General features: G+C 40.1%; 3 protein-coding genes across 4 annotated transcripts; 2 read left to right on the forward strand and 1 right to left on the reverse strand.

Moving 5' to 3' along the window:
• Positions 1–15,507: 15,507 nt before the first annotated feature.
• Positions 15,508–47,403, forward strand: LOC133448288 (DCC-interacting protein 13-alpha-like). Its single transcript, XM_061726678.1, has 22 exons — positions 15,508–15,667; positions 18,600–18,698; positions 18,819–18,878; positions 23,456–23,527; positions 23,617–23,704; positions 24,825–24,866; positions 25,525–25,583; positions 25,771–25,917; positions 26,025–26,107; positions 27,234–27,395; positions 29,353–29,541; positions 29,634–29,676; positions 29,757–29,813; positions 31,570–31,661; positions 31,743–31,922; positions 32,803–32,855; positions 34,091–34,265; positions 37,457–37,493; positions 37,580–37,726; positions 42,334–42,384; positions 42,468–42,557; positions 43,840–47,403. The coding sequence occupies exons 1-22, from the start codon at positions 15,614–15,616 to the stop codon at positions 43,996–43,998; spliced, it is 2,139 nt and encodes a 712-aa protein (XP_061582662.1). The 5' UTR covers positions 15,508–15,613; the 3' UTR covers positions 43,999–47,403.
• A 981-nt stretch (positions 47,404–48,384) lies between these two features.
• On the forward strand, positions 48,385–76,047 carry LOC133448283 (uncharacterized). Of its 2 annotated transcripts, none has more exons than XM_061726666.1 (5): positions 48,385–48,569; positions 53,124–53,558; positions 58,426–58,709; positions 58,799–58,926; positions 60,058–75,633. In XM_061726666.1, exons 1-5 carry the CDS (start codon positions 48,425–48,427, stop codon positions 60,122–60,124), a joined length of 1,059 nt encoding a protein of 352 aa, XP_061582650.1. In that variant the 5' UTR covers positions 48,385–48,424; the 3' UTR covers positions 60,125–75,633. The 2 variants fall into 2 exon arrangements, with proteins under 2 accessions (XP_061582650.1, XP_061582649.1); XM_061726665.1 differs by lacking the exon at positions 60,058–75,633 and adding an exon at positions 75,666–76,047 and having other exon boundaries at positions 48,386–48,569.
• Positions 76,048–92,830: 16,783 nt separating this feature from the next.
• LOC133448284 (protein DENND6A-like) lies at positions 92,831–114,132 on the reverse strand. Its single transcript, XM_061726667.1, has 19 exons — positions 113,772–114,132; positions 110,863–110,901; positions 110,644–110,686; positions 105,237–105,349; positions 105,074–105,154; positions 104,318–104,423; positions 103,240–103,319; positions 102,348–102,407; positions 102,201–102,256; positions 101,089–101,211; positions 100,777–100,872; positions 99,376–99,470; positions 98,851–98,916; positions 98,666–98,730; positions 98,490–98,579; positions 98,139–98,302; positions 97,469–97,571; positions 96,852–96,926; positions 92,831–96,144 (listed from the first exon to the last, which is right to left on the reverse strand). Exons 1-19 carry the CDS (start codon positions 113,994–113,996, stop codon positions 96,013–96,015), a joined length of 1,812 nt encoding a protein of 603 aa, XP_061582651.1. The 5' UTR covers positions 113,997–114,132; the 3' UTR covers positions 92,831–96,012.
• Between the last annotated feature and the right edge of the window lie 29,899 nt (positions 114,133–144,031).

Genomic DNA, 144,031 nt, shown 5'->3' on the forward strand with positions numbered 1-144,031 from the left:
TCATTACTCAGGTAGAAGTATAGATACTAGAGTTTAAAAATACTCCTGCAGAAGTTGAAGTATCAACTCAAGTTTTTTACTCAAGTAAAAGTATAAAAGTACTTGTTTCAAAATTACTTAAAGTATAAAAGTAAAAGTAATATAAGGGGGAAAAAAGCCATTAAGGACAAAAGCCATTGAAAATGAATGCATCTTAGTATAATGTAAATTTATTAAAGAACCATATATGTGTATTATTGAGCATTAACATGTGTTTCAGAGAGCAGCAGATATGATGACTAGTTGCCTATAAGTATTGTAATGGTGCAAAAAGTCAAACTTCAGAGGCATGTTATCATTTATCCTAACCTTTATTGGAATGTACATCCAAGTTTAGTTGCAGGAATCTGAGGGAACGGATGCAAGAACAAAACTGGACAAGAACATCTGAAACAACCACAACCAAATTCACTCTATCCGGATGGAGCAATTTAACTGGATAGTTTTTTTTAAAGGCCGAAATGAAATAGAGTAACAAGGCTGTTTTCAAATTATAGAGAACCATCAAATGAATTATTTATTAAATTAAGGGCATTTAAATTCATGGATTTAGTGGAACACAAAATAGTATTGATAATGTACAAAGTGTTCAACAGATCGTTACCTAGTAAAATTGTAAGCATCAAGTTTAAAATAAGGGTACCAGTAAGTAGATATGAGCTTTGAGGGAAACATATGATTGAAAAACCAAAGTCTAGGACTAAAATTTTTTTTTTTTTTTTTTTATTATATAATTATAGGCCAATATCTAACTTATCAGTGCTGGCCAAAGTTATTGAAGCTCTTGTGAGTGAGCAAGTTAAGCTGTTTTTACATTCCAACTTTCCAAATTTCAATCAGGATTTAGGAAAAAGCATAGTACTATCACAGCTGCAATGAAGGTGGTTAATGACATTTCTGTTGCACTTGATAAGAAACAACATTGTGCATCTCTTTTCATTGATTTGTCGAAATCGTTTGATGTGGTTGACCATGATATTTTAAAACTTAGACTCTTCCACTCTGGACTCTCGGAGCATGCAGTCAACTGGTTCACCAATTACCTCAGCAATGGGGCTCAGTGCATCAAACACGATGGCCTGTGTTCTGATTTTATTACTGTCCACAAGGGGGTGCCACAAGGCTCTGTTTTAGGCCCCCTTTTTCTATTTATTATTTATATCAATGACTTGGGTCTAAATTTGACAGATGCTAATTTACATTTCTATGCTGATGACACAATTATTTATTGCTGCGAATCTACTCTGCTTAAGGCCATTGAATCCTTGCAGAAAGCCTTTGCTGTTGTCCAGCATTCATTACGTCAGCTGAAGCTCGTTCTCAATGCAGATAAAGACGAAGCTTATGCTGTTCTCCAATTCTAGGATCAGGCCACAGGTTATCCCCTCAGTGACCACTCTTGAGGGAAATGCAATTGAGGTTGTACATGAATATAAATACCTAGGTGTTTGGATCGATGACCTACTCACTTTTAAGCAGCATATAGAGACACTTGTGAAGAAGCTGAGGATAAAATTGAGTTTTTACTTTCGAAATAAGCTGTGTTTTTCCTTTAATGCTAAGAAGCGACTTGTTGCTGCTACCTTTTTACCAGTACTAGATCATGGAGATATTTTGTACATGAATGCTTCTGCTAAATGTCTTCATATGATCGATACGGCATATTCTGCTTCCCTGAGGTTCATTACAAATTGTAAACCATTGACACATCACTGTGAGTTCTACTCTCGGGTTGGATGATCTTCTCTGGCCACCCGAAGGCTCAGTCATTGCTATACTTTTATATATAAGGCAATGCTAAGTCTGCTGCCTTCTTGCATCTGCTCCTTGATTGTACCGAGAGGTCCTGGTTCTTACTCGTTCCGTTCACAAGACTACCTGTTGCTCTCTGTTCCTTTTGCCCAGAACTGAACTGGGTAAAAGAGCCTTTGCTTATTCTGCTCCTTCAGCCTGGAACACATTACAAAATGCCTGGAGGCTAACAGTGTTAATTTCTTTGAGTACTTTTAAATCTAAATTGAAAATACTTGAGGCCGACTCCATTACATGTACCTGTTTTTTGTGATTTGCTTGCTTTTTTTAATTTCATTTTAATTGTATTTTATCGGTTGGTGTTTTATCTGTCACTTGTAACTCTGTGTAACTATGTGTTGTAATTGCTGCTGCCTATCTTGGCCAGGTCTCCCTTGGAAAATAGGTTTTTAATCTCAATAGGATCTTGCTGGTTAAATAAAGGTTAAATAAAAAATACATATATATATATTCTCTCATTCTTATTAGGTAGGTAGGGAGGCTTTTATTGCACCGTGAATGAGAGGGAAACGCAATTTAATTCCTTGTATGTCTGATATATATTTGGTGTGACAAATAAAGTAACCTTGGTTCAAGGTTACCTTGAACGTAAGTTCCCAATAAAGCTGCTCTGTGAAGTCGAGTCTTTATTCACATCTTAAGTTTTTCTTTTTGCTTTTTCTTTCTTTCTTTTTTTCCATTTAAACTATGATTTTTGGTAGGTTTTTCCAGGCTGGTTTGGATGTTCTGGAGGTTTTTTCCTCTCATGTCTACTGCTACTCTGGCACTTTTTATAATATGATGATCAAGTACTTGTAGTTCTTGAGACTGATCTTAGTCTCAAGACCCCTTTTTTGTGGTCTTGTTCTTGTCACGGTCTCGACAATCTTTGGTCTTGGTCTTGTCTCGGGTCTCGCCAGGTCTCGGACTCAAATAATTGAGATGCCGTTTCACACCAAGGTGACAGAATCTGGTGATCAGCAGTTCTTCCTCTTGTTAATGTACAGTTTTGTAAACTATTTGTATTTTGCATCTGATTGAATGTTTTGGTGCATCTGCATGTGTCTGTATTTAATTACAGTTTTGTGTTTATAACGACCTTGTTTGAATAAATATATGAATAATATTTGCATATCGTTGTGATTGATTAAGCATCAGGTCCATTTCAGTGATGTTGACATACGGTGTAATCTGATTACTATAATGGTAAATAATGTAATTTCAAGTTGCTAATTGTATCTTTAATATTTAAAATTCATGTTTAATATACAAATTAAGTCCAATTTAAATCAGTAACATTTACTATTCATGACTTTTCTGAGGTGGAGGGGGGTGTTGGAGCTGGTTATTTTGCTAGAGGACTTTGGGACTAGTTAGTAGTCGTGTCAATACTTAAAAGCTCTGGAGTCAATCCTCCAATAGTGTAGAAATAGCGGTAGTGCAGTCGCCACACATATCTGATCTCAGCTGATGGATGGAAACATTTATAGTGAGTTCAACATCATCATCCACTTCTCTGTGTTATTGAGCTGCAGTTGAATACAAGCTCATATGGAAACGAGCTGAACCAGGATGGTGTTCTACAATCACGCAGGATCAGGAAATAACCAGGTTTCTTTTTGGTCTTGGTCTTGAGCTGAACTAGTCTAGGTCTTGATACTCTCTGATCTTGGTAGTGTCTTGGTCTCAGTTTAGGTCGGTCTTGACTACAAGTCCACTGTGATCTCATCCATAAGTTCTCTGAAGAGTGATAGTGAACCGTTTGCTCATACAGCACAGCAACGGGTTATAAATGAAGAGCACAAACGTTGGGGAAGGCAGCTGCAACACACCCCGCTCATGTCACATCAAAGTCAGCGGTGCCTTTCATCTCAGTGGATCCAAGCAGCCATTAAAGGTGAAAAACAATGGATGACGCATAAAGTCACGTGACCCACTGGTTTATAAGGTCAGATTGATTTTATCCACGTACAAGAACACGCCCACTGTATGTCAATCAAAGTTAGCCTTGGCTACCAGATCCATCAGTGAATCCCCACGACATGTCTGCAGAGGTGCTTACAGCAGAATATATAGTTTAATATGTTGACTCGATGGCGAAATCAAAAATTACATTCGTGTTTAGCCACGTAAAGGGCGGTAGCGCAACGATTACAGATGGGGGAGAAACCGTGGCTCGCCATTGGCTGAGCCAACCGTCAATCAATCATACAAGAAATAAATGTATTGCTTTCTATAAAGTTACCTGAGGTGGTACGAAAAGTCTTCAACCCCAAACACGTGTCAAGGATGTGAAATCTCACTATGGACACCAAAATCTTTGTCGAAATGAGGCTGTAAACCTTTTCACATCGGAGATGAATGGAGATTGACTCACCTTTGGGAAGCCCCCCAGTGGTCAGTTGAGGAACTGCTGTCGCATGTTTGCATCAGAGCAGACCCACGTTTAAGTTTACCCTCGGAGGCGGTTACTGATGAGGCCAGCTTGACATCCGACCCCATTTCAGTTAATGTAAACAAGCAAATTACTAATATGGAGTTGGACACATGAGGAATGTAAAAGGGTTTGTTTTTACTAATCCATTCTTTTAACTTTCATTTTTCATTTGTATTCAGAGTAAACCAAAGCGTAAACAGCTCGAAACCATTTGTTTCTCCCCTGAGTCCATTTTAGAAAAATCAACATTAAACATTTTTATACTTCTTTTCCATGTTTTGTCGCTAAAATGTTGTCGTTGTTAGTTGTCAGATCATGTCATGTGTGACCCTACTTCACCCTGTGAACAGGTAAATGACTTCAAAGACGCCGTTTTCAGCTTTACACGTCACATATACACACACACACACATACATATATATATATATATATATATATATATATATATATATATATATTAGGCATTAATGACATGTATGGAGGATCAAAAGTGTTACGATTCTTATTAAATCCTAATGACACGAATATCTTTTGTTCAGGACTTTACAGGTTTTAACTTAGACAAATAATTTTAAAATGTAAACAACAAGATTATGTTTGTAACTTATGCGTAAACTGAATTTTATGATTTGTTTTATTTTAAAATCATGCAAATTATGTTTAAAGCAAAATCAAAAATGCTCCCTGACCCAATACAGAGGTTCTTTTCAATTCAGGAGACTCGTTACAATCTCAGAGGTGTCTGTAATTTCACAGTACAAATGGCTAAAAAAGGTATGAAAAGGAGATGTGTCTCCATCGTTGGAGTTAAATTCTGGAATGATGCCAACATAAATTTAAAAACATGTCATTCTTTTGTTGTATTTAAGAAAATGGTTTGTAAAGCTATTTTTGAAGCTTATAAGTGCAATTGACCATCTGTCAATGTTTCTTTGCTTTTCTATTGTTTCTTTGCCTTTTGTTGTTTCTTTGCTTTTCTACTCTCTTTTTGGTTTTCTGGAGGTTGGTAGCCAAAAATAGAAAGTTGTTAATATATATTTTTTTTTTTTTTTTTTTTTTTTTAAATATTTTTATCCCGGTTTTTTTCCCCATTTTTACCACCCCGTGCTCCTACCTACTGACAGTCCTGGGCATTGCCATCCTCTACCAACCCCGGGAGGGCCCTGCACTGAGCTCAGGTCTCCTCCTTAACCTGAGGAGTGAGCAGGCCGCATCTTTTCCGACCGAAAGTTGTTAATATAGGATAGGCTTTTATAAGCAGTTTGCTTCTGCCTATGCCTTTTCAGTTATTGTTCAACACATTTTTTCTTTTTGGTTTAATAGTTAATGCTGTGTACAATGTTTTTTTGGTGTTGTTTTTGTGTTGCAATGACTGAATAAACTTCATTCATTCATTCGTTCATTCAATTTGAATAATTTATATTTGAATTTGAATTGCTCAACTTGAATAATTGCATTAAAAAACTGAATCTGAATCACATAATTTGAATTTGTATTGTTTAATTAGAGAATAATTCTGCAATTATGCAATTCTGCAAAAAATCTACGCAGTCAGTTTGACAGAAATATGTAGCTCAGGCGGAGTGAATAGCTTGCTCATTCAAAAAAGAAAGAGAGAGAGAGAGCTATTGTATTAATGTAACTTTCATTTATTAGACACAAACTATACTCATATATGTTAATAAAGTGAAATATTTCAATACACAGAAATTAAATAATTAATATCCAACTTTATCTCACAAAGTTAACATTATTGATATAAACTGGCCACAAATAGTTTGTAAAATGATTGTTAGTGCTATAACAAATAATTTGCATAATTATTCTTTGTTTACTTTTGTTTTTCTAACTCTGAGTCCACTTGTTTTTTTAATAGCTTAAGTCACCTAGGATCATTGTGATCCCTTATAAAATGTGAAATAGTGTGCATGTAGCCTTCGCTCGTGATGATCACCTTGTGTTTGTGATGTTGGTTAAAAACAGATGAAAGATTCATTTTCACCAAAAACATGTGCATGTTCAGTGAAGTCATTCCTCAAGGATTTGTGCATAATAGGAGAAATCTGTGAAAAGCCTCCAGCTGCAAACCAGTTACTTGTACTTTTCATTGAGAAGTGTGTACAGGGGACTGAGGCTTGGCTGGAGGGAAAACATACATGTACAGAGGCCTATACTGTATGTACAAATGAAAACCGTAAAATAATAAAATAATAATACATTTTATTTGAAGGCGCCTTTCTAGACACTCCAGGTCGCCGTACAATGGTTAAAAACAGTGCAACACAGTAATAAAAGCTAGGGGGTAAACAAATACTCAGATTAAGTTAAAGTACCATGACAACGACACAGTGCAAGTGGGGTCAGAGGGAGAAGGCGGTTCTGAACAGGTGGGTTTTCAGTTTGGATTTGAAGTGAGGGAGTGAGGTGGTGTTCCTGAGATCCGGTGGTAGGCTGTTCCAGAGACGGGGAGCAGAGCGGCTGAATGCTCTGCTCCCCATGGTGGCAAGACGGGCAGGTGGAACAGTCAGGTGGATGGAGGAGGAGGATCTGAGAGTGCGTGAGGGCGTGGTGACGTGGAGGAGGTCCGACAGATAGGGAGGGGCAAGGTTGTGGATTGACTTGAATGTTAGGAGGAGGATTTTGAAGTCGATTCTGTGTTTTATTGGAAGCCAGTGGAGCTGTTGTAGGACGGGGGTGATGTGGTTGATGGATGGGGTCCTTGACATGATGCGGGCAGCTGAATTCTGGACTAACTGGAGTTTGTGGAGGAGTTTGTGAGTGACACCGGAGAGGAGAGAGTTACAGTAGTCAAGGCGAGAAGTGACAAGGCTATGCACGAGAGAATAGAAGTGGTGTGGGGGGTGAGGGAGGGGCGGAGGCGGTTGATGTTGCGCAGGTGGAAATAAGCGGACCGGGTAATGTTGTTGATATGAGAATGAAAAGATAGGGTACTGTCGAGGAAGACACCCAGACTCTTGACCTGTGGGGAGGGGGAAACAGTGGAGTTGTCGATGAGTATAGGGAAACTTTCGGTTTTGTCACTGTTTAATTTGAGGAAGTTGGAAGAGAACCAGGATTTGATATCTGTTAGGCAGTCAGCGAGGGACGAGGGTGGGAGGGTGGAGGTGGGCTTACTGGAGAGGTAGAGCTGGGTGTCATCCGCGTAGCAGTGAAAGCTGATGTTGTACTTACGGAAGATGTTGCCGAAGGGGAGAAGATAGGTGATGAAAAGGAGGGGCCCCAGGACAGAGCCCTGGGGCACACCTGAAGTGACAGGGGAAGGCTGGGATGTGAAAGATTTAAGTTTAATGAACTGAGTGTGGCCTGTGAGGTAGGAACTGAACCAGTTTAGAGGAGTGTGGGTGATGCCGATGGCGCGAAGTCTATTGAGGAGGGTGGGGTGGCTGATGGTGTCGAAGGCCGCACTCAGGTCAAGGAGGATGAGGATAGTGAGTAAACCAGAATCAGCTGCCATGAGGAGGTCATTGGTTATTTTTACAAGTGCAGTTTCGGTGCTATGGAGGGGGCGCAAGCCAGACTGGAATTGTTCATACAAGTTGTTAAGTGATAAATGGTGCTGGAGTTGTGTGGCAACTATGTTCTCGAGGATCTTGGAGATGAAGGGCAGGTTTGAGATAGGACGGAAATTATTGAAGTTGGTAGGATCTGCACCAGGTTTTTTCAGAATTGGGGTTATTGCAGCAATTTTGAATGATGAAGGAACAGCTCCAGTGGTGAGAGAGGAGTGGATGATGGACCAGGACTGTCGGGAGGGGGTCCAGTTGGCATGTGGTGGGCTTGGACCTGTGTATGAGGTCAGAGATCTCCGAGAGGGTGGGGAGCTCAAAGGAGGAGAAGGGGTGGGTGGGCGATTGGAGATCGGAAGTGACGCTAAGGGAGGTAGAACCAAGGTCCTGATGGATTTGCAGGATTTTGGTGTTGAAAAAAGTAGAGAGTTACAGAAGGCAGTTGAGTAGAGATGGGGTGGTATAGAGACTCATGGGGAACGGGTGATATTGTTGAACAATGAAAACAGGGACTTGGTGTTGCCTGCGTTTGAACAGATTCTGCTGGAGTAGTAGTATCTCATTTATTCAAGACTATGAGGAAGTTTGGGCTAAATGGCTGAACAAACTTGCCCACACAAGCACTTTTGCCATGAAAGGGGCCTATTGGAGCCACTGGAATCAGTAAAACCTTTAAACTCTAGCGGGACACATAATAAAACTTATTATTTGATGACTCTTCTGTGCTCTGATTAAAGAGTAAACTAATTTCTTCTTTCTTAAGTTGGTGGCATTTTAATGGAAACAGCCTGCGCAGTGTGGAGGCCTACAACCCTCTTACCAACAGCTGGACCAAAGTACCCCCCATGCATAACTACCGCTGCAACTTTGGCATTGGGGTGGTGGACGACCAGTTGTTTGTTGTCGGAGGGGACAGCAGTTTTGCTCCCACGTCTACTGTGGAGCGCTATGAAGAGGAGGGCCCGGAAGGTGGTACCACGTCTCCAGAATCAAAAGATGTCGTTCTGGCCAGAGCTGCTGTCTGCTGCATGGACACCAAAGCCTGGCTGAGAACTTGTTCCCTCGTGGCCCATAATCGTCCCTGCCAGTTGATCCATCTGACTACCAGCGCTGTTACCACATCGTGCAACATTGCATTGAAAATAAAACTTTATTTGCACTTTAAAAATGGTTATTCCTGCTTATTCTATTGTCTTTGTATACACATACATACATACATACATACATACATACATACATACATACATACATACTAGAGGTGTAACAATATATCGTGCCACGAAATTTCGCGATACAAAAACGTCACAATACGTGTCGTGGAGGTGACAAGGTGTATCGCGATATTGGGTTATTAATATTAATCTATTGTGTTGACTAGTAACGCGCATCCGGCCGCAGCCGCGACCGCGACCGCATCTCGACCCGGGAACCAAAATCTTACTCCGCTCAGAAGAAACTAGTCCCATTTTGTGGTCCCGTTTTGAGCTCTGAACTTTTACTAATGTAAGGCTGGTGTAGAGTTAAGCCTTACCTTATTAAATTAAACCTTTTTCGGGTCGTGAGTAGGATAAACACGCGGGCAACTTCTGCTGCGCTCCAGTGTACTTTAATGTCCCTCAACAGTGTAGGATTTTAGAACATCAACACAGCACCTAGTGCTGTATCACTCCGCCCAATCTAAAACATATTAACAACTACAGATAAACTGACTAGTGTCATTATAGTCCCTGATTTACATCAGAATATAAAGAATATATTTATAAAATAATGAACCCTTAATTACCAAAATAAACTTCTTAACAAAAATAAATCTCCTCTTACACTTATAAGGTGAGCATGAATCAATCTTTTTTATGATGTAAAATTGTATGTATTTATTTACTTTTATTTATTTATTTAATTTTAGTTGTTAAATTAGAAAGAAAAAAGTCAAATCATACATGAGAGAAACTATTCAGTTTGTGGCAAAATATTTTTCCTTGTATGAAACTGAAGATGCATAATGCAAACCTGACATTTACTTTTAGTTCAGTTTGTGGAAAATGGTTGGCCTGGCTTTCTCTTTAAAACTTAAACAGTTATAAAGCATTACAAACTGTAACAATAGGGCAAACACACAGCGTTGTTTTGTATTTTGTGTCTTTCAAATAAAAGACAAATTTTTCCAGTCATATGTTCCTCATTCAAGGTTGTTAAAAAAATACTGCTATAATATCGTATCGTATCGTTATCGTGACCTCAATATCGTGTATCGTACCGTATCGTGAGATTAGTGTATCGTTACACCCCTAATACATACATACATACATACATACATACATACATACATACATACATACATACATACATACATACATACATACATACATACATACATACATACATACATACATACATACATACATACATACATATATACATACAGAGAGAGAGAGAGAGAGAGAGAGAGAGAGAGAGAGAGAGAGAGAGAGAGAGAGAGAGAGAGAGAGAGAGAGGGTTCAAGTGTATTTGCATTAAATTAGATTTTTTTTCCTCACTAAGACCATGTTGAAAAATGTTTTTCACCTTCATTTAAGTTACCTGTCATAGACTAACTGGCAAACATATTTCCATTAAATTCCATATATTTTGATGGAAAATTCCCAGAAATTTGAGACCCTACATCTATAAGGCCCCTTGTTTTAATATAGCATGTAAAAAATGACCAAAAAATTCTACCACAAAAGCCTAAAAACAAACTATAATCATCAGTATATTTGACAACTTTGCAAAAAAACATATGATGCTCTATAATGTATAAAAACAGTCATAACAGCACAGTAAGATGACCCTCAGTACATGCGTAATGCACTGGTTAATAATCCACCTAATTATTCAAATGATTTGAATGATCGCTTTGACGACCTGGATGTTCTCCAGATAAAGACATGAAATTGTAAAGCCAGTTTTAGCTTCTTTTCATTAATTTTCAATACTATTTAGGCTCAGCTGGTTTTGGATTGTTAATTTTAGTTGTTGTTTTGGATTATTTTCTCAGTTTCAGTCTTATTCGTTGTTAACCATAATAACTCTGGTCCTCCTGAGTGATGTATGTATGTACAAAATTAGGTTTAATATAAGTCAAAAATTAGATTTCATTTAACATCAGTTATTCTTTTTATTTGAAAAAGGGCAAAATAAACAAGATATACAATTTACATGGGAAGAAGCAGCCAGGGATCCCGTGGCGGCGGACCGCGACCCAGGCAATCCCCGGCCACCCGGTCCGGGCCGGACACGTGGCCAGGAGGCCCTCACCCCCCAGGCCAACGACCCCCACCCGGCAGGGGGCCAGCCTGCCCAGAGAGACAGAGCCGCCCCGGCCGCCGACGTGGGCAGGTGCACCCGCCCCTACGAAAGTGGCCCTCCAGGACCAGAGGGGTGCCCCGCCGTGGAGGCAGCGGGGATGCTTTCATTTCTGAATACTGGTAGCGCATCTTTTCTTCCACCAGAAGCTTTTCGTTCAATCCCTGAAACTGTTGCTCAAAGATGACGTTCATGCGAAGAGACTGGTTCTCTTGCCATTGTGTCTTTGACTTTTCTTCCAGATGTTGTTGTTTTAAAAGTGATTTTTGGGATTTCAAAAGTTGACTTTGGATCTTATCATTAATCTGGGTCAGGGTTTTATGATCCATTTTCATCCTTTTGTATTCTTCTTGTAGTTCTGTCTCATCTCTTAAACTCAAATTTATAGCTACAATTTGTTGTTCGAGAGCCTTGTTGTTTCTGACCAAGTTTTCCAGATTCTCTTGCTCCTTCAAACATTTTTCCTCCAAGTTTGTTTGAGTCTGGCGCTTCATGTTCAGATGTTTGACTAGACCATTCAAGTGTTTGCCCAAGTATGTTGCAGCATGTTTTTCTGCTTTCAGAAAATTGTATCTGATCTTTGGGTCTTGGCCATGTGACAACTCATTGCTTGTTTCTTCCGTTTGAGTGGAAACGCTGTTTGGCTGTTGTGTATCGTCTGTTTCGTTCTCATTTCTCTCCTGTTCCTTGTCCGTTTGTGCAGATCCTGAAATCTGTGGACCTTTTAATGCTGCATTATGCTCTTCCTTCACATTTTTGAAATTCAAGAGTTCTGTCTGAAGATCCTGAATTTTTCTGGCAATCTCAGAGTTGTCGTTTTTAGCAGCCTCTGAAGCCGACTGCATCTCGGGACACTGGCTTTTCATGGCTTCGATTTGTCGGAGCTCATTGTCGAGCTCGTTGAATTGTGCTGTAAGTTCATTTCTCTCCACTGCAAGCGCATCCAAGTGACGCTTGTTCATATTATAATTGTCAATCGATTCTTTGGCACTGTCGTACTGGTCTTTCAGCTCCTGTACTTTACATTGGAGAATGCGGTTGTAATCCAGCATTGCCTTTCTTTGGGCTTTCATTTCTGAATACTGGTAGCGCATCTTTTCTTCCACCAGAAGCTTTTCGTTCAATCCCCGAAACTGTTGCTCAAGGATGACGTTGTTCATGCGAAGAGACTGGTTCTCTTGCCATAGTCTCTTTGACTTTTCTTCCAGATGTTGTTGTTTTAAAAGTGATTGTTGGGATTTCAAAAGTTGATTTTGGATCTTATCATTAATCTGGGTCAGGGTTTTATGCTCCATTTTCATCCTATTGTATTCTTCTTGTAGTTCTGTCTCATCTCTTAAACTCAAATTTATAGCCACAATTTGTTGTTCGAGAGCCTCGTTGTGTCTGAGCAAGTTTTCCAGCTCCTCTTGCTCCTTCAAACATTTTTCTTCAAAGATTGTTTGAGTCTGGCGCTTCATGTCCAGATGTTTGACTAGACCATTCAAGTGTTTGCCCAAGTCTATTGCAACATGTTTTGCTGCTTTCAGAAACTTGTATCTGATCTTTGGGTCTTGGCCATGTGACAACTCATTGCTTGTTTCTTCCGTTTGAGTGGAAACGCTGTTTGGCTGTTGTGTATCGTCTGTTTCCTCCTCATTTCTCTCCTGTTCCTTGTCCGTTTGTGCAGATCCTGAAATCTGTCGACCGTTGAAAGTTTTAGCAACAAACATTGTCCTTTGAGCTTTGTAATAGCTTCTGGTTTTTAAAACAATGTTAAGTCTCTGACAGGGACGTGCGGTCATCATGTCAAGTAAAAAAATAAATAATTATAACATCAAATGTATACTAATATTTGTCCACTGATCTGTATGTATCTTTATGTATGACTAATTTCGAACATTTATTATAGTCAAAATCGCTGAATTTGCCTATTTCCTGTTCAAATACGGGACTGAAACGTCAGGTGCGGCAGCAGCGAGCAGAGCCTCACCTCTGATTGATCAATCCATCACAAACTGGGCTGATACGTGCGATTGGCGAGTGCTGGTTGCCGTATCTCTGCATGTCGCCAATATAAAGTTTGCAGATACGTTTATTTGACCTGATTTTACACAGTCTGGCTAAAGTCTTTAACCATTAAAGTTTAATGTTTGTTAGCGAGATATTTAGTTTCGCTGATGGGAAATAAAACCGCAGTGAAAAAGGCACACCTGAAGGGGGGCGAACGTGAGTCAACGCCGTTCGCTCACGTATTAAAATAAGTTACTCTGTTTTACAACAGAGTAACGGAGGTTTTTGTGGCGAAGGACAGGCGCATGGACTTCATTTACAAATAAAAGTAAGACCAAAAACACTTTCAATCTTATAAAAAAGAGATTAGACTAAGAAAAATACAATAGAATATTTAAAAACTAAATTTTGGCCTTAAATAAAATACTCTTTGTTTTTCTTTTCATGCTTTTTGTTGAGCAATCTGTATTAAATTGATTAAAGTATCAGAATTAAACGTTTTAAGAACAACTGAATATTTCACTAAAGGTCAAAATTTAAATCTGTGGTTTTGTACACCAGTCTATACTCTCATTTATGTTGTATGAATTATAGAATTGCGACGGCCTATACATGGAGGGTGTAGAGCAAATGCACGTTTTTTCTTACCTTTACGTATCTGTAATATGTACCATGTGTGCGCGCGTGTTTTTTTGTGAAGAATGCTGATGAGATATGAAATAACCAGTAGCCAATTGAATAAGCTACCCTTTTTGGTTTATATATTTGTAAATCTGACACTAAAGGAGTCAGTGCCTCACCAACCATGAACCTCACCGCATGTCACTGGTCTCTGAGAGGTTTGTGAACAGAGGTTGTCTGACGGTTTGCACAAATGGAATGATCTGAACCACCAAAGACCTATGACATCATCGCTGACGTCATGACACGCCAAGAGTTCTAAGCCTTTAGCTCCGCCCACATTCCGCTACATCGCAGGCAGATCTAAAGAATCCCATGTTTTAAAAACGAAATACAAAATTATATAACATCCATAAAGGTACTATCAAAAGAAAATCAGTCTATAAATGATTTATGTGAAACCATGTAAAAGTCTCTTGCTCTTTAAGTTACAATCTTGCTACGCTTAAACACTTTTGTTGAAATGTCAACCCCTGTGATTATTTTATTTAGGGATTATTTTATTTTATTTTTATTTTTTATTTAATCTTAGAAAAAATGTATAGGTATATACATATTCGCTTGTGTGTTGTGAACTTGTTATGTTTCAGATGCCAACAAATGTTTCCTCAAAGGAATTTCGTACTTTTGAAATGTTAAATAAAGTTTATTATTAAAAAAAAAAGAATCCCATCAGGGATAATATAAGAATTATATAGACTATAGACTAAAATGTATATTCTTATTCTAATCATTGAATGTAACCAGTACTCAAGTTGTAAAATAAAATCAGGGGGGATGGTGGATTTTATCATATGGGGACAGATAATTTGTGCTGATTACAAATAATATAATATATTACAAATAATAGCAGTGACCATAACACCTGCAGAAATACTGCAGGAATGACATAGCAGCAGTTAAATGCAGCCTTCTGAAAGCTTTAAATATCCACTGGGCTTACATCAAATACATCAAAACACAACAATAAATAACAGTTTTCTGAACTTATCAATATGACTCTGTCCTTCACAGGATAAGTAAAATGGATCACTGCAAAAACTCAAAATCTTAACTAGAATATTTGTCTTATTTCTAGTTAAAATGTTTCATTTTAGTAAAAAAAATCTCATTACACTTAAAACAAGACTCATCACTTGAAAAAAAAAATTCACCTGTTTCAAGTAGATTTTCAAAAGTAGAAAAGTAGAAAAATCTGCCAGTGGAACAAGATGTTTTTGCTTGTAATAAGAATTGGCAGATTTTCCTACTTATTTCAAGTGAAAATTTACTTGAAACAGGTGAAAATTGTCAAATAAGTTATTTTTCTGGTGTTATTTTTCTGGTGATGACTCTAAATGTTGGAATAGCAGTAAAACCACATTCATTGATGAAATGACATAAGGGATGGAAAGGGGGGATGGCAGTTTTACAGGGGGGATGATTATGACCGTTTTTATTTCAGGGGGGATGATTTTTACCGTTTTTATCCCCCCTCAACTCGAGTACTGAATGTAACTGACCTGAAACAAAAACAGGTAGATCGCCATTCCGGATCTTTTTGCTGTAGACGCCTACGATGAAACTGAGCATAGTTAGAGCCAAAATGGCGTCTCTCTCCCCCATTTAAATGAGCATCCAATCAAATTCATGGAAGTTTCTCCTGTCCAATCAGCGTCCACCTGGGGGCCTACGTCAGAGCAGTGGGCGGAGCTGTGTCGGGGTGTTGTGAATTCGTGTAGCACAGAAATCTGGAGTGGGAGTTGTCGGGCCGATCTGCTTTTATCGATCCGCACCGATTGACAGCCCAGCAGCCACAGCCATGCCGGGGATAGAGAAGCTGCCGCTGGAGGAGACGCTGGAGGACAGCCCGCAGGTACGCGTCTCCCTTCCCCGCAGACCTGGCAGTGTGCTACCGTTAGCCCCAGGCTAGCTGTCTTTGTGAGTGTTTACGGACGTGCGGCGGAGAGAAGCAGGGGTTTAGCTGCACTCTGTTTCTCCACGGTTACGGTTACATATGCAAATACCAAAGGCTGCAGCTGCATTGCTCTCAAACGGGTGGAAAAACGAATCCAGCCTAATTATGTTGGTTCCTGCACCAAAATCCAGGGCACAACACCTGCTGTGACGTCACTGATCCTGCTGTGACGTCACTGATCCTGCTGGGGATTGATTGAAACAATGATGATTTATCTGATACATTACCATCTAAATGTCTTTTGTATATGTGTATATATATATGTATATATATATATATATATATATATATATATATATATACATATATATATATATATATATATATGTATATATATATATATATATATATTATTAGGGATGGGCGGTATGGACTAAAAAATGTATCACGATAATTTCTGGCATTTATCCCGATAACGATAAAAATTACGATTTAAAAAAAAAAAAACAAAAAAAAAAAAAACAATTCAACTCCACCTTTTGTAACTATAAATCTATCACCACATTCAGTCTCATGGAGCCCCCAAAACACTGCTCTAAAAGAATACTAAATGCTACTAAACTACACCAATTACATTGAATTAATAAAAACAATTAAATGAGTTACACCTGTACTGCAAAACTGGAATGACTCAGATCCGCCATGTTTGTTACACAAACACGTATCAACGGGAATCTTTCTTTCTTTCTTTCTTTCTTTCTTTCTTTCTTTCTTTCTTTCTTTCTTTCTTTCTTTCTTTCTTTCTTTCTTTCTTTCTTTCTGGCTCATATCTTTCTTTCCTTCTTTCTGGTTCACTTCCTTCCTTCCGTACTTACTTACTTACTCACTCACTCACTCACTCACTCACTCACTCACTCACTCACTCACTCACTCACTTCACGTATGTTGTGCGTCGATTTAACACAGAACCATAATTCAGGCTTTACACAAAAACGTCATCAAGAGGAATTTATCGTTTTTACCGCGAGATGACAAATTCTTACCGTGGGGAATTTTTTTGACGGTATATATCGTGAGCGGTAAAATATCGCCCATTCCTGATATATATATATATATATATATATATATATATATATATATATACACACACACACACACATACATTTATGTGTATATGTATGTATGTACAGTACTCGAGTTGAGGGGGGATGAGGGGGGATGGCATCCCCCCTTGAAATAAAAATGGTAAAAAATAATCCCCCCAGTAAAACTGCCATCCCCCCTTTCCATCCCTTATGTCATTTCATCAATGAATGTGGTTTTACTGCTATTTCAACATTTAGAGTCATCACCAGAAAAATAACACCTGAAGAATAACTTATTTGACAATTTTCACCTGTTTCACCTGTTTTCACTTGAAATAAGTAGGAAAATCTGCCAGTGGGACAAGATTTATCTTCTCATTACAAGCAAAAATGATCTTGTTCCACTGGCAGATTTTTCTACTTATTTCAAATGAAAATCTACTTGAAACAGGTGAAAATTGTTGTTTTTTCCAGTGATGAGTCTTGTTTTAAGTGTAATGAGATTTTTTTTACTAAAATGAGACATTTTAACTGGAAATAAGACAAATATTCTTGTTAAGATTTTGAGTTTTTGCAGTGATCCATTTTACTTATCCTGTGAAGGACAGAGTCATATTGATAAGTTCAGAAAAACTGTTTTTTTATTGTTGTGTTTTGATGTATTTGATGTAAGCCCAGTGGATATTTAAAGCTTACAGAAGGCTGCATTTAACTGCTGCTATGTCATTCCTGCAGTATTTCTGCAGGTGTTTTGGTCAGTGCTATTATTTGTAATATATTATATTATTTGTAATCAGCACAAATTATCTGTCCCCATATGATAAAATCCACCATCCCCCCCGATTTTTTTTTTACAACCCGAGTACTGTGTGTGTATATTTATGTATATTTATGTGTGTGTGTATGTATATATATATATATATATATATATATATATATATATATATATATATATATATATATATATATATAATGTGTTTAAGTGCAGTAATTCAGAGCAGGACATTGACAGCTAAAAGGAAATCTGATAACAGCAGAAAATGTAAAAATGTGATTTACAGTAAACTGACGCACGTGCAGTAGCATAATATGTCAATGCTACTTTCAGAGTCCAAAATGAACTTCATATTCATACGCCAACATCAGATAAACAGAGAACATTTAAATTGTTGCATGAATAAAAGAATGACCTCAAATTCTTCGCATGCAAACTCTACTTTTGACAGGGTGACATCAGATTCCTAACTTTGTTCGTACACAAACTATTTGAACTGTATTGTTGCACTTCCAATCTTCAAGTCCTAAACTCATCAACAGACATTTTAAAAGTATAAGCTGTTTAAATTCAGTGATATCATGGTAGTCATGGTGAACCATGAGGGCCCCTCATTATAATATTGTCAGAATAATTAACTGATATACTATCAGTTTGCTGACAGTTATCATTGTCAGCAACCTGGCTTATGATCCCATATTATATCGGCACTGTGCACCCTGACAAGCCTGTCCTTACGTATAAATCTTGCTGCCACATCGCTTTTTTTTTTTTAATACATGATATTTCCATGATATTTATTTAATTTTTTACAGATGCTTGCCAACCAAAAGCATAAAATACTGTTGCATGACACCTTGGGTAAAGAGTTGCTCTGTGGGAATGAGTAGCAGGTGTGGATTTGCATAGATAGTGGGTGAGGCTTTATGGTGTAACAAAGGGATCATTTAGCAACGTTATATGTTGAGATTTTAATAAAATGCAACACTGACATTTCCACCAGGATAATTTATTGGTTTCTGTTTTATAGACGCGCAGTTTGCTGGGAGTGTTTGAGGAAGACACTGCAGCCATCTCCAACTACTGCTCACAGCTGTATGAGGCCATGCAAAGGATTTACGATGCACAGGTACACCACACATATTTTGATTCGTAGAAGTAGTGTGTTCTTGTGAAGCAGCATTACTAGGTCAATACTGATTGGATTTTGTGCCTCCAGCTGATCGGTGTTGCTGTTCTTTTCTTTCAGAATGAGCTGAGTGCTGCGACACACCTGACCTCCAGGCTGCTGAAAGAGTACGACAAGCAGGTAGCAGGGCGGCCGCGGGTCCTTAAAAAGTCTTAAATTCAATTTTCCTAAAGTAAGGCCTCTAAATATCTTAATTGGTCTTAAATCTCAATCCAAGGGTCTTAATTTTAGAGGGAATGTATCCAGTCATCATTAAAAAGTTTATTTCATCGTTTTGCTGAGAATCTCCCGTGGAGGTTCTAAATCTGTGTTTCCAGATTTGGCGGGTTTCTGTCCAATTGGGCTGAAAAATATAGGACTTGGCAGGTTGATCAAATCTGGGCTGCGTTTCCTGATTTTTACTAAATATTCAGGATAAATTATTAACAAAAAAGTAGCCATTAAGGCAGAGAAAAGTAGAAACTTGCACAATAAACTCACTGATGTTGTATTTGGTTTTTGATTTTTTTTTTTAATTTTATTTATTTTATTTTTGTACATGTAAAAAAACAACACTTCAAGAGAAGTTTAAGAAAACAAAACAACAAAACAAAGAATTTCATACTTTAAAGGGAAAGTTCGGTTTTTTACAACCTGGACCTTATTTATGGCATTTTTTATGGTCGTATACTCACCCAGAGGTGTTTGGTGTCATTTGGAGTCCTTCGGAAGATATTAGGAGTTTTTTGCGAGCCGCTTCTCCATATAACGGTAGTGAACGGGGCACAGCGGGACACAGACGATGCAGCGTCTAAATAACACATGATTGCCGCGAAACTCTTCATTTCTTTTATGAATCACTAGATCTGCTTCCAGGACCCGTTGTAACATTGTGGCGCTGTCTGTGTAATAAATAAAATAAATAAATCAGTTTGTAAACAAGACCTCTGAACTCATGACGTCATCTCTGTGCGCGCGTCCCAGACACAGCTCCGTGTACAGCTACAGCTGGAGTTCGCTACTGTTAGTTTACTGTTAGTTATTTGAAACATGTCTGAATATTTGTCAAATTCTGAGGTTGTGGACGACGACTTTGAATGTGATGGACGTCCTTACCGTTTTGAGCCAGAGTATACGGCTGAAGAGCTCACTGAACGGAGGACAGAGTGCGCGCACAGAGATGACGTCATGAGTTCAGAGGTCTTGTTTACAAACTGATTTATTTATTTTATTTATTACACAGACAGCGCCACAATGTTACAACAGGTCCTGGAAGCAGATCTAGTGATTCATAAAAGAAATGAAGAGTTTCGCGGCAATCATGTGTTATTTAGACTCTGCATCGTCTGTGTCCCGCGGGTGCCCTATGCGCCACCGTTATATGGAGAAGAGGCTCGCACAAAACTCCTAATATCTTCCGAAGGACTCCAAATGACACCAAACACCTCTGGGTGAGTATACAACCATAAAAAATGCCAGAAATAAGGTCCAGGTTGTAAAAAACCGAACTTTCCCTTTAACACTTGATATCTTAATATACATGTGCAAAAAATCTACTCAATTTAATTGTAGTCTTTGTTTGGAGCCTGAACTTTTCTTGGCTATTTAGTGGTGTTGTGATGCTGGAAATGTATTAGGCATTTCATGATTTATGGTTTTAACATAGAGAATGTACGATTTGGGCTGTTTTTTTCATTATTTCGGCGGGTTTTACATCGTGTTTGGGCTGGAACCTGTCAGCCAGATCTGGCAACCTCAACCCGAGCGCTGGATTTCTTAGTGACTTGTCTTTTTTGTCTTATATTTCTTTTGAAAATGGTATTAAAAAGTCTTAAATGTACCTTGGTCAAACCTGTAGACACCCTGAGCCACTGCCTACTTTACACCAGGAGAGGCTCAGCAAACTCCAAGTTAGAAAGCCAACCAAGAGGTGATTAATTTGTCATGGAAAACTTGTAAGTTTCCAGTCTATAATCAGGTGATTTGAATTAAAACAATAAGCTCTGTGTGGATTAAGCGCTTAAACGCAGTCTATTAAAAAAAAAAACCTTCATCAATGAAGCCGTGATACGTAGATTCACCATGGCAACAGTATCAGAGAAGCAATGGCCCGCTTACTTTTCTGCACTACTTTCTATATCCCACACATGCTGGATCCAAATAATTTGGTTGGATATGAGTGATCGGGCATATGTCTTACAGACTGCAAAGAAAAAGACTTAACTTCTTAAGGAAGCTTAGGTCCTTCAGTGTTTTCAGAAATATGTTTAATATTTTCTATACGTCTGTTGTGGACCGTGAGATCACATCTGTTGGGGGAGCAGCATCAGAGCCAGAGACTTAAAGAAACTGATCAAACTGATAATGAAGGCTGGTTCTGTCCTGGAGCCTCTAGAGCTGATCAAAAAAGAGGAAACTTCATGAAACGAAGATCACGGACAGCCCTGAGCATCCTCTTCACAACAGAGCGTCTTCAGTCTGAGGCTTCCTCACATCCACTGTTGTTCAAGAAAGAACATCTTGGACATTTGATCCAAAGATTGTCCAGAACGAGCATCGGGAGTAATCAGCTGAATCTTTTTCTTTTCTGCTCTGGCATCAGATGGAGTCCATGCTGCTCCCCAGATATGCAGCTCACAGTCTGTTTCTCAAATACAAACGTCACAAGACTCTCTGGACGGATTTTCACTCCCCGTGACTTTGTCCTTTGCCAGTAAAAACATGCAAACCGTCAGATATCCTGCAGATTAAAGTGATGGAACAAAACTTTGTTGTAAACAAACCTGAAGACATGTGACGTGAGGGTAACAAACATATCATATTCCCACAATCTTGACGGATAAAAGTGTGTATATAAATATTTCTATGAACACCATCGTAGTTTTTTTGTGCAGATATTTTAGATATTGAAAACAGACCTTTTCTTATTTTGTGTGTTTTACTTGCGTCTGTGGCCAGTTATATGTCTTAAACATTGAAATATACTTTTGGGATGGATTATAGTACTGGAGGAATTTCCTGTTGGGAACTTGGAAATGTTGGCGTCCGATTTCAGTTGAAAGGCACCGACTCCCTGTTGGTTCGGAGCATTATCCTCCAGTCGGGAAAAGAGCGGTCCAACTCCAGCACCTGGACTGAGACGCCACGCATGCTGTAAAATAATTACCGCAACGTGATTTAAAATTAGCCCCCGGCCTTATCGTGCCAGCTACTGCTGTTGCCAGAGCCAGAGGACAAAAGCCTCTAAATCACGGGACGTCAGCTGTGCCTCCCATCAGCCTTATCACTGCAGCCTTTAGCAGTTTAACAATAGACACCAGCCTTATCTGTCGCTTCACACGCATCTACCTTTACCACACCTCTCTCTATTCACTGCACCATCCAACACTTCACGTTGCATCCTTTCTAGTTTGTATAAATTAGTTTGATCAGCCCTTGGCTCACACAATTTTGCACGTTCCCGTGAGGGTAGTGGTGTCCCAATTCCTCTTTTCACCTAGGGGGAGTGCTGGAAACGAGGGGTAGTGGATATGAATCTTTTCCCAGAATGCTTTTCGTCGTCATTTGCGGACTGAATAAAAAAAAAAAAACATGGCGGACATTTCTTATTTTTTAGTGAATAAAATCAATATTTTGAGTTAGTTTCTGCATAAAAATGCGTTTTCATTACATTTCTAGCGAGAAATATATATTTTACTTTCATAATATTCACTCAGTGAATGTACATAATCACTCGTTTGCCCGTTGTTGCGAAGTCTTTTTCAAACCTCGCCAGAATAAAGGCTGATTTATGGTTCCGTGTTACACCAACGCAGAGCCTACGGCGTAGGTTACGCGGCGACGACCGCCGTACGCCGTACCCTACGCCGTACCCTACGCCGTACCCTACGCCGTAGGCTCTGCATCGATTTAACGCGGAACCATAAATCAGCTCCCGAGCCGGCAGGCAGAAATCCCGAAATTTTCGGAGCAAATTTCTTAACAGGCGTAGCTACAACTGTTAGATTTCATCTATTAAACCAACATTTATCTTCCTAAATTATTTATTTCAGCCAGCGGTAATTCTCCACAGAGCTGCAGGTTTCTCCCCCGGGACGACGGCGCAGCGCGATCATGTCTGTACTCCGGCCGTGAACTGCTGCTGCTGCTCCGAGCCGGCGGCTCTTCTCATCTCTGAAAAAATCGGGTCAAATTTCTTAACAGGCGTTATTTGGATAAACTGAGCCCAGGTTGGGGATCTTAAGTTACTTTTACGCCTGAAAAAATATTAAAACTTAATAAAGTGGCATATTAACAGCACTACAGCGGAAATTAAAACAGCTTTTGGCTCTCAGCTTCCTGATATGGTGTGACGTATGTGCAAACGTAACTACGCAGTTGCTTACGTACCCGAACGTAAACCACGCAGTGATGTAGCAAGCAAAATCTAAGGGTAGTGCTGAAAAGTAGGAGTAGGGGGAGTATTGGGACAGGCCCCTGGGAAGATTTCAAGTGCCCTAAAATCTGTGGCTTCTTTTTTTAGGGGTAGTGGTAGTGAGGGAGGGCTAGTGGTAGAAATTGGGGGGTGTATTGGGATTGGCCCTTAGTTGCTCAACATTTATTTTTTATATTTTTCTGTCAATGATGAAGTACTTTACATTCCTTTGCAGTGCATTTAATGTGTAGTTACTTGTGTATGACGTGCATGTACTGCTCTCTGCTCTTGGTGTCGTGTGCAGCGTTTTCCTCTAGGGGGCGACGATGAGGTGATGAGCTCGACCCTGCAGCAGTTCGCTAAAGTCATTGATGAGGTGAGAGACGCCCACGCCTCATCTCTGGATGTCCGGGAGAGGACGTGCCGGGATTGATCGTTCCCTTTCTCTTCTCTCTTTCTCTCCAGCTCAGCTCCTGTCATGCCGTCTTGTCCACCCAGCTTGCTGACGCCATGATGTTTCCCATCACTCAGTTTAAAGAGAGAGACCTGAAGGGTAGGATGCACGCACTTCTTATTGTTGAACAGTCCAAATATATCAGACAGGGACAGTCTGGTACATTCAGTCACTAGGACTTCATCAGAGTTGGCCCATCATGTTTAATCTCCCTCATCAATACAGGAGAAACATTCTTTTTCTATTCAATTTTCTATTCAATTTCAATTCATTTGTATAGCGTCAAATCATAACAAAGGTAATCATGACGCTTCACAACACAAAAAACAGAGATAAAAGTGATCAGATATCACATACAGGACTGTCTCAGAAAATTTGAATATTGTGATTTTCTGTAATGCAATTACAAAAACAAAAATGTCATACATTCAGGATTCATTACAAATCAACTGAAATATTGCAAGCCTTTTATTATTTTAATATTGCTGATCATGGCTTACAGCTTAAGAAAACTCAAATATCCTATCTCAAAAAATTTGAATATTCTGGGAATCTTAATCTTAAACTGTAAGCCATAATCAGCAATATTAAAATAAGAAAAGGCTTGCAATATTTCAGTTGATTTGTAATGAATCCAGAATGTATGACATTTTTGTTTTTTGATTGCATTACAGAAAATAAAGAACTTTATCACATTATTCTAATTTTCTGAGACAGTCCTGTATAATAAAATAATGTATAAAAACATAAGCATCAGAAAAAGATCATCATCAGTGATAAAAGTGTTCAGATATCACACATCATAATATAAAACATCAGCATCAGAGAAACAAAAGAACAGCAAAAACATTAAAAAAAAACCCAGTAACATCAGTCTAACTGTCTCTAAGCATAGCCTGAGTCGGTTTTAACCCGATTCTTAAAGGCAGAGTGTGTGTCCGCCTCTCAGACCAAGACTGGGAGATTATTCCAGAGGTTAAAGGGGTGAAATCTGAAGGCTCTGCCTCCAATTCTGCTTTTGGAGACTGTAGGAATAGCAAGTAAAAAAACAAGTTTCTGTATCCCACTTTCTGTATGGAGAGTTTGGATTTTTCTGAGCACTCCCACAATGATGGAAGCAGGCTGCTTTTTGTTTTTGTTTTTTTTCTTCTCTGCAGCAATATTAAGATGAGGACACATTTTAATCATGTCATAACGTTTTTTTTTTGTCTCTCTCCAGAGATCCTGACCTTGAAAGAAGTCTTCCAGATAGCTAGTGATGGTAAGATGGTGCACCTCCTTAAAGCTGCATTTAAAATTATTGATCAGTTTGTTTCACCCAGATTCTCAAATATAATCCATCTTTGAGTTGACGTGATGCACGTCTGATACGTGGCCTCTGGAGCATCGTTGAAACACAAATTAATGAGGAAAATCATATAGTTGAGCTTCCCGCTGTGGTGAAATATATGTTTATGTGTATTATATGATGATTAACCTTCATCATATCATTGTTGTTGTAATAATAAGTTGTAATATCATTTTTTATTTTATTTTTTTAAATTTATTTATTAAGAATTTATTTATTAACATTTTTATTTTTTTTTATTTATTAACATTTTTTTGTAATGCCAGACCCCATAGGCCAAAAATAAAATAAATGAGAAAAAAGTAATAACAACAAATATTAATCAATGAAATAAAAAATAAATACATTGATTAAAAAAGTATTAAATAAAATAATTAAAATCTAAAAAAAAGAGGAAAATACACAGCAAATTACATGCAGCACAGGTCATGGACTAGTAATATCATTAAATAATAAATTAAATGAAGATGAGCGTGAATGAAAATGCTGTTTGTTCTTTTAGGTTTCTTTTTTTTTTTTTTTACACTTAACATTGTAAATAAAAATCTTGTTTCTTTCCTGCCGTCTGCAGATCATGACACCGCCATCAACAGATACAGTCGCCTGTCCAAGAGGAGGGACAACGACAAGGTACCAGCTTCTGGGTTTGACATTTCCGTCCGCGTTAATCGCTGTATTGCTTCAGGTTTTCCCACAGAAGTCGTCTCATGTCTCAGGGACGAGTCTGTCTGGATGCCGACAGTTTCAGGGTCGTCCAACCAGCAGCTGAATGATGTGATGTTATCTGGCGTCTGAAAGTAAAGTGTGTTTGCTGCAGGTGCGGGCGGAGGTGGTGGAGGACGTTTATACCTCACGCAAGAAGCAGCACCAGACCATGATGCACTACTTCTGCTCCCTGAACATGCTGCAGTACAAGAAGAAGACGGCTCTGCTGGAGCCGCTGCTCGGCTACATGCAGGCGCAGGTACCAACCCGTGTGCGTGATTCGGGCTCCGTCCGGATCCCACGTCAACAATCACAGGATCTGGATCCAGCCTGACATTGTTTCTTTACCCGTTTGGTTTTCTTCAGATCAGTTTCTTCAAGCTGGGCTCAGAAAACCTCACGCAGCAGTGGGAGGATTTCCTGGGGACGATAGGAACCAGCGTCCAGAAGTAAGAGTCCAGCCGTCGGCGCGTCCACCCCCAAATCAAATTGTTCACGATGAAAGGCAGCGACTGTAACCCTGCGTTCACACTGAAAGCGTCACGGGCGTCATAGGCAGCCGGCTGCCATTCATTTTCTATGAAAACGCGCGTCGGGAGCAGCAGAGGCAGCGGAGGCGTTGGGAGCAGCCGGAGCAGCGCGTCAATTTGAAGTTGAAAAATCCGAACTTTATGCAAATGAGCAGCGGCGACGCCGAGGCAGCGTCCAATCACAGACCGGGATTCCTGAAGCAAAAGCCTCAATGCATATTTTACTTTCGTGTACACACAAACGTACACTCATTCACATGCGTACATGAGCCGAGCTGTGTACTAACAAACTTATTTAATCAGGAATTAATATATTTCATCCAGCAAACCTGAACTGCTCACGTAAACACGTAAGTGATGGTTGAGGAGTTGTATGGTCCGAACGATTTTATTTGCTACATTGATCCAATGCAAAATAATTAAAAACGGTGCTTATTAATCACAAAACACAGTTTAAACATCATGACCAAATCCGCTACGACCCTGTGTGTCAGTGTTCACCGCAGACAGACTGCAGCTTCGCCTGAATTATGGTTCCGCGTTAAATCGACGGCGTAGCCGACGGCGTAGGGTTCGCGGCGACGCGCACCGTACGGTGTTCGTTCGCCGCGTACCCTACGCTGTAGGCTCTGCGTTGGTGTGACGCGGAACCATAAATCAGCCTAGGCGGATTTATGATTCACCGGGAGCAAGGGCTCGCTGGCGGTTGATGTTGATCTGCGGACCAAACTTGTTAAGGAGCATCAAACTCACTATCATCTACGCGGAAATAACACTAAAATATAAAGAAGGCGTCCCAGAGTGTGAGCCATGGTGAAATAGGAAACTGAAGATGTGCACGCTATACAGTATGTGTAGGCTATATACACTGTTCCCTCCACTTCTGCAGCGAAGTTTTAGCCCCGCCCACTGCAGGTGTCGACAGTACATGTTGCTTTCAGTGTGAACGCACCAAGCAGCGTGATGCTGGTGTCAGGAGATTTTTGACGCTTTCAGTGTGAACGCAGGGTAAGATGAAGACCTGAACATGTGTGTGTGCGTGCAGTGTGCGGCGGGAGATGGAGGAAGAGGTGGGGCAGATGCAGCAGACCATCCACGAGATGGAACGGTCATGTGACCCCCTGTACGTGCCATGTGACCCTGACCCCGCCCACTCACCTGTTTGTCGCAGCCTGACCAGGAGGCAGGGATACCTGTACATCCGCAAGTAGGACACTGACACTCACTTTCCTGATTTGTATTGCTGTTAAAGATCCTACAGCGATATTTTTATTGTCTTTAGTTAAGATATTGAAACGTTTTGTACGAATATTTATGTTTATTGTGTTTAGTTATTTATTCATGCAGGTGAAACTCTGCAGCACTCAAATAACAAAAAACGACAAAAAACGTCCTCTGAAACACACCAGCGTAAGAAACGTCATTATAGCCGACTTTAAACAGCGATGAGAACTTTACTTCAGTTTCTTCAGGTTCAGGTGCTTGACTGACACATTCAGCCGATTAATGACTTCTGTCCGCCGGATTCATCGCTGAGCAGAGACGTCCTTCAAAGCAGTCGCCACCTTTTGTTCCTCCGACGCTATAAAAATGTCTTATATGAAGTAAAAGACTTTATATAAGCAGATTTATGAGCTGCTGTTAGGTTACGATCTTGCAGTGTGGACACAAAGAGAATATGAACTTCCTCCAGTAGTTTGTATTTAATGTGAAAATGTCAGAATGAACCTGTGTGTGCAAAGTTATTGTCCCTTTAGTTCTTTTAGGAAGTAAAAAAACCATAAAAATATACATACACACACTGGTTGTGGTCATCTTCAGGAGCTCCTCTCCCACACTTGAGCTGTGTAACTCACCGTTGTTCACCGTTTACACACCAGCATTATTGACTTTAAGGTTTCTGCAACATCGAGTGAGGAACGAAGGAAGAATGAAACATTTGTCTTTTCACTTCTGCACTTTTGACGAAACAAATACAATATAAAATGTTCACTTAGTGACGTTCACATTGGTGCTTAGAGGAGATTTACCACCGGTCAACATCTGGCCGATTCCTGTTGCGTTTAGTTTCTATAGCTAGTTTTTCTACGTTATTATAATCATTATTAGGGCCCGAGCACTTACAGTGCGAAGGCCCTATTGTATCTGCAGGAGTTGTTCTCGGCCTGGCGAAAAATGTGACATTTAATGGTTTGCATTAATGGGCGTGGCCTAATGGCTCAACAGCGCCCCCTAGAAAACTTCGTGCCTCAAGCCCCACAATACGGTTTGACGTATATGCACGAAAATCGGTACACACCTGTATCATGTCGCAACTTAAAGAAAAGTCTCTTGGCGCCATTGGCCGAAACTGAACAGGAAGTCGGCCATTTTGAATTAATCGTGTAATTTTGGCGCAATTTATGCCATTTCTTTGGCCGTTAATGCGGCCCGAACCGTAACGTGCACCCAGGTGTGTTATACATCAAAATGTGCGTCTCCATCCTGCGACCACACGTATTACTTTTCTCAGTCAAAAGCGTTACCTTGGCGACGATAAACGCCAAAAAGCGCACCCCTCCTTCTTCTGATTGGACGATATTTGATAGTTCCTATTTTCTGCCATACTTTTTGAATGGTTTGACATAAAGAGTCATGGGTGATGTCATCGGTTTTAGTTTTGAGTCCTTGATCTTTATGGGTGAAAATTGCACGCACGAGGGCCCGTTCATCGCTGCTTGCAGCTTTAATTATTATTATTATTATTGTCGTAATAATAATAATTATTGTTATTATAATCATTATTATTGTCATTATTACTATTATTATTATCATTATTTGGAGGAGAATGTTTGATCTTGTTTCAAGAGATTCAGTATTGATTTTTTCAGTTACGTGTGTGTGCGTGCGTGCGTGCGTGTGACCACGTACTTTTATCTAACTGAAAATGTCACGATTTGGAGTATTTTCTTATAAAAACAATAACAGGACGTAACTTCTCTGCTCGTCGCTGCACTTTAGGCACAATAGCAAATGATTTGCAGCAACCAAATATTTCTTTTGGCGGTTTTAAGTGAGATTAAACGATCACTATGACGACTGCGGCATGTCCGGTTGTTTAAAAATCGTTGACCAACAAATACGGTTGATTGGAGAACTGATCAGTGCATCCTGCCGTCTCGCAGTAAGACGGGCCTGGTGTCGTCGTCCTGGGAGCGCCAGTACTTCTTCACGCAGGGAGGAAACCTGATGCAGCAAGGCCGCGGCGAGGTGGCGGGGGGGCTGGTCACGGACCTGGACAACTGCTCCGTCATGGCCGTCGATAGTGACGACCGCCGCTTCTGCTTCCAGGTCACTTCCTTCGATGGGAAAAAGTGAGCCGGCTACCTTTTCAATAATAATCTGACCCCCCCCCCCCTCCCACATGATGGTATCAATGTCCCTGTTTGCCCTCTTGTGTTGTCAGAGTCGTGACCCTGCAGGCGGAGAGCAGGAAGGAATGCGAGGAGGTAAAACGTCTTGAAACACCTGATCTGCATTGTTTTTACCTTGTTTACTCACCGTCTGTCTCTGCCGTCTCCTCCAACAGTGGATTGCCACCATCAACAACATTTCCAAGAGGATCTACCTCAGCGAGAACGCAGAGGTAAATGACACACATCTGCCCTTAGGGGGATGTTAATATTGTTTGAATATACGCAGAATGACCTTTTCAGAAAGGCTGAAGAAAAAAATTACCAAAAAAATGAGGTTTTGAAGGTGCAAACTTTATAAAACCGGTTAAATATCTCCCAAAATGCAACTGCGCGGTGCACAAATGCAGTAAAAGGCAGCGCCCTCCTACATCTTCTCTAAACACGAAGCTGATCGACACAATGTCTTCACGTAGTGATTTAAAAGTTCATTTTCTCCTGGGCCCTACAATTTAATTTTATGGTTCTTTTTGTCGGACAAGATTTTTTTTGTTTTTTTTAAATACCTGACATGTTTCAGCGATTCCTTTCGCCTTCATCAGAGTCATAGGATGTTGTGTGTGACCTGCCATTTATCAGCTGATGTTAAAAGGAAACGGGACTCACCTGTCAGGTTTGACAGGAATCGCAGAAACATGTCAGGTATTTGTCCGACAAAAAGAATTAGCAAATTAGGCAAGGTAAGTTTATTTGTATAGCACAATTCAACACAAGGTAATTCAAAGTGCTTTACATCAATGGTAAAAGCGGCAATTAAACAGTAAATAACAAATTAGGTAAAAGAGGTCAAATAATAAAAGCACAAGTTATTAAAACTAAGGGCAGTAGAGTCCAGCAGGTAAGTATTTAATTTAGGAGTACGCTTCAGTAAACAGTAATGTTTTTAGTCCTGATTTAAAGGAGCTGACAGTTGGATCAGACCTCAGGTCTACAGGAAGTTTGTTCCACCGGTGAGGAGCAGAATAACTGAACGCTGCCTCACCTGGCTTGGTTCTGGTTCTGGAACCACAACAAACCAGATCCAGATGAAGCTCAGGGGTCTGGGAGCTTCATAGGAACTAACAGATCAACCATGTATTTTGGTCCAAGACCATTCAGGTCTTTGTAGACCAGCAGTAAGATTTTAAACTCTATCCTTTGACTCACTGGAAGCCAGTGTAGTGATTTCATGACCGGTGTAATATGGTCCAGTTTCCTGGTGTTTGTAAGGACTCTGACTCTGACTCTGAAATTAAACAATGTCTTCATGTAAGTGACAGATGGGGACTGATGTGCATGAACGCACTCAGTTACGGCTGAGATGTTTCTTTATCCACGTGTAGCGATGGCGCGCGCGTCAAGTACCGTATTGGCCCGAATATAAGACGGTGTTTTTTGCATTGAAATAAGACTGAAAAAGTGGGGGTCGTCTTACATTCGGGGTCTAGACGTTATACCCATTCACAACGCTAGATGGCGCCAGATATCTTTAAAGCCAATGCTGAACTAAACTCCCCAGGCCAAAGCGAACTCCTGTCATGAAGAAGAAAAATAAAAAATAGCGCTAAGAAAGAAAAGAGAAGAAAATAAGAGAAGAGATAACAGAAGATGGAGAAATGAGAAAAGTTGGTGGAAGATCGGCAGGTTAACCGGCAGCTAAGGAGAAGTTATGATGCAAACTTCAAGATGATGATTTGAATGAGGCAAAATAACATGCTTTTTCTCTCGAATATATTATTATAATCATTTGTTTCAGATGTACTGTCATTATTTTCTGTATGAAAATTGAATTTGGTGTTCAAAAAGTCTTTTTTCCAAACTTGAGTCTTGAAAAAGAGGGGGTCGTCTTATAATCAGGGTCGTCTTATATTCGGGGCGATACGGTACAAAGTCAAAGTAGTGGGATGTTGGACTCGGAGTAAAACTTCATCACTGCTCTGTTGTTGGCAGGAGCTGGCAGCTAGAGTGAACCAAACCGCCCTGGAGGCAGTAACGCCATCACCGTCCTTCCAGCAGAGACACGAGAGCATGAGGCCCAGCAGGTGTGTGTGTGTTCGTGTCTTCGTGTGTGTGTGCGTGCTCATTTAAACCTTCATAATCAAGCTCCTTCCTCTCATTTCCAGTAAAGGAAGAACAGCCAGAGCGAGCAGCATCAGCTCGGTGGGGTCCGAGCCGTCGCCCGCTCTATCCGTGCTCTCCCTGGATGCTCTGGTTGCCCCGGAAACGCCCATCCAGTTTGACATCATTTCCCCCGTCAGCGAGGAGAACTCGGCACAGAGCAAAAGCGCCGCACAGTCCGGCAGGTGGGTGGGCCGTCGTGTCGGGGTCTTTCACACTTTCCAGGTCAACTGGAGGCCTACATTTCACGTGAACGTTACGGATGTCCGGCACGCAAAGTTTTTGGTTTTTATTTTGTATGGAAAAGGCAGTCGACACCTACAGAAAAGACATTATGTAAAAAAAAAAAAAGAAAGCAATTGGTCCAAGGTCTGTAAAAGACCAAACCTCTGTGTGACATACAGGACTGTCTCAGAAAATTTGAATATTGTGATAAAGTTCTTTATTTTCTGTAATGCAATTAAAAAAAAAACAAAAATGTCATACATTCTGGATTCATTACAAATCAACTGAAATATTGCAAGCCTTTTATTATTTTAATATTGCTGATTATGGCTTACAGTTTAAGATTAAGATTCCCAGAATATTCAAATTTTTTGAGATAGGATATTTGAGTTTTCTTAAGCTGTAAGCCATGATCAGCAATATTAAAATAATAAAAGGCTTGCAATATTTCAGTTGATTTGTAATGAATCCAGAATGTATGACATTTTTGTTTTTGTAATTGCATTACAGAAAATCACAATATTCAAATTTTCTGAGACAGTCCTGTATGGAAGTGATTTGCTGTCATTGAACCACATTGTATTTTTCTTGATGTGGAGTCTTAAAAAATCGTATGTTTTTCCAATAGTGTTCTCTCCAGTCTAAGAACTGGTTAAGGTGCACTGAAAACTGCATATTTCCCCTAAAGCTTCCCACGAGAGACTCCGTCCAGCCTATTTTTCCCACTTATTTTGAGTATAGAGTGTGTTATCCTTTCTAGCGTAGAATAAAGCATGCATGATAATTGTGTTTTTGCTCTGATGAGTCGGGGTTATGACCTCTCTGCTTTTGTGTGCACAGGCGGAGTAATCCGTTCGGAGAGTCCGGAGACAACACCCCAGAAGACAGTGAAGGTACATTATGTTTGTCTTTTTTTATTTATAAGAAATAATTATCCACGTTTTCTGCTGCTTTCACACTTTCAGAAAGTTTTGAATTGTTTTGGATCAATGCTGCCCCCTTGTGGCGGGTGGGCGGAAAACACCCACCTCATGCTCGTCTTTTCTGCCTCGTTGGCCACAAGGGGGCAGCAGTGAGCTATTACAGCCACAACAAACGACTTCACATACAGAGCAGTTCATTTATGGAGGTAGATTTGTGTCTTTATTATTCAATCAAAAAAAAAAGATTGATTCAATCAAAAAATATATTTTCAATTAAAAACAAATTCATTTCAATCAATAAAAATGATTTCAATCAAAGAAAAAAAAGATGAATTTGAACACTGTTTTTCTTTGATTGGAAATGTTTTCTTTGATAGAAGTGAAGGTTTTTTTTGTTTCAAGCTACTTTTTTGATTGAAGTAGTGTTTTTTGTGTTTGGGCCATATTGTGGGTAGGACATTTGTGTCTATCATTTAATCAAAAAATAAGTTGCTTCAAAAAGGAAAAAAATATTTTCAATGAAAAAAAAAAATCACTTCGATAAAAAAAACTTTCAATCAAAGAAAAAAAGTGTGTGAATGCAAAAAAATATTTGAGACCCAAAAAATTGCATTTGAACACTTTTTTTTTAATTGAAAATATATTTTCTGATTTGAAGCAATCTTTTTTTTGATTGAATATTTAAGACACAAATCTACCTCCATATTCATTCAGAGTGGATTCAATCAAAACCGTGTTTCAGTTTACAAAGTAAAAGCAGATTAATATATTTAGAGCTTCAGGGAGCAACACAAAAATGTTTATTTTTGTCTTTTTTCTGATAGTTTTTCAAGCTTTATTGTCAGATATTCTATATAGACATACAGCACATATTCAATTACAGTCCTCTCTGACCCACAGTGCAATGTACAGGTAATAAAATAAACAGTCAAATTAAAATTACATAAACTAAACTTGAATATTTACATTAAATACAATAGGAAATATATAGATTATATCCTAATTCTTTCCTAATTGTTCATTAGAGGGGCATGAACATGTTTCCATGGTGTTTCCACAATCATGGCCCACCTGCATAACCTTTATTTATGAACATAAATATCAACGATGGGGGGGGAAAAAGAGTATAAATTATGGGACTAGAATTATGACCGGACTACAGTACCCTTGGGGGGACAGAGATATTTATCCTCCCTGTCCTGCAGACTCGATCCTCCACCAACTGTTCATCGCTCGCTTCCTGGGCTCCATGGAGGTGAAGACGGCCGAGTCGACGGACATCATCTCCGAGACCATGAGGCAGATCCTGGCGGCCAGAGCCATCCACAACATCTTCAGGATGACGGAGTCCCACCTGCTGGTCACCTGCGACTGCCTCAAGTGAGAACTGTTGTCTGTTCTTTCTCTTTTTCTTTATTTTAGTTTATTTTGTTTTGGTCATTTACATTAAAGATGTTTGCATATACTCACTGTATATGTATACACATATATGTATGTATGTATGTATGTATGTATGTATGTATGTATGTATGTATGTATGTATGTATGTATGTATGTATGTAGGTATCAGAGGTGTCAAGTAACAAAGTGTCAAGTCAGTATCAAAGTACAAAGTGTCAAGTAACAAAGTACAAATACTTTTTTCTTTTTTTCAGACGACTTTTTACTTTTACTCCTTACATTTTCACGCAATTATCTGTACTTTTTACTCCTTACATTTTAAAAACAGCCTTGTTACTCTATTTCATTTCGGACTTTAAAAAAATACACATTTCTTTTTTTTTTTAGCAAAAAGGTATAGGCTGAAGCCTCATGGCTTATTTTGCCTATCCTTTTCAACAAAAGGCAGACTACAGAAAAGGAAAAAAGATACTAATAAGAAGAAGACGAAACGAACAAATAAAACAAAGAAAATGAACAAAGATCACGATTGAGGACAGCATAATTTAGACAGTTGGATATTTAATATCAAGATAATTTATATTAGTGTTCTATATTTATCTATTATTTTAGATTTATAATTTTTTTTAATTTGTAAATTGAGCTACTTTTTTTTACTTCCTCATCCAGGAGGTTCCATAGTTTCACCCCTTCGACACTGATACACCTTTTTTTGTTCTTGGCCATTTCTGCTTCTGCATTTTTAACATTTTAGTAACATAGCAGACAACCAATGAAATCAGGGAGGACAGAAAAAATGGAAACAGGAAAAAAGACAATAACAGCAACAAAACCTACCGTAAATGAAATGGCATCAGTCCATGTTCACAGTTCACAGTTCATCCTTTGTGGATGTTATGTAAGCGAGCCAAACCCTATTGTGATATGGTAGCGTCAGACGTCCTTAAGCGGCCCCCATATTCTCCGGAAGTCATACCCCTTATTCTTTAGGATGTACAGGAATGTCTCAGAAAATTAGAATATTGTGATAAAGTTCTTTATTTTCTGTAATGCAAAAATGTCTTACATTCTGGATTCATTACAAATCAACTGAAATATTGCAAGCCTTTTATTATTTTAATATTGCTGATCATGGCTTACAGTTTAAGAAAACTCAAATATCCTATCTCAAAAAATTAGAATATTCTGGGAATCTTAATCTTAAACTATAAACCATAATCAGCAATATTAAAATAATAAAAGGCTTGCAATATTTCAGTTGATTTGTAATGAATCCAGAATGTATGACATTTTTGTTTTTTTAATTGCATTACAGAAAATAAAGAACGTTATCACAATATTCTAATTTTCTGAGACAGTCCTGTATTGTTCCAGCCTTAAAGTCTCATTTAAGATTAAACAGATTGAGTGATGAAGGTCTTTGTTGATTCCAATTGAGCAAGATTTTTTTGCGATAGAGGACATTATGATCATCCTCTTCCTGCATGTTGTGTCCAGTTAGTGATGTCCAGTGGGGTTTCCACAACCTTACAACATGTACCGCCTTCCACAAATGTTTTAATTTCCCAGAAAACATGCATAATTGACCCTTTTATATATCCTACATCTATGACATCTGGGAGATGAATTAGGAAACATTTTGCTTAAGCGGAGCAGAGTAAGGTACATCCTGTGCATGAATTTATAATTTTGTTGACAGTGAGGAAAAAACATTCTGACTTGTATCATCCCACTGATCTTCATCAGGAGCACGTCCCAGATCCTTCTGCCATTTGTTCCTACGTGAGGTCAAGACAGAGCTGTAGTGGTCCAACAGAACACTATAAATTACAGAGATTTTCCCTTTTAAAGACGTGTGTTTCACCAAAAGCTCCTCAAGATTTGTCAGCCCCAATGATAGGGGTTTTTCCCTTTTTTAAGGGTGTTTTTAGATGTTGAATTTGTAAGTATTTATAAAAGTCCTGTTTTGAGAATTCATATTTCAACATCAGCTCTGCCAACGATTTGAGTTTATCTTTGTCAAACAAATGTTGGAACTGATTTGGAGCATTTTCTCTCCATTTTTGCAAATAAGGAACTAGCACTAGATGGATGGATGGATGTACAGATAAATAGATATATAGACTTTATTTATTCCAAGCTGGGAAATTGTAGTGTAGCAGCAGCATTACACATAGTGACGGTGGACAACATATAGGATAAGAATAAGTAACTATAAGATGTACAAAATGTACAAAATAAAATATAAAGATATAATAAAATGAAGTAGCAAGCGGTAATAACAAAGTGTTGTGCGAAGAGTATATGGGTCAATGACGTGACGCCTACATTTTCCCAAAAACAGATGTTTTTTCAATTCAAAAAAAGATTTAAATGGATAAGAAAATACCATATATATGAACTACCTGTCCCACATATGGACTCACTTGAAATTTACAAAAAATACTAGTTATTTGGGATTTTTTTGTTGTTTTAAGCGTCAAAATGTCATGTGGTGCGACCGTCCGACCACGACTCTTGTTTTGAAAACGTTTTTGAAATCACTCTAAATGTATTTAAATCAATCTTCTTCTATCTGGCATGATTTCTGAACTGTCTTGTAGTGTGTAAGATTGCAACACATTTATATTTATATTTCCATCATAATATACAAACAAAGTTTGACTGATGTCCATTTTATGAAATATCATGTGACGCGACCATTAAAAAAACAACCATTTTTGTATAATACTGAAAACTTGTAAAAAAAAAAGATGTCAAGATGTTAAGGAAATTAATTTATTTTAATATGAATCATGGTTGCACCACATGACTTTTTTTTAAGGCTAGTGCCAATTCATCTTGACAAAAATCACTTAATTTAAAAGTTTCATATGAATTTATGTGTACACATTCGTCATTGACCCATATGTAGTATATTCTGTATTCCACTAGATGGTGGCAGATCCGGGTTTGAGGGTGAAGGAGAAACCTGGAGATTTTGCCAAAATTCCCACAAAACTTATCTATGCGTCTGTTTTGTGTTAATCCTGGAAGGAAAGTCTTGTTGGGATGTGTTGGCTTTATTTTATATCCCACTGATTCACAACAAAAGCAGACAAGTCCGGTTCAGTCTGGTTATAATCCCGTTAACTTCTGTAAACCCATAATAATGTTTGTCTCATTTTCAGGCTCATCGATCCTCAGACGCAGGTCACTCGACTCAGGGTAAGACGACGGCCGTCTCCCCGCTTGGACATTTCTCCCGGTGTCCCCCCTCCACGTCTTTGCTCATGTCCCCTGTCCTCCTGCAGTTCCCGCTGTCCAGCGTGGTCCAGTGCTCGTCCCACCAGGACAACAAGAGGCTGTTTGGTTTCGTTCTGCAGGCGGCGGCGGCGGGCGGGCGGGGCGACAGCCGCGCCGTCTGCTACATCTTTGAGTCCAACAATGATGGAGAGAAGGTTGGTTCTGGCGTTAATGTCTCCCACTGACACTAAGGCCCAGTCCCAATCCCCCCCTAGTCCTACTTTTCAGCACTACCCCTACATTTTGCGTGTTCCCATGAGGGTAGTGGTGTCCCAATTCCTCTTTGCATGTAGGGGTAGTTGCCTAAACGAGGGGTTGGGGGTATGAATCTAGCCCTTAAAAGCTAGGGATTTCAGATGCTGACTCGCTGACCGAGGGCTAGAGAAATTTCCCAGAATGCTTTACATCATCATTTGCAGACTGAATCAAACAAAAAAACATGGCGGACATTTCTAATTTTTTTGTGAATAAAATCAATATTTTGAGTTAGTTTCTGCATAAAAATGCATTTTGATTACATTTCTAGCAAGAAATGTATATTTTACTTTCATAATATTCACTCAGTGATAGGGGTGTAACGGTATTTGTATTCGTCCCGTCCCGTCACGGTACGGGGGTCACGGTTCGGTTCACGCAGTCATACGGCGAATACGTCTGACTGAGTTAAAAAAAAAAAAAAACAAAAAAAAAAATCAATCATCGTTTTTTTTCCCTTATAAATATCAACAGTCACGTTCCATTACAGACCTAAATGTGTGCTAGTCTGTGCATATCAATAAATATATGTGCAATTCATATATCATCATAAATTGTAGGCTATAATAACGATAAAATGTTCTAATTCTTAATTTACAACTGTCCTGAACGCACCGGGGCCGCCAGCCAAAGCTGGTTGGCTGTAAAGACTGATTTATGGTTCTGCGTTAAATCGACGCAGAGCATACGCCGTAGGGTACGGCGCAGTCTACGGCGAGGTTATGCGGCGACGCGCAACCTTCGCCGTAGGCGCTGCGTTGGTGTAACGCGGTACCATAAATCAGCCTTAACAGTCACAGCAAATTTGCCGTGAAGGAGATTAGCGCTAAAGTTTAAAAGAGGACTAAATTTGTACAAAGTTTTGAATGTTACCCTGTTTTCCACGTTACCTGGATTATTTTGGGTTATGGAAGAGGCGACTGCCATTGGTGAGTCAGTGTTACCTTCTTAAATAATGTCTTTATCAGAATGTGTCTTGACCAGCTGCCTGTAATGTGCTTGTGTTGTTGTCAACTAGACCGCCGAGTCTATTCTCTGTTATAGAGCTCAGAAATGATGTTATAGACCGCTGTGTCTATCTATCTAGATAGATTGTGTCATTTTAGACCAGTTATGTTTTTTTTGTATTTAAGCTGAATCAAAGATGGAACTGAGTCGGTCTGTCAGTACGTGCACATGCAGCGATTCAAGGTGGTTGGAGATCTGATCAGATAATGACATGCAGAAGATTGGATCAACTTGTCTGATTACACATGCTGTTCTGAGATCAGACTGAATCAGATTGAATAAGCCACTGTAACCAGAGCATGGCTGACTCCGTGACGCTAGGTGGCGCTGTACCCGAGGTAACCATGGTAACCATTTCAACAAAGAGCCACTTCCGGTTGACCTCCGCTTATCAACAAGGAAAGGAAACAGAGGATGAGACTTAATGGGTTTGATTAATGTAAAAACTGAAATAAAGTAGTCTACAATCAAACAAAGTTTTGCTCCCGCTGTATTTTTAAATACGCACACTCCTGTGCTTGTGTGTGTGTTCTTGTGTGTGTGCCGTTTCGGTCGGTGCGCCGTGTGTGTTTTAAATACAGAAATATGACACAAGACTGCGGCTATGCCTTTTCACACGGCGCCCGTATGGTCGCGAAAATACAGTATTTATATATGAAACGTCAGAATAGGAAATATTTTGACGACACCCCTGAAGCAGTCACACGACACTCCAGGGTGCTACTACTGAGCAGCGTTGCGTCGTCTCCTTTCACTTCCGGGTGAATCCCCTCCCCCGGGGGAAAACCCCACCCGGGGGAAATTCTCGAGCATGCGCAGACTGTAATATCCATGTCTCCGTACACATGGCATTAACAAGGCGGTTGCGACTGGCTTATCTAGGTGCTGCAAGCGGGTTGATGAATCCAGTCTGATCAGATTACTTGACTGACTTAAGGTGTTCACATGCAGTTTAAAAGTCAGTACGATGTGTGCAAATGATCTCCAACCAGCTTGAATCGCTGCATGTGCACGTAGCGCCGTGTGATTGACAGCTGACAGGCTTGTGTGTGTGTGTGTGTGTGTGTGTGTGTGTGTGTGTGTGTGTGTGTGTGTGTGTGTGTGTGTGTGTGTGTGTGTGTGTGTGTGTGTGTGTGTGTGTGTGTGTGTGTGTGTGTGTGTGTGTGTGTGTGTGTGTGTGTGTGTGTGTGTGTGTGTGTGTGTGTGTGTGTGTGTGTGTGTGTGTGTGTGTGTGTGTGTGTGTGTGTGTGTGACTTTACTCTGCTTTCTGCAGCATAGGCCTATAGGCTTGGCTCAATAAAAGTGAGAATAAATGTAGTTTGATGGTAGGATGATGTTGTTGAACGTTAAAATGACTATCATAAGGCCCATGGAGAATGCTCCGCCCCCAGACGGCTCTGCCCATATGCAGCAGTAGAGGAGCCCGGGTTCAAGTATTTATTACAAGTGCTCGAGCTCGTTACAATACCATCCCGCACTCACATAAACCAGTCCGTGGTAAAATTAAAAACACTAATGCACAAGTTAAATGTTTTATTCTATTTATTTTACATTTTAATAAGAGATGCTTTTTAGTTTTGTAGCCAATTGAACAAACTTTAACTTTCAAATGCTATGATCAAAATAAAGGAAGAAAAAACTCGTCTTATACATTTGGGACTTTTTGTATTTTTTTTCCCGTTGTACCGAACCCGTACCGAACCGTGACCCCTGTACCGAGGTACGTACCGAACCGTGACTTGTGTGTACCGTGACACCCCTACTCAGTGAATGTACATAATCACTCGCTTGCTCGTTGTTGCGAAGTCTTTTCAGATCTTGCCAGAATAAAGGCTGATTTATGGTTCCGCGTTACACCAACGCGTAACCTACGGCGTAGGTTCTGCGACGATTTAACACGGAACCATAAAAGGCCGGCGATCCTCTCATCCCCGAAAACATCGGAGCAAATTTCTTAACAGGCGTTATTTGGATTAACTGAGGCCAGGTTGGGGATCTTAACGGTTACTTTTACACCTGGAAAAAATATTAAAACTTAATAAAGTGGCATATTAACAGCGCTACAGCGTAAATTAAAACAGCTTTTAGCTCTGGGCTTCCTGATATGGTGTGACGTATGTGCAAACGTAACTACGCAGTCGCTTACGTACTCGAACGTAAACCACGCAGTGACGTAGCAAGTGGTGTCCCAATCCCTAGGGAAGATTACAAAGCCCTACCCCTTGTGGCTTCATTTTGAGGGTGAAATGGTAGTGAGTAGGGTGAACATTGGGATTGGCCCTTAGTGTTGTTTCTGTCAGCCTGTTTCAATTTTAGTTTTAGTTTAGTTTTTGCGTCAAGTTATCATTTTAGTTTTAATATATTTTTAGTCCCGTTCCCATTCTCCTTTTAGTTGTGTCAAGTTTCAGTCGACTAAAAGTTTGAGCTTATTTTAGTCAGAATTGTCCAGGACCATTTTAGTCTCGTTTTAGTCAAAGATTGTATTTAGCCAAACCCATGTTACAATTCAAACAAGGTTATCTTATTATATTATTGTTACCTTATAGACTCAAGAATACATTCATTCCAGATACAGAAGACTCTAATTTGAGTTTACAACATATTTATTTTTCCGCATTTCTCTCCGTCTTTTTCTTTTTCCACGACACATTTGGTTTTCTTTTCCACATCTATGTAGGAAAGTGTATCCAAAGTTTTGGATACACTTTTTTTTTTTAATTGACGTGAACCTAGAGCTCTGCGTTAACGGCATCAGCCTCTAACTCTGCAGCTGCATCTTCTGGATCTGATTCCCCGCTGCAGCGACTGGGATTGAGGACTAACGTCACCCAGCAGAACTAAACCAGAGAAACTACTGAAAACATGGACATTAAACCAGAGAAACTACTGAAAACATGGACATTAAACCAGAGAAACTACTGAAAACATGGATATTAAACCAGAGAAACTACTGAAAACATGGCCTTTAAACCAGAGAAACTACTGAAAACATGGACATTAAACCAGAGAAACTACTGAAAACATGGACATTAAACCAGAGAAACTACTGAAAACATGGCCTTTAAACCAGAGAAACTACTGAAAACATGGACATTAAACCAGAGGAAACTACTGAAAACATGGACATTAAACCAGAGAAACTACTGAAAACATGGACATTAAACCAGAGAAACTACTGGAAACATGGACATTAAACCAGAGAAACTACTGGAAACATGGACATTAAGGATCTTTGGTAGATCCTTAATGGTCTCGTTTTGGTCAACGAGAATGAAGACACGTTTTAGCAGAGTTTTTATTTTGTAATCTACATTTTAGTCTCGCTTTTATCCGTCTACGATATTCCTTTATATATTATCGTTATCGTCACATGAGCAGCATTTTCGTTGCGTCTCGTCTTGTTTTCCTCAGGTGATAAAGGTTCATTGACGATGATATTTAGTCATAATTTTCCTTGACGAAAGCAGCTTTACTGACCCTTGTTGTCTGTCGTCTGCAGATCTGTGACAGCATCGGCCTGGCCAAGCAGATCGCCTTCCACTCGGAAATGGTGAGACCTCGTCTGAGCTGTTGCCGCGGTTACCGCTCATGTTGGTGTGTCGCAACCGTTTCATCTTGGTTATCGTTGTGCAGGACCGCAAAGCGGCAGAGAAGAGGAAGGAGCAGGACAAGGCCAAGGAGAAGCAGCAGGAGGAGCTGAGCAAGCAGAGACAGATAGAAAAAGTAATCCATTACCTCCAAACTAAACGCTGCGTTTAGATCAGGGGTGTCAAATGTGCGGCCCGCGAGAAGTTTCCAACGCAAAAAACCGAAATGTTAATTTACTAAAAAGGAAGGCATAAATAATTGCCATGAATCGCAGCTTATCCGATAATATATTTCTTCTACAAATCCATCGTTATTCCACAAAGAGAGCAGTTTGACATTTTTTTCGTTTTCTAAAATGCATTTGCCGATTTTATTTCTTTGTAGACGGTCGTTTATTTTTATTAACTGACTACTATTATATATTTTCGCAGGAAAAATATCACTGCTAAAAAAGATGATAGAAGATATTTATTCGGAGAATTTCAGTTTTGAATACGAGGATAGTGACAAAGTAAAACAGTTAAAAAAGAAGTGCTGACTTTTTCGGCACACTGGCGTAAATATCCGCGCCAATTTTTTAAAATAAATACACTTAATTGTACTGGAAAAATCTCTAAATCACAAAGAAACACTCTCGGATGTAATAAGAAAGATTTTGCTTTTAATTAAATTTCCTATAAAAAAGCAAAATATAAAAAAAAACATACTTGTTTCTGTTTATCTTTGTAAAATGATATTAAAAGTATCTTACATAATTTGAAAAAAAAAATAGAAATTTCAAGAAAAGATCCTGAAGAAATATATTTTACATAATTAGAGTGTAAACAAAGTGCATATTTCCTTTAAAATTAACTAAACTGATATTTACGGAAGAGTATCAGGGCCAGGCAGGAGAAAAAATATTTGAGAGGGCAAGATTTTTTTTTATTGTGCACTTCGAGAAAAAAGTCGAAATGTCGAGATTAATGTTGAAATACAATTTCGAGACAAAAGTCGAAATGTTGAGAAAAAAGTCGAAATGATGAGATTAATGTTGAAGCACAATTTCGAGAAAAAAGTCGAAATGTTCAGGAGAAAAAAGTCGAAACGTCGACCGCGGAGAATAATGTTGAAGTACAATTTCGAGAAAAAAGTCGAAATGTTGAGAAAAAATTCAAAATTTCGTGAATAAAGTTGAAATGTTGAGAAAAAAGGCGAAATTTTGACTTTATTCTTGAAATTGTATTTCAACATTATTCTCGACATTTCGACATTTTTCTCGAAATTGTACTAATACTCTTCCGTAGATATTGGATTAGATAACAATAGTAAAAAAAAAAAGAATTAGAGAAAAAAATTGGTAAAATCCGGCCCGCCAAAAAAAGGTGGGTTACATAAACTATGGTGTTTACTTTTGTTTTTCCTTTCTGACTTGCAGGACCTGGAGGAACAGAGCCGCCTGATCGCCGCCTCCAGCCGTCCGGCCAACGCGCCCGCCGCCGCCCCCGACGGACAGTTCCTGGTGCTCAGCAGCAGCCAATCAGAGGACAGCGATGCCGGGGAGGAAGGGAAGAAGAGGGGTGAGTCGGAAGCCTAGCGGCAGGCGGAGGACGCATGTTTTTGGCTCCCAGGAGACTTCCAGCTGGTTTGAGACGGCAGCTCAGGAACGAGAGGAACCCGGGTTACCTGGGAATGAAAAACGTGCGTTTGCTCTCCGCTGGACTCCGACGTTTGAGCTGGAGCTTGTGGCTCCCTCGCTGTAGGAGGAGGCAAGGAAACGTCTGGCTGCTTTTACGCCTGCTCAACTTTAGGGAGGAAAAAAAAAAAAGACTTAACTACCAATTTACCTGCAAGCTTCTGTTTTTTTATGTTTGTTTTTTTAAGAAGAGCTAATATTCAACAACAAACGTGGAATAATGAAGCAGGATCTGAAGGGAGGGACCGTGCCGGCTCCTGCTCCGACCACAAGGAGGCCCTAAAGTCAGAGATGTTCTGGAGCAAAAAGAGAAGAAGACCGACCGAGCAGCTCGTCTTATTTTGAAGTTTGTCCTGAAGCTGGTTTCTGATTCCCATCAGAATTGACCCTCCGGGATCAGGGGCATCAGTCAAAACATAAAAAATTATCTTTTAAGTAGAAATGATGAATATGCAACAGTTCCAGACACTATAACCTGCTTATTCAGCCGACCGCCACCTTTTACTTTAAAAAAACAACATAATATCTGTCCGTCGGTCTGTGCAAACATTACTGAGAAGAAGTGAAACTTGTGGCCGGGTTGAAAGTTGAGAAGAGGAAGTCTCGACTCGAATCTGATCATTTGCAGGTCACAAGATTTTCTGCTTTTTTTTTTTTTTTCTGCTTAACTGCCGTTTCAGCAGCATTTCGGGGAGAAACCCGGCTTTTCTGATGCGTTTCCCAGTGAATGTTGTGTTCCTGGTCGCTGGTTAGCCCCGCCACCTGAAAGCAACTTCACATCTTTGTCCTTTCAGCTACTTCTGAACTTCCTCTGAGCTTTAAAAACCTAAAACGACGGCACTGCTTTAGAGGCGGTGAATGCGTCTGCGTGATGTACTGACATGTTTCTCCCTCGAGCAACAAACCTCAACCACCAGTTTACAGAACATCGCACGTTGATTGTGTTATTGGGAAAAATAAATCTAAACAGGAAGTTGAGAAAATCCGCAGATCTCATGTTTTACGGCGTCAAAAGACATTCCAGACAGAGGGGGAAGGAAAGTCGTAGATGACCCTCCCGGTTCAGCAACATTTTTCATTTTCACGCAGGTGAAACACTCACAGGCAGGAAAAGTCCTTCTTTACAGTGAAATGTTAGTTTTAATTTCATATTTGAGTACTTTTGAAGTGTCTTCTAACTCTCGTGCCCCCCCCATCCCTACTGTCAGTCAAATCCACCTGAACTAAGTTCTCAGACGAATCAACACACTGATCATGACTGAAATCAGTGATTAAAAAAGATTGGAGGGAAGAAAAAAGTGTTTGAGAGCACTTTTCAGATCGTCTGTTTTTTAGTCTGAATCTCTTCATTCATGTCTCGTAACTTTAAAAAAAAAAAGAAGAAGAAGAAGAAATTGATCGATAACCTTTCCTAAAAATTATATACTGTATGTACTTTGTACGTAACAGAAACACTTGATGAAGCGTCCGGTATTTTGAATCTTTGTAAAATTTTAAGAAAAATGATTCACTACGTACTGGAAAAGGGATACTAAAGATATCAAAACACAAACAATTATTTAAAAGTACTCACAGAATATTTCTAATTGAACCTGACTTGCAGTTTTCCAGTTTTCCCTGAACGCATCACATGAAAATAAAATAAAATCGAGATCCCTGAAATAAACCCGCCAAAATTAAAAATGGTTCACTGAACTGAAGTTGAGCTGGGAAAGAGAAGTCGTGATTAAGAAGTTATAAAACATTAATTTCAGTCACTTCTGACCAATTTGCACTTTGGACGCAGTTAACAAACATATCACAGGAGGTTACTGGGTCTGTACTCCCTGAAGGTTTATCTCTGCAGAAAAACATAATTTACCGTTTTAAATACAACCTAATAAAGAGTGAACCAAAACTCAAACAGCACAAACTTCTCGTGCACTTGGTTTTTAATAATATTTTTTATCAAAACCACATCAGACACGTGACTGCGAGTGGTTGACAAGATTCATTTGTTCTAGTTTATTTGAGGGAAGTCCGAGTTAGATTTTTTTTTTTTTCTGTTGTGAAAGAAACAAGACCTGAAACTGCGCCAATATTTGTTATTTTGACTCAAACCGGATTCAATCCTGCACCTCTGAAGTTCAGCAACGATGAAAGTGCTCTTAATTTGAAATTCACGCCTTCAGCAACGTACCTGTGCCAACGGTTTTACCTGGAGCTAAACGGAAATGACTTCTGCTTGTCTTTTTACTTTCCTTTTTTTATATAAACATATAGGTTACCTTCTTGTACATTGTTTTATTAGGTATAGAAACTAAAAGAGGGATTTTTCTGTTAAGACACTTTAAATGGCTCACGTGGATTATTATTATTTTTTTTTTATTTAATTTTGTCTAATATTACAGACACTGGGGGGAAAACACTGTTCTATTTGTTTCTTTACAAACATATTCTCCCACTACCTGATAAACGTGTTACTGAGAATAAAAACTGTCCCCCTGAACTCTGTTCCGGCGTTTATCCGCTCCGTTATGGATCATTACACGAAGGAAGCTCATTATTGATGATCACGTTCCGTTAAATTGCTTCCCCTGCAGGTTTTTCAACCAGATGAAGGTCCGGAGACGCTTCATGCTCTTTTTATTTTATTATTATTTTGGGTCTGTTTTGATTGAGAGGCATAAGAGCACAAACTTTTCTTACGTCATCTCACGTATTTATTTTGTTGTTTTGCAGAAGGTCTTATCAAAAGAACAGGTTGTTTTTCTCTGTTCTTTTTAAAGAAATTAATGTTTGAAATTTCTCTGACAGACTTAGAAAAACTTGTCATTTAAAACCAGTTTTTGCCTCATAAATGTTTGTGTTTCTGCTGAAAGGGGTCCATGTTTGGGGTCTTTCATTAATTTCTTTCCAGACGGTGATTATTTTTTTAATATATAAATGATTATTGTTAAATGTGGATAACTTCCAGTCAGACTTCAACACATCTGGACAGCATGTCTTCATTTGCCAGGGATTAAATTAAAAGTAGCAGAGATGTTTTTAAAGGCCTAAATTGAGAGTTACTGGTGGAAATGTTTATTTTTTTCTGTTTATTTGTTTTTTTTTCCTGTTTTCTTACTGTAATTGGGTGGTTTTTAAGAAAGAAAAAAAAAACCCAGCTCTGGATGGATGTGCACTTTACTGATGGAAAACACAAACGGATTGAGGATTTTGAGCTGTAAATATGTTCCAGTGGTTGTTTCGGTGTCTTGATCAGTAAAAGGGGTTTCAGTGATTAAATAAAGTACTAACTCAACCAGCTCGAGTCCCAGCTCTGATTCTGACCTCACACCTGCTGCTTCTTATCCACACAAGGGTTTTAAATAGACCTAAACCGAGACCAAGACACTACCAAGACCAGAGAGAATCAAGACCAAGTCAAGACCTAGACTAGTTCAGCTTGAGACCAAAAAGAAACCTAGTTATTTTGTAGAACATCAGCTCCATCCTGGTTCAGCTAGTTTCCATATGAGCTTGTTTTCAACTGCAGCTCAATAACACAGAGAAGTGGATGATGATGTTGAACTCACTATAAATGTTTCCATCCATCATCTGAGATCAGATATGTGTGGCGACTGCACTACCGCTATTTCTACACTATTGGAGGATTGACTCCAGTGCTTTTAAGGATTGACTCGACTACTAACTAGTCCCAAAGTCCTCTAGCAGAATAACCAGCTCCAACACCCCCCTCCACCTCAGAAAAGTAATGAATAGTAAATGTTACTGATTTAAATTTGACTGAATTTGGAGATAAAACCTGAATTTTAAATATTAAAGACTGAAATCACATTATTTACCATTAAAGTAATCAGATTATACCGTATATCAGCATCACTGAAATGGACCTGATGTTTAATCAATCACAATGATATGCAAATATTATTCATATATTTATTCAAACAAGGCCGTTATAAACACAAAACTGTAATTAAATACAATACAACAAGAGGAAGAACTGCAACGGCAATTAAATATCTGCTCTTGTCTCAACATGAGGTTTTAAACAAGTTCATTATTTGCTGATGGACAACAAGCAGCACAAACAGAAACTTAACTTAACGCGCCTGCTGGGAAACAGAAAGTGAAAGTGGCGGATTTATGGTTCCGCGTTACACCAACGCAGGGCCTACGGCGTAGGTTACGCGGCGACGCACACCTTACGGCGCGCGTCAATGCGTACCCTACGCCGTACCCTACGGCGTAATGTCTGCGTCGATTTAACGCGGAACCATACAGCATGTGCAGTGAACCCACACAGGCGCGCCCCCGCAGACTCGCTCAGTCCGAGAGACGGAGGATGAGGAAGAGGATGAGGATGAAGCTGGTCCTGGTCGTCTGTGTTTTCATGTCGGTCGTCTGTGTTTTCATGTCGGTAATCACGGATGCCTCACCTAACCACCGACCTGCCAGGTCTGCTGCTGCTGAGGCTGCGTGGACGACAGGTGAGATTCTCTCGTATTCCTCTGCGGTCAAACCAGCCGTCATTCCTACTTGGTGGTCAAATCAGCCGCTCCTACATTTCATCTGCGCTCCTATTTCAGTCTTTACGGAAAATGAAGGAATGCGGCTCAGAAACAGAAAGATATGGTACGTCTTGGGATCAGAGGTGTCTTCAGTATTCACATTCATTACTCAGGTAGAAGTATAGATACTAGAGTTTAAAAATACTCCTGAAGAAGTTGAAGTATCAACTCAAGTTTTTTACTCAAGTAAAAGTATAAAAGTACTGGTTTCAAAACTACTTAAAGTATAAAAGTAAAAGTAATGTAAGGGGGAAAAAATCCATTAAGGACAAAAGCCATTGAACATGAATGCATCTTAGTATAATGCAAATATATTAAAGAACCATATATGTGTATTATTGAGCATTAACATGTGTTTCAGAGAGCAGCAGATATGATGACTAGTTCCCTATAAGTATTGTAATGGTGCAAAAAGTCAAACTTCAGAGGCATGTTATCATTTATCCTAACCTTTATTGGAATGTACATCCAAGTTTAGTTGCAGGAATCTGAGGGAACGGATGTAAGAACAAAACTGGACAAGAACATCTGAAACAACCACAACCAAATTCACTCTATCCGGATGGAGCAATTTAACTGGATAGTTTTTTTTTAAAGGCCGAAATGAAATAGAGTAACGAGGCTGTTTTTAAAATGTAAGGAGTAAAAAGTACAGATAATTGTGTGAAAATGTAAGGAGTAAAAGTAAAAAGTCGTCTGATAAATAATTACTCCAGTGAAGTATAGATAACCAACATTTCTACTTAAGTAAGGTAACGAAGTATTTGTACTTTGTTACTTGACACCTCTGCTTGGGACAGTAACTTCTAGAGGTTTTTCCAAGAATGTAAGTCTTTAGGTGGGTTTGAAAAATACAAGAATAACTGTGAATAAGTATATGCTGGTGTCTAAGTTTGCAAAAACTATTGGTGATAACATTTTATGTGATATTCCAAGTAAGGATTTTGTGGATGACTGTTACTCAAACTACATTTTGGGCCTCAGATGAGACTCAAAAATGTCATTTCACCACCAAGATATCTTTACGTTTTTGTGTGTACAAAGAGGGTTAAAAGGGATTTTTTAGTCCAGGCATTTTGTCCATTCAAGTCAACTACAGATGTTGCACAAACTACTGCCAATAGATGCAAAGGGAGAGAATTGAGGGACTCTTCTCCTAACACCGGCCTATATTGTCATAAATGTATAAATATTATTTCAATGAATGTTCCTACATTTGGACTGCATCTATTGACAGTGTATCAGTACTTGATTATTCAGACTTAATGATTACTTTTTTGACCACACATAAAATTTAAATTACCCTGGTTTGTCTTTGGTAAAACCTACCCACACTATCACTTAAGTGAAATGACATTTTTGAGTCTTGTCACAGGATTAAAATAGCTATTTATTTTTATTGTAACTCCACTGCTGCCTGTGCCAACATAAAACTTTGACTTTGTGACAAATACATATTGCATTCTATATAAAAAAAGAAAGATATGAGGTACTGTATTTTTTTTTCATATTTCTTTCATTACCTTGATTACACCCACACTTCCACCGTAATATTTACACACTCTTACTGTGAAAGAAAGGGATGAAACACTTTTCTTTTTTTTTTTACTTCAGGTTCAGTGTTGCAGACTATAAAAATTAATTCTTCCATAATTTCACCTAATGCCTCACAAAACCCTCTTAACAACTAGAATCACAACAAGCACAGTGAATTTCAAACAATTTAACTGTGGAAAAATTGAAATATTAAGATGGCCAGGTGTAGACTTCAAACATTTTACTTTTCGACAAGTTGCCTTTTTCACTTTAGGTTCTGTTTTTCAGGCGACTGACCTTGGTAGAAAAGTAAAGTGTTTGAAGTTAAGATCTTAGTATTGGGTGAAATTATGGGAGAATAAAATTTTAAAGTCTCTGCAAAACAGAACCTGAAGCAAAAAAGGCAACTGACCTAGTGTTTGAAGTTTAGATCTTAATATTTCAATTTTTCCACAGTTAATTTGTTGAAATTGAGTGTGTCTGTAGAGGGTTTTGTGAGGTATTAGGTGAAATTATGGAAGAATTCATTTTTATAGTCTCTGCAACACAGAACCTGAAGTAAAAAAAAGAAAAGTAAAAATAAAAATAAAAATAAACTGCATTATCTCAAACTCAGTACTTCATATCTTTCTGTTTCTGAGCCGCATTCATTCATTTGCCGTAAAGGCTGAAATAGGAGCGCACATGAAAATTTAGGAGCGGCTGATTTGACCATAGATATACTGTATATAAAGCCTTAATATATATCTATGGATTTTACCATAAGTAAGAATGAGGGCTGGTCTTATTTCGCGAGTGAAAGGTCACCCCGGCCCGAATCAGGATTAAAGTTAACACAAACTGCACACCGGTCACTTAAAACAATAATAACATTTGTTAAAAGTTTATCTTCATCTGTTGTGACCTGATATGGGCAACATTCAGGCTGCGCCCCACGTGACTCCACCAGCCAATCAGATCTCCTCCTCTGCTCAGGGCGGAGCTCCAAAACTACAGTTTAAAGGCTGATTTATGGTTCCGCGTTAACCAACGCAGAGCTTACGGCGTAGGGTACGCGGCGACGTGCACCGTACCGCGTACCTTACGGCTTGGCTACGCCGTACCCTACGGCGTAGGTTCTGCGTCGATTTAACGCGGAACCATAAAACAGGTGATCTTCAAGCTGCGCTTTATCCAGTGTTTCACACGTGTTTTATTGTCTGACAATAGAAAGTAAGTGGGGGGAAACTTTAACAGTTCAAATATAAAATATCTTGGAAAGGTCCTGGAAAATAATTTCAGAGAAAGAGTGGGAACCCTGTATAAATGATAACATTTGATGGACAAATATCCTCTCTATGGAACGCTGAAACAGTCAAAATTAAATAAATGAATAATTAAATAATTGAATAAATATACAATGAAATAAATAAAATTGGAAATACATAAATATATAATTTATTTAATATACAATTAAATAATGAAATGTATCATTAAATAATTAAATGGTGAATATATTTAATTGGATATATATTTAATTATTTAATTGTATATTGAATAAATTACATATTTATGTATTTCCAATTTTATTGATTTAATTGTACATTTATTTAATGATTTAATTAACTATTTATTTAATTTTGACTGTTTCAGCGTTCCATAGCTCTCAGGCCACTCAAGAAAATAAAAATACTGGTTTGCTTTTCTTCAATTTTTTAAAGGCCTTCTCCCGTCAAATAAAAAAGCTATAAATAAAATAAAAATAAGATAAAATAAAAAGCTTCCTGTCTTCTAGGACATTTAGTTTTAGATCCTTGATTAAATCAGGACTATTGTAGGGAATAGTTTAATTTGATGTCGTCACTGCGCATAAATATATAACTATCAGTTCTGTGTTTTTCAAGCATATCTAACTATATCTCGCTTTAGAGTGGAAAAACAAGATTATCAATAGTGTAAAATGTTCACATTTTTCTGTATGGTGTATATAAAAGTAACCTAGGGCTTTATAGAGTTTACACAGGAGGCCTTTATGTTGCAAATATGAATTGTTTTTTGAAGTTGTTATTTTATTGCAGCAGACATCACAACATAAAACAATCTTCAGCATTGACAAAAAAGACAGTTTTCCCCAAGTCTGCTTAATAATTTATAACAGGGCGTATATATATATATATATATATATATATATATATATATATATATATATATATATATACAGGACTGTCTAAGAAAATTAGAATATTGTGATAAAGTTCTTTATTTTCTGTAATGCAATTAAAAAAAAACTAAAATGTCATACATTCTGGATTCATTACAAATCAACTGAAATATTGCAAGCCTTTTATTATTTTAATATTGCTTATCATGGCTTACATCTTAAGATTAAGGTTCCCAGAATACTATTTTTTTTTTAGATAGGATATTTGAGTTTTCTGAAGCTGTAAGCCATGATCAGCAATATTAAAATAATAATCCAGAATGTATGACATTTTTGTTTTTGTAATTGCATTACAGAAAATCACAATATTCTACTTTTCTGAGACAGTCCTGTATATACATGTAAAAAGAAAAAAGAAGAAAATAAATCATAGACACCGCTGGCCACTAGAGGGCGCTCACGTCCCGCCAGTTCTGATATAAACACAGCCAATAGTTCAGATCAGTCCCACCTCTCAAGATTCACCTTTTGATTTTAGTAGAGATGTCGGTTCTCTACTCAAATCTTAAAATATTGTATCAAAGACATCAGAAACTGGAGCGGTCTCCGTCTTTTAAACTTTAAATCAAACAGAGGTCGTCCACTAATCAACCTGGGTCTGTTAGAGTCTTGCACATGCAACACAGTTTGCATGTAAATCATGTAAATGTGCACATAAACATCTTCCGAAGGTGCAAAAACAGGATCTTAATCTCTTCCCACTTCACGTTTGTATCTTTTTGTGTTTCTCCATCCAGGAAGTTCTGGAGTAAACTTAGATGGGAAGATGTTCACCTTGTCTATTTATCACGGAGGAATAACCTTCTTCGCGCCGTACTTCCGTCCTCCCTGGTTAACTACGTCGGGTCAAGTCAGGACAGACACCACCCGCTACTACACGTCCACCACCAGGCCCAGAACCAGAACCACCGAACCCTGGACCAGATCCTACCCCACCACCACCCAAACCCAGGAACCCGTAACCAGATCCTACCCCCCCAGCACCCAAACACACCGACCCTGGACCAGTTCCTACCCCACCACCACCCAAACCCAGGAACCCTGGACCAGATCCTACCCCACCAGTACCCAAACCCAGGAACCCTGGACCAGATCCTACCCCCCCAGCACCCAAACACACCGACCCTGGACCAGATCCTACCCTCCCTGGACCACAGCTCTGCCCACTAGAGGTGAGAACTTGCATAAGGGTCAATGAGGTGACGCCTATAATTTCTGAAAAACAGACCTTTTTTCAATTCAAAAAAGGTTTTAAGCCGCACTATGTAACTTTTCCACCTAACAATCATAATCAAATATCATATTTCCACAGTCATTGTGATGGTACATCAACTTCCAACAGGTTTAATGAACCTCTGTCATGGTCTGAGGGGTCTGTATCGCCTTCACTGGCACTATGTAACTTTGAGGAGCATGGTAGGAACCCTGCCACACTAAAAAACTACACATTTTTACGGCTTTGACCGCTTTACGGCATACGTCACTCCCCCCTCCTTCCCGATTCGTAGTCAAGACGAAAGCTGGGCGGGACGTGGAGCGCAGAGCTCAGGTTGGTGTTGAGCTAAATGCAGAGCTGTTATCATGGCCAGCAAAAAATCCGAAGAAAATAAAAGTTTTAACGGAGAAGGCGAAAAAAAGAAAGCGGGAGAGTAACAAGCTAAATGCCCGGACAAGAATAAACATTGGCCCGGCGTTCACTCGCTGGCGTGAGCTGAAAGACGAGGAAGGATGTCCGTTTTTTTTTTTAAATCACTCTAAATGTATTTAAATCAATCTTCTGCCCTATCTGGCATGATATCCGAAGTGTCTTGTAGTCCTGTGTAAGATTGCAACACATTTGTATTTATATTTCCATCATAATATACAAACAAAGTTTCACTGACGTCCATTTTATGAAATATCATTTGGCGCGACCATTAAAAAAACAACCATTTTTGTATAATACTGAAAACTTGTAAAAAAAAAAAAAGATGTCAAGATGTTAAGGAAATTAATTTATTTTAATATGAGTCATGGTTGACAAAACATTTTTTTTCTCCCTTGTCTGCACACATATTAATGATTGATACCATGACGGTAGAAACCAAAAGTATATATATGTGCATTATTACTATATTTAATATATATACATATATATACGCATACATATGCGTACACATACATAAATATACACATACAAACCCAGTGATTTTTTTTTTTTTTTTTTTTGGGGGGGGGGCGGTGACGACATCCACTGCCAATCCAGGAAGCAGGGACACACGGAAACACACGTCAAGCACTAGAAATCTGCAACAAAAAAAACACAAAACAAAGCACGAAACCGGCACGGAGCCAACCAAAACAATAACAGCAATCGACCTAAATCTTGAGATCTGATTGCAGTCTGAGCTAAGCTAGCGCTACCGCTACCTAAACCCAAAAACTGGAGGGTGTGTGTGTGTGTGTGTGTGTGTGTAATAAACCAAACAAAGCTCTACCTGAAGTGTATCTATAGTGGGGGAGGGGGGGAGCAACCCCGCCACCCGCGAGACCAGAGGCCGACACGGAAGAGCCCGGAACCCAGGCCACCGGCAACCCCACAGAGGGGAGAAGTAGGAGGGAGGCAACCCACCGCCTGCGAGGGGGGGCCCCCACGGCGCGGAAAGAAGCAGCCAGGGATCCCGCAGCGGCGGACTGCGCCCCAGGCAATCCCCGGCCACCCGGTCCGGGCCGGACACGCGGCCAGGAGGCCCTCACCCTTCAGGCCAACGACCCCCACCCGGCAGGTGAGAGGGCGAGACAGAGCCGCCCCGGCCGCCGACGCGGGCAGGCGCACCCGCCCCCCACGAAGTGGCCCTCCAAGACCAGAGGGGCGCCCCGCCGCAGAGGCAGCGGGGGGGACCGGAGACGGGCCCGGAGAGAGGGAACCCCCCAACAAGGCGACACCCGTGCAGGCCCGACAACGGAGGGCCCCAGACCAAGGCATCCCATTCATTCATCCATTCACCTATCCGATATCTATACTAATAATAATATGATATACTATACATAATAATAATACTAATAATAATAATAATAATAATAATAACCATCTTTGTATAATATAATAATGATAAATTATTAAGTTTTGATGTCCTGCCAATGGAGGCCCGAATCCTCCATGGCAGGACCCTTCCATACCGCATTCTCACCGACACAGACACACAATCACGCACCGTTTCCCCCTCCCCGGGGGGGTCCAGCACCGCCAGAAGGCGCCCCAGGCTGCACGGCGAGCCCCGCCAGGCCCAGGTAACCCGACCCACCTATCCCAGGCCGGTGAGGGAGCGCGGGTGATGTGGGACCCCCTCCCGCCCCTGGTGTTGAGTGCATGTGATTAATGCCATAAAAACAGGGAGGGGGGAGGGCCAAGTATCGATTTGACGCCGACCCCCCCCTCCCGAACTACGTGTCCTTGTCAAATGTATTTATTAAGTGTTGAATGTGCAGTGTCTATTTTGCTGTTAAAACCGTGAGGCAGGGAGTGCCGGGCCACGCGGGACAATGCCCCCCACGACCCGGACCCCCCGCCCTTCGCCTATGTGCGTATGAATCGTGTAGGGGGGGAAGGAGGGGGAGCGGAGGCCGAAGCCAGGAAGCAGGACCAGCAAAGCCGGTCCTGGTAAGACACCCGCGTCCCCCCACCGGCCATCCAGTAGACGGGGGCCGGCCCTCCGAGCCGGGCCAGGGCCCCACCGTACCTCCACGGGCGCCCCCGGCGCCGCCGGAGCCCCCAGACGGAGGGGGAAACGGTCCAACATCCTCCCATTCATACTGACAACATAAGACATAGACACCTGGGAATGGTGCCACCCTGCCGCCGCGCCCGCCCATGCACCCCCCGGTCAGGGGAGGCCCGATCCCCGGACCCGGCCCCACCCCCCCCCGAGGCCACCCCGGCGGACACCCCAAGGGTCACGGAGTCCCCACATCCGCAGGGGCACTTGGCCCCCGCCCAGCGACGGAGGACCAAGGCAGCAATGCCACCCCAGCGCAGACAGCCACCCCCCACCCAGGCAGGGCCGGGCCCACCGAGTGGGATCCCCACGTCCCCCCCCCACCGCCCCCCAGGGGCCACCGGAGGCCCGCGCCCCAGACCCCCCAAGCCGACCCCCAACCCCAAGGGCTACGAGATCACCACCCCCCCCGCCCCCACTAGGTAACGAAGCCAATAATCGGGGACCACATGAGTTTTTTTAAGGCTAGTGCCAATTCATCTTGACAAAAAACTCTGAAATCACTTAATTTAAAAATTTTCTATGAATTTATGTGTACACAACATTCTTAATGTTTGAACTACTGCAATAGATATTCTTTTTTTTATTAATTTAAAATTAACCTGTTGAAAATCCTTGTTCGTCATTGACCCATAAATAAATGATTTACTGTATAATTTCATATGTCAGGCATTAAAGGGTTAATAACTTTTTTTTGGATCACTTTGATATAGGTTTTGTTTCTGGATATTCTGCATCTCTGTTCCCTTTTTTATCCATGTGATTATTTAATGTTTTTATGTGTTTATGTTGTATTTATTAGTTTTTTTGTGGTTAATATTAATTTTTGTGGATTTCCATGTCTATTTAGGGTAATTTATGAACCTTTTTATCTTTTTATGCATCTTATTATGTGCATCTTTAGAGTTTTTTTTGCAGGTTTACGTGTTTTTCTTTTTTTAGGGCCTGAGCACTTACAGTGTGAAGGCCCTATTGTATCTGTAGGAATTTCCTTTCTTCTTCTTTCTTTCTTTTTATTTTTCTGATGAAAGGAGGGCCTTTTTGCCCCCCTAAACGTGCCCCAAAAGTCACCCAATTTTGCACGCAAGCCAGGCCTGGCGAAAAATGTGATATTTAATGGTTTGTATTAATGGGCGTGGCAAAATGGCTCAACAGCGCCCCCTAGAAAACTTTGTGCCTCAAGCCCAACGATACGGTTTGACGTACATGCACAAAAATCGGTACACACCTGTATCATGTCACAACTTAAAGAAAAGTCTCTTGGCGCCATGGCCAAAACCCAACAGGAAGTCTGCCATTTTGTATTAATCGTGTAATTTTGGCGAAACTTATGCCATCCTTCGGCAGTTAATACGGCCCGAACAGTAACGTGCACCCAGGTGTATTATACCTCAAAATGTGCGTCTCCATCCTGCTACAACGCGCATTACTTTTCTCTTTCAAAAGCGTTACCGTGGCGACGCTAGACGCTAAAAAGCGTGCCCCCCCTTCATGTGATTGGTTCAGACAGAAAAAACTTTGTGCCTCAAGCCCCACAATACGGTTTGACGTACATGCACGAAAATCGCTACACATCTGTATCATGTCGCAACTTAAAGAAAAGTCTCTTGGCGCCATGGCCGAAACCGAACAGGAAGTCGGCCATTTTGAACATTTTGAATTAATCGCGTAATTTCTGCGCAATTTATGCCATTCCTTCGGCAGTTAATAATGCCCGAACCGTAATGTGCATCCAGGTGTGTTATACATCAAAATGTGCGTCTCTATCCTGCGACGACGCGCCTTACTTTTCTCTTTCAAAAGCGTTACCGTGGCGACGCTAAATGCCCGAAAAGCGCGACCTGCCTTCATCTGGTTCGTCCATATTTGATAGTTCCTACTTTCTGCCATAACTTTTGAATGGTTTGACATAAAGACTCGTGGGTGGTGCCATCGGACTCGGTATTGAGTACTTGACCTTCAATGGCATGAATTAGCCCCGCCCCTTCATCTGATTGGTCCATATTTGATAGTTCCTACTTTCTGCCATAACTTTTGAATGGTTTGATATAGAGAGTCGTGGGTGGTTTCATCCGCTAAATGTCCAGGCCTGAAGAATCTACATGAAGTCATACAAGCTTCCACTGCAGCCTGAATGTGCAGAAGGGTGCGAGGGCCCGTTCATCGCTGCTTGCAGCTTTATTCTCTTCTTTTTTCTTTTCTTGTGTTTTGTTATTTTTTGGACATTTTTTGTCCCGTTGTGGTTCCATTACACCTCTTTCTGACGGTTTTATTGTCCCTGCAGGCGTCTCTGTGTGTTTCCGGTTCATCACCGACAGGATTCAGATGAGCGGCCTCTTCACGCTGAGTCCATCCAGCTACCCTCCTCTGGAGCTGAGGCTCGATGCAGGCGGCAGGTTTGAGCTTTCGTACGGCAACTCCGTGTACCTGCGGCCTGCCATCAGGCTGTGGCCAGAACTCAGGCAGAACATGTGGAACAACATCTGCCTCACCGTTGACTCCGTGAAGAGTGTGGCCCAGATGTTTGCTGACTCCAACATGAGTATCAGGAAGCTGCTGCCAAACCGGGTGAGATTAGGGTGAAATGATCACGTTCCTTATAAAGGTTTCTAGTCGTTATTGTCTCCAACATCTGCCGTGTGTGTGTGTGTGTTCAGTATGTGTGGTCAGGTGAACCTGAGATCAACTTCTCAGGCTTCGACGGGCAGCTGACGGACGTCCAGGTGTGGGATTATCCCCTCCGCTACAAGGAGGTGCTCTACTTCATGAGCAGAGGCTCCTACGGGTAAACGCATTTGACACCTTTAATAAGTTAACGTAACAAATGACACATAAGCAGCTGGAAAGTCGGAAACAGAACTCCAGCAATGCTTTGAGTTCTTGTTTTTGTTGCCTGGCAACAACTGATTTGATGGGGTCACATGGAGCTCACAGATACCAGCTTGATGTAGGTTTTTTTTAATTTTTTTAAAAGTTATACAGAAATAATTATATTTGGTAACGAAATAGAAAGAATAAAAGTCCAGAGGCTCCAGACAAGAACCCGGGTTAGAAATGTTAGACCTTAGCTTCAGTGTTGTGCGTCGCCCATGTGAAATCTGGACTTATAAATGTATGAATATTTTGTGATTTTGAGGACCTGTAAAACCAGACTTTGCCCCTTCTTCCTGAAGTCCTGCGACCCCCTGCTGCTAACTCCTGGTTATCTCGGCCTGGGTCGAGATAGTCCGTTTACGACCCCACTGCATGGCCGGAGATCAAAACAAGGACCCAGCAGGGTTTCTGCCAGGGAAAACAGACTTCCTTGGGGTTTTATGACACCTAAGCAGGGGTCGGGAAGCAGCGGAGCCCTAAAACCAGGCCTCTTTGGACAGACACAAAACCTACCAGCAACCCCCCAGCCTGGAACTGGCTTTAATGTGCCTCATAAAATGGCGACCGTGCCATGAACCACAATCCCAGCATGCCTTGCGGGATGGGGCGGCGCCTACAAGCGCGCGCATCCAATCGCAATGAGGCACCGATGACGTCACTGCAGCGCGCGTAGGATCAAAACCCCTGCCGCTGCTTCTCTTCACTCTCTTCCGATCAACCTCTCTTCCTGAGCAGCAGGACCAAAGGATCCCATCTCCCTTCTCTCCCCCCGGCTGGGGGGGAGGCGGAAGGCCCGCAACGGACCGGGCCTGCGGAGCTCCGGCTCCCATTGACTCTCTTCTTCTCCTCTTCTACCCTTCTCAACTTCATCTCATCGGCGCTGGATCTTTGGCCAGGCCAAAGCATCCCATCTCCTCTCTCTCCCCCCGGGCTGGGGGGAGGCAGGAGGCCCGCACCGGACCGGGCCCTGCGGGGTCCGGCCGTTGAAGCCGCGGTCCCCCGGGAGGCTCCGATTTCTCACTAAACTCTGTTCCTCTTTAAGTTCACAGATCCAAGCTTCCGACGCCCACGCGCTCCCGGCAACCAGATCGGGACACAGCTGCGATTGAGTTCTCTGACTGAACCCCCCCCTCCCCGCTCCGAGCCCCTGTCTGCGAACCGGCGCAGGGATCGGGGACGGACGGCCGGCGTCTCGCCCGGCGTGAGCTCTCCCGGGGCCCGGACGGCCGCGCGTCGGCGACCGGCGCAGAGAGGGAAGCACGGCAGGAGAAGACCGGTCCCCCCCGCCGCGCCTAGGAATGCGTGTGAGCCTCCGTTTGGTCCGGAACCACGGCCCGGCACGAGGCGGCCCCGCCGCTGTCTAATCCGTTTCAGGGGAAGGGACGGGACGCGATATCCTGACTGCGAAACCCCAGCAGGACCGCAAACCCGGTCGACAAACCCGCAGGCCCCCGATTCCGGATCCCAGAGGAGACGTGAACCCGCGTAGCAGTGATCAGTAGGATTTAAGAGTGTTCAGAACTGTGTGTGAGATTGTGAGACCTGGGTTATCAGTAACTTAAGAGTGTTGCAGAGCTAAATCTGTGTTCAGAGCTGAGATTACATCATCATTGTTATCATTATCATGGTTGATTAATTTGTAGTCACTACTTTCTGCTAGTCATTCATGTTTTAAAGCGCTGTTTTCTGCAGTTGATCACGGTTTAACACCGGGATCACCATCCGGTCCGATGGCACGTGGCCCAGAGGGCGCGTCCATCTTTAACAGACCACAGGAGCCTCGTTTGAACTGTAGATGTTCTGTATCTTCATTATTATTACATTTGATTCTTTTCTTTTCATTCCATGCATTTAACGTTTATGTTTCATTTTATTGATTGTTGTTTTTCTAGTTAATTAATTGTTTTATGGATACTTAAGCCATTTCTGCCATCAGATTTATTTGGGTGTTGCGTTTATCATCTTTTGACACCCGTATGTAAATAAATTCTGATTGATTTCTTTATGAGTGGTTGTGTTATTTCATGCAAGATTTGGTCACAAATTGATTTGTTTAAGCAGAGCCTAGTGTTCGGATATCACGCCTTCACTGTTATTCTGTAAGATTTGCTGTTCTGCAGGATAATTCAAATCATAATGAGACTGATTTTCTGCTGTTAGTTATCGAATCCCACCGGAAGTAAGGCCCCGGCGGTGGTGCCCCTACGAGAATTATCATTTTTGATAATACAATTTGATAAATAGTCAACTTTATTAATTATTAATAATTCTTTAATAGAATTATCATTAGCCTTGATAACTGGACAGCCAAGCTACCTATGAGTTGCACAACATAAATGGCGCCCCAGCGTGAGGCTCTCTCGAAACGATATTTGTGACCAGTTTGCATGAAATAACAGAACATTAATTTTGATCGGGAAAGAAAATATTTTTATTTTTCTTCCCCCCTCATTATCTGATTCCTACGGTTATTTTAATACATCCCTGTTCTAATGGCAACCTCGCCTCACTAAAGGGTGATTGCTTGGTTAAGTTCTTTAATTTTATTAATTTGAACTTTTATTTTTCATCACACGATTATTAATCTTGTGATTGATTTCCTCTGCAACCTTGCTTCACTGAAGGTAATGGTTGGGTTTGCTTTAAGTTCTGTTAATTTTATTAACCTGAACTTTTTCTATCACTCAATTTTTGTGAATCTGTTTGAGTAATTTCCTTTTGCAACCAGGTTCCATGGAAACTAATGGTTGGCTCGCTGTAAGTTCCTGATTTTTATTAATCTGAACTTTTATTGAGGGATCACTATTTTATTAATCTCTGATTAATTCCCTTTTGCAACCATACTTAACTGAAGGTAATGGTTGACTTAATTTCTTCAATTCTATTAATTGAACTGTTGCTGATTACCCCATGTGAGTTATTAATCTTCTCAGATTAATCTCTACTGTGTTTTAAGTTGAATCTTCAATTTAAAGTTATTTAAAGATTCCTCCCTTTTAATTCACTTTATTAATTCCTTTCAGTTGGGTCTTGCTTCTAAGGTGATAACCAATACCCCAGTCTCTCAGGGTTTGTTATCGGTTTAATTTCTTCTAATCTGGGTGATAACGTGAGCTGACTTTGTTAATAAGTGTAATCTCTTGCCAGAATCCCAAGCGAAGCGCTGGGGCCTGGATCGTGAGCTGAGGTGTGGTTATTAATGGCAGAGAGCTCATCGCAGTGGACGGAGAACCAGCAGAGGGGGACATGCAGGCTGATAGAGATCGACCGACAGGCAAGTCTGTTCTTAGGCTGGACCCAAAAGTGGTGAGCCCGGTCATCTCATCCCCTGAGCCCCCTGGTCAGACACCACCGTGAGTAAGCCAAAAATTAATTACCCGAAAGGAGCTGCGGCCCTTCCCAGTTTTCACTGTTACTGACGCTGAAGAAGCAGCTCAGCGTTTTCTTAAAGTAAACCAGAGAAGAACAACCAAGGCGCAGACGCCGTACCTCAGAGCGAGGGGGGTCCCACGTTTGACCTTTTTTAGCAAAAGAACACTGAACAGCTGCATTACCTTGTATGCAGCGGCCCCCTCACAATTTTTCTGACCCTGAAGTGGAAGTCCGCTCCACACCTGAAAGGGGGGTAGGATACTTTGGGGCGTTAAAGAAAATTCACGCCTACACACAATTTCCAGGCTTCCACAGCCGACATAAGTTAATTTGTGTGTTTTTGTCGCCTAGCAATTAATCAAAGAGTGGTTAAATTGTTGGCTTTTGATTTTAGGTACAGTGTACATACTGAAACCTAACTAACCCCTCCTTTTATCTTTCATCTACCGCACTTTAAGAGTGATATCACTGTGTTAGGTAAATGAATGATGTTATTGCTTTGAATATGTTTTTCTTTTCATATTTTTGTGCATTGCTCGCCTAGTGGACTAACCAGGCTAGCCTCACGCCCCCAACCAGAGTTTATGACCACATGGACTGGTGCACCGTTGTTAGATTCGACAACCAGACCCTGCATTCCGGTTTTCGATTCGAAGGGGGGAATGTTGTGCGTCGCCCATGTGAAATCTGGACTTATAAATGTATGAATATTTTGTGATTTTGAGGACCTGTAAAACCAGACTTTGCCCCTTCTTCCTGAAGTCCTGCGACCCCCTGCTGCTAACTCCTGGTTATCTCGGCCTGGGTCGAGATAGTCCGTTTACGACCCCACTGCATGGCCGGAGATCAAAACAAGGACCCAGCAGGGTTTCTGCCAGGGAAAACAGACTTCCTTGGGGTTTTATGACACCTAAGCAGGGGTCGGGAAGCAGCGGAGCCCTAAAACCAGGCCTCTTTGGACAGACACAAAACCTACCAGCAACCCCCCAGCCTGGAACTGGCTTTAATGTGCCTCATAAAATGGCGACCGTGCCATGAACCACAATCCCAGCATGCCTTGCGGGATGGGGCGGCGCCTACAAGCGCGCGCATCCAATCGCAATGAGGCACCGATGACGTCACTGCAGCGCGCGTAGGATCAAAACCCCTGCCGCTGCTTCTCTTCACTCTCTTCCGATCAACCTCTCTTCCTGAGCAGCAGGACCAAAGGATCCCATCTCCCTTCTCTCCCCCCGGCTGGGGGGGAGGCGGAAGGCCCGCAACGGACCGGGCCTGCGGAGCTCCGGCTCCCATTGACTCTCTTCTTCTCCTCTTCTACCCTTCTCAACTTCATCTCATCGGCGCTGGATCTTTGGCCAGGCCAAAGCATCCCATCTCCTCTCTCTCCCCCCGGGCTGGGGGGAGGCAGGAGGCCCGCACCGGACCGGGCCCTGCGGGGTCCGGCCGTTGAAGCCGCGGTCCCCCGGGAGGCTCCGATTTCTCACTAAACTCTGTTCCTCTTTAAGTTCACAGATCCAAGCTTCCGACGCCCACGCGCTCCCGGCAACCAGATCGGGACACAGCTGCGATTGAGTTCTCTGACTGAACCCCCCCCTCCCCGCTCCGAGCCCCTGTCTGCGAACCGGCGCAGGGATCGGGGACGGACGGCCGGCGTCTCGCCCGGCGTGAGCTCTCCCGGGGCCCAGACGGCCGCGCGTCGGCGACCGGCGCAGAGAGGGAAGCACGGCAGGAGAAGACCGGTCCCCCCCGCCGCGCCTAGGAATGCGTGTGAGCCTCCGTTTGGTCCGGAACCACGGCCCGGCACGAGGCGGCCCCGCCGCTGTCTAATCCGTTTCAGGGGAAGGGACGGGACGCGATATCCTGACTGCGAAACCCCAGCAGGACCGCAAACCCGGTCGACAAACCCGCAGGCCCCCGATTCCGGATCCCAGAGGAGACGTGAACCCGCGTAGCAGTGATCAGTAGGATTTAAGAGTGTTCAGAACTGTGTGTGAGATTGTGAGACCTGGGTTATCAGTAACTTAAGAGTGTTGCAGAGCTAAATCTGTGTTCAGAGCTGAGATTACATCATCATTGTTATCATTATCATGGTTGATTAATTTGTAGTCACTACTTTCTGCTAGTCATTCATGTTTTAAAGCGCTGTTTTCTGCAGTTGATCACGGTTTAACACCGGGATCACCATCCGGTCCGATGGCACGTGGCCCAGAGGGCGCGTCCATCTTTAACAGACCACAGGAGCCTCGTTTGAACTGTAGATGTTCTGTATCTTCATTATTATTACATTTGATTCTTTTCTTTTCATTCCATGCATTTAACGTTTATGTTTCATTTTATTGATTGTTGTTTTTCTAGTTAATTAATTGTTTTATGGATACTTAAGCCATTTCTGCCATCAGATTTATTTGGGTGTTGCGTTTATCATCTTTTGACACCCGTATGTAAATAAATTCTGATTGATTTCTTTATGAGTGGTTGTGTTATTTCATGCAAGATTTGGTCACAAATTGATTTGTTTAAGCAGAGCCTAGTGTTCGGATATCACGCCTTCACTGTTATTCTGTAAGATTTGCTGTTCTGCAGGATAATTCAAATCATAATGAGACTGATTTTCTGCTGTTAGTTATCGAATCCCACCGGAAGTAAGGCCCCGGCGGTGGTGCCCCTACGAGAATTATCATTTTTGATAATACAATTTGATAAATAGTCAACTTTATTAATTATTAATAATTCTTTAATAGAATTATCATTAGCCTTGATAACTGGACAGCCAAGCTACCTATGAGTTGCACAACATAAATGGCGCCCCAGCGTGAGGCTCTCTCGAAACGATATTTGTGACCAGTTTGCATGAAATAACAGAACATTAATTTTGATCGGGAAAGAAAATATTTTTATTTTTCTTCCCCCCTCATTATCTGATTCCTACGGTTATTTTAATACATCCCTGTTCTAATGGCAACCTCGCCTCACTAAAGGGTGATTGCTTGGTTAAGTTCTTTAATTTTATTAATTTGAACTTTTATTTTTCATCACACGATTATTAATCTTGTGATTGATTTCCTCTGCAACCTTGCTTCACTGAAGGTAATGGTTGGGTTTGCTTTAAGTTCTGTTAATTTTATTAACCTGAACTTTTTCTATCACTCAATTTTTGTGAATCTGTTTGAGTAATTTCCTTTTGCAACCAGGTTCCATGGAAACTAATGGTTGGCTCGCTGTAAGTTCCTGATTTTTATTAATCTGAACTTTTATTGAGGGATCACTATTTTATTAATCTCTGATTAATTCCCTTTTGCAACCATACTTAACTGAAGGTAATGGTTGACTTAATTTCTTCAATTCTATTAATTGAACTGTTGCTGATTACCCCATGTGAGTTATTAATCTTCTCAGATTAATCTCTACTGTGTTTTAAGTTGAATCTTCAATTTAAAGTTATTTAAAGATTCCTCCCTTTTAATTCACTTTATTAATTCCTTTCAGTTGGGTCTTGCTTCTAAGGTGATAACCAATACCCCAGTCTCTCAGGGTTTGTTATCGGTTTAATTTCTTCTAATCTGGGTGATAACGTGAGCTGACTTTGTTAATAAGTGTAATCTCTTGCCAGAATCCCAAGCGAAGCGCTGGGGCCTGGATCGTGAGCTGAGGTGTGGTTATTAATGGCAGAGAGCTCATCGCAGTGGACGGAGAACCAGCAGAGGGGGACATGCAGGCTGATAGAGATCGACCGACAGGCAAGTCTGTTCTTAGGCTGGACCCAAAAGTGGTGAGCCCGGTCATCTCATCCCCTGAGCCCCCTGGTCAGACACCACCGTGAGTAAGCCAAAAATTAATTACCCGAAAGGAGCTGCGGCCCTTCCCAGTTTTCACTGTTACTGACGCTGAAGAAGCAGCTCAGCGTTTTCTTAAAGTAAACCAGAGAAGAACAACCAAGGCGCAGACGCCGTACCTCAGAGCGAGGGGGGTCCCACGTTTGACCTTTTTTAGCAAAAGAACACTGAACAGCTGCATTACCTTGTATGCAGCGGCCCCCTCACAATTTTTCTGACCCTGAAGTGGAAGTCCGCTCCACACCTGAAAGGGGGGTAGGATACTTTGGGGCGTTAAAGAAAATTCACGCCTACACACAATTTCCAGGCTTCCACAGCCGACATAAGTTAATTTGTGTGTTTTTGTCGCCTAGCAATTAATCAAAGAGTGGTTAAATTGTTGGCTTTTGATTTTAGGTACAGTGTACATACTGAAACCTAACTAACCCCTCCTTTTATCTTTCATCTACCGCACTTTAAGAGTGATATCACTGTGTTAGGTAAATGAATGATGTTATTGCTTTGAATATGTTTTTCTTTTCATATTTTTGTGCATTGCTCGCCTAGTGGACTAACCAGGCTAGCCTCACGCCCCCAACCAGAGTTTATGACCACATGGACTGGTGCACCGTTGTTAGATTCGACAACCAGACCCTGCATTCCGGTTTTCGATTCGAAGGGGGGAATGTTGTGCGTCGCCCATGTGAAATCTGGACTTATAAATGTATGAATATTTTGTGATTTTGAGGACCTGTAAAACCAGACTTTGCCCCTTCTTCCTGAAGTCCTGCGACCCCCTGCTGCTAACTCCTGGTTATCTCGGCCTGGGTCGAGATAGTCCGTTTACGACCCCACTGCATGGCCGGAGATCAAAACAAGGACCCAGCAGGGTTTCTGCCAGGGAAAACAGACTTCCTTGGGGTTTTATGACACCTAAGCAGGGGTCGGGAAGCAGCGGAGCCCTAAAACCAGGCCTCTTTGGACAGACACAAAACCTACCAGCAACCCCCCAGCCTGGAACTGGCTTTAATGTGCCTCATAAAATGGCGACCGTGCCATGAACCACAATCCCAGCATGCCTTGCGGGATGGGGCGGCGCCTACAAGCGCGCGCATCCAATCGCAATGAGGCACCGATGACGTCACTGCAGCGCGCGTAGGATCAAAACCCCTGCCGCTGCTTCTCTTCACTCTCTTCCGATCAACCTCTCTTCCTGAGCAGCAGGACCAAAGGATCCCATCTCCCTTCTCTCCCCCCGGCTGGGGGGGAGGCGGAAGGCCCGCAACGGACCGGGCCTGCGGAGCTCCGGCTCCCATTGACTCTCTTCTTCTCCTCTTCTACCCTTCTCAACTTCATCTCATCGGCGCTGGATCTTTGGCCAGGCCAAAGCATCCCATCTCCTCTCTCTCCCCCCGGGCTGGGGGGAGGCAGGAGGCCCGCACCGGACCGGGCCCTGCGGGGTCCGGCCGTTGAAGCCGCGGTCCCCCGGGAGGCTCCGATTTCTCACTAAACTCTGTTCCTCTTTAAGTTCACAGATCCAAGCTTCCGACGCCCACGCGCTCCCGGCAACCAGATCGGGACACAGCTGCGATTGAGTTCTCTGACTGAACCCCCCCCTCCCCGCTCCGAGCCCCTGTCTGCGAACCGGCGCAGGGATCGGGGACGGACGGCCGGCGTCTCGCCCGGCGTGAGCTCTCCCGGGGCCCGGACGGCCGCGCGTCGGCGACCGGCGCAGAGAGGGAAGCACGGCAGGAGAAGACCGGTCCCCCCCGCCGCGCCTAGGAATGCGTGTGAGCCTCCGTTTGGTCCGGAACCACGGCCCGGCACGAGGCGGCCCCGCCGCTGTCTAATCCGTTTCAGGGGAAGGGACGGGACGCGATATCCTGACTGCGAAACCCCAGCAGGACCGCAAACCCGGTCGACAAACCCGCAGGCCCCCGATTCCGGATCCCAGAGGAGACGTGAACCCGCGTAGCAGTGATCAGTAGGATTTAAGAGTGTTCAGAACTGTGTGTGAGATTGTGAGACCTGGGTTATCAGTAACTTAAGAGTGTTGCAGAGCTAAATCTGTGTTCAGAGCTGAGATTACATCATCATTGTTATCATTATCATGGTTGATTAATTTGTAGTCACTACTTTCTGCTAGTCATTCATGTTTTAAAGCGCTGTTTTCTGCAGTTGATCACGGTTTAACACCGGGATCACCATCCGGTCCGATGGCACGTGGCCCAGAGGGCGCGTCCATCTTTAACAGACCACAGGAGCCTCGTTTGAACTGTAGATGTTCTGTATCTTCATTATTATTACATTTGATTCTTTTCTTTTCATTCCATGCATTTAACGTTTATGTTTCATTTTATTGATTGTTGTTTTTCTAGTTAATTAATTGTTTTATGGATACTTAAGCCATTTCTGCCATCAGATTTATTTGGGTGTTGCGTTTATCATCTTTTGACACCCGTATGTAAATAAATTCTGATTGATTTCTTTATGAGTGGTTGTGTTATTTCATGCAAGATTTGGTCACAAATTGATTTGTTTAAGCAGAGCCTAGTGTTCGGATATCACGCCTTCACTGTTATTCTGTAAGATTTGCTGTTCTGCAGGATAATTCAAATCATAATGAGACTGATTTTCTGCTGTTAGTTATCGAATCCCACCGGAAGTAAGGCCCCGGCGGTGGTGCCCCTACGAGAATTATCATTTTTGATAATACAATTTGATAAATAGTCAACTTTATTAATTATTAATAATTCTTTAATAGAATTATCATTAGCCTTGATAACTGGACAGCCAAGCTACCTATGAGTTGCACAACATAAATGGCGCCCCAGCGTGAGGCTCTCTCGAAACGATATTTGTGACCAGTTTGCATGAAATAACAGAACATTAATTTTGATCGGGAAAGAAAATATTTGTATTTTTCTTCCCCCCTCATTATCTGATTCCTACGGTTATTTTAATACATCCCTGTTCTAATGGCAACCTCGCCTCACTAAAGGGTGATTGCTTGGTTAAGTTCTTTAATTTTATTAATTTGAACTTTTATTTTTCATCACACGATTATTAATCTTGTGATTGATTTCCTCTGCAACCTTGCTTCACTGAAGGTAATGGTTGGGTTTGCTTTAAGTTCTGTTAATTTTATTAACCTGAACTTTTTCTATCACTCAATTTTTGTGAATCTGTTTGAGTAATTTCCTTTTGCAACCAGGTTCCATGGAAACTAATGGTTGGCTCGCTGTAAGTTCCTGATTTTTATTAATCTGAACTTTTATTGAGGGATCACTATTTTATTAATCTCTGATTAATTCCCTTTTGCAACCATACTTAACTGAAGGTAATGGTTGACTTAATTTCTTCAATTCTATTAATTGAACTGTTGCTGATTACCCCATGTGAGTTATTAATCTTCTCAGATTAATCTCTACTGTGTTTTAAGTTGAATCTTCAATTTAAAGTTATTTAAAGATTCCTCCCTTTTAATTCACTTTATTAATTCCTTTCAGTTGGGTCTTGCTTCTAAGGTGATAACCAATACCCCAGTCTCTCAGGGTTTGTTATCGGTTTAATTTCTTCTAATCTGGGTGATAACGTGAGCTGACTTCGTTAATAAGTGTAATCTCTTGCCAGAATCCCAAGCGAAGCGCTGGGGCCTGGATCGTGAGCTGAGGTGTGGTTATTAATGGCAGAGAGCTCATCGCAGTGGACGGAGAACCAGCAGAGGGGGACATGCAGGCTGATAGAGATCGACCGACAGGCAAGTCTGTTCTTAGGCTGGACCCAAAAGTGGTGAGCCCGGTCATCTCATCCCCTGAGCCCCCTGGTCAGACACCACCGTGAGTAAGCCAAAAATTAATTACCCGAAAGGAGCTGCGGCCCTTCCCAGTTTTCACTGTTACTGACGCTGAAGAAGCAGCTCAGCGTTTTCTTAAAGTAAACCAGAGAAGAACAACCAAGGCGCAGACGCCGTACCTCAGAGCGAGGGGGGTCCCACGTTTGACCTTTTTTAGCAAAAGAACACTGAACAGCTGCATTACCTTGTATGCAGCGGCCCCCTCACAATTTTTCTGACCCTGAAGTGGAAGTCCGCTCCACACCTGAAAGGGGGGTAGGATACTTTGGGGCGTTAAAGAAAATTCACGCCTACACACAATTTCCAGGCTTCCACAGCCGACATAAGTTAATTTGTGTGTTTTTGTCGCCTAGCAATTAATCAAAGAGTGGTTAAATTGTTGGCTTTTGATTTTAGGTACAGTGTACATACTGAAACCTAACTAACCCCTCCTTTTATCTTTCATCTACCGCACTTTAAGAGTGATATCACTGTGTTAGGTAAATGAATGATGTTATTGCTTTGAATATGTTTTTCTTTTCATATTTTTGTGCATTGCTCGCCTAGTGGACTAACCAGGCTAGCCTCACGCCCCCAACCAGAGTTTATGACCACATGGACTGGTGCACCGTTGTTAGATTCGACAACCAGACCCTGCATTCCGGTTTTCGATTCGAAGGGGGGAATGTTGTGCGTCGCCCATGTGAAATCTGGACTTATAAATGTATGAATATTTTGTGATTTTGAGGACCTGTAAAACCAGACTTTGCCCCTTCTTCCTGAAGTCCTGCGACCCCCTGCTGCTAACTCCTGGTTATCTCGGCCTGGGTCGAGATAGTCCGTTTACGACCCCACTGCATGGCCGGAGATCAAAACAAGGACCCAGCAGGGTTTCTGCCAGGGAAAACAGACTTCCTTGGGGTTTTATGACACCTAAGCAGGGGTCGGGAAGCAGCGGAGCCCTAAAACCAGGCCTCTTTGGACAGACACAAAACCTACCAGCAACCCCCCAGCCTGGAACTGGCTTTAATGTGCCTCATAAAATGGCGACCGTGCCATGAACCACAATCCCAGCATGCCTTGCGGGATGGGGCGGCGCCTACAAGCGCGCGCATCCAATCGCAATGAGGCACCGATGACGTCACTGCAGCGCGCGTAGGATCAAAACCCCTGCCGCTGCTTCTCTTCACTCTCTTCCGATCAACCTCTCTTCCTGAGCAGCAGGACCAAAGGATCCCATCTCCCTTCTCTCCCCCCGGCTGGGGGGGAGGCGGAAGGCCCGCAACGGACCGGGCCTGCGGAGCTCCGGCTCCCATTGACTCTCTTCTTCTCCTCTTCTACCCTTCTCAACTTCATCTCATCGGCGCTGGATCTTTGGCCAGGCCAAAGCATCCCATCTCCTCTCTCTCCCCCCGGGCTGGGGGGAGGCAGGAGGCCCGCACCGGACCGGGCCCTGCGGGGTCCGGCCGTTGAAGCCGCGGTCCCCCGGGAGGCTCCGATTTCTCACTAAACTCTGTTCCTCTTTAAGTTCACAGATCCAAGCTTCCGACGCCCACGCGCTCCCGGCAACCAGATCGGGACACAGCTGCGATTGAGTTCTCTGACTGAACCCCCCCCTCCCCGCTCCGAGCCCCTGTCTGCGAACCGGCGCAGGGATCGGGGACGGACGGCCGGCGTCTCGCCCGGCGTGAGCTCTCCCGGGGCCCGGACGGCCGCGCGTCGGCGACCGGCGCAGAGAGGGAAGCACGGCAGGAGAAGACCGGTCCCCCCCGCCGCGCCTAGGAATGCGTGTGAGCCTCCGTTTGGTCCGGAACCACGGCCCGGCACGAGGCGGCCCCGCCGCTGTCTAATCCGTTTCAGGGGAAGGGACGGGACGCGATATCCTGACTGCGAAACCCCAGCAGGACCGCAAACCCGGTCGACAAACCCGCAGGCCCCCGATTCCGGATCCCAGAGGAGACGTGAACCCGCGTAGCAGTGATCAGTAGGATTTAAGAGTGTTCAGAACTGTGTGTGAGATTGTGAGACCTGGGTTATCAGTAACTTAAGAGTGTTGCAGAGCTAAATCTGTGTTCAGAGCTGAGATTACATCATCATTGTTATCATTATCATGGTTGATTAATTTGTAGTCACTACTTTCTGCTAGTCATTCATGTTTTAAAGCGCTGTTTTCTGCAGTTGATCACGGTTTAACACCGGGATCACCATCCGGTCCGATGGCACGTGGCCCAGAGGGCGCGTCCATCTTTAACAGACCACAGGAGCCTCGTTTGAACTGTAGATGTTCTGTATCTTCATTATTATTACATTTGATTCTTTTCTTTTCATTCCATGCATTTAACGTTTATGTTTCATTTTATTGATTGTTGTTTTTCTAGTTAATTAATTGTTTTATGGATACTTAAGCCATTTCTGCCATCAGATTTATTTGGGTGTTGCGTTTATCATCTTTTGACACCCGTATGTAAATAAATTCTGATTGATTTCTTTATGAGTGGTTGTGTTATTTCATGCAAGATTTGGTCACAAATTGATTTGTTTAAGCAGAGCCTAGTGTTCGGATATCACGCCTTCACTGTTATTCTGTAAGATTTGCTGTTCTGCAGGATAATTCAAATCATAATGAGACTGATTTTCTGCTGTTAGTTATCGAATCCCACCGGAAGTAAGGCCCCGGCGGTGGTGCCCCTACGAGAATTATCATTTTTGATAATACAATTTGATAAATAGTCAACTTTATTAATTATTAATAATTCTTTAATAGAATTATCATTAGCCTTGATAACTGGACAGCCAAGCTACCTATGAGTTGCACAACATCAGCAACCTCAAACAAATATCAGAGATGTCTCGGCCTTCGTCTCCAGGAGACTGCACTACTGAACGGCTCTTCTGCCAGAATAAACTTTAAAATGTTGTCAGTTTACAAATCAATCACAATACAGGGCGGAAATACATTTCTTTCCAACGATATATTTATTTATTTCAAAACATAATAGTACATACATACTGTATAATCTATACCAGTGGTTCTCAAATGGGGGTACGCGTACCCCTGGGGGTACGTGAAGGCACTCCGGTACGTGAGATTTTAAAATACACATATATTTAAAAAGTAGCATCCATGCAAAAATCCTTTAAAAATAAATATTTCATAAATAATTGAGGAAAATATACGTCTAAATTCATAAAATTAATTTTATCTTCAGGAGTAGGCTATTCAACTTATTATCCTAAAACCGCAGAGTATCCCCCACACCAGGATGGTTCCACCTAACCTGTCAATCACCTGGCTTCACCTGTCAATCACTTGGACCAACGATGGAGTCGAGGTTGAAGCATAGCAGCAATATTTTTATGTTTAATAAATCAGTTACTGATGGCACAGTTCTCTGTTTTAGGTCTTTTTTTTTACAACCAAAAGTGCTTTGCGCTGGTAAGAGGGTACTTGGCTGAAAAAATATTTCACAGGGGGTACATCACTGAAAAAAGGTTGAGGACCACTGACCTATGGGACTCAAAACATCTGCCCCAAACCGTATAAAAAATAAATAAAAAATCACTAATGAAAGACAGGAATTTTAATACGTAATAAAATAATTATACATTGCTTGAGTAAGTGAAATATATAAAAATAAAATAGTTAATAAAATAAAATAAAAAATAAAAAATGGGGAGAGTAGAAACAAAACCAATCATACACTTTTCATACAAGTTTGCACTGCACATAAAATAGACAACAATCACTCAACACAAGACAGTAAACCTTTTTGAAGCTACAGAGATACTTATGGATCATCCCCAGGTGTTTCCACCAAACCAGACAAGTCTTTATTCGAAAGAAAGTTTTTAAATGGGCCCCAGATGTTATCAAAAACAGATTGCTTGGAAATACATTTCTGATCTTGTAGATTACAGACCGTGGCTCTTTAGGCTCTGAGGACTTCTGGAGGAAGTCGGCTGGTCGAGCCGCAAGTTATGAACCAGACGGGTGAAAAAGCATTTAGCTACGATGCTGCGAACAGAGGGAATAAACTGTTTGATCTTGAATCTGCTTTTAAAGCTGACTTTGAGTTGCCTTTGTGTAGAAAATGTGCCTTACAAACAAACCTGCTTTGCCTCAGCCCTACTTTAGCCTTGCCTAGCCTTGACTTGGCCTTGCCTCACCTCACTTTTCCAATGCCTCAGTCTCGCCTCAGCTCATACTCTCTGAGACAGGTCTCTGCCTCGATTTGCCTTGGGCTTACTTTGCCCTAGCCTCACCTTGACCTTGATTTGGCCTTGCCTCACTTTACCTTGGCATCATCTCACTTTGCATTGGCCTTGTTTCGCCTCGGCCCTGCCTTGATTTGCCCTGGTTTTGCTTTGCCTTAGCCTCGCATCACTTTTCCATGGCCTAACTTTGGCCTTGCCTTGACGTGGCCTAAGGCCCTGTCCCAATCCCCCCACTACCCCTACTTTTCAGCCCTACCCCTAAATTTTGCACGTTCCCGTGAGGGTAGTGGTGTCCCAATTCCTCTTTTCATCTAGGGGGAGTGCGGAAAACGAGAGTAGTGGCTATGAATCTGTCCCTACGGAGCAAGGGTTTTCGGATGCACCCTAGTTGACCTAGGGCCAGAAAAAATTCCCAGAATGCTTTTCGTCGTCATTTGCGGACTGAATCAAAAAAAAAAACATGGCGGACATTTCTTATTTTTTAGTGAATAAAATCTATATTTTGAGTTAGTTTCTGCATAAAAATGCATTTTGATTACATTTCTAGCGAGAAATATATATTTTACTTTCATAATATTCACTCAGTGAACGTACATAATCACTCGTTTGCTCGTTGTTGCAAAATCTTTTTCAAACCTCGCCAGAATAAAGGCTGATTTACGGTTCCGCGTTACAGAAGAGCCTACGGCGTAGGTTACGCAACGACGCGTGCCGTACGCCGTACCCTACGCCGTAGGCTCTGCGTCGATTTAACTCGATAAACTCATAAATCAGCTCCCGAGCCGGCAGGCTGTTCTCATCCCGAAAGCGTCGGATGAAATTTCTTAACAGGCGTTATTAGGATAAACTGAGCCCAGATTGGGGATCTTAACGTTTACTTTTACGCCTGAAAAAATATTAAAACTTAATAAAGTGGCATATTAACAGCGCTACAGCGGAAATTAAAACAGCTTTTATCTCTGGGCTTCCTGATACGGTGAGACGTTTGTGCAAACGTAACTACGCAGTCGCTTACGTACCCGAACGTAAACCACGCAGTGACGTAGCAAGTGGTGTCCCAATCCCTAGGGAACATTACAAGGGCTCTACTCATTTTTAGGGCTAGTGGTAGAAAGTAGGGGGTGTATTGGGATTGGTCTTAGTCTTGCTTTGCCAAAGCTTCACCTTGACCTTGATTTGGCCTAACTTTTCCATGGCCTCACTTTGGCCTAGCCTTGGGTCTGGACCTCAGCTCGGCCCAGAAAGACTCCAGGTTGGGCCGGACGGTGTTGCCCCGTTGCTGAAGGCAGAACCACCTATATCCGTCTCCTTGTCCTCTTCCAGTTTGTCTTTTCTTCTCCTCTAAAGTCACCCTCTTCTTTTACTGAGGTGGAAGAGCTTCATATCCGGAGCTAAAGCGCCGGTTTGTGTTTCCAGGCCGTCGCGAGGCTCCGTGCTCAGCTGGTCCCACATCAGCTACTCCCGAGGAAACGCGCTACTGGAGGACGTTTACGAGCAGCAGATAAAGTCGCGAGTTCGTCAACTGGGCGACGAGAGGAAGACCAAGAAGCTCTCCAAGATGAAAAAGGACCGGAAACAAGTGATGTGAAGGAAACAGAAGAACCATTAATCAATCACCACAATCCATATCTAATCAATAATTACACATGAATTATGTTCTAACATTTCATTATGTAAAGTGTGATTACTCTGCCACAAATTCCACAGGCTTTGGCTTTAAAGTGTATTTCTCTAAACGTGTTTTTATAACTTGCTGCATTATTAAGAAAAAAGACAATAAAGAGATTTTTCCCTAAAACTCCTACTGTGTGAATGTTAACTTTAAATGCATCATTTGAATCTTTTTGTTTTATTGAAAGTAGAAAATGAAAACAACCAGGGCAGGTGAAGTTGTGTGTAAAAAATAAATCTGAAAAACATAAAATTACAGCTGTTTAACAAATCCTCGTCGAAGGTAAAGATATAAACAAAGCAAAGTCCCAGCGCCACGTGGATCACAGATACTGCAGATGAGAAGCTCCGCCCCACAGCCGTGACTCCTCCCCCTCCAGATTCCGTCTTCAAATCCGATCCAAACGCACAAAATATAAGTAATATAAGAGTGTAAACCTTCCACCAGCTTCACGGGTCTGAAGCACGACTGGACGACCCCCGACTGTCGTTGGGTCTGGGTGAACTCTGCGCCGGTGCAGTGAGTCCTGGTTCCTCCTGGAGTGACGTCGGGCGATATGGCAAAAATATCATATTACGATTTTAAAAATTTAAATAAAATCACGATTTCGATTTCATCACGACAATACATTTTTCTGAGTGTGATAATAATTTAAAGAGACTAAAACTTGGTTTATAACCGTCCGACACGTTTTCAAACGTCTGTTGTGTCAAATTCATCTTCCTGCTGAAACTCCTGAACAAAAACATTTGTTTGTTAAATGTTCCGACCTCAAAAAGAGTTCAATCATCTCTGCATTTAGTAAGACATCTGCTTTAATAGCAAAATACTTAGCTTAGCTTGGCAAAGTACTAAAAAAAAACAAAGTGGCAAATAAAGTGGCTCATCAGAAACTACCCAGATAGCAAATCATTTTGGCTTTTTTGTGGTATATCTGGCCTCTTTACGGTTGTAAAAAACAAAATCAGGGGGGATGGTGGATTTTGTCATATGGGGACGATAATTTGTGATGATTACAGAAATACTGCAGGAATGACATAGCAGCAGTTAAATGCAGCCTTCTGTAAGCTTTAAATATCCACTGGGCTTACATCAAATACATCAAAACACAAAAATAAAAAAGTTTTCTGAACTTATCAATATGACTCTGTCCTTCACAGGATAAGTAAAATGGATACCTGCAAAAACGCAAAATCTTAACAAGAATATTTGTCTTATTTCTAGTTAAAATGTCTCATTTTAGTAAAAAAATCTCATTACACCTAAAACAAGACTCATCACTGGAAAAAACAATTTTCACCTGTTTCAAGTAGATTTTCACTTAAAATAAGTAGAAATATCTGCCAATGGAACAAGATTTTTTTTTTCTTGTAATAAGAAGATAAATCTTGTCCCACTGGCAGATTTTCCTACTTATTTTAAGTGAAAATTTACTTGAAACAGGTGAAAATTGTCCAATAAGTTATTTTTCTGGTGATGACTCTAAATGTTGAAATAGCAGTAAAACCACATTCATTGATGAAATGACATAAGGGATGGAAAGTGGGGATGGCAGTTTTACAGGGGGGATGATTTTGACCGTTTTTATTTCAGGGGGGGATGCCATCCCCCCTCATCCCCCCTGAACTCAAGTACTGGCCGTCAGACACGTTTTCAAACGTCAGTTGTGTCAAATTCATCTTCCTGCTTAAACTTGTTAAATGTTCCGACCTCACAAAGAGTTCAATCATCTCTGCATTTAGTAAGACGTCTGCTTTAATAGCAAAATACTTGTACAACCGTCATACAGTACATGGGCCTCTTCACTTTACATCTGTATGTACAAAAACTCCCGACTCGCCAGAGTTGCAGCCCTCCATAAAAATTAAAAGTATCTTTTTAAAACAAATATAAAACTTTCATAGGCCCTGTCCCAATACTCCCACTACCCCTCGTTTTCATCCCTAACCCCTAAATCTTGCGCGTTCCCGTGATTTATGTTCGTTTTGAGTGCTGCTGCATATCAAATAAATGGATTGGCATATCCTACCTGGATCCTATGTCTGAGCTTTTGAATTTGTTTAAAGCACGCGTCCTAACTAAAACCGGCTATCATCCGGATGCTGGATGAAAAGGAGGAGAGGGAAAAGAAGAGGGATGACCAGTTATCTAAGTTAATTGACATTTTTGGGAAGATGATGGACAAAATTTAGTTTTCTTCATAATTTTTTTATTCATAATTTGAGGTCCAATTTCTTTTGTTTTCATTTTATATTAGACAAATCCTCAGTTGACCTGGTGTTGAATAAACAAGACTTGCTTTTTTCTTTAATCTGAGTACAGTGTTTGAATTAAGATTCCCTATGTTAACAGAAATGCATACATGTAAATACTAGCAAGACAGTTTTAGATCCAACACAAACAAGTCAGGCAGTAATTTGGTTATTCATTTATTTATGACCACAAAATTAAAACAATTTCTGCAAGTTGAACAAAAACGTTGCAGTAAATAGTAATAATATAACTGAAATATTTAGCTCAGATTACCATCAATTTATACAGTCTCTTAAAAAAATGAAATGACATCATGCTCAAAATGGAAAGTAATCTTAGTTGGTCATAACACAGCTGGAATATTTCAGGATACCATCAGTTTACATGTTCTTACAAAAATGAAATTACTCGACGATTGATCCTGGCATACTGATACTGGATGTGCTGGTATGGGTAGATTGAAAGAAAGACACTACATTAACAAGGAAATACATATTGTAATGTGCACATGTTTAGATTGTGTTCTTTGTTGAATTTTATGCTCCTTTATATAGGCTACCACTTTGTTTTCAAACATCCGTAGGTTGATCATTCCCAAACTTATAATAATATGTAACATTTTGATCTGACGTGTTTCCAGTTTCTGCTAAGTGCTGTCCCATTCTTATTTCTACCATTTGGAGCTCTCACACTTGATCACTTCCAGCTGACGTCACTAAAGTCTGTGAGGGTTCAGGGCTTGAGGGTTTAGGGTGGAGATTGGAATTCAGGGTTGGAGTCTGTTACCGACTCCGTGAAGAAAACCTGCTCAAAAGTAGCATTTGTTCAACATACCCCAAGTTTCTTTCTGTCTCCTCTCCCTAATGAAGCTGAACACCAGTGTACATTGAATACTTAACCGGTGTTAAAGAGAACATTGTTAACAAGAGCAAATCCTGACTGTTGCAGGAAGCCTTGAGAGATACTTTTCATGAAGTTTGAAGTCAGAATTAAATTTGTGTTTGCAGAAAAATGGTTAATAATCTATACCACATGTTTACTGTGGGTTGATTGTTTTCTTCCGTTGTAAATTAATTTGGATCAAAGTGTCTCCTAAATGTAATGTGATCAGAGCACTGGGAGCAACAGAGCTTTGTGAAAATGAATTGCTGATTTAAGCCTCTAACAAAACAAAACACTGCTTTTGCATCTAATACTTGCATATTTTTCAATACATGTTTAAGTACTGATCCAATAGAAGTGGAAGTTAATGAATGGATGAGTGGATGGTGGCTTGACATGACTGTAGTGAATTGGTGCGTACAAGTAAAAATTTAAATGAAGTGAAAACAAGTCAGTTTTCCTACAACAGTCGGTGGTAGTGTGTCCGAGCGGTCCAAGGTGCTGGAATTAGGGTCCAGTCTCGGAAGAGGCGTGGGTTCAAATCCAGAGGTGTCAAGTAACAAAGTACAAATACTTTGTTACCTTACTTAAGTAGAAATTTTGGTAATCTATACTTCACTGGAGTCATTATTTTTCAGACGACTTTTTACTTTTACTCCTTACATTTTCACGCAATTATCTGTACTTTTTACTCCTTACATTTTAAAAACAGCCTCGTTACTCTATTTCATTTAGGCCTTTAAATAAAACTATCCAGTTAAATTGCTCCATCCGGATAGAGTGAATTTGGTTGTGATTGTTTCAGATGTTCTTGTCCAGTTTTGTTCTTACATCTGTTCCCTCAGATTCCTGCAACTAAACTTGGATGTACATTCCAATAAAGGTTAGGATAAATGATAACATGCCTCTGAAGTTTGACTTTTTGCACCATTACAATACTTATAGGCAACTAGTCATCATATCTCCTGCTCTCTGAAACACATGTTAATGCTCAATAATACACATATATGGTTCTTTAATATATTTGCATTATATTAATTCCCCCTTACATTACTTTTACTTTTATACTTTAAGTCGTTTTGAAACCAGTACTTTTATACTTTTACTTGAGTAAAAAACTTGAGTTGATACTTCAACTTCTACAGGAGTATTTTTAAACTCTAGTATCTATACTTCTACCTGAGTAATGAATGTGAATACTTTTGACACCTCTGTTCAAATCCCTCCACTGTCATCAAGGCTTCAACGCAACCTGATAAGTTAGTTACCAGTGACATCTAGTGTCAAAATTTGTGCAGTGATTTAGAGGCACCAAACATTCATCAATATCCATCCCTCGCTGCTTACTCCAATTCAGAATCATAAAGATCTGTTGGACCCGTACATCTCAAACAAGATGCAGGGACACATCTGAACAAACAAACTCACTGAAGTAATCCCATTTCCAGAGGTAGTAACGAGTTACATTTACTCCGTTACATTTACTTGAGTAAGTTTTGGGAAATGTTGTACTTTTAGGAGTAGTTTTGAATCACTATACTTTTTACTTTTACTTGAGTAGATTTGTGAAGAAAAAACTGTTACTCTTACTCCGCTACATTAGGCTACGTTGAGCTGTTACTTTTCTTTTATCCCTTTTATCCGCGTACGCGTCAATCTCATGACATCACTGGGTGATTCTTTGGGAAAAATGTTTGTTTTTGCATGTTTTGTCACATTTACACAGACTCAAACACACAGAGAGTTTCTATGAGTTCATGTTTGTTCTAGTTCTGCCTGGTTAAAAAAGAAAAGTACAAAGGCTTGAAATTTTGTGCTACTTGTGCTTAATTTATTTGTTTTATTCTGTTATTATTTTATTATTTATTAAAGTACTTGAATTTACTTTAAGATTATTTTAATTTAAGCTTTTTTATTTTTTATTCATTTTAATTTATTTTATTGATTTAATTTACCTGAAGATGATTATTTTGTACTTTTGTCTGTTTGAATGGTTGTGTTAAAAAAAATTAATCAGACGTTATTCAACAGTTACTCAGTACTTGAGTAGTTTTTTCATCAAGTACTTTTTTACTTTTACTCAAGTAATGATTTGGATGATTACTTTTTACTTCTACTTGAGTCATATTATTCTGGAGTAACAGTACTTTTAGTTGAGTACAATTTTTGGCTACTCTACCCACCTCTGCCCATTTCAACTATGCCTCTCCCTTGATGGAGGGATCGCCACAGTAGAATTGGAGACACGAGCATCGACCAAGCAGCATGTCTTGACAGTCATTCCTCTTATTACATTTAGAATAATCAATTAACCTGACATGCATGTTTTTGAACTGCAGGAAGAAGACCAGAGTGTCTGGAGAAATCCTACACAAGTACAGAGATCATTCCAACGCCACACTGAAAGACTCCTGCAGGGAGTTGAAGCAGAAACCTTCTTGCTGTGAGACAACAGTGCTAATCACGAAGCCTCCTCGTCATTATTCACTTTAAAATGCATGCAGATCTCTTCTGAACTTGTCAGGTGGAGTACAAAACAACTCAGTTTTTCACAGAGGATCCCGGTTTCATCTTTTCAGTCATATAACTTTAGACACAATTTGTTTTCAAGTTCTTACTTTTAAGGTGAGCAAAGAAAAGCAGTCAAAACCCCTGCAGTCCGATCACTTTCACCTGCAGTATTTTGTTATTAAAGTCTAACTTTCATGCAAAACCCCAACAATTTTACTCTGCCACATTTAATGGATACATAGGACTTTTTCGGTGAGAGACACATCGTCATCATCTAATCCAGTAAGAGTGTTGGTAGCAGCATTGTTTTAATACACCTTAAACACAAATTGAAGCCTCAACTTAACCAGCAGTCAAATACTTTAGCTCTTTTGTGTGACCTGGATTTTCTGATTTAGCTTTTCCCCTCAAAGAAAGAGGTAAACAATTCAATTTAATTCAATTCAATTTTATTTGTGTAGCATCTAATACAACAAAAGTTGTCTCTAGGATCTTTCCAGAGACCCAGAACATGAACATAAACCCCCGAGCAATTATTACATAAACAATGGCAGGTAAAAACTCCCCTAGTGGGAGAAAAACCTTAAGCCAAACAGTGGCAAGGAAAAACTCCCCTTTAGGAGGGAAGAAACCTTGAGCAGGACCAGGCTCATAAGGGGGGACCCTCCTGCCGAGGGCCAGACTGGGGGTCAGGGACGTCAGCAGCACAGCAGGCAGGTGGAAGCAGCAACGGGATGACCGGGGGTGGGTGGGGGCGGGGGACCGGGACCGCAGGCCAGCACGCAGCTCCTGAACCTCTGGCCTGCAAACATGCACAAATGGAAAAAAAAAAGGGGGCCTGCACAAGAAACTATGGGAACGATGGACAAAAAGAAAAAAGAAAAAAAAAGAAGCAGCCAGGGATCCCGCGACGGCGGACCGTGACCCAGACAATCCCCGGCCATCTGGTCCAGGCCGGACACGACCCCCACCCGGCAGGGGGCCAGCCTGCCCGGAGAGACAGAGCCGCCCCGGCCACCGACGCGGGCAGGAGCACCCACCCCCACGAAAGTGGCCCTCCAAGACCAGAGGGGCGCCCCGCCGCAGAGGCAGCGGGGGGGACCGGAGACGGGCCCGGAGAGAGGGAACCCCCCAACAGGACGACACCCGTGCAGGCCCGACAACGGAGGGACCCAGACCCAGGCATCCCATTCATTCATCCATTCACCTATCCGATATCTATACTAATAATAATATAATATACTATCACAATAATAATAATAATAATAATAATAATAATAATAATAATAATAATAATAATAATAATAATAATAATAGTAATATAATAATAATAATAATATTAATAACCATCTTTGTATGACATAATATTAATAAATTATTAAATTTTGTTGTCCTGCCAATGGAGGCCCAAATCCTCCATGGCAGGACCCTTCCATACCGCATTCTCACCGACACAGACGCACAATCACGCACCGTTTCCCCCTCCCCGGGGGGGTCCAGCACCGCCAGAAGGCACCCCAGGCTGCATGGCGAGCCCCGCCAGGCCCGGGCATCACGACCCACCTATCCCAGGCCGGCGAGGGAGTGCGGGTGATGTGGGACCCCCTCCTGCCCCAGGTGTTGAGTGCATGTGATTAAATCCATAAAAACAGGGAGGGGGAGGACAAGGTCTCAATTTGACACCGAACCCCCCGTCCCGAACTAAATGTCCTTGTCAAATGTATTTATTAAGTGTTGAATGTGCAGTGTCTACAGTGCTGTTAAAACCGTGAGGCGGGGAGTGCCGGGCCACGTGGGACAATGCCCCCCACGACCCGGACCCCCCGCCCTTCGCCTATGTGCGTATGAATCGTGTAAGGGGGGGAAGGAGGGGGAGAAGAGGCCGAAGCCAGGAAGCAGGACCAGAAAAGCCGGCCCTGGTAAGACACCCGCGCTCCCCCACCGGCCATCCAGTGGACGGGGGCCGGCCCTCCGAGCTGGGCCAGGGCCCCGCCGTACCTCCACGGGCGCCCCCGGCGCCGCCGGAGCCCCCAGACGGAGGGGGAACCGGTCCAACATCCCCTCATTCATACTGACAACAAGACATAGACACCTGGGAATGGTGCCACGCCGCGCCCGCCCGTGCACCCCCCGGCCAGGGGAGGCCCGATCCCCGGACCCGGCCCCACCCCCCCCCCGGGGCCACCCCGGCGGACACCCCAAAGGTCACGGAGTCCCCACAGACGCAGGGGCATGCGGCCCCCGCCCAGCGACGGAGCACCGAGGCAGCAATGCCCCCCCAGCGCAGACAGCCACCCCCCACCCAGGCAGGGCTGGGCCGGGCCCTCCGAGCGGGACCCCCTACATCCACGGCCCAGCCCTCCCCGGGAGACCCGGAGACGCCCTAGCCACAATCCCCCGCCCGAGCCCCCCCCAGCCACCCCTCCCCCCCACAGCCATGAGGTAACACCCCCATAGGCCCCCAGGACCTTCTTGCTGTGAGACGGCTGCACTAACAGCTGTACCACCGTGCCCATGGTCGTTTGTGATTTTGATCATGGCGGTCTCAGTACTGTGGTGGGTTCTGTAAGCTGACTGGACGGGTTCATAGAGCTCATGGTTGGACAGATGCTGGTGGAGCTGGGCCGCCACTGCTCTTTCCAGGATCTTACTGAGGAAAGGAAGGTTGGAGATCGGCTGGAAGTTGTTGAGGTCTTCAGGGTCCAGACCAGGCTTCTTCAGAATGGGAGTGATGGAGGCGATTTGAAGACTGGGGGGCACTGTACCAGAGACTATGGAGGAGTTGATTATGTCAGTGATGACAGGACAGAGGGTAGGTAGGCAGGCTTTGGCTTTGGTGACCAGTTTGGTAACCAGTGCAGTGGTGACTGGGGAGAAAGAAGAGAGAGAACAGTGGGGGGGGGGGGGGGGGGGGGGAAGCTCCAGGAGCGCTCCACTTATTGGGCCGGACCCGCCGGGGGAGGGAGGGTCAGGTGTGTGGAGTTGCTGGTGAATGGTGTCCACCTTAGCACCGAAGAACTCCAAAAACTTGGAGCAGCGATCAGGTTCATCGGTGGTGGGGGGGGCAGCAGGGGGTCGGAGCAGTCGATTGATGGTGGAGAACAATGTCCTGGGGTGATTCTGTTGAGCACCAATGAGGGTGGAGTAATACCTCACCTTGGTTCTGGCAAGTTCGTCCTTATATGACCTCACATGCTATTCAAAAGCCAGCCGGTGGACAGCCAAGCCAGTTCTTTTGTGCAGCTGCTCCAACCGGCGACAGGTGGTCTTCAAGATACGGAGGTCAGAGGTGAACCAGGGGGCAGGGCGGACATAGGAGACAGACCGGTATTTGAGGGGGGCCAGAGAGTTCAGGCTGCTGGATAGAGCCGCGTTGTAGTGGTTGACCAGGTCATCCGCCGAAGTGGCCTTGCAGACCTTGCAGACCTTGCAGACCTTGCAGACCTTGCAGACCTTGCAGAAGTGTTCGGCCTTGATGGAGGACAGAGTCTGTCTTGGCATCTGGGGGGGTGCAGTCTGTCTCTCAGCAATGAGTCTGGACACCAAGCATTGTTCTTAAAAATGCACAGACCCCCCACGGCTGGTCTCACCAGAGTCCTCTGCTCTTCTGTCATATATATGTAAATAAAACAAACAGTAATGGATCCTATTGTCCACTGCAGCATCTGATGCAGACGAGTGTTTCACTAACTCTCCAGGTCAGTGTGCAACGTGTGGGTTCACACATTGTGTCAGTGTCCTCAACATCTTTCTTGGGATGATGAGGAGCCCTGAGAAGGTGGACGAGAACAACACTTTCAGTGAGTTACGTCTCTTGGAGATGATTATCTCTCTGAAGGAGGAGATGGTGATGTTGAGCAGCCTGAAGTCTTCTACTGAAAGTAGATCCAGCACCAGCTTCTTTGGACAGCCGTATTTCTTACAGATGTCTTTGAAAATTTTCTTGTGGATTTTCTTTATCTTTTCTTGGCTGATGTCAAAGTCTTCTCCTTTAACTTGAGTCCATATTTTCTCCAAAAGCCAGTTATGGATGGCTTGAAAATCCTCCGGACTGCATGGCAGCTGTGCTATTTTAACAGCTCGCTCTATCAGGGCCTCGACAACTGAGCTGGCAGCAACTTTGCGACTGTCCAGCTCCTCTTCGTCCTCCCATGTGAAGCTGTCTGAGTCATCTGACTGGGTGGACTCTGAGGATGTCTCTTCAAAGTCAAAGTCTTCCTCAGGTGTGATCCATGGTGAATCTTTGCAAGCTGCAAAATGCTCCACATGAGAGAGCGATGTTGATTCCTCACAAGCTGCAAAATGCTCTACTTGAGAGAGCGATGTTGATTCCTCACAAGCTGCAAAATGTTCTACTTGAGAGAGCGATGTTGATTCCTCACAAGCTGCAAAATGCTCTACTTGAGAGAACGATTTTGATTCCTCACAAGCTGCAAAATGCTCTACTTGAGAGAGCGATGTTGATTCCTCACAAGCTGCAAGTGCAGTTGAGGGTCCAGATCCATGAGGTTCTGCATCTTCCACAGATGTCATTTGTACCTCAGGTGCAGACGTCTCTATGACGACTGCCGGCGTTTTAGGAAACACTGTAGAAATAGGATTAGTGAAGACGTTCTTTATCCTTTTCATCAGTTCTCCTGCTCTCTCTTTAACTGCTCCAGCAAGTCCTTTGGTGTCCACAGCTGCTTTACGGGACTGTAGCTGAAGTTTGCATATCATCTGTATGAATTGTATTATCACATCAGATGATTGTTCAACTGCATCATCAAAACTGGGGTCAGTGATCTGGTCGACCAAACGTGCAGCACGGTTCTGACGACCGTGAGGGGAAGATGAACCTCTCTCCTCTACGTGTTTGATGATTAAGTCTCTGATGATGCCTGAGATCTCTGGCCGGAGCTCTTGTGTGACGGCTCCGATCCTCTCCTTTGATAAGGCAAATCTGATCAGATATTTCTGCAAAACTGCAGCTATGATGTAAACTGTCAGGTCCCACTTCAGCTTTTCCAGCAGGCTTTTTCCACGATCATCATGGTTGTTAGGGATCAACCATGGACAGTTGTGTGTGATGACCGTGTTCAAGAAGCTGAGGAGTCTCGGTCTGACGTCGTCTGAGACGATGTCCACAATCTCTGACGACGTTATTCCCTTTATTGTCTGTTCAACAGTGATTTCTGAATCCTCCTCATCTACAACACCTTCTTTGAGTGCAGTCGGTGGGGATACAGGTTCTTTCTCAGCTGTTGGCCCGTGCTCCTCAGGTGCAGACATCTCAGGATTGACTGACGGCACGTCAGAAAACATTGTGGGAGAAGGATCAGTCCAGGTGTTTTTCATCACTTTTTCCTGTTGTTCTCCCTTGCAAGTGACGACTTCAGCAGCTTCATCAGTGTCCTCTGTTGGAGGAGGGACGTCAGCTTCTTCACTGCAGGACGCTTTAAGTCCACACAGTATCATTATGAAGTCTATTATCGTGCCAGATGACTGTTGGATGGTATCATCAAAACTGTAAGAGTCAGTGAACTGGTCTACGATGAGAGCTTCCAGGTCCTGATAACACTTAACGGGAGATTTAAATGTCTCCTGCACATGGCTGAAGATCAGCTGTGTTATAATGTCAGGGACCTCAGAGTGGAGCTGTTTTCTGACGTCCTGGATGTCTTTGTTAGTTACGTCGCACTTGTCTGCTACTTTCTCCAAAATAGCTGCAGTAATGAATCCAGTCAGGTTCAGCTTCAGCTCTTCCAGCATGTTTTCACTGGGATCATCACAATTATCGGGCACCAACCAAGGCCAGTCGTGTGCAATAACTGCGTTCAAAAAGACTGGCAGCTCAGGTTTGACTGTGTCCCTGATGAGGATCAATAACTCTTCTGCTGCTATTCCCTCCATGGCGTATGTAAGGAAAAACCTGGTGATGGTTGTCGCAGGAGAAGACTTGGAAGGAAATCCAAAGTTACTTCAGATAATTTTTTTAGCAATAATAGCTGGGATGTTTTTCCAGAAAGGCTTTTGTGATTATGCTTGATATTCGGTCAGAAATACCAACTGCTAAGTTTTAAACTCGACTGTGTTGCACATAATCTCCAAACGCTTTGACACATCAAAGCACAAACGGTGACGTTTATTTATTCAGAACGTAACTAACCGTTGCCTAGCAACCGTTAGCGAGCGCACGTCATCCAATTTTCGGGTTGAACCGTTTGCAGAACTAAGATTCGTTGTAGTTCCTCAGCTGGCCGCTAGAGGGGGCAAAAGAGAGTCCATCTGCATTGTCTCCCATGTTAAAATGTTTCACTTTAGAATATATAAGGGTCAATGACGAATAAGGATTTTCAACAGGTCAATTTTAAAATAATAAAAAAAAGAATATCTATTGCAGTAGTTCAAACATTAAAAATGTTGTGTACACATAAATTTTGACAAAAATCATTTTTTGTCTAGATGAATTGGCACTAGCCTTAAAAAAAAGTCATGTGGTGCAACCATGATTCATATTAAAATAAATTAATTTCCTTAACATCTTGACATCTTTTTTTTCAGTATTATACAAAAATTGTTGTTTTTTTTAATGGTCGCCCCACATGATATTTCATAAAATGGGCATCAGTCAAACTTTGTTTGTATATTATGATGGAAATATAAATATAAATGTGTTGCAATCTTACACAGGACTACAAGACACTTGGGAAATCATTCCAGATAGGGCAGAAGATTGATTTAGAAACATTTAGATTGATTTCAAAAAAGTTTTCAAAACAAGAGTCCTGGGGCCTGTACTACGAAGCGGGATTTGGGGTTAGCGAGGTAACTTCAGGTTTAACCCTGGGTTTTCAGGACTACGACGGTGGTTCACTTCTTAGCGGGGCACATCGCCATGGTAACTTATGCTGAACCGCTAACCTGCTCCGGAGCAGGTTATGTTCGAGATACAGATCGCCGGGTGTAAAAGCACCGCCCACTGACCAATCAGCTCTCTTGGAAAATGACATGGATGACAATGAGTGGAGCTTGGTGCGCGGATCGTGAGAGGATCCCTCCGAACAGAACGCGTATTCAGGGACCACCAAAACCCCTTTGCTTTCCCTGATGAGTACCTGTATAAACGATCCAGAAAAAAAGGAAAAAAAGAAAAAAGAGGTGGAGGAGAAAATAAAAAATAAATCAATCAATGAATAAATAAAACAAATCATCACCCAAAATCCGATGTACAGTCAATCCAAAACTAATACCAATTAAATAAATAAATCAAGAAGAAATGAAAAAGAAGATGCATTTGTAAGGGGATAGCAAAAAAGGGATTTTCAATTTCGTCCCTCGAACATTCTGAGAAGTCACTTTAAAATACTAAATACCCCCCTCCTGAAAAAATAAAAAATTAAATAAAATAAATAAAAAACCCAATTCTTTGGTACAGCATCAGCACAAGTTATCGGTCAACAACAATAGTTATAGAACCAATATATACAGACTGTCTCAGAAAATTAGAATATTGTGATTTTCTGTAATGCAAACACAAAAACAAAAAAATGTCATACATTCTGGATTCATTACAAATCAACTGAAATATTGCAAGCCTTTTATTATTTTAATATTGCTGATCATGGTTTACAGTTTAAGATTAAGATTCCCAGAATATTCAAATATATGTTTATATCCCTATGAATTTACGCATTTATACATTCAGCGATCTTTTGCCAGCTGTCTTTCCTGCATTTTGCAGCTGCAACTGTGTTGCTTTTTGCCTGTATTATATGCCTATACTCATCATATTTCCGTATAATTATTGTTTGCTCTTCGCTACTGAAATAAGCGGCTCTGACAGCGGACTTCTCCATGCTTGCGATTGGTCATGCGCTGAAAACCCCGCCCCTTTTATGTGCACGCGCTCATATCCAGATTGGAGAAACCTGGGTTGATATACCGAGTTGATAACCGCCGTCGTGTGACCGCTTAGCGTGATTGCAATTGTCCCGCTTAGTGAATCTGGATAAGGAAAAGATATCCTGGATATGTTGAACTTGCTTCGTAGTACAGGCCCCTGGTCGGATGGTCGCACCACATGACATTTTGATGCTTAAAACGACAACAAAATCCCAAATAACTAGTATTTTTGTAAAATTCAAGTGGGTCCATATGTGGGACAGGTCGGTCATATATATGGTATTTTTTCATCCATTTAAACCTTTTTTGAATTGAAAAAAAGAAAATCCGTTTTTCAGAAAATATAGGTGTCACGTCATTGACTAAACATCCAGCAGCTGCCACAGCTAACCTGAATTGGTATAAAGTGGTGTATTCTCCCAAGGAATGTAGCTTGGCAAAGTACTAAGTATAAAAAACAAAGAGGCTCATCAGAAACTAGCCAGATATCAAATCATTTTGGCTTTTTTGTGGTATATATCTGGCCTCTTTTTGGCAAAGGATTAGGGTTTTGGGTCAGCTTTGGTTTAGTTATGATCTGCCATAATAAATAAATGGCGCGAGTTTCGGCTTCTGTTTGGTTAGCCCGCCAAAAAGGCGATGAGCGCGTTCACATCTCATGATTTTATGGCAGCGCTTTGTCATCTAATCCCTCCGGCTGGACAAGAGTCTGCACAAACACCGGGAATTGTTTTAACGGTTACAAGAGTCTCACATCATTTCTCGGCTGGATCACTGGAGGTGAAGGTGAATATATTCCTTCTCTCCGAATTGGTTTGTTTCTGCTAACCACAAGTTTCATGGTTTTGTTTGATCTTTTTGAGAAGCAGGTCATGTACGCAACTTGCATTTTTTAATATAGCCTAATGAAAACATGACTGGCGGATTTTTGATCTGATCGTTTGTGTCGGCTCGTCATCGCGCTGGCTAGATTGTAGTTAGTTAGAATACTGAATCTGATGAGGACATTTAAAACGTCTCTGATAATACGCTTTGCATTGAGTGCATATGCTTAACATTTTAATATGCCAGCGAGAGGTCTGGTGATTTTGCGACCAAGTGTAGTTACACTTTTAACCAGAACAGGAATCCCGGTGTCGTAAGAGCCAGATTAAATAAATGGACTACACTAGGCAGACTGTGATTTTTGGGGCCGCCTCCATCGATGTTATTTATGAATTGAAATCTTAAACTTACCAAAGTTACTAATAAAAGTTAATTCACATTTTACATAGCATAGTCATAGTCAAGTTGGTTCTTTGTATTCCAAAATAAGTCATGTGTTGTATACTAAACAGTCTATCAGACTATTTTTTTATTTTTATTATTTATACGTTATTACAACGCTCTATTAAATGCTATTAAATTATCCTTATCTTATCGATTGCGAGTATCATTGTTAAGGTATTAGTACCAGTAAATCACCAATAGGTGTCAGCATTGCTATGTAAACAGAGTAAAATAAGATAAATGTTTTAAGCTATTGCATTTTGCAGAAAATCTTAATTAAATTTGTTGATTAAATTGAATAGTTAAATAAGAAGTCAAATCTACAAAGACCAATAAAATTTGCAGTAAGACAAAGTGTGCTGTAGTATGTATGTCTGTATGTGTATATGTATGCGTATGCAGAGCCGTCTGGGAGATTTGTGAGGCCCTGTGCGAAATGGCCGGGGGGGGCCCTTGCGCGTGAGCGTAGCGAGCGCGCGTGCAAAATTTTGGGGTTTTTCGGGTCGGATCGGGTGTCTATATGCACAATTTTAACTCTCCAATTAGCAAAGTACTGGATACCTTCCCCTGCCTCATCATCATTTGACTTGCCTCGACGCAGGGCCCCACGGCTGCTTGAGACCCGGATCAGTGAGTCGGATCAGTGATTTTTGTAACAAATTTATCAAACGAGCCTTTCAGAGAGGCATTAAACTCTTTCATTTTCTTTCGTTTTTTTTTCTTTTTTTCATCCCCTGATGGAAATTTCCTGATTCTGTCTCGTTCTCTCGACATTGTGTGACAGTTTGTTCCAACTCCACCCGTCTGGATCAGAGCAGCTTGTGTCTGCGCTTGGTCTGATCAGTTGTATTGAACAACAGACACGCTCATCATTGCACATATATTTATTGATATGCACAGACTAGTACATATTTAGGTCTGTAATGGAACGTGACTGTTGATATTTATGAGGGAAAAAAAACGAAAAAAAAAAAAATTGGGAAAAAAAAAAAAAAAGGCCCATAGCGCCAGGCCCTGTGCGGTCGCACGGTTCGCACATCCCTTGCGGCAGCCCTGTGCGTATGTATGCGTATTTATATATGTATGTATACTAAATATAGTAATAATGCACATATATATATGCCTTAGGTTTTTACCGGCATGGTATCAACCATTAATATGTGTGCAGACAAACAAAAAACAAAAAAAAAAACTTTTTTTTTGTCCCTGTCTGGGCTCCCCCCTGTCAATCGGGCCCTAGGCACATGCCTAGTTTGCCTTTGGGTTAATCCGGCGCTGGGTGTCGTGATTGCCTGCCAGAATCTGATTTCTCCCCTGAAAATGGGTCTTTTTACCTGCCAAAAATTGATTGAAGGCCAAATACAGTTAATGAAAGGTTGTTTCTACCTAAATAGGCTATGATTTGATCTCATTCTTGAGCTTCATAATATAAACACTAGAGCTCACAGGATTGCTTTCAACTCTTTTAAAGGACCATTGCAACCAGTAATCGAGTTGAGGGAGGATGGCATCATCCCCTCCTGAAATAAAAACGGTCCAAATCATCCCCCCTGTAAAACTGCCATCCCCCCTTTCCATCCCTTATGTCATTTCATCAATGAATGTGGTTTTACTGCTATTTCAACATTTAGAGTCATCACCAGAAAAATAACTTATTTGACCATTTTCACCTGTTTCAAGTAAATTTTCACTTGAAATAAGTAGAAAAATCTGCCAGCGGGACAAGATTTTTCTTCTCATTACAAGCAAAAAATGTTTGTTCCACTGGCAGATTTTTCTACTTATTTTAAGTGAAAATCTACTTCCATTCCACTGGCAGGAAACAGGTGAAAATTGTCAAATAAGTTTTCTGGTGATGACTGTACAGTAAATGTTGAAATAGCAGTAAAACCACATTCATTGATGAAATGACATAAGGGATGGAAAGGGGGGATGCCGGTTTTACATTTTTATTTCAGGGGGGGATGCCATCCCCCTCATCCCCCCTCATCCTCCCTCAACTCCAGTACTGGCCGTCCGACACGTTTTCAAACGTCAGTTGTGTCAAATTCCTCTTCCTGCTGAAACTCCTGAACAAAAACATTTGTTTGTTAAATGTTCCGACCTCACAAAGAGTTCAATCATCTCTGCATTTAGTAAGACATCTGCTTTAATAGCAAAATACTTGTACAACCGTCATACAGTACATGGGCCTCTTCACTTTACATCTGTATGTACAAAAACTCCCCACTCGCCAGAGTTGCAGCCCTCCATAAAAATTAAAAGTATCTTTTTAAAACAAATATAAAACTTTCATAGTTGCCCAACAACTAGTGGTCACAGGTTTTTCCAAGCAGCATTTTTTTTCTCTCAACTCTCTTAATTTGTCAACAACGAGGCGAATTTCAAACAATTATAAAACATGTTACAGAATAAAAGAAAATTAGTTTGACAAGTTAGACAAAATGCAAACTTTATACAAATGAAATGAGTCGTAGTAATTTATTCTCCGACTTGACCGGTTGCACGATTATTAAACCTGTTGGAGCTCCAGGAATGTTTCTGAACTTCAAATTAACCAATGATGGATTTTTTTTAAACATTAATGTTATACATTTGCAGAAGTTTAGCTGTTAGATGAAAACACAAAACACCAACATGGAAAAAAATAAATAAAATAAAACCCTGTTTGTGGTTTTCGCTTGTTGAACTCAGCAGTGGTTTTCCTTCTCTTTAAAGCAGCGCAGGGAATCCTGAGCAGAAACATCAACACTTTTCTTCTTTTTTTTAGACCAGAAGTGACGTTTCAGGAGTTAAAGGTGAGAAGAATCTTCCTCACATTTTTACTGAAACCAGTCGGGAGGCCTCATCGACCACCCCGGTAAACTCCCACTGGCGGAGGCTTTTTCTTCCTTTCTTAGATTTAATGGTAAACATTCTGAGAAACGGCCAAATCAGTCAAATATTCAGTCACTACAACATAACTTTAAACTTAACATAACAAGACCGTTTCCAAGCCTAAATTCATCCTTTCTAGTGAAAATACGCCTCTGTTCGTTCCAGAAAAAGACAATATACATCATTATTTTTTAAATCGTTTCCTCCAGTGGGATTCCCACTGAGCACAGAATTGTCAATGTTAGTTTATTGTGGAGATTTACAGCTGCCAACTTCTACTGTCAGTCAAACATTTAAATCACAGCTGAGGACTCATTTTTTTCTCCCTGGCTTTTAACCCGGTTGATTATTTTCACCCCATATTTATTTATTTTAGGAACTGTTTTTATTGCTGAAGTTCTATCTCACACCTGTATTAGTGAACCTTTCTGCTCGCCCCTCTTGTTTTGCTTTGTGCGTTTACGTTCACTGACTTTTAAATGTGCTTTGTAAAACAACTATCGTTACTTATATATTTTTTCTACCCCTGGCACAAACTAAATGTAATAAATCTGTTTCTGCAGACTTGAAATGTTACATTTAAAAACATATCTGTATTTAAAGCAGCAGAGGAACTTCAGTCGTTTTCAGCTCAAGGGCTCCCCCTACTGGCTCGGAGGACAAGTGGCTTTTACGACGTCGTCTTGTTTGGTTTCTTTCTCGGTTTGTCTTTAATTATTACTTTACAGAGTCTTTTAGTCAACATTACTGGCTGGCTTTTGATGAAAATAGAGACTAAACACTGCGAGAGCTGATACCAAGTAGTCAAATACTCCTTGAAATTAAAACGGACGCCAATATTTTAATATCAACAACGGTCCTTTTTGCTGCTTTAAAAAAGTTAAAGTTTAACATTATTTTTAACATTATATTTTTGACATGAAAAAAAAAAACGGTGTTAAGCAGCAACATTTAACTAATTCAGCCGGAAGTCTGCGCATGTCCGTTTGCCGCAGAGACCCGTTAAAAAGCCGTTACTAGGCAACAGCATCCTCACGGAGACAGACTGCTTTTACATTCACGAGCCTCTCAAATACAAAACCTTTGACGCCAAGAACGCGCCGGGTTTTGGATAATTCACACGATTTAAAAAAAACACATCTGAAGCATAAATCAGTCTTTACTAGAAAATTACAGACCTAAATAGTTTATAGTTGATAAAGATGGATAATTAAAAGTAAGGACTAGTTTATGACTACTCTGCTCCGACAAAAGGCTCAATATAAATTCCTTTTTATAAAAATAATGACTTAAGAGCCCCCAAAATCATTTACTTATGTTAGTTTTACTCTGAAGCCTCGCAGGGTTTTGTCATTTAAATGTCATTTTTGTGCCAATGTGAGGCAATTAAAATGTTCTCGTTAACAGAAAACGATTATTGCATGATGTGGAAATATATTCCAGAATATATTTGTAATAAAAGTCTTTTACACCAGTTTTACATTCAGTCTTCAGTAAAAGACAAATGTTTAAGCTTCTGCACGTTTCACAAAGCTTGAATATCTCACGACGCCTGTGATTGGCTAGATGGCGGTCATGTGACCTGGATGCAATGATGTGATTGGCTCCTGAGCAAACTTTAACAGCAACAAGGTGGGACCCGTGTCCCTTCCGGTAAAAAGGGTTGCTGGTGCTTGGTTACATAGACAAATATACAAACATACATGTATATATGTCTATGCTTGGTTACATAGACAAATATACAAACATACATGTATATATGTCTATGCTTGGTTACCTGTGTGTGATGCTCTAATGACGACTAGTAAAATGGAATCATAAAGCACTGCTTGGCTCACTTCAGTTTGTGTGTAAGTGTGTGTGTGTATGAGTGATGGGCACACCGGCTTACGTAGTGATGAAGTGCACTTGTTTTAAAAACAAATTTAAAAAAAAAATGGATGAAGAGAGTTAAAAAGAGAGTTAAAAAGTAAAAATCAAGATGTTAAGAGGTAAAAATGCCGAAGGTCAAACACTTCTGTTCTTCCTGCACACGGACCACCGCCGTCTCCGACGAGACGGTCTGCTGAGTCCAGAGGCGTCGTCCTCTCCTCGTTTTCTAAAGTACAAACGCTCTGTGTCTCTCCGAGAAGAGAAGACTCCGGTCCGGCCTGGCAGCTGCGGCCCGATCCGGCCGGTGGCTTCCAGACCCCGCGATCGCCCGGGACGTCGGGGTTTATTCCGACCCCCGCCGCGTCGGTGAAGCCGGCTGTTCATTTTGTGCATCGAAAACGCTCTTTAAAACGTTAAACCCGAGCAAGACCTCAAACTGGGACCCGGTCTGGGTAAAAGGGAGCCCCCCTCCCCCACAACCATGACAAAGAAATTCAGCAAGCTCAAACTGGGGTTAGTGTTGCAGACAGGAGGGGTTAGAGGTCATGGCGTCGGGGGCTTGTGCAGGATGCCCTGCAGGTCCTCTGGTAAGGCCAGGATCACCGCCTCGATGTGGGCCGTCAGCTTGGCCAGGGTCCCGGGTCGCACCGGGAGCTGCTCCCGCTCCGCCTGGGTCTGTAGCACAGAAACGCCCACTGCCTTAATCAACACTGATCTCCGCGGGAGCTTATTGAGCACATAAAACACTCGGAGTAAAAGTAATGGTATAAGACAGGGGTCGGCAACCCAAAATGTTGGAAGAGCCATATTGGACCAAAAACACAAAAAACAAATATGTCTGGAGCCGTAAAAAATGACTGAGTCTTGTATAAGCCGTAGAATGAAGACAACACATGCTGCATGCTTCTATATTAGTTATAACTGGGGGAAGATTTTTTTTTTCATTATGCACTTCGAGGAAAAAGTCTAAATGTCGAGAAAAAAAGACTAAATTCTGAGAAAAAAGTCGAAATGTCGAGAAAAAAGAACTGTTGAGAAAAAAGTCAAAATTTCGGGAAAAAAGTAGAAATGTTGGGATTAATGTTGAAGTACAATCTCGAGAAAAAAGTCAAAATGTCAAGAAAAAAGTCAAAATTTCGAGAAAAATGTTGAGATTAAAAAGGAAAGGAAAAAGGAATAAAAAAAGAGAAAAAAAGGAAAAAAAGAGAAAAAAAGAAGAAAAAAGTAAAGAAAAAAAAGAAGAAAAAATGAAAAAAAAAAGGTCAAACATTTCTGAAAAAGCTCAAGGGAGCCACTAGGGCGGCGCTAACCCTAACCCGCGGGTTGCCGACCCCCGGTATAAGAGGTACCGATGGAGCGACGTTAAAGATGTTTGTACTGACCAGCTTATCTTTCAGCTTCAGAACCAGATCCACCGCCTCCACCTCTGTGTGCTTCTGGATTCTCTGCTGAAGATCCTGCAAACGGAAAACAGATGAGTGAAACCTGAATTAAGGTTCTGCGTTAAACCAACGCAGAACATACGCCGTTGCCGTGACGCTGTCGTGAACCCTTCGGACTTCTCCGTTACTCCATTTCGCTGCGGTGCAGTACCCCCCCCCGAGAGCGCTAGTTGATACTTTGTTTAGTTTCCGGCTTTTCCGTTCACAGTGAATCAAAGAGATTAGGACAACTATTGTGCAAAAAACCAAACCAAAACAAAAAAACAACACACACACACACGAAGAAAAGAGCGCTGAAAGTTCACGACTGCTTCACGAACCGGAAATGCGTCGCTACCGAGCAAACCAATCACAGCCCTCTTGGTCTGCGTTTGGTCTGCGTCAACTCGACGCGTAGTTACAATTTTTGGGAGGTGCACGTCAGGGCCGTAGGGTGCGTGTCGCCGCGTACCCTACGGTGTAGGCTCTGCGTTGATTTAACGCGGAACCATAATTCAGGCTTGAGAGAGACGGACAAACGGATGGAGAGGTACAGCGATGATCTTCCTCCTCCTCACCTCCTCACACAGCGACTCGAGGTGCAGAGCTTCCAGTTTCTGCGTCATCTCTCGTCTTCTGTTGCGGAACCAGCCATCGAAGTTGGGAGACTTCAGGAAATTCCTGAAAACCAGACGGAAGTCCACAAAAAATGTAAATTTCCATCAGGGTAAGGAGACGTCTCTGCCCTTAGATGTTTTAGTTTTATCACTAAAATATGATCGACATAAAAATGAATTACATACAAATTAAAGATTAAATAATAAATACATAAAAACGAAAATATACAATTACATTTGAAAAATATTTAAAAAATGAAATAAAAAAATATTCTGAAAAAAATACAAGAGAAAAATACAATTCATCCACAAAAATTTTAAAAATGATAAAACAAATTTTTTTTTTAAATTAAACAAAATTAAATATTTAAGAAATGATATAAAAAGAATATTCTAAAGAAATACAAGAAGAAAATAAAATTAATCCACAAAAAAAATAAAAAAAATAAAAAATAATAAAAATAAAAAAATAAAACAAAATTAAATAAAAAATGAAACAAAATTAAAAGTAATAAAACAAAAACATTAAAAATAATAAAACTAAATAAAATTACAAATAATAAAACTAAATCAAATAAAAAAAAGTACATATATAAATTAAAAAAAGAACAGTTAAAGTCCTGGTCCGTACCTATAGAGTCCCATCCAGTCTCCTTTCAGCCGTGATGTGAGCTGGGGTCCAGCCTTCTCCAGCGTCTTCATGAAGTCCTGCTGGATGAAGGGTCGTAGCTGAGGAGGACTCTTCCAGGGACTAATGGACTTCTGGAGAGGCATCAGACTGGCCACGTACCTCTCCTGTAGCAAAAACACACACAGAAGAACCATTTTATCTGGATTTAAATAATAAAAAAAAAAAAAAACATCAATTTGATGACTTGCTCACAGTAGCACAAACAAAAATAATGCACCAAAGCTGGACAAACACAGGAGGAACCAGAGGACATCCATAAATAAATAATAAATAAAACCGGCTGCTCGTTACCAGTGGAATGATGAAACTCTGAGTCAGTTCTAGGAAGTAGCGTCGAAGAATTGCATTTTGTGCTGCTGAAGGTCTCTTCTGTTGAACACCCTGAAAATAAAAAATAAAATAAAAGTTAAATGATAAAACACATTCAGAGCAGAGATGTTTAAACGGCGCTGGAGAATATTTCCTACCTTCTGAAGCTGCTTGATGATTTCTTCATCCTTATTGAGATATGGCTTATACGCAGTATACACACCTGCAACACACAACAGGTAAGCCAACAGTCTGATTCATGTGAATCTGAGTCAGTGGTTATTAATCACGTCAGAAAATAATTAAAAATGAATCAAATAAAAATAGAGTATGAAATATTTACCAGGTTTAGAGTCCAGAGTTTTGAGGTTTTTAAGTTTCTTGACCTTCATCTGCTTGGCCACCTCCCCTGTGAGGAACAGAAACGTAATATAAGGTCAATAACTGGTTTTTGAGCGGTCTCTAAAGTGTCGCTGCGAACCATGGCATCATCCTTTCAACGTTTACACGGTGTCCAAGAAATATGTGATGAAGGTTCATGTCGATGTTCCAGGGCTGACTGGGATCCATCTTACACTTAAAGTGACCCGTTCACTCAAATCCGGCACAATATTTCTAGATTTGATAAAATGGTTAGATTAAATTTAACTTAAACTTAAATTTAGTTGAAATGTCTTATTTAAAGCAAAAATATGTTTGCCAATGTAGGTCAAAAATTCCTCTTGACTATTCAAACCAGCAAAATAGGCTAAAATAATCTTAATTTTCTTGAAACAAGTCTTTTTTTGTTTAAAGTTTTTATTCTGACATGATCACAACAGTTTCATGGGGACAGAAAGACGCACACAGATGCGACGGGAGCGTTTACCTGCTTGCTTCATGTCTCCGATGCGGATGATGTGCGGCCAGTGCTGCAGGGTTTTTGCAAAGAAGGGATTGGTCACTCCCAGAATGACCGACGGCCTGCGGAGCAACAGATCACACACGATGTCAACCTTCTCCGCTAAATAAATGAATACATTTTGTAAATAAAACCAAGATGAAAAACCGGTGGCAGTGAAATGTCCCCTTCTGCATCTCGTCGAGATGCCCGGGCAAGAACACGCACTTGAACGCAACACAAACGGAAAAGTAGTACTTAGACGTATCTCAATCGCACATATTACTTCATGAGACAAAAAAAAAAAGAAATAACAATTGAAATTGTAAACACAGGTCGCACACATGACGCTGCACTGCAAAAACTCAAAATCTTACCAGGAATATTTGTCTTATTTCTAGTTAAAAATGTTTGTGAAAAAATCTCATTACACTTAAAACAAGAGTCATCACCAGATAAATAACTTATTTGACAATTTATATAATATTTTCAAGTAAATTTTCACTTTTTTCCAGTGATGAGTCTAATTGGCTGCCTGAATGACATGTAGCAGGGGAAGGCACAAAGCCTCGCTCCGGGCAGTAGAGCAGCCGGCTGCATACACTATTAAACCGTGTCCTAACTGCATGCGATGCGAACAAGCGTCAGCGACAAAATCAATTCCATTGCTTTATTTTCTATTGGACAGTCCTAACTGGCCGTTTTGAGCTGAACATTTGTCGGACGCCCTGCTTCTATTTTCTTCCTGTCGCTCGTGTTGAAAGCCGGTTGAAAGCGCTGTAGGAAACGGTCATGGATGAGGAACGGCTGGTCCAGTTAGTTGAAATGAGAAGTTCTCTTTATGATTCCTCCTCATTTCACTACAAAAACCTCAATAAAGTGGCAGCTGCTGGAGGGAGATGGACAGAGAGCGTCCGATGTCACGCAGTGCTACGATAGTCGGACCCTCGGATGCAGTTACACGGTTTTATAGTTGTGGGCGTGGTTTGCATTTTCGTTACGTAACGCAAATCAGCAGAATCTTATTGGCTCGTAGATCCACATTACACTGGACGGCTCATCCGGGCGGCTGTACAGACACTGCAGAATTTGGTTGCTTTCCTCCTTCTATGAGTTGTCAGGCTGAGGGGAGACCACTTTATATATGTTAAAGCAAGAGAAAACCTGTTTTTCATAATAGGTCCCCTTCAATTTGACTTGACATTTATTCTGTTTTCTATCCAAGTAGCACACCAGCCGCTCAAAACGTGAGACAATCCCATCTGAACACCCAGCTGTGACCCGACTGCGTTCTCCGATTGTGAGGAGCAACCGACCGACCACTTCTCTCCCCGGAGAATCGTCCGTGTTTCCACCTGGTAACAACTCCGGAGGCTCGTTTGTACTCACGGCGCCTGCGTCCGGGTTGTGTACTCCTTAAACTCGCTGTCGTGGATGGTGAAGTACGGCCGGAAGTCGCTGGAATAGCGCAGAGGAGAGATGCAGCTGCAGAGAGGAGGGAGAGGATGACGAATTAATCTGAGGCGCCCCCCCCCCCCACGAGGAAATGTCAGGCATTACTCAAGAGGAAATGTGCACTTAATAAATAAGACTATCCAGGTCAATTCCACATTAAACAGATTATAGTAATTTAATAATACTTCATTAATCACCGAAGGGACATGATACAATCGGGGTGCGATTAGATCCATCTCGACTCACCTGACCAAAGCCAGCACCGTATCCGACGACTCGGCAGGCGACGGCGCCATGACGACGAGCGCCTCCCCAAGCAGCACCAATTCCCAAAGCATCTGGATGTGGAAGAAGACCGGGTAGAAACATCTGGACAGAGAGGGAAAACTGCCGATCAGTCGTTTTTTATTCTTCTTGAAACCAGCAGTGGAAAGTTACAGTGACATAACTGGGTTGGGTCTGCATAGAAAGTTTATCTGGGCAAATGTACGTGTTTTCCACAAATGGAGGGAAGAAAAATGCTAAAAAGAAAGAAAATAAGAGTGCTGATGCTGCAGAACGTTAAAAGTTCACCACTTTCAAAAGGTGCGCATCAACAGCACTCATAACACTCTTATTTTGCTTTTTATTAGCTAAAATCACATATATTTGTCTATTTGTTACACTCATAAGATTTTCTTTAATGAGGGTCAAACTTAGCAGCTTTGACCAAATTATCTTGTAGAACTACTTTTACCATAGCAACCCTTGCTTTTAATTACATTTATCATTATCATTTTATCTACTATTTCAGTTTTATCAAAACTTTTTTTCAAAATGTATTTCATTATTTTGAATTATTTAAAAATGTATTTATTATTTAAAAAAAAAATATATATATTATTATTTATTTTATTCTAATGAATATTATTATTATTTTACATTTCATACTATATCATGTTCTTATCATTTTATAGTAGATTTCATGTGGGGGAGTGGGGTTTGTGTGAGAGGTGGGGGAGTTTGGGCCCCGTTTTAAACCATTTTTGAACATGTAAAGCCTTTTGTGCTACATACAATGTGCAAAGTGCTTTATAAATTAACTTTGATTGATTGAAATGTCAGTGGAAGTGGATTATTTATTTATTCACTTAATCTGGATGCAGAATACGCTGATATTACACAGAGGAAATGACCTTTATTGAGTATAGTTATGCATGATGGCTCCAATGAGGCTCTGCTAGGTCGGAGGAATGTAAACCAACTCATCTTCGGCTGTATAATTAGGGATAACGGTTCTACCCGCAGTACCACCACTGTACAGCAGATGGGGGTAAAACCACCTGCAAAGGTTCGGAGCTGGTACCAGGAGGCCTCACCTGAAGAGGTCGACCTCATGGATGGTTGGCAGCACGATGGACACCAAACTGTCGCTCTGAAAGCAGACGCAGAGTTTTACGATTTACTTGGTGCACAAATGTCGTACTGAAACCATGACCCCTCAACGTATCGTCCATTTCTGTTACCTGGGCAGACTGGACGAGCTGCGACGTTCCTGGTTTGTCGTAACAGGTGGGAATTCGAACCTGAAGGACAAAATTCAAACATTATTAAAGAAAAGAAAATGCCATGATTCAGTCTGTCCTTCTACACATTTTAATCAGCTGTTAACACTGTTTCTGCTCATAAAAACTGGACAATGATGTTAACGCCATAGCCTAATACAGATGTGTCCTATTGCACATAAACGCGCCAACAAACAGTCCCCAACTCGCAGTATTTTAGGCATTAAATTCCTCTTTTTTTGCTGTAAAAAAATGATTTTATGGGTCTTAGGTGGTTTAGTAAGTTGCATTTAAGGTTGATTTTGCACAAAACACACTTCTATGTTCTAATGTTCAGTTTTCCTTTCAAAACGGACAATTATGCAACTACAAGGAAAAATATTCCCAAAAATGATCTGCAAGTAACATTTCTCCCCATAATGAGGCGAGGAGATTCCCGGTTAACATAGTTTAAAATACACATTAAACTATCTCTCTGTGTGCAACGGAACAATCCACAACCTCTAGACGACCTCCAGGCTGTCCCTGCCTGCAGAGTCACCAACTGGTCACGAGCCCTGACAGAAGGCATCCAACGATACAGAACTGCAGCCTCCAAAAGGCCTGATGCATTTTAAAGGATTAAAAAAAATTTAATTACGAGACAGATTTTTCCCACATGAACCTGTTTCAGGGCTTTAGCCTCCAGGCCGAGCAGCGGCGGGAAATGGAGCAGAGCCGCTGTTAATATCATTAATTACTCCGGTTCTCAACCTGCTGTGACAAGTCAACATGAGCTGTTTACCTACTGTGTGTGTGTGTGTGTGTGTGTGTGTGTGTGTGTGTGTGTGTGTGTGTGTGTGTGTGTGTGTACCTTGATGACGACGCCCATAATCGGCAGCGTTAGGATTCGTCCAGGATGAGGCGTCGGCCAGCGGTCTATGTCATTACAAGCTGTCAAAAACACACAGAAAAAAATGGTCAAAATTCAGAAAACAAATAAAACCACAGCCTTGAAAAAAAAAACTTTTATGGAGGAAATAAAAAAAAATTTTAAAACGGTTTCGTTTACCAACTGTTAAGTAGTTTAGTAACTCTACAAAATTATTTTTGATGAATGATTTTTTTTGTTAAAGACAACCAATTGACCCTTTGTCAAGCAGACATTTTTCGTAATTTATTGTTGGTTTTGTATGGAAGAGTATTAGGGCCATGCAGGAGAAAAAATATTTGAGAGGAGAAGATTTTTTTTTATTGAGCACTTCGAGAAAAAAGTCAAAATGTCGAGATTAATGTTGAAATACAATTTCAAGAATAAAGTCGAAATTTCGCCTTTTTTCTCCACATTTCGACTTTTTTACTCAACATTTTGACTTTTTTCTCGAAGTGCGTAATGAAAAAAAAAAATCTTCCTCCTCTAAAATATTATTTTTATTTTTCTCCTGCCTGGCCCTAATACTCTTCCGTAGGTTTTGGCAGGAAATGTATTCCTGTGATTCTCTCTTTCACGAGTGCCCCAAGCACACCGCTTAACTATTTAAGATAAATAAATAAACGCTTTCGCGGTTGTAGCTTTGGGTTGTAGCTGCTGCCGAGCTGACTTTGTTTTGGAAGTACGGATCGGATTTCTGCCAGTTTTGGGATAAAAATATGCTGCACCCTCACTACACTACAAGTGTTCCTTTCTACTAATACAACGTTTAAAAAAAAAATCCAGTGATTTAAATTTCGATACAAAATCTACGGTTTTTCCATTGATGTGAACGAGAAAGGCTGTTTGGTCCAACCGGATATTCTGACCAGGATGTAGCAACGGAGGATGATTTTTATGTTTTTTTATGTTTGATGTAAAAATATATGACACCAGCCTGGTTTACAGGAAACTTCTCGAATGTAAAAGATACAATTACATCATCACATCCCAATTAAATACACCAGGGAACCACACTGACCCGCCTCCAGACACGGTTCCTGCTTCTCGAAGTATTCTGGAGCCATGATCTTCAGCAGCGAGTGGAAGAAGGTCGCGTACGGCAGCTTACTGATCAGGACCAGGGACTGGGGACAGAAATGAACGAATAAAAAGGACTTTTTTGATATTTATATTTGTAAAGTATCATCAATATACTTCCATACTCAAACATCTATTACATCACTTGTTCACAACTCACAAGATTAAAGCAGCTGCTAACTGCTTATAATATATAAGTCATATAAAATCATATTTTTAAATTGATTACATTTCAGGGTTTCATTAAGTACTACCTATTCTAATTAATTATATCAGCACTTTGTAGGAATTTCAATTGTAATTTCACATTTTACCAGCTTGTTATATATATATATATATAAATTTAAAAAAAAATCTTGGTTTCCAACCCAAGCCACCCCAAAAGTTGCTTAAAAGTAATACTAAGGCATAAAATAAAGACAAGAGCAATAATTATTAATTATTGGTGGAAAAAGAAGAAATGAGCTGTGAAAACACCTTTTCGGCAAAAGCAATGTTTATTTTACTTTTTCATTTTGTTTTGTAAAATAACTTGTACTTGTCGAAATAAAGATAATTCATTCATTCATTCATTCATTCATTCATTCATTCATTCATTCATTCATTCATTCATTCATTCATTCATTCATTCAATACAAAGGAATTGAGGTTCAGATTTGTTTGAATCGGGGTGACGGAGCGGCAGACCGACACCGACCTTCTGGAAGTATCCCCTCTTCAGCGACTTGTCTCGGACCTGACGGAAGTAGACGTAGCCGTAGTAATGACCCTGCTCCCTCTGCAACACAGTCACACACAGAAAGCATTAAAACGGACCCGGGCCCTCTGAGCCTCCCCGGTAGTGCCGGTGACCTCCTGACCTTCAGGCAGGGCGGTGCGTCTCTGTCCGTGCTCTCCAGGAAACACCCCAGCGACGACTTCCTGCTGGAGCCCTGACGGAAGCGGAAGCAGAACTGCGTGTCGCCAAGGCAACCTGGAAACACAGGACGTACGATGGTTAGTTACCACGGAAACACTTAAAATCATTAACACTAACAATCAAGTTTTATTTCCAATTATCAACCCTGGCTCTTCAATAAGCTCATCGCCGAGATGCGGCTTATTTCTGACCTCGGTATTTTTAAATCTAGGCTAAAAAACACATATTTAAGAACGTTTTAACACCCAGTAGTGTGATGAAACTTTTATCTTATTGTTTGTATTGTTCTTATTTATCCTCCTTTTTATTACTTGCTGTAAAGCACTTCGGCACACCGAAAGGCTGTTGAAAAGTGCTGTATAAATATAGTACATTACATTATGTTCTCATTAATGTCACAATCTGACAAAATTACACTTTTACTCACCAGGAAAATGTCTCGTCAGGCCAAACCACAAAATACTTGTAATCAGCTTGACCAACACGTTCATCTGGTCTAAGCAAGACATTCTCCTGTTTTACAGCTGACTGAATATAAATAAATGCTGAAGACGTTAAAATACAGGTTATCTTTGTAGCGTAAAGTTTACCAAAGTAAACCACTATAAGACATTTCAGATCAACGGAGCAAATGCTGGCAGCGCTGCTCAGATATTCGTTTAGATGTCTTTTGGTCGGTGCGATGTCAGTTTCTGAGGAACAGGAACTTTATTTTGAAATAAGAGAAATGGAACTGTTGTTTTGAAGAAGGAAACTGACTCTGAGGTTTTCATCAGTGGTGGAGGGTCAGAAAACATCAGAGAAAACTGTGAGCATATGTTGAGAGAGCTCAGGTGTCTGGAGCTGAAAAGGGGAAAACATCAAGTACTGGCCATTTCCAGGGAAGCATATATTTTGTGCTCTTTTCTCTTGCATTGTGAAGGTTTTCAACCTGATTTTAAAACCTTCTTGACTGTCTGGTAACTCGTGGATGTTTCAAAAAGTAAACAGATGGAAAAGTAAAAGAAGAAAGTTCTGAGTTGATCCATCCTAACCTTTTTCAAGTTTGGGCAGACTTTCATGCAAAATCCGCAGATAACTTGACAGACAAACACCAGCTCGACCTCTGTATCACTTTACTTCTATGATAGTTGCAATAGTTGTGGGGCGATGCCTGATCCGGCATCCGCTTTGAAGTGAATATTTAAATATCCAGAAAAAAACGGCTCTCAAATTGCCCTTTTTATGAGACTTTAAACCTGAGAAGACTTTTCTTAACAGTCAAAGTCAGTTTAGTTTAGTTCTGCTGGGTTCCATGGTCACAGCTTGGCTTGTCTTCGTAGCTAAGTGGGAGACGGCAGGGACGAGTCCAGGTTTTTCTTTCACCCCACACGCCTGCGAGCCAAAACACAAACTCTGCAACTCCATCCAATTTAATACCGCCAAACAATTATCCATCCCACTTCCCCCGAGGCGTCGGCGAGCGAGGTTAGGCTGTACCTTAGATATTTGTTCATGGATTACTCGTCTTCCTCAGTGGGGCATATTTCTATTTCAACTCCGTTTCTTTTAATAAATGAGTGTAGAGCAGTGTAATGTTACCCCGACCTGCACGTATCCATCTAAGCCAGAACATACTCCGACTTCACTGGACAATATCATGTCAATGGGATCTAAAAGGGGCATGTGGTTGCAGACTTGTGAGGGATGTCGCTGTGATCTGTTCATGGTCACCGAAAAGTACTTCTGCCTCATAATAATCAAAAAACACCACAAGAAGATTTCCCTTTTACTAAATGTAAACAGTTTTGCACCAGAAACTGTCAATCGTGTCATTCAAGAAGCCGATTCTACTGAGAAAATCTGAGCAAAACATTTGGTTGTTTGTTCAGGCAGATGCAATTTAAGTCAGTACAAATGTAACCCAGTGAAACGCGACACGTTGTTGTTGAATGTCGGTACCAAGTGTTCAACCGTTGTATTTCCACAGCGTCTTTGCCCGGCCTCTCGAGTCAAAGTGTGGAAAGGAATCAATGAGATATCAACATTTCTAAATCTTTGCAGCAAAAACAGCAACATTGATTCTTTAAAATTGGATTAGTTTGCATTTTAAGAGCAGAGTAAGTTACCATAATGACGCAGACAACGCACAGCTTTACATTAAGTGTAGGACCTTCTACATTTGAATTTACTTCCTAGGAAAAAAATTAGGGATGCACGATACGTTTCTTCAAGCCGATACTGATAACTTCCTGCTTCTTAAGACCGATACAGATAACATATTCATATTTATTATTTTTTAAATTTAGATTCACCTGTAGTTTGTGCACCCCAGAAAACTGTGCAATCTTTACTGGAACTTTTATTATCGTATATCGGAGCTATTTTTTAATATTATCAGATTTATTGATATGACGTCATAATTCCTGATATTGGCCCGATAAATATCGGATCGATATTTATCATGCACCCTGGGGGCCGTGCCTGGAAAACCTCAGCAGGGAGGCAACCAGGAGACATCCTTATCAGACAACGGAGCCACCTCCTCCGGCTCGTCTCCAATCGATGGTGAAAATGGAGTTTAATCAAATTCACTCAAAGCTCAGAAATGTTTGTTACAGAGGACGAGCAGACGTGTCGCTTGTTTGGATCGACTGTTGCTCGACCTGATGTTCCTGGTTCTCACCATTTGCACAAACAGGAAGAGGAAAAGGAAAAAAAAAAAAAAAGGAAGCCCACAGTGTGTGATCCGAAGGCATCTAACCTCAACGTGATCTTTGCGCAACCCCAGACAGACGGAGCGAGTGTGTGAGAGGAGAACATTAAAGACGGGTAAACAGAGTTCCACATCCTGGACACAAACAGCAGCATGCTCTGGCAGACTTCACCGCATTCCTCTTCATCTGAGACACACACACACACACACACACACACACACACACACACACACACACAGTCCCAGGAGCACAGCCAACACACAATGACATCATCCTGCCGGGTTGCATTCAGGAGCATCAAGCCAAAAACGTCTCTTCAGGAACTGAACCACATCACTGACATATTTGGGGTTAAATTATTTTGGGTGATCCTGTTTACCGTAATCTGGAGTGTGTACAACACGGTATACAAACGTGTTCCTGCAACTCTACAAACATTTAGGACCTCAGGACAAACACGACCAGAGTTTACAGACCGGCCAAGAAAAAGGCAGCCAGAACTCTGGACTTATTTTCACAACCCAAATGATGCACAGCATCTTTTCTATTCAGAGGGAAAATATAAGGCCACAAAACAGTGGAAAATACCATGTATACATGTATTCACATCTATATTGCATCATATTCAAATTACTAGACATACACATTTTTTTCACCAAAAAGTAATTAAGTGAAAAACAACAAAGAAAAAGAGTGATTTATCAACTACTTGCCGTTGATGGACACGTTACGTTACTGAGATGACAACGCTTGATTAGGGCTGGGGATCAATTCAAATGTCAAGAATCAATTCAATTCCAATTCTTAAGATTCAGAATCGATTATCACGATTCGAATCAATCTGATCCAATCCGAAGTGTTATTAAAAAATGTTTTTTAAGGCTGTTACCTGAATCACATGACTGTAGTTATGCAACATATTAATATTAGTATTAAACTTGATTCCATGTTCATTGTTTGTTAGTTTCACACCATGTGCATGCAGGATTTAAATGACGTGACTACTGGGATTAACGTTCACCGGGTGAAAATGTAAAAATAAAAAAAAACATCTTAAGACATATGAATTCGATTTAAAATCAGAGAATCGATTTTTTTAACACAGGCTTGATGCCTGATTGGATTCAAATATGCAGCTTTGAGGCATGATACATATGCACAACTGCAAGGATTGATTAAATATTTCAAGAGAAAAGCTAAAAACGTCTCCTAACGTGAATCTCCTGGGACCACAGAAGTCCCTGGCAGTGACTTTCCTTGTTGGCTTCATGCCTCACGCCAGCTGACAACTTCCATCTTTTATATATAGTCCGGCCGACTGGCTGGCAAAGGCTCATTTTCCTTGAGAAGAGTTCCTGACTGACTGAAATGGCCCAGAAGCATGTTTTGAGCAGGCCAAGTCCTCAATAAAGCTAAGAAAACCATGTTTTAATATTTCATTTATTATAAGCTTTAGCATATAAAACTCCGGGTCTTCCTCTGTGAAAAGAAAGGAATTCATTGGAGCTTGAATATTCAAACTGTTAACTGGCTGGGAGGAGCTCAGTGTGCCGGTGTGGGGTTAAAAGTGTTTAATTTCTAACGGCTTAAACTTTCTGTTTTTATTTCAAATGTTTTAATCCCATGTCTGCATCTGATTTAAAATGCCCTTCAGAGACGAGTGTCAGCACTTAGACATCCAGTCAGTCTCATTTCAAAGCCAAAGTCCCCACAAGTAGATACGGTGCAATAAATCATGTCTCGCTACTCATTCCTGAGATGTGAAGGCAAATGTAAAAAGGCACATAAGCCAACTCTGATCAAGATACGAGACTGAATTTATGGGGGACTCTTAGGGAGAAAGTGAGCTGCAGTTTCATGCCTCACCATCTGACACACACCTACAGTGTATCATACGTAAATATTTATAGCAGCCCTGTGAGCATTTTATCCTAATCCTGTCTTCATCCAAAGGCCGGCAAGTTCCTCAGCTCCTGCTGACTCACAGTCAACAAAAAGACACACCTGCATGCAAACCCACACTCTCACTTCACACACTGACCAACAGCACTGTTTGCCAAAGTGTGTGTAAACCAATCCATATCCTTTCATTATACCAAGGTTTTTTTCCCCAGACATCTTAAATTATCTTCCAAAAGCACCAATTACTTTAGAAACGGAAAACCAAAGCAAAGCCAGCACTTTTAAACCGACCGTGGCTGATAGTATCACATCTTATTCAGTTTATTTATGTTGACAGAAATAATCATCATCTTCATTTTTCTGCTTTTCTGGTTGTGGGTCGCCACATCTTTCTCACGGTGCATTGTTTGTTTGATAGTAATCAAACAAAATAAAACGATACCTGAAAACAACTGTTTACTTAATATTTCTGTTGAAAAACATTGTCTAGAATTCATCAAAAATGACATTTTTGGATTCAGCAGTTGCCTTTTTTCTTTTTAAACCATCACTTTTTTTCAACATTTCTTTTGCTTTTCAGAACTTATTCAACGGTGACGATCAAAAGTATGTTTGAACATTATTTGTGGATGAACTTTGAGCATAAATTGATGCGTTACCATAAAATGATTCCAGTCTAAACTGCGGTACCGATTTTTCTGAAGGAAATACAGACGTTAGAGGTCTAATAAGGCTGAACAGGTAACTCACCTGAGTTGGAGTCAGGAAAAGACAGGTAACAGATGCTTGTTTTCTGAAAGAAAAAAATATATTAAAATATTGTTTTTAATCACGTCTGTTTAAGTTGATGTAGTGATTTTTGTAGCAAAAAAAAAGCACAATGGCCAGCCAAGAGACACACTTCAAATGTAAATGATGGTGAATCTGAAAAGCCTTCAAAATGAACATTTATCAATCAGACTGACTTGCCTCTTTCTCTGACAGTTTGGAATGATGAGGATAAATGACCTGAAAGACAAATAAAAGCAGTCACCACACAGCCGGACGCCATTACCAAACCAAACCACCAACCCTTTATCATCCAGGGATTTACAGCTTTCACACAAAAGGAGGAGATCGTATTGTATTAACAGATCTTAACAACTCCCTACCAGTCATTTACAGACAATCTGAATTATTTATGTGCAAATTAATTTTTACGTATGACACTTCATTTATTGTAAATGAAAAAACAGATTTTATAGAAAAATATTCAGACCAAAATTAACAATGTCCTGGACTCTCAGGTCTGCCTCGTCCATCAGCCTTACGGTGCCCATCGCCCGTCTGTCCGCACTTTAATTCCCCCCCCTCGGATTTATATTGTTGTGTTTTTGTGTTTTTTTGCTCTTTTAATCAATGTTGTGTGCCCTGACAGGCGCCTTAAATAAATGTATTATTATTATTATTATTATTATTATTATTATTATTAGTGTCAGCAGCAGAGTTGCGAATAAGTAAATGCAATAAAATTCACTCAATAAAAGCCCATAACATATTATATAACTTTATATGCAATTTAAAATATACACATTGTTAAAATAAATTGGGTAATTAAATTAAATTGCGTAAACAAGTACATGATTATAATTCAAAACACAACTACTCCTATTAAAATATACGTCCGAGCTCTGCAGGGTTTTGTTGTTGTTGTTTTTGGCTGTTCAGTCACCAAAGAAAGTGAAACAAACCCTGTTTAACTGTAGACCCAAAACTTTACTGACATGTCATCAGCTTTGTGATAACAGTTTTTTTGCTCTGACAACCTTGGAATTCAACCTCCAACTGCAAAAAGCTGCCTTACTCAAGTTTCAAGTGGCAAAAAAATAAAAAATGAATAAAAATTACCAAAGAGTTGCAGAATAAAAAATCTTCATGAGAAATGAAAGCCTGAGTGATATAATGGTGAATGGACCCGGCTAACTCCTGGGAAGTTCGTCTGCATCTGTTGTAAAATGCTCTGATAATCTGGCAATATCTGTGTGATGATTTCTGATTTTAAAGCATTTATTTTGTTGTCCTTTTTTTGCTCTTTTAATCAATGGTGTGTGCCCTGAAAGGCGCCTTAAATAAATGTATTATTATCATTATTATTATTAGTGTCAGCAGCAGAGATGAGAATGAATAAATGGAATAAAATTCACTCAATAAAAGTCCATAACATATTATATAACATTATATGCAATTTAAAATATACACATTGTTAAATTAATTGGGTAATTAAATTAAATTGCGTAAACAAGTACATAATTATAATTCAAAACACAACTACTCCTATTAAAATATACGTCCGAGCTCTGCAGGGTTTTCGTGTTGTTGTTTTTGGCTGTTCAGTCACTAAAGAAAGTGAAACAAACCCTGTTTTACTGTAGACCCAAAACTTTACTGACATGTCATCAGCTTTGTGGTAACAGGTGTTTTTGCTCTGACAACCTTGGAATTCAACTTCCAACTGCAAAAAGGTGCCTTGCTCAAATTTTAAGTGGCAAAAAAATTGGAAATAAAAATGACTATAATAAATCTTCATGAGAAATGTAGAAGTGTAGGTAGCTGTGTGTGGGTGTGTAGATGAGGTTCCTCTTACAAAGGATTAGTACCATATATAGGTAGGATAGTTAGGCTATATGCTGGAATAATTATAGCAGTAGAGATGTGTGTGCAGATAGGCCTAGATAAGCCAAGCTAGCTCTTATTATGTGTGTCATTTTGTATGTTTTTAATGTTTGTATTGTGTATGTTTTTAATGTTTGTAAGGGCATGTCAAGTATGTGTACTTTTCTAACTCCTTTCTTTTAATTCTGATGTGAGCCCTGTTAGGGACGAGTGTTGCAAATTAGCATTCGCTATAAACGCTATGATACAGGCATCAGATAGCCATTTATGTCTGTCTATGTTTTCTGTATCTGTCCCTTCCAAATAAACCGCGGTTGAATTGGTTTGATATTGGATATTGGATATTATGAATTCAACACCCATAAAACTTGTGATACATACCACTGATTTTGGTCATATTGCTTGTGATGTGTTCATTGTCATCTAGACTATATATCACAAGAGAGTAATTATTATAAAATCATATTATGGGCTGATTTAATGAGGTTTAATGATGATTTAATGAGGTTTAATGAATTCAACACCCATAAAACTTGTGATACATAACACCGATTGTTTTCAAACCACTTCTGATGTGTTCATGGTCATCCAGACTATATATCACAAGACAGTAATTATTTATATTTAAAAAAAAAAAAAAAAAAAAAAAAAAAAAAAAAAAAATCATACTATGGGCTGATTAATGTGGTTTAATGAATTCAACACCCATAATAAACAATCGGTGTTATGTATCACAAGTTTTATGGGTGTTGAATTCATAAAACCTCATTAAATCAGCCCATAGTATGATTTTATAATAATTATTTACAGTCTTGTGATATATGGTCTGAATGACCATGAACACATCACAAGTGGTTTGAAAACAATCGGTGTTATGTATCACAAGTTTTATGGGTGTTGAATTCATTTGGTGTTGAATCCATTAAACCTCATTAAATCATCATTAAACCTCATTAAATCAGCCCATAATATGATTTTATAATAATTACTCTCTTGTGATATATAGTCTAGATGACCATGAACACATCACAAGCAATATGAAAAAAATCGGTGGTATGTATCACAAGTTAAATGGATGTCTTTGAATGTCCAATATCCAATATCAAACCAATTCAACCGCGGTGAGAATTAGAGCTGTATTTGTGTGCTCTGGTCCGGGATATAGTCGGATCCCTCCCTGGTGGTGAATGGTCCTGGTTCTGGTCCTGGTCCTGGTCCTAACTCACCTCCACAGCCTGGCCCAGCTCCAGGTCGAAGCCCACCACGCAGATGCAGTGCAGCCAGGCGGAGAAGCGGTCCCAGGGCAGCAGCAGCGCGTCCCCCGGCCCCTCGTCGCCCCCGGAGCCGCAGGGCAGCGTCATCTCCTCGGCTGGGGAGACGCTCGCCGCGTCCTGGTCGTCCAGCTCCTCCGGCTCCTCCACCTGCAGCTCCTCGGAGCCCTGCAGGGCCATGGCTCCCACACGGACACACTGGTGCTCCTGTGAGGGTTAAATGTGTGTTTTTGTCGGTGTTTTTCTCCCCTCAAAAAAACAACAACAAGTGAAAGCAAAGCAGCAGCACAGAAAGTAGCTAGCTACAAGTAGCATGTAGCATTGGGGGCGGGGCCTGATGACGTTCCGGGGATGGAACTCTGACCTCATCACGCACCGTCGTCCTCGGCCCTGGTTTTCATTCAATAAATAATTCCCCACCATGGAAGAAAAACGATCATGTAAACTAAAACTCCAAGCTTATCACGTGAAAGGTAAAACCAACAATGAATCAATAGATAAAATCACTTGGTAACTTTTTTATTATTTTTTTTATGAAACGTGTGACGTCATCACGCACCGTTGTCATCGGCCCTGATTTTCATTCTGATAAAAATTACTTTTTATTTTCATCTGGAGTTGGAGTTTTAGTTTACATGATCGTTTTTCTTCCATGGTGGGCAATTTTATTTATTTTATTTTATTATGATTATCTCATATGCGTCATGGCCGGAACGTCATCAAGCTCCGCCCCTAATGCTGATGCTACTTGTGGAGTTCAAAGTCAGATACATGTTCAGGACAAATAAATAACTAAAACTAAATAAGTTCAATTATAAGTATGAAAAATACAAAAAAAAAAAAACATATAAAAAGTGTACTCTAAACTTAATAAGTGTACTATAAACATAGTAAGTACAATGTAATAAATATTGTGTTATACTAATATAGTATAAATGAATAGTGTGCAGTTGCAGTCTTATTATAAATACAATAGAGTAATACAAAAGTTAAAAAGTGATTTTATCTATTGATTCATTGTTGTTTTTACCTTTCATCTGATAAACTTGGAGTTTTAGTTTATATGATATATATCTTTTTTTTATTGAACACAATTTATAAACAAAAACACACATTTATACAAATCGCTTATGGAGGAAATACAATACAATATAATAAAATAGAACATATTTTGGGAGGTATCATGAACAAGAGATATACACACAAACAATAAGGTAAACATGAATAAAATGAATAACAAAAACAGTAAAAAAAAAAACAGTAATTTCTTTGCAGAGTTATTTGACTTAATTTTTTATAGAGACAAAAAAAATGTGAAATCATTTCAAAAACATTAGAAAGAGGGCTTCATTTTTCTCCATCTGTATGTGATATTTAGCCAGTAGAAGAATGACATTAACAAAGATAGATGCTGATTTGTCATTTGTATCTATGTAAAAATTAATATTTGAGATTTTTAATTTTGGGATGTCATTCATTCATTTGAATGAATGACATCCATTCATTCTTAAATTCATTCATCCATTCATTTTTAAAGATAGTGATAAAATTCCCCACCATGGAAGAAAAGCGATCATGTAAACTAAAACTCCAAGCTTATCAGATGAAAGGTAAAAACAACAATGAATAAATAGATAAAATCACTTGGTAACTTTTTTATTATTCGATTGTATTCATAATAAGACTGCAACTCAACACTATTCACACTGTACCTATGCATAACCAATGAAAAATGTATACAAATGTATACAAATCTTCAGACGTTTGGTTGTTACATGGGTTACAATTTCGAAAAAAATAAAAAATAGAATAAACTTTTACATTCCTAATCAAAATTATAGATATATTCAACATAGTCCAACTGGCATCCCAGGTTTAATGATTACATAAACTTTTGATTACTTTATTGTTGTCATGTGTTTGCTTATATGTGCTGTAATTTTAAAGCTGATAATATAAATGGTAATTTGATTTAATATAAAGTACTTTGTTTTCCATCGCTGCCCATTATGGCTGCAATAACAGTCATATTTACATTAGCTAAAGTGGCACACAAGATACTAATACAATCTCTTATGCTGGATCCACATTGCTCCACTTCACATTCACTTCATCTCACAGCGCAGCTCAGAGTCTAAGTCAGGAGCAAGGCAGTAAATCAGCTTTGTCTAAATCCTTTAATAGTCCCATCACTAAGTAGACAGATGGATGAAACAGAGTAGGGATCCAGACTTTGGAGAAATATACACCCTGCATTGACACTGACATGAATTCACATTTTCAATTAGCAGAGAGTAAAAACCTGTATTTTTTTATCAATTTTTTTGTAAAATAGTTTTTTTCAAACTGAATAACTTTTGATAATACTAAGTTAATTCAGAATATTTCCATTGTAGATTGTTTGGTTAAAATGTATTTAATTCAAACATGAAAACTATATTTAATCGATAAAAACATGCTAAGAATTTTCACATGGTACTCATAAGTGTAAAAATTAGAAATACATAATTAAAGGAAAAATAATCCCTAAATAATTTTAAAACAATCTTACTACATTCTACATAAGAAAATATCTAAACTTTATAAGAAAACCAAAACTAAAAGCCTGCAGATTGACTCCCAGCCCTGTAGTGTGCCAAAGTGCCCTTGGGCAGGACACTGAACAACGGCCCATTCTTATAGCGTGGTCCCAAGCTTGGATAAATGGGGAAGCTGATGTTGAGAAGAGCATCCAACATGTGGGGAAATTAATTTTAGCAAAAAAAACTTAAATGCCATAAATCCTTCTTGATACTCAACTCAACTCAATCTTTATTTAGAGGGTTTACAACAATAGAGGTCGACCAAAATGCTGTACAGTTTAAAAACAGTTGAATAAAATGCATATATTACAAAGATAAAGTAAATAGAATAAGATGAGTACAAAAAACAAGAATACAATGAAATAAAAATAAGAGTAAAATAATTAAAAAAACAAATATGTTTGAGATAAAATTTGCCAAAATCCACTAAAACTGATCAAAAGCAGCGAGAAAAGGTGTTTTTAAAGCTGATTTAAAAACCTCAAGTGATCGTGTAGATGGAACATGAAACAATGAGAATGATAAAACAATGATTAATAACAATGATAAAACAATGAACATGGTAATAATTAACCCGATTGCAATGTTAAAAAAACATTACATAAAACAAAAACAAAATAACTGAACAGCATAAATAATATCAGAGAACAAATAGTCATTTGATTCTGAAATCATGTATGTTTTTGTAATTAAATACTTACTTTTGGGGCTCTTCTTTTACTGTTTTTTTTTTTTTTTTTTACAGAAACATAAATTCTCTGTTAACTTGCTCTAATGATGTCAAAGTGGGCTAAGAAGCTAAACACAGTAAGATGCTTTTAAATCTCAAATAATAGTCAGACAGTGACAGCTGGTCCCCTGCTCGCTCTGCAGGAGGGCCGGGCTGTGCCGGGCTGCACGGACGAGGACCAGGGTCTGCACCAAGATGGAGATCTAACCTTGGAGCATGTTAGAATAAAACTCAGACCAAGATAAGGTCAAGTGTGAACCTTTTTTTTGTATCTTTTAATAATCGGTCTGATCCGAACTGAACCAAACTCTATAAGGCCCCTCAGACCTGCCGAGACCCCCAGGAGGACCAACTGCTCTCGTATACAAGATTTGAAACATAAATGATGATTAATATACAGGAGACGTGGTTGTGCAGCAGCAGAGTTGTTAGATACGAGCAGGGTTTTTACTGTTTATATTTAACATCACTAAATCCAAGCTAAATTACAACACATTAAAAAGGTTAAAGTTCTTTATCTCAGATATCCTCCATCCTGCTTCGGTGTAACAGACCACAATATTACTCTCTCATGTGGGGTTCACTGCCAAGCCCAGGGACAGTGACCCCCACATGATACAGGGGAAGGGTTGTGCCAGGAAAAGTATCAGAAGTAAAAACCTATGACAAATCAATACGTGGAAAACAATGAGCTGCTGTGATGTTGCTTTCTTCTGCTGCATCAAAAATGTAAACATCCATGTAGGAAGACTGAAATGAAAATATTTCAATACACATGGAAGAGGGTTTTTCCTTTCATAAACAAATAGAATAATTGTGCTTTTCCACCCACTGCACTTGCTTCCATTCATCCATTATCTATACCCGCTTTATCCTTTGCAGGGTCACGGGGGTCTGCTGGATCCTATCCCAGCTCATTTTCAGGTGAGAGACAGGGGTTACACCCTGGACAGGTCGCCAGTCCATCGCAGGGCCACATATATACACACAACCAGACACACTCACACCTACGGGCAATTTAGAATCATCAATTAACCTACTACGCATCTTTTTGGACTGAAGTCAGAGTACCTGCGGGAACCCACGCAAGCACGGGGAGAACATGCACAATCCACACAGAAAGACCCTGCCGGGCCTGAGAGTCCAACCGGGGACCTTCTAGCTGTGAGGCAACAGTGCTAACCACCAAGCCACCGTGCTGGCCCATTATTATTATTATTATTATTATTATTATTATTATTATTATTATTATTATTATTATTATTATTATTATTATTATTATTATTATTATTATTATTATTATTATTATTATTATTATTATTATTATTATTATTATTATTATTATTATTATTATTATTATTATTATTATTACGAAGCTCTTCCTTAGTGTGAGAGGGAACTGTACTAAACATTGCAGACGATGCTGGAAAAGGTTTTCCTAATGATAAAGCTGTAGATACCTGATCTTAACAACCAATGTTTTGAGAGATGTCCAGTTTGATCTGGAGTCTGCTAAATGTTGTTGTCAATTATCTAAGTTTTCAGTGCTAATTTGAACCTGGTGTCAGTTAGGCCCTTTATAGGCCCAAAGTTTCCAATTTTTGATTCATGTCATTGTTTCACTACATATTGCACTTTTTTCTAAAGAAAACTCATTATTTTGTTTGTTCCTGCTCGACTCAATCTGCAGCCTTGAAGGCAATGAAAAGGGCGATGGAAATGTTAATATCTCATATCATCTATTCAGTTGTGGCTGTATCAGATGAACTGGCTTGGGGTGTTTGTAGCTCTTCTATTGTCTCTTCCAGGATTGATTTAGTCTCAGCTGTCGGCTCACGAGAGCACAGCAGGGACATTTCTGGAGCCATAAGCAGAATTAGATCTCCACCAGTGTCACTCCACCCCATCCCCCTTAAACCCTGCTGCCCCAGTCCGAGGAGCAAGGTACCTGAATAAGACCCAGTACTGGAAACTGCTATTTGGTGTTAAAATCAATGTGGTGTTCAGAGAAGTAAAGGTACTTCAACTTCAGTTCATTTGTGTCTCCAAATGCAAAAAGCCTGGTTTTGCCGCAAATAGGAAAAAGCATAAAAACACACAAAACATCCAGACTAGGTGTCCTAGGTGTCTATCCTGATCACTGCCTAGAGACAACTTCTGTTGTAATAGACGCTATATAAATAAAATTGAATTGAATTGAATACCTGTCACTTCCACATTCAGGAAAATGGTGTCAGTGCAAGCCAATTTTATGACAAGAGGAAAAGTAAGTGAATAATACTTTTTATTTGGGCAAATTTTGGTTTGAAATGTTGATGGCATTTTTTATATAAGTATCTTAAGAACACATTAAAACTGTTTCTGAATTAATTTAGTTGTATTTTAGCATAGTATTGAAGGGTTTAAAAAATGTCCTCCGTAGTGGATGTTTGTAGTTAATTCCTTCATTTTGTTCAGTTTTTTTTTTCAAATAAAAAGAAAGGGAGTGATTCTCAGAGGCAGAGAGAATTTTATTGCAAATTGTTGAGGGAAACTCAGATAGTGAGTTGTCTGATGAAGACATGCAAGATGCAGTGTTTGAGCCAGAAGCAGAGGAAGCTGTCTAAGCTCTGAGACAGTTTAGTGCCATCCATCTTCCAGATATGGTGGATGAAACACATGCATCAAGGTGTCGCAGATCCAGATGCAAGAGCAAAACATATGTGATGTGCAAAAGTGCAAGGTATTCCTTTGTGTTTCCAAGAAAGGGAATTGCTTTTTGAAGTATCATACCAAATAAGCACAACAAAGCAAAAAACTAAATAAATGTGATGATGGACAGTTATGTGGATTTTAAACCCAGGTATTTTCTTCAGGACTAACTGGTTGCCATTGAGGTTCAGTTTCAAATACTGCGTTCCGATGTTCACTGTGGAAACATGATATCTTAAAAGCACAACAAAGCAAAACAAAAAAAACAACTTAAGTAATGATGGACAGTTATGTGGATGTCAAACTCATTCTTATGACTTTTTGCAATTTTCTTTGGGACTAACTAGTTGCCATCATCAGGTTCCGTTTCACATGTATGGCTTTTCGATGTCCACTGTACTGGACACATGATATCTTAAAAATAAAAACTTTTTTTTTTCCCAAAAAAGGTTTTCAGCATTCTGATTACCTTATTATCATTTCTTATTTCTATTTCCCTTTTTAATTGACTTGTTACTGTTTAATTGTGTCTTGCTGCTTTTAATGTTGATGTAAAGCACTTTGAATTACCTTGTGTTGAATTGTGATATACAAATAAACTTGCCTTGCCAAAGAAAAAATGTAATGGGACAATATTTTTTTTCCTGGTAGTCAGGAAATATATATGAATATATATATTATATTATATATATATATATATATATATATATATATATATATATATATATATATATATATATATATATGAATATAAATAAATATATATTTTGTGGTTATATTTAAACATCTCCCATCTATTATGCATATATACATATATATTAATATATAATATATATATATATATATATATATATATATTCATATATAATAAATATATATAAATATGAATATGTATATTTAGATATAATATTATTATATCTATTAATATATATAAATATTAATATATATCAATATATATCAATATATATATATATATATATGAATATAAATATAAATAAATATATATTTTGTGGTTATATTTAAATGCCTCCCATCTATTATGCATATATACATATATATTCATATATAATATATTATATATATCATATATTAATTATATATATATATATATATATATATATATATATATATATATATATATATATATATATATATATATAAATATGAATAAATATATATTTTGTGGTTGTATTTAAACGTCTCCCATCTATTATGCATGTATACATATAGATTCATATATAATATATTACATATATAATATATTAATATATATTAATATATAATAAATAAATATATATATATATATATATAAATATGAATATGTATATTTATATATCATAATATATTATATTAATATATATATATATATATATAAATATAAATAAATATATATTTTGTGGTGACATTTAAACGTCTCCCATCTCATATGCATGTCTCATATATGCTGCTGAGACCGGTGTCCCTGAACGCACCGCGCCGTGAACGCACCACGCCTGTCTCTCAGTTTCAGTATGGCGGCTGGGACCTGCGGAGGAGGACAACTTCTTCCCTTATCCTCCCGCTCCACACACCCGTAGCGCGGCGACCACCGGAGTCGAGGCGAGGTCGGACCGGGAGAGCGGGCCAGCGGCGGTGGGACCCGGGGCTGTCCGGCGGGGCTCGCTGCGAGGGCTGCCGGCGGGAGCAGAATCAACTTAGTCGGTCTCACTTAGCACCGCTCCGCCTAGCACCTAGCCTAGCCTAGCCTAGCTCCTCCAATTAGCATTCTAGTTACACAAGACGGCGCGGCGGAGCGAACAATCCCCCGAATCAGGGGCCGGTTATGACGGCCCATCCATGCCCGGAGAGGCTGTAGCTGACACCTGCCCGGGTGTGTGTTAATCAGGTGTGTTTGCTGCAGGTGAAGACGTCATAGCTCAAAAGGGCGCAATCATTTAATTAAAAAACCGACAATAAATCCAGCTTTTCTTTTTTCACTGTACTTTTTAAGTGATTGATAGTTGGTTAGATGTTAGATGGACGTGGGGGTCTGTCATCACCCTCAGCCATGCCCGTCCTGACACCTGGTGCACATGCTGCCCTGCTTCCTCACCTGAGAGTAGCTTTACTGGGGCTGGCAGGGGAAAGGAAGTGATGTCTTGTCTTTTTTATACCTGTTGGTTTGTTTTTTATTTTCATTTGTTTTCAAACGCAGGAGAGTCTGGTTGACTCCAAAGCAAAAGGCAAAAGAAGTGCTGTCCTTGTCCTGTTGCACAAGGTGGACGATGCTTGTCAGTCAGTGCCTAGAAGTTAATTAGTGGACTCTTAACAGCCTATACTTTTAGGCTGCCGGTATTTTTTGATTTATTTGTTATTGGAAACAAACTTCCCCCCACCCCGTCGCCAATCTGGATCAAGAAAACCTCACCCTCGTGTCTGGTTGGAGTAACACTCTCAAGCCAAAGTCAATGCCTTCAGCGCTGGCCGTGTTCGCCTGCCGACCCAACTCGCACCCGTTCCAGGAGCGGCATGTGTACCTGGATGAACCGGTCAAGATCGGCAGGTCGGTGGCCCGGTGCCGCCCAGCCCAGAACAATGCCACCTTTGACTGCAAGGTGCTGTCCAGGAATCACGCTCTGGTGTGGTTCGACCACAAGACCGGCAAGGTAAGAGATTGTGAAATCATGTCATTGCAGTTCCACTCATGATTTAGAGCTCCTTCTTGGGATTTTTTAGATCAAATCTAGGCAAAGGCAAGTTTATTCGTGTAGCACAATTCAACACAAGGTAATTCAGAGTGCTTTACATCCAGAGGTGTCAAAAGTATTCACATTTATTACTCGGGTAGAAGTATAGATACTAGAGTTTAGAAATACTCCTGTTGAAGTATCAACTCAAGTTTTTTACTCAAGTAAAAGTATAAAAGTACTGGTTTCCAAACTACTTAAAGTATAAAAGTAAAGGTAATGTAAGGGGGAAAAAAGCCATTAAGGACAAAAGCCATTGAAAATTAATGCATCTTAGTATAATGCAAATATATTAAAGAAGCATATATGTGTACTATTGAGCATTAACATGTGTTTCAGAGAGCAGGAGACACAATGACTAGTTGCCTATAAGTATTGTAATGGTGCAAAAAGTCAAACTTCAGAGGCATGTTATCATTTATCCTAACCTTTATTGGAATGTACATCCAAGTTTAGTTGCAGGAATCTGAGGGAACGGATGTAAGAACAAAACTGGACAAGAACATCTGAAACAACCACAACCAAATTCACTCTATCCGGATGGAGCAATTTAACTGGATAGTTTTTTTTAAAGGCCCAAATGAAATAGAGTAACGAGGCTGTTTTTAAAATGTAAGGAGTAAAAAGTACAGATAATTGCGTGAAAATATAAGGAGTAAAAGTAAAAAGTCGTCTGAAAAATAATTACCCAGTGAAGTATAGATAACCAAAATTTCTACTTAAGTATTTGTACTTCGTTACTTGACACCTCTGTTTACATCCACATTAAAAGCAGCAAGACACAATTAAACGGTAAATGATAAATAAAATGATAAAAAAATAGGTAAAATAGTAAAAAGCACAAGTTGTTAAAAGTTGCAGTAGAGTAGTATCAGAGTACAGCAGGTAAGTATTTAATTTAAGAGTACGCTTCAGTAAACAGTAGTGGTGGGGAAAAAAATGAATATTGCAATATATTGTTGCGCTCTCTGTCGCAATAAATAATCGATAAACTGACGGCAAATATCGATATTTTATTACAACACACATAATGGATTTACGTGGTTGTCACCGCACTGTTCATGCACTTTAATTTGTCCAGCTGTACAGTGTTTACATTTACAAGACTAGCAGGCAGTGAGGCTAATATACCAATGCACTTTCTTTGTACATTGTATGAAGTTTTGGCATTGAATAAATGCATAACTACAGACGTTTTCCTTTTTATGGGTATGTTCTCTTTTTCAGTCACATATATCGTTGATAAAATTTCTTAAAATATATCGTAGATATCGTGTATCGTGATATTATCGTTATCATGGGCCACATATCGCCACAGTATTGAATCGTGAGTTACCCGTATCGTCCCACCCCTAGTAAACGGTAATGTTTTTAGCCCTGATTTAAAGGATCTACAGTTGGAGCAGACGTCAGGTCTACAGGAAGTTTGTTCCACCGGTGAGGAGCAGAATAACTGAACGCTGCCTCACCTTGCTTGGTTCTGGTTCTTGGGAACCACAACAAACCAGATCCAGATGAACCTCATGGGTCTGGGAGCTTCATAGGAACTAACAGATCAACCATGTATTTTGGTCCAGGACCATTCAGGTCTTTGTAGACCAGCAGTAAGATTTTAAACTATCCTTTGACTCACTGGAAGCCAGTGTAGCGATTTCAAATCTAATGAAAGGGGGGGCATGTTGAACTTTCTTTGTGCAACATGCCGAACTTTGGGTTCAGTGGTGTGATAGAAGTTTTGTATGTACAAATTGTTGAATGTGTTGTCAGGCTGGAAAAGTCCAACTTCAATCTATTTACTGGTTTCGCTGATGGTCTCATGAGCTTGGGAGTTACACATTAATCAACTTGAAATAGCTGACGCTTTTATGTTAACATACAGGAGAAGTCATAAACTTAACACACTTAAAAACCTCTCATGCTATATGACTTGAGATTTCAAAATCAAACTTTGCTTCGGGAAGAATCCAGCAGTGCTGTCTTTTTTTTCTTTCTCCTCTTTTTTTAAAAAGAAAACATGCATCTTGTGAGACAGAAGTTACTCCTGTTAACAGGAAACATCAGATGATTGATTTATTGCTTGATTTATTGCTTGATTTATTGTTCATTTGGTCAGGTATAGGCAATCACTAATTGACTGACTGGTCATCAGACTCAGGCAATCTTTGTATGATAGCCTCTGATTGGCAGATATTGTTTGCTGATATAGGCCAATACTTGGAGATTTTTTATTTATTTTTAAATTCAGTACTGTCATCAAATGCACAAACTTAATAATGTATGTTTTATTTGTTTTGTTTATTTTGGGTGGAGAGAGGACAATAAATAACCCATCAGTAAGCGCAAAACATGTTGTGGAAGTTTTTCACCGTGATTTACCGGCAAAAAAGGAGACTATATAACTTGCAATGCAAAAAATTTAAAAAATCATGAAATAATAACCAAAAGATGTGGTGCAGCCAATGTCATGCAGCTCTATTGAGCATAATTAATCTACACTTTTACATGTTTAGGAAAAAAAAAATTAAGAATGCAATTGTTGAACTGGTCTGACTGAAGTCGTCATTTTGAAATTCAGGTTTACGTCTTTGCCCGCCTGAAGCCTAACTAGACCAAACTTGTCATAGGCAGATGAACACGCCCAAATAATTGATTTGAAGTCGAGCAAATCCCTGGATTCTAAACTAAAAAAAAGACTAAGATGCTTAAAAATAAAGCCAGTAGGTGTATCATTCATTCTTCATTAAGCTAATGTTTGAAGTTGATTCCAGCTCCAAAGAAAGAAAATTGGAAATGGTCAAAGTTGGTATCGTCAGGCCAGACCTTTTTAAGAAAATACATATTGGCAAAGAAAATTACAGTCAATGCATGTACCGTATTTTCCGGACTATAAGTGGCTCCGGAATACAAGTCGCACCATTCATAAAATGCATAATAAAGAAGGAAAAAACGTATATAATTCGCACTGGAGTATAAGTCGCATTTTTGGGGGAAATTTATTTTATAAAATTCAACACCAAGAACAGACATGTCATCTTGAAAGACAATTTAAAATAAAAATAGAATAGAGGCAACAACAGGCTGAATAATTTAACGGTTTGCTTACGTTACATGACACAACTGAGAACGTGCCTCGTATGTTAACATAACATATTCAGAGTTATTCAGATAACTATAGCATAAATAACATGCTAAGAAGTTTACCAAACCATCCGTGTCACTCCAAATAACTAAAATCCAATGAAATCTTCATCCTCGGTGTCACTTTTAAACAACTCCGCTAAGATGCGGCGCCTCCTCTTCTACGTCGCTTACGTCAGACTCATCGTCAGTTGCAGGTCGCCGTCTTGCGGTTTAGTGAAAATAACATGTGAAATTATATACCGGTAATAATGTGTTAATATTTTCACACATAAGACTTATAGTCCGTAAAATACGGTAGTTAAATATTTGAGAAGAAAAGGCAGGTTGCAAACCAAAAGGGAAAAAAACTGAATTTTTGACCCCCACGGTAAGGAGATTTGGTGGCTTTCTTGTTGTCTGTGGGTGTAAAGAGGGGTGTTCCTTTGCTCATCTCAGTTGAACGTCGATGGAGATTTGAAGCTGACGTGAGAGTTTAATCCATCATCGTCATCAAAACACCATGTTCGGGAATATGATTTACAGAAGTTCTTTCATATCTCTTGTTGTAGAGGCTTTTTAGATCCTGAATTCGATGATCTTAATTAGTTCTTTTAATGAGACATTGTTTACCAAAACCTTACTAAGGCAACTAGGTTTGTTTACAATGCAGGCTGAGCTTAGTCCAAGGCGAGACACAATTCAGTGTCAGGGTAAGTGGTCTTACGGCAGTCTAGTCTGTTTGAGGTTTGAGATCAAATCTGTGCACTGTAGCATCTTCTTGGTGTTCAGTTTCTCGGGTGAACAGGTCGAACAGGCTGAGACAGCATCGGGATTACCCAGCTATGTGGCTCGGAGGTTCTTTGAAATGCCCTGCATGTGTGTGTGTGCACAAAGCATAAGCTATTTATAACAATGTGAGTAGCGTCATCCTTTCCTCTCTCCTGGGATAAACGCACACACCAACATACACACTTATTCACACTTGAGATTCATACTTGTCAAAGGTGTAAAAAAAGGTTACATGAGCTTAGTTAAACTACAACAACCTTTACCTATACCAGATTATTTAATATATAAATATATATTTATTAGGGCTGGGCGATATATCGAGATTTTAATATATATCGATATATTTTCAAACACGATATGGTACGAGACAATATCGTTTATATCGATTTAAATTTTTTTTTTTTTTTTTTTTTTTTTTTTTTTTTTAATGATTTTGATATAGCTTATTTTGTGACAAATTGACTTGAATGTTTTATTTGAGATTTGCACAAATGTTTTGTTGTTGCACAACTGTCAACCTCAGTGGAAAAGTCTGCCTGTTACTGTCTACATTGTATTAATTGCACGGTGTATTTTAATTTAATTGTTATGCAGGAAAGGGATATTTGTTTTATTTTATTCAAGAAGCATTTTTATTCTATATATGCAGGCAGTTTATTTTTATTTCATTTGTTTTATAGATTTTGATATTGTGCAGACCTCTGTTAATAAAAGGTACCTGTGTGACATTTGGCACGAGGCTTTGTATTAAAACTGACTGTTTTTTTAAGGGTTTGCCTCAGAGAAAAATGAAGCTAACAGAGATGCTATGCTATAATGCTTTGGGGGAAACCCCAATTAAGGCACAGAAAAAATATCGAGATATATATCGAGTATCGCCATTTAGCTAGAAAATATCGAGATATGACTTTTGGGCCATATCGCCCAGCCCTAATATTTATATATAATTTTCCCACTGCTTTTATTTTATTTTTCCAGGAGCTTGGTTAATTAAGATGGACCATTGAGAATCATAAATTATTAAACTTTTAAGTCTTCATATAGGTAGCTTTTGACCAGGATATCAACAGCCAGCAGACCTGAATGATTTCTCAGTTTTCACAGATACAATGACAGAAGAACGTATATATTATGGATCTTTTCCAAACTCCTTAGAATTAACGGTGAAAATGTATATTTTGCTCCCTATTTTGCATAATCAATCCTACTCGCTGGTACCACAGTGTGGCGATGAAACATACTGGGCTGGTAATTGTTTAAATCGCCTGTGCTGTGGACATGTATTTCTATTTATACAAGTCATTGACGTGCAGGTGGTCCAGAGCAGATGGTGAAGAAGTTGTGCCCCGTTCTGATAACAGCATGGTGGTCTTCCACCGCTCACGTAGCACACAGCTTTTTCATTCAGTGGCCTACTGATGTCATGAGCTGTGAAGACAACTGGTGTGATGAGGATGTTTTGGTGAAAATAAGTTGTTGTATATTTTAAATGGCATCCATCGTGTTTATTCAGATCAGCCTCAGCTGCTTCTCTCTTCATATTGGAGATCCTTCAGCTTGGAAAGCACTTTGGTAGCGGAGCTGAGCTCCAGCCAAACAGACTTCCTGCCTGTGAGAGGACCAGTCCGTTTCTCGCTCGGCTTGTGCAAACAGTGCAAAAGACAGTTGACATGTCAGTGCCGTTTCATTTATGGTTTTATCCTCCTTCCTTCCCCCTATAATGTTGACAAATTGATTTGAAAAGTAAATCATTTTTGAGAAGCTTTTTTTTTCTAAATAAAGTCAAATATTTAGGCTTTTCTTACATGCTTTGGCTCTTGTTTCTTCACTTTTAGGTTGTTAGTTGCAAACTACTTCTCTTTCTGAGTTACCACAAACAGGTCTTTGTGTCCTTATTGTTGCTAACGACATATTTCATAATACATATCACATATGTCTTCAAGAGGATGTAGTCTGAGACGGAGAACCAGCGTCGTAGCAAGTCGAAAAGAAATGACACCTGCTATGTTAGTATTTCTTTATTAGCTAATTTGTATAAAAACCCTATGAAAAATATAGAAAACTTCAGAAAAAAATTCAATTTGAACAGAACAGGTTATTTCAATCAATACTGCCAGTATAACACGATTGTTTCATGTGCTATCGTGCCATAATGTTGCACATGCCCGCTCTTAGAAATGAACAAATCCTATACTACTTTGACGACGTCTCATCAGTATGCATGCCGTGAGAATAACTTGAAAAAGCACTGGAGCATCCCTGACGCATATTCAAGGTTAACGCACAGAACTGAGTGTAGTAATTTCCCCACCAAAAACAGCAGTGCTTTTTGTTTTTGTTTATAAGAGTTAAAGTTCCCTTGCCTGTTGTCCAAAGAGAGCTGAGATGGGCTCCAGGAGATCCACAGCTTTTTTACTTCATGTTTGGTCAGATCTGCAATGTTTAGAGCTGAGAAAAGAATAGAAAAGAAAAGAAGGTAGCAGAAACCCAGATGTAATCAAACTGTTGATTAATGGTTTTATGAGCCTTTAAGGCTCAAAGCCTCCGGTTTGCACCGGTGTCAATATTACTCTGAAGTAAATCCCATTGCTGGATACTACAGAAGGAAGACTGATTAAAAACAAACTGTCATTTTGGACTTGAACTTGAGCGCTTCTTGGTAGATTATTTCCACAGTCTGATTTTATTGAAATATTTTAGCAAATTTTAAGACATTAAGATATAAAAGGGACCTTGAGCTTTTGTCATCATGACTGCATCTTCTTTATTTCCCAAGTTATAATTTCAATTTGAGGAAAGTACAAGTAAAACAACGATTTCTTTCAAATTTCATGATATGGTGGGTGTAGATTTTAGTCTCAGAATATTTTCATCTGCCCTGGAAAACTTTGCTTGATGTCACAAAGTTCTATTGCATTAAAAAAAAAAAAGCTTTGTTTTTCGGGATAATCTTTGTCTGAATCATTTTGTCGGTCCTGCTTTTAGGAATAACTGTTTTTGTTTTTTTTGCAGCCATTTTTTCTGCAAAAATCTGAAATTAATTACAATGAAAAAAGGGGGGGAGGGGGGAGTACCACAATAATAGAAAAAAATTATAGCAAAAAGCAGCGTTTTAATTTTTTTCCAAGTGAATGCAAAACGTTTCTGTACTTTTTACTCTTAAATTGACTTCTACAGCGAAGGAGGTTTGTGTTTTCAGTTGATTGTCACTGGAGCCCTGAGTATTTAATGGAATTTAGTAACAGTTGAAGTCCTCACAGATGAAAAGCCATGCCTGCGTACACGTTTATGACTGGAGTTGAGAAAAGTAAAGCTCCATTTGTTGCTGCTGGTTTTCTGAAAATGGCATGTAAAAAAAAGAAAAAGGAAAAGATATTGGTTGCAAAGCTTAAACGATTTTTCAACGTGATAACGATTTGATAAATCGTTATCCCACAGCATCATTGTAGCTATTGTTTTTCAGCAAATAAATGTTGCTTAATGTCAAGTTTAGGTTCCTGCAGTTAGAGATTTTTGTTTTTAGATAATAAATTGCTATAATTCACAATTTATGATAGATTTTTCTGTCCATTTAAAGGCTACTATTGGGTAAGCAAACTAATTCAAGAATTAAAAAAAAAAAGCAATTTGTTAGATTGTAATGTTGTAAAAATACATAACTTTGTTTACTTTTAGACTTTAAGAATAAAAATAAAGCTTGATATGGCACGTTCACAACAGAGGTTGGGGTACAATAAGATTATGTATCTAAAAGGGTTTGAATATCAGTGACTCGATCAGCCTTATTAAACTGTCATTTCTGTCATTTCACGCAAGTGAATGAAGGTGATTATTAAAGTTCATGCAAACATGATCCCGATTATTTGAACTAATTATAATTGCACAGTTAATGTTGACGTGGTTCAGATGAATCAGTCAACTGAGGAGCTCGCTGAGATTCAAAGGTCTTCATTTGAATAGAAATTCTTTTCAAATAGTAAAACTTTATTTGATCCTAACAAGTGTGTACCTGTAATGTTTCAAATGGCACGTCGATGAGCAATGCCAGGTTCTGGATTGACAAAGAATTTCCCTTTCTGATGTGTCATGGGTGCAGCGTTGCAGTCTTGCCTACCAAATAGCAATCCTTTATACCACGTCAACGTTGTTTTAAAATATGGGTAGATACATTTTAAGTTGTCTTGAACCTCTGTGATCATGTGCAGTTATTTTCTATGATATTTTCTCTTATACACACTGTGGGTGGTGTTTGTGAGACCATGCCATTGTTGGGTTAACAAGGACACAACAGACACACTCCTTACAGTAGATGAGTCATTCCATTGCTGTTTGCGTTGGGTGTGCACTCTTAGACCCAACCCTCAGGGTAGCGTTTCCTTTCTGAGCACAAACGTACTCAGTATATACGAATAAGCTTATTCTGGCAGAAATTAAATGGCAAGGTTTCACACGTGTTCCTTTGTATTTATAGTTTTTGGGAATAAAAAAATAAAAAAACTATCTTAAGCTGCAGCCACAAAACACCTTCACAGTTTGGCTATATTGGAGTGGGAACCCCCTTTTTTTTTTTTTAGATGATGGCTATATTCAGCAATGAAGGCAGTTTGAGTTGGCCAGTTCAGGGTTTTAACACTGCATCATGGGTAGTAGGGATGGGCGGTATGAACTGAAAATATATCACGATAATTTCTGGCATTTATCCCGATAACGATAAAAATGACGATAAAAAAAATACCAATTCAACTCCACCTTTTTAACTATGAATCTATCTCGCTCTGAGATCCGCCATGTTTGTCATCAACGGGAATTTATCTTTCTTTCTTTCTTTCTTTCTTTCTTTCTTTCTTTCTTTCTTTCTTTCTTTCTTTCTTTCTTTCTTTCTTTCTTTCTTTCTTTCTTTCTTTCTTTCTTTCTTTCTTTCTTTCTTTCTTTCTTTCTTTCTTTCTTTCTTTCTTTCTTTCTTTCTTTCTTTTTTCCCTTCCTTCCTCCTTTCCTCCTGCTCTTTCCTTCCTTCTTCCCTTCCTCTTTTCTCCCTTCCTTCCTCCTTTCCTTGTTTTCTCCCTTCCTTCCTTCCTTCCTTCCTTCCTTCCTTCCTTCCTTCCTTCCTTCCTTCCTTCCTTCCTTCTTTTTCCCCTTCCTTCCTTCTTTCCTGCTGCTCTCTCCTTCCTTCCTTCCTTCTTTCCTTGTTTTCTCCCTTCCGTCCTTCCTTCCTTCCTTCCTTCCTTCCTTCCTTCCTTCCTTCCTTCCTTCCTTCCTTCCTTCCTTCTTTTTTCCCCTTCCTTCCTTCTTTCCTGCTGCTCTCTCCTTCCTTCTTTCCTTGTTTTCTCCCTTCCTTCCTTCCTTCCTTCTTTTTTCCCCTTCCTTCCTTCTTTCCTTGTTTCCTTCCTTCCTTCCTTCCTTCCTTCCTTCCTTCCTTCCTTCCTTCCTTCCTTCCTTCCTTCCTTCCTTCCTTCCTTCCTTCTTTTTTCCCCTTCCTTCCTTCTTTCCTGCTGCTCTCTCCTTCCTTCTTCCCTTCCTCTTTTCTCCCTTCCTTCCTTCTTTCCTTGTTTTCTCCCTTCCTTCCTTCCTTCCTTCCAAAAATCAGCTTTACACAAAAACATCATCAACGGGAATTTATCGTTTTTACCGTGAGATACAAATTCTTATCGTGAGGATTTTTTTTGACGGTTTATCGTGAACGGTAAAATATCGCCCATTCCTAATGGGTAGTTGGTTCATGATAAAAGATTGCCACTGTGCTAATTGGTAAACCGGGCAGCTGGTGGAGAGCGTTGCTGTTGGTAGAGCTTTGCTTTCTTTCTGTGTGTTTGTTGGGACATGTAACTGTTGGCGGAAGGACCACCATGACGGTCTGAGGTTAGTGCTGATATATAGGGGTTCTGCAATCAGTTTCAACAGCGTATCTCAATGGAAATGTGTTATTAGGGTTGCAGGGCTTTATGGAAATTCAGGGTTCAAGTGCATTATTTTGGGTGTTGCAAATATTTTCTAAAACATTACAAACTACTCCGCATAGATGGGGATTAGCCCCTGTAAAACTCAAGTCTGTCTGCAAAAATATTACTGTGCAAATGATTTACATGACAGAACCAACTCCTACTATTTTAGGAGTTATCAATTTGTTCATTAATTGTTAGATTTTATACTATTAAAAAAAAAAGTAAAACCATCAGGTTTCTAATTTCAAGCATTAGATTGAAAATGTTTATGTTTTTATTAAAGCCCTTAAGTTAGGTTTTAATGTTACTTACTTCAGTATATATTTAGATCTACGTGTGCAAAGAAGGCAGAATTAAACTGTTTATATACTGTTATTACTAATTTTACCGCTGACTATGTAAATAATACAGTAATGTTGTCTAATTTAAAATCGGTTGGCTTAAGCTATCCATCCTAGCAAGAAGAGACCTTTTATGAAAATTAATTCACATACCAGAAAAATGAAAGAAAGTAGTAAAAATATTTATAAACAAGCCTGCCTCCTTTACTTGGATGGATGAAATTCCCTGCAATAAATAAAACTCAACAGCAAAACTCAGATATAATAAAATGTATTCAGGGCACACAGCTGGTGCGTTTTATTGAAATGATAAAGTGTGTGGAAATGAGGGAAAATGGAGCCACCAGACTGTCAGGATGGGACAGAGAGCGTGACAAATGACAACACTGTATTTAGCTCAGAGAAACGCAAGTTTGAAAGTGACAAAGTGCAATCTAGGATAAGAATAGCAGAGCGTAAAACTTTCAGCTGAGTTCATAGCCATGTCTTTTCTTTGAATTTTAAGCCTATTTTGCTCACACTTGCATTGTCTTATCAACCTCCCCAAATCTGGGGATGTTAGAGTTTTAAGGGTTACATACATATATACACATAGAGATGCAAAACCCCATTTACTCTTAGTTACATCACCAATTTCCAACTCTACTGTAACTCGTTACATACAAGTTCCCCGTTGGTTGCTAAATCAGTCCAAATATCCTCAAAATCTGAATTAATATTACACCTACACCCGAACAGGTTAATATGAAGGTTGTCATCACAAGGGCTGAAGAGCAAATATGCTCTGGGTTCATGTTGGCAGAAATAAACTTTGAGTTGCAGGTGAGCCAGTTCGTTTAACTATCTGATGATGTAATTCGTCCTGACTCTGCTTTTCAACACTTCCTCACACACAGGAAGGACGATGCTGTCAACACTATCTCCTTTTCTTCGCTCGTTCTAAGACCATGTGACACTTAAAATGATAACAACTATCAACCAATGATGCAGGAAAAATGATTCGAATCGAAATTTAACATGAATATTATTCCAGGCGTAACCTTTCGCTGCAGAGTATTGCATTTTTCTTTGAAGTAGTGAAATGCAGTGGCAAGAAAAAGTGTGTAAACCCTTTATAATTTACTGGTTTTCTGCATTAAATTGACATTTGGACTCCAGTCCTGCAAACTGCTGACTCTGAGTTTTGTCCAGGTGATTTGTCTCTGGATTCACTTGCTTTATTCAATAGTCCTGTTACTTCTTTATTGGATGTGTAAAATAAAGACACAAGGAATTATAATATCAGCATGTTGAGTTTGACTATAATTTCGACTGAGGTGAAAATTGAATCGCATTTTATGGCAAATTACTGCAGAAAACTAGTAAATACTAGAGGGTACTTCACTTGGAGCTCTTGAGATGCATATTAGTCAATAAAATCAAGCATGTTTCATTGTGGTCTTGTCATGTGACCACAAGTACGAGCTGCTGCTGAAGCAGGCGTGTTTTCACACGCACCTTTGCTGCAGGAGTGTGTTCCCTGGTAAAAGGCTCATTCTGCTTGCTATTAGCAGCTCACGGCCTCTCGAAGTGGTGGCAGGCGTCCAGGCTTCTGAGAGTTGGCTCTCTGCACCGCTACACACTGGGACCAAAGTATCTCCTGCTTTCTCTCCCTTTACAGCCTTTTTCTCGGGGATGAACTGTAACCTGCATGTGCTGTCCCAGTTTTAAATGTCTGCCTCAACTCTGAAAGGCACACCGGTTCGGAGGGAAAATCAGTGAGTTGGATGAAATTAGGATTAGATGCAAGGACGGCTTTATAGCATGATGTAATGTCCACAACATTCTTTAGAAACCTACTTTACAAATTGTCCTGATGCACACATTTAAAATGCGTTAACTACTTCTCAAAATTATGCAGGACCTTAGATCTCTAGACAACATTTTCAGTTTGACTAGGGAGGGGTTTCATATAACTACACATTTATTATACATGGGGAAAAGACTTGGAAAGTGGAGTTAGGTGAGAAATGTGGGGGTTTAAATTTAAATTATTGTGTGGCAGCATCTTCTGATTCTCACACCTACATTTCCAATTTGTTACACAATTATTGTGAAGTGGGCTAATGGCTGCAACCACTAACATTGTTCCTGGGAGAACCCTGTGTCCAAAAGACTCCAGAGACAGTTAAAAATATTTAGTTCCCCAACATGTTATGGGCTTTGAATCCAGCTGATTAATTTTTATCAGATTGATTGTGGGATATGTAAATTCTCTTTTATAGCACACCCTGGAAGGCTGAATTTCTGCATTTCAAGTCCATCATAACAATATAAAAAGATGTTTTTGTAAACCCCTCCATTTTGTGTAACAACCTTTTTTCTTTCTTTTTGTTTTCATATTTGCTTTGAACAAAATCAAGTTTTTTTCTGACTGGTAAAAAAAAAAAAGAAAAAGAAACCTACTACTTTGTCAGCATAATTGAAGTATCTATTAATTGATATTTCTTTCCAAACTAATATTAATTTTACTCTTTGCTTTGTTCATTTCCAAGAAAAATGATGCGGCCATGAGTGTCTAAAGCTTGATGCTCGCCCTCCTTTTATCTTTACTAAAGAGAAAGGAAAAATACATTAAGGTAGCAGGTTAAACCTTTTTTTAAACGCTGCTGGTGGCGAATCACATCAGCTGGTGTTTATAAGCGAATAATCTGCCTTCAAGCTGAACAAAATTAAACTTGGCTGCTTTCTTTTTTCTCTCTGCCTTTAGTGTCTGTACTCTCCCCGAAGTGCTCAGTGAGGGAAAAAGCTTAGCCGGTTCATAGCGCTGTGCAGGAATGTTCCTCTGGTATGCCAACAGAGTATATCTGCCTCTCTGTAACCGATCTGTTCATAACCCTGCAGATGAGCTCCCATTCATATCAATAATTTAAGTTTACTAGGTTAATATTATTAAGCAGTTCCTTTAGTATCAGGTTTAGGGCTGGGGATCGATTCAAATGTCAGGAACCAATTCGATTATGAATTTAAGATTCAGAATCAATTATCACGATTTGATTTGATTTGATCCTATATCGATTTGGGTTAGTGTTATTAAAAAGGTTTGGACAGGAGATCTTGTTGATGTTGCAATATTTCACTTCCGCTTGGCATGCGTTGCAAATCGCTTTGCTTTTCTCCAGCTCACCTTTTCTTGCCGTCGTTTCTGAATCCGAAATGGCCCCAGAAACGAGATTTAAGCCTTTCAGGAGATTTCAAAACTGGCGCTACTCTTTGACGTCATGTTCATTGTTTGATAAATTTACATCACGCGTCTGCAGGAATTAAATAATGTGAGTACTGGGATTAAAGTTCCCCCAGGCCAAAATGTAATGATAAAAAAAAAAGATCTTTAGACATGCAAATCGAATTTTAGGAATCGACAATCAATTTTTATTTATTTTATTTATTTTTTTCCCAACATAGGCTTAATTTTTATTTTTTTTTTTTAAATTGAGTAGACTGTAACTCAGTGTTTTCTAGATAGAAAAAAAACCCTAACACAAAACTAACATTAAAGTTAAATACGGGATCCAACGAAGTGATAAGTGACTCAGATCCATGATGTTGTCCAAAATACTTTCGATCAGGACATTTCTAGTTTTCAGTCACTTGAACAAAGACTTGCACCCTCTATCATTACATTATGTGGTACCAGATAAGTTTCACTGGCGCGTCATTCAGGCATTTGTGAAATTAGCTTTTCAGTACTGTAACTTCTGAACGATTGGTGAAATTCAAAAAACTAAACTGTTTCGGAAAAGTAGAAAATTAAAGCTTTCTGATGGTGTATGGAGCGATACACTGGATGATAAATGTACGCTGAGTGAGGCGAGATCGACATGCAGCTATGACTAGTCGGAGGAAGCGAAGGATGACGACAGCGGACGTTGCTGAGGGAACAGTAAGTGTGCTTCAGAAAAACAGTTGTCAACCATCTGAATAGCAGACGACAATATCAACTTTAACGTTTTTAAAATGATTGTTTTAGCTAATATATTGACTGCTGTCATTAAAAGACTCGGATGCCGCTGCTGTCCCTTCTGCATGCTTTTTCATACCAATCATAACACGGATCCTTTAGTGCGGAAGATTGATTGATATGATACCTGGGGAAATGTCCGGCCTCGTTGCCTATTTAGCGGTGTGACCAATCCTTTAACATCCATCCTTCAAAGGGCTCTTTAATATTTTGTTATCAGCAGTTATTAACACAAATGTTATGGCTTCTTGGTTCAAAATTATATCATTCGACTTGACTTCCTGGCTTTGGTCATTTCTGATTTTCTTTTTTTTTCTTTCCTTTTTTTTGTATAGCATTTGTTTTATATTTACACAATCTTCGTTATTCTTAATGTAACCTCTTATTTGTGACTTTTTCCATTTAAAAATAATGCACAGAAATGTTATGAGGGAAAGAATAAATTAAACTACATCTTACTACGTCATCTTTGCGTCAGTGTCTTCAGGCTGGTCATGAGTTCATGAACATGTTAAGCCTCTGAGGGTGAGAAATGTGTCCAGACAGCCTCCCCAACCCTTTTTCTTTAAAAAAATGTTTTTAATCATCCCACATGCAGTTATTTCTTATTTGAAGAGTCAGCATGTCAGAATAGCCCGTTCCCTCACAGCAGAGTCACAGATTTGAACCTGCTGGATCAATGGCTCCGATGCACAATGTTGTCAAAGATATGAAGCCTGAAGCGTTTCTTTTAATGGTAATTGTTTTTTGAAGATAAATTTGAACAATGTATATATCTATGTGATTGCAATTATATATCTTAGAAAATGCTGTAAATATCTGCAGCAACAGATCTGAAATACTGGATCCAACAATTAAAACTGCATTTACTGTAAAAGTGCAGCTCATACATGGTCATACAAAGAGAAGATATCCACAGTTAACAAAAACAAAAAACGTATTTTCCGCACTATAAGGCGCACTTAAAATCCTTAATTTTTCTCAAAAATCGGCAGTGCGCTCTATCATCAGCTCTATCATCTATCATCTTTATCATCACCATCACCTTATGTAGGTACACTGCGCTCAAAAATCTGTAAAAAGGTTTTAGTGCGACTTCTGTAAGTGACGAAGCCGGTCCACTTGGTTGTTGAACTGTTCCCAGCTGACACGGGGGACGTTGTCAATTTTCAAGTCTATATCATAATCCAACTATAATTAAATGTATGAATACAACATTGTTCCAACCTCACACTAACTTCAGGTGTCTGCTATCGCTGGCAACGATGAACCAATCAGAGAACAGGACGTAGTACAACGCTTACCTCCGCAACTTTTTATTTGTGGAAGACGAATTATTTAAGATGTGAGTTTATTTTCCTGTTTTAGTTACAACTGAACGATATTATTGTGTTCACTTATTGTGAACGAGTTGAATAAAGTTTTTTTTTTTTTTTTTTTTTGTTTTGCTTTATATATATTTTATCATGCACCTTATAACTCTGTGCGACTTATGATCCGCAAAATATGCTGGTTAATGCATGAGCCAAAGCTGCATGGTGTTGAATTTAAGTATTTACTTTAACCTTCTGCACAGACTTATAATGAACTAATAAAACAAACATAAGCATCTAATTTCATTCTGCATTTATTGAAATAGTAATTCTCTTAGAGGATATTGTCCTTCACAGGTCAGAGTTAATTTAGGATGCAAGAGAGGTGTTCATCCTCCTCCAAGGTGGTTTTATTTATAGTTGTGGTAAACGTTCAGTAGGGTTTTTTTCAGGGCTTCTGAGAGTTCGGTCGTATGACTGATAGTTCCTCCTATTGCGTGAGTGTGTGTGTGTTTTTTGTCCTAACCAAACTGATGTCATGTGTCCTCCTCCTGACTGTCTAAGTGGTTGTTGTGCCTGTTGGCTGCCAGCTGATGGCTTTCATTGTTTTCAGAGGTTTTCTGAGGCTGGACCATTTAAAAAAAAAAAACTCTCCATTCCTTTAACTGACACTGGGGAAAGAGAGAGAGAGAGAGACAGAGAGAACGGGAGAGAACTAGACTGGTGCATTGAGAGATAAAGACGTACAGTGTTTTCTATAGAAATGTTGTCAGTGGGTGGAAACGTTGGAATGTTGGTTGAGAAGCTGGAAATGCAGTTTAAAATAAGCAGTCCTGTGTATTTCTCTAATCCTTTTAAAAGAGAGATGCTTAGTTATTCATTTCATGGTTAAAACCTCAAACAAGGAGACTTGCGCCTTTGCAGATGGCGTTAGACTGTTATTTATTGATACATGAATGTTAACAAGGATGCAGATCAGTCACTAGTTATTAAAGTTAAGCAGTGGGACGACTGCAGAGACAGACACATACTGTACAGATGGGAATTCACATTAGTATTTGTGACGTTTGAGTACCAGTAGTGGCTTTAAAACTAACCGTTAACATCCAGATTCTTGTAATGATTGCTTATGCTTTATTTATGTTTTATTAGTTCATTATTCAGGAACGTAGATTGTATTTATCTGTAGAAGTACTGGTAGTAGTTGCTGGACCTTTGAACATTGATTCCCTTTTCAAGGGGACATGCGCGTAGCTGCTGCAACATTCAAACGACACATTGGTTCATAATTTTTGATTAAATGTGAAATCGGCAGATCTCTTTTTTTTTTTTTTTGAAGAGCCAGTCCTCCTTTCAACATGAAATTTGAATATTACGTTTTTGTTGTTGTTGCTTTTTTTCTGTATGTTTTGAATTTGTTTTAAAATTTTATATTTTTTTCCTTATGTGTTCGACATAAACAATTCAATCAATCAATCAAATTCTCAATCAGTGCACACATGGGGACAGGTTTGTTGGTTCCCTTCCACTAGAGTAAAGTTGCTTTCGTCAACAAAAATTATGACTAAATATTGTCGTCATCGAACCTTTATCACCTGAGGAAAACGAGACGGGCGCAACGAAAATGCTGGTAATGTGGCGATAACGATAATTAAATATATAATGCAATATTGTAGAATAAAAACAAGACTGAAATGTAGATTACAAAATAAAAACTCTACTAAAATGTGTCTTTTTCGTTGACTAAAACGAGACGAAATGTTCTACCAAAGATCTTTAATGTCCATGTTTTCAGTAGTTTCCTCTGGTTTAATGTCCATGTTTTCAGTAGTTTCTCTGGTTTAATGTCCATGTTTTCAGTAGTTTCTCTGGTTTAATGTCCATGTTTTCAGTAGTTTCTCTGGTTTAATGTCCATGTTTTCAGTAGTTTCTCTGGTTTAATGTCCATGTTTTCAGTAGTTTCTCTGGTTTAATGTCCATGTTTTCAGTAGTTTCTCTGGTTTAATGTCCATGTTTTCAGTAGTTTCTCTGGTTTAATGTCCATGTTTTCAGTAGTTTCTCTGGTTTAATGTCCATGTTTTCAGTAGTTTCTCTGGTTTAATGTCCATGTTTTCAGTAGTTTCCTCTGGTTTAGTTCTGGGTGACGTTAGTCCTCAATCCCAGTCGCTGCAGCAGGAATCAGATCCAGAAGATGCAGCTGCAGAGTTAGAGGCTGATGCCGTTAACGCAGAGCTCTAGGTTCACGTCCATTAAAAACAAAGTTAAACAGAGACGCGGGGATCTGCTCTGGGGCTGGAGAAGAAGAAGAACCAACTTTGGATACACTTTCCTACATAGACGTGGAAAAGAAAACCCAATGTGTCGTGGAAAAAGAAAAAGATGGGGAGAAATGCGGAAAAATAAATATGTTGTAAACTCAGATTAGAGTCTTCTGTATCTGGAATGAATGTATTCTTGAGTCTATAAGGTAACAATAATATAATAATAAGATAACCTTGTTTGAATTGTAAAACGGTTTTGGCTAAATACAATCTTTGACTAAAACGAGACTAAAATGGTCCTGGACAATTCCGACTAAAATAAGACGACTGAAACTTGACACGACTAAAAGGAGTATGAACGTGACTAAAACTAATAAACACAACACTACACTAGAGACAGACAAACCCACTTAAATAAATCAAACCTGACAAATGTATAATAATTAATAGTAATTTACTGCAAGTTGTGAAGTCATTTCTCAGTCATTTCTTTTGAATTGTGGCACAACAGCATAAAAAAACACACACACTTGCCTTAATGAAGTAGTTTGTACAACAGAAAAGAGAGAACAACTATTTGACCATATGGACATGTTTAACTCAAGTGTAGTCGGTCAGTCTGACTATTTAAAGGATGAAATGTAGTCACCCTGCTGTTTGGCATCATGCTGTGCCCCACTGAAAGCAAAGGAGAGCGTTTTCTGAGGAGATCAGGAGGAATATAAATATATTAGACATGTTTAAGTGTAAATCCTTAAAAGCATCTCACGTGACTACGGCTCCAGATTTCATTCACAAGTGTGTGTGGTCCAGAGCACTGAGGCCAACCTCCCCGGACCTGAATGCGAGAGGAAAGTTGATGATGACGATTGGAAGAGACGGATAATATGAACGGTTGCTAAAGAGCCCAGAACAACTTCCAGAGAGGTTCAAGGTGAACTCCAAGGAGGAAGTACATTGGTGTCAGATCGCGCCATCCATCACTGTTTGGGCAGCCAAGCAAGACATCGCTTGTAAAAATAAATCATCAAAAAGCCTGGATGGAATTTAATGAGCAACGACGAGCCACAAACGCCCTTTGGACAGTTGAGAAAAAACTTCACCTCATCACCTCTGTGTTCACAGATGCAAAAATTAATCATTTAAAAAAAAACTGTCTTGTGTAAAACATGGGGGAGGCTTGGTTATGTTTTGGTTCTGCTTTGCTCCCTGACACGGTGTCTGACAGAGTGACACAATGCAATAAAATATAAAAACTATCAAAGCATACTGGAATTAAAAACTATACGCTCCTGTCCAAATTCTATTAAATATAGAGTTGTGTGAAAAAGTGTTTGCCCCCTTCCCTGATTTCTTTTTTTTTTTTTGCATGTTAGCCACACTTAAATGTTTCAGATCATCAAACTAATTTAAATATTAGACAAAGAGAACACAAGTAAAGACAAAATGCAGTTTTTAAATTAAGGTTTTTATTATTAATGGGAAAGAAAAATCCAAACCTACATGGCCCTGTGGTCAACGAAAATGAAGACACATTTTAGCAGAGTTTTTATTTTGTAATCTACATTTTAGTCTCGTTTTTATTCATCTACGATATTGCATTATATATTGTCGTTATCGTCACATGACCATTATTTTATTCTCGTCTCGTTTTCCTCAGGTGATAAAGGTTAATTGACGACGATATTTAGTCATAATTTTTGTTGACGAAAGCAACTTTAGTTCTAAGTGTTGGCCATTAAAACCCTGATCAAAAATGGAGAGGTGTGAGACGAAGCCCCAGATTTATTACGCGACCCGTCCACCAGCCGCCTCCGGGCCGTTAAACCTGCAGCCGGCTGCTCGCAGATGGATGATGTCATATTTCTAGTGTGTCAAAGCTTGCATGTGGCACTACTGTTGATGTGTGAGTGTGTGTGAGTGAGTGTGTTGTTGCTAGGTGAAAAGCTCTATAGTTAGGTCCATCCCTCACTCACTCTGGGTTACCATGGGGATAGGAGGTAGTTGTGTGTTTCTCTGTGTGTGTGTGGGGGGTAAAGCCATCATGAGATGTGAATTGGTAGCGTTTGAGAGCATTCGGATGATCAGAGACCAGTGAACGAGTCGATGTGGGCATCATTCTGTCTTTTTTGTGTTTTGGTTTTTTTTCCGCCTTCATTCCCTTCTTCCTCTCCTCAGTCTGTTGTCTATTTTGCGGAGGGGGCGGTGCTCAGGGTTACAGTCATGAAGAAGAGCTGATGAATGAAACTGGTGGAACATCAGACAGACAAGCCTCAGGCATCCAGATCAGATATCTAACTGTGTGTTTGTGTGTTCTGTCATGTAAATGTATTTCTTATGTGTCAGGCTTGTATTCAAATATTAACTTAAAGTCCTTGGTCTTGATTTTGCACTTAGATTGTTTTAACTAGTTTTCTTTGATTGGTTTTTGTGTTTGCTTGGGCATAAGAATCACACAGTTGTTGATCTTTTTTAGTTCTTTTCCTGCAGTAGTGATCGTTGTTGTCATTGTTGTCCTGACTGTGTCTAAATGGTGTGAAATCTGGATTTTCTGTCAGTCATCGCTTCGTTCTAGACGATAACCACAAGATTAAGTTATAAAATGCAGATAATGATACAGCCTTGAGAGGTGGAAAGTAGGCATGGGGCGATATACGATATTATCGTATATCGCGATAAAAAACGGCTGCGATAACGTTATCGTGGGGTACTGTAATTATCGCCAAATTTTATTTATTTATTTTTTTATTTATTTTTTTTATTTATTTATTTTTTTTGTCACACAAAGCTACCAGCCAGGTAGAAGCCAGTGTTATTTTTTTCATGTATTTTATTAATATTATTATTTATTATTATTATTTATTTAATATTTTTTCAGAGAGTAGTACAATCCGTGTGCATTTGACTACTGTGGCACTTTATTTTCACTCAATCTTTGTGTTGGCCATGCAGCTTTTGTTTTGTATACTACAGAGCAGTGCCTTTATTTTATTATTTTTCCAGAGAGCCGTACTAAGTAGCAGGCAGCCAGCCACTGTTAAAGTTTCAGAGAGTAATACAATCAGTGTGCATTTGGCTCTACTTTGTCACTTTATTTCTATTTGTCACTTATTTCTTTCGACTCTCAGGGAAGTATTTTCTTACAAAAAAAGAAAGTTCAAATAAGTACCGGTACTATAGTTTACACTTTGTAATGCATAACATTTACAGTACACTATTTGTTCTCTACCTCAAGTGTCACTGTGTTGAGAATGATTTGAGAATAAATGTTCTGAAGGAACCAGTGGATCCACGGTTAGTGTTTTTCCTTGCATTTTAAGAATTTTATAAGCGACACGCTAATATCGTGATAATATCGTAATCGTGATATTTTTGTCCACTAATATCGTGATATGAAATTTTCATATCGTCCCATGCCTAGTGGAAAGCAGTGTGAGTCTTTTATGAATGGAAAACTATCAACAGCATTTAACAACTAGAGAAGTTAGGTGTTGTTGACCACAATTATTAATCATGGCCAGAAATTGAAAAGGCAGGGCGATTGATTGCTTGCTGGATGGGTCATTTATTTGTTCATTTATTTTGTTTGCACTCCCCAGCTTCATTTTCTTTTACAAAGATGATCAACTGAAAAACTATGCAAAAAACATTTAGCTACATTAACTTTTTTCTGAAGTCATAACAATGCCTTTGTGTTTATATCCTTTTAGATTCAAATAAGCT

Source organism: Cololabis saira, chromosome 8 (assembly GCF_033807715.1).
Source record: "Cololabis saira isolate AMF1-May2022 chromosome 8, fColSai1.1, whole genome shotgun sequence".
Taxonomy (NCBI): Eukaryota; Metazoa; Chordata; class Actinopteri; order Beloniformes; family Belonidae; genus Cololabis; species Cololabis saira.

What these genes read in the sequence shown, in the direction of transcription:
- LOC133448283 (XM_061726665.1), top strand. Translation starts at nt 48,425, where the DNA reads ATGAGGAAGAGGATGAGGATGAAGCTGGTCCTGGTCGTCTGTGTTTTC. An exon ending in CACAGCTCTGCCCACTAGAG is followed by an intron (nt 53,559 to 58,425) that starts GTGAGAACTTGC and finishes TTGTCCCTGCAG; the next exon opens with GCGTCTCTGTGTGTTTCCGG. An exon ending in GGAAGCTGCTGCCAAACCGG is followed by an intron (nt 58,710 to 58,798) that starts GTGAGATTAGGG and finishes GTGTGTGTTCAG; the next exon opens with TATGTGTGGTCAGGTGAACC.
- LOC133448288 (XM_061726678.1), top strand. Translation starts at nt 15,614, where the DNA reads ATGCCGGGGATAGAGAAGCTGCCGCTGGAGGAGACGCTGGAGGACAGC. An exon ending in TAAAGAGAGAGACCTGAAGG is followed by an intron (nt 23,705 to 24,824) that starts GTAGGATGCACG and finishes GTCTCTCTCCAG; the next exon opens with AGATCCTGACCTTGAAAGAA. An exon ending in CGCAGGTCACTCGACTCAGG is followed by an intron (nt 37,494 to 37,579) that starts GTAAGACGACGG and finishes GTCCTCCTGCAG; the next exon opens with TTCCCGCTGTCCAGCGTGGT.
- LOC133448284 (XM_061726667.1), bottom strand. Translation starts at nt 113,996, where the DNA reads ATGGCCCTGCAGGGCTCCGAGGAGCTGCAGGTGGAGGAGCCGGAGGAG. An exon ending in AGAGGGGATACTTCCAGAAG is followed by an intron (nt 104,424 to 105,073) that starts GTCGGTGTCGGT and finishes TTCTGTCCCCAG; the next exon opens with TCCCTGGTCCTGATCAGTAA. An exon ending in AGCTCGTCCAGTCTGCCCAG is followed by an intron (nt 102,257 to 102,347) that starts GTAACAGAAATG and finishes GTCTGCTTTCAG; the next exon opens with AGCGACAGTTTGGTGTCCAT.